The 144,179-nt window shown below is 45.5% G+C and overlaps 1 protein-coding gene across 1 annotated transcript; it reads left to right on the top strand.

Moving 5' to 3' along the window:
* The first annotated feature begins 64,371 nt into the window (after nucleotides 1-64,371).
* On the top strand, nucleotides 64,372-120,952 carry ZNF281 (zinc finger protein 281). Its single transcript, XM_069238060.1, has 6 exons — nucleotides 64,372-65,241; nucleotides 83,528-83,650; nucleotides 105,248-105,374; nucleotides 107,935-108,018; nucleotides 110,045-110,163; nucleotides 118,055-120,952. The coding sequence occupies exons 1-6, from the start codon at nucleotides 64,681-64,683 to the stop codon at nucleotides 119,693-119,695; spliced, it is 2,655 nt and encodes an 884-aa protein (XP_069094161.1). The 5' UTR covers nucleotides 64,372-64,680; the 3' UTR covers nucleotides 119,696-120,952.
* Nucleotides 120,953-144,179: the final 23,227 nt, after the last annotated feature.

Genomic DNA, 144,179 nt, shown 5'->3' with positions numbered 1-144,179 from the left:
AGTGTTCACATCATGTGTGCACAAGTGTGTGACTCCTGGGATCAGGGAAAACAGTGAGGCAAACTGTCCCAACACGTGGCGACAGTCACCCTGCTGCTCCTCAGTCATGGAGGGGGAGAGGATTACTCCCTCCACTGACCCATCTTTTTTTCCCGCAGACAGGAGGTCAGGAAGAGGCTCACTCCCCTCTTCTATCTCATCATCTGTCGCAAGGAGCATGGACAGTTCAGTCCGCTCAAAGTGAGGTTTGAGGCGGTTGACATGCAGGACCCTTAAAGGGCTCCTTAGAGACTCAAAGTCCACCAGGTAGGTGACTTCACTCTTGCGCTCCACCACCTCAAATGGCCCAGTCTACTTATCCTGGAGCGCCCTAGGCTCCACTGGAGCCATTACCCACACTTTCTGACCAGGTTGAAACTCGACCAGAGTGGCATTCCGGTCATACCACCGTTTCATATCCTCCTGGCTTGCTTCTAGGTTCTCCTGTGCAAGACTCCTGAAGCGTGCAGTCTGGTTTCTCAAAGCCAGCATGTAGCTAAATACATCCTAGGGGGCTTTACTAGGAGCTTTCTCCAAAGCCTCTTTCACCAGACTCAAAGGTCCCCTCACAGGGTGGCCACATATCAGCTCAAAGGGACTAAACCCAAGACTCTTTTGAGGCACCTCCCTGTAGGCGAACAGAAGGCATGGCAAGACGACGCCCCACTTCCGCCTCAAGGGCTCTGACAGGCCCTGAATCATGCCTTACAAGGTGAAGTTGAATCTCTCAACCAGAGCATTACTTTGGGGGTGGTTAGGTGTGGTGAACTTGCAGGTCACCCCACACACTTTCCAAAGAGACTTCATATACTTGGATATGAAGTTGGTACCCCTATCAGATACTACTTCCTTGGGGAACCCCATGCAGGTAAAAAAAAACATCAGTGTACGACCCACCACAGGGGAAGTGACTAACCTCAGAGGAATGGCTGTTGGGTACCAGGTGGCATGGTCCACCAAATCAGGATGAACCTGTTGACCAAGGCTGTCGTGGGGTCCAGAGGCCCACCAATGTCTATTCTAGCCTCTCAAAGGGAGTACTAACCACAGGTAAAGGTTGGAGGGGAGCCTTACATTTCCCCCTACTCTCGCCACTTGCCTGGCAAGTCTGACAAGACATGCAATGTGCATCTGAGTGCCTGTAAACATGGGTGACAAGCCTCTCAAAGGTCTTGTCCTGCCCTAAATGTCCAGCTAAAGGCGCATCATGAGCCAACCCCAGTAGGAAGGCCCTCAAGCACTGGGGTACCACCAGCATACGGGCTGACCCAGGCTCAGGAACCTTAGGCTCATTATACAGGAGGTCCTCCTCCCAATAAATCAGGTGTGATCCTGGCTCCTTGCCAGCCGCCTGGTCTGCAGCCTGCTGGCGCAAACCCTCCAGAGTAAGGCATGTCTTCTGTGCTGCACAGAATGCTTCCCTGGAGGGCCCTCCTTTCTGCTGCCACTGCGACAGCTCAGGGACCTCCTCCAGTTCAGCCACCTGTCCCCTGTAGGCTCTGGGGCGTCACGCTAAGGCTCCGCCTCCTCCCGGACCGTGGGAACTTCTGGGGCCGGTTTCCTGCGCCCCCTGCCCTTCCTCTTTTTGGCGGTACCCTGGGCCACTGTTTCAGGCTCCAGGGGCTCTTGATTACCCTGACGGGCTGCCATTGATCAGGTGGATACGCATACCCACCCAGGCAGACCCAACATCTCCAAGTGAGACCTGTGTTCCACCTCCTTCCAAGGGAATCCTCCAGGTCATTGCCTAGCAAACAATCAACAAGCATGGGTGGACTCACAGCTACCTTCAAGGAACCTGAGACCCCCCCCCCATTCAAAGGGAACCTGCACCACTCTGCACAGGCGCTCTGAGTTGTCCACTGCAAGTACTTGAAGTACCCGGGGATCAATCTGCTCTTCAGAAACCAGGTGACTCCTCACTGTAGTCAAACTGGCTCCTGTGTCTCTCAGAGCCTCCACCCTCTGTCCATTGATGGTCACCCATTGCTAGTGTTCTCAGGCATGAGGGTTCTCTGGACCATCTCACTGTCGCCTAGTGAGACAAAGGTCATCTCAGCTGGCTCCCACCCACCTGGAACCAGCTCCTCCCCAAGCGCTACACTGGCCAAACCCTGGGACGACACACCAGTGGGTGCCGGTGTACTTTGGGAGCATTTGGTGTCCCCCCTCACATGACCCACCTGGTCACATGCATAGCACTTATGTGGGGGACCACCTGCGACTGGTTTCCCTTTGGAGAACCATGGCTTCTTCTCACTGGGGGGTTGGGAATCCTTACCCTGGGAATCAGTTTGGGGCCCTTTAGAGAACTCCCCCTGTTTACCCTTACCCCCCCTTTCTTCTGAGAGGGACCCTGCCCACCCTTGGCGTGGTTTCCCCATACCTCTTTTGGACCCTGGTGCTCTCCCAGCTGCCGCTTCCAGCGCAAGCTTCCTAGGGATCAGTCGGCTTGCTGTCAATCAGGTGCTGGCGCAGCTCTGGAAAACATAAACTGTATAAGTGCTCCCAAGCAATCAGATTGTAAAGCCCCTCATACGTAGTTACCTTACTGCCTTTCACCCAACCATCCAGTGACCTACAATAAGAATCAACGTATTCCAACCATGTTTGGGATTCCTTCTTCTTGTAGGATCTAAACTTATCCTTGTACTCAAGGGGGAGACCATACCTTGTGAGTAGGGCATCCTTCATGCTATAGTAGGTGAGATTCTGAGCATCCCCTAGGGCTGTCAGTGTATCCCTCCCCTCTACCTCAAAGTGCTTCCACAGACCCCCCCCCCAATGAGCTCCAGGGACCAAATTCATATGGAGAGCAGACTCCTACCCCTTAAACCACAATTATATGTCGTCCTCCCTTTTATAATCCTTCACAAGATCTTTAGGAATGTGCACCCTCCTCTCAGACTGCACTGTGATGTGGCCACCATCCCTACTAGACTGGTTCTTCTGATTGAGCTCCCTCAAGCTGAGCTCATGAGCCAACAACAACTTTTTCTCTTCAATGGCCATCCTCTTTTTCTCCAACTCCTTCTGGTGCTCCCTCTCTGCCTGTCTGTCCTGCGATTCTTTAGGGGTCAGACCCTTATATGAGACACTGCTACCTGCCCTGGAGACCCTCTCCCTGGGTATAACAGTCCCACCCACAATACCATTGTCTATGGAATGCCCTTCCTCCTCCTCATCCTCTATGTGCCCTTCAGTGCTCTTGGCTGTCACCCAGGCCCTCATCGCCTTTTGCAGCTCCTTCTTCTTGGATGAGCTCTTAATGGGACAGTAAAAACCTTTACAAAACTGCTTTAACTGAGCCTTGGTATAGCCATCCAATTTCTCCAGGTCAAAAGCAGATCCAACTGATGCATCTCCAGATTGGGACATGATGAAAATTCAACAAGAGTGATAAGTTCCAAAGGCAGAAAACAAGTTCCCAAATGAAGTTCTGAAGTCAATCAAAGATTACCACAAAAATGGATGTATGGAAAAATCCAAGCAAAAGAGAAATATCAAAGATCACAAGACAAGCAGTATGTGGTCACGTAGTGGTCTGCACTCAAAACAGTAGTGTACACTTAATTACTGTATGTCAAGAACAAATACCAGTCCAATCCCATCCGCTGATCACCAATGTTAGAAATGGGGTTTTGGTTGGCAGTCAGCTTACCCCCCTGTCCAAGCAAGGACCCTCAGTCTAGTCAGGGTAAAAGAGAATCAACCTCAGCTAACCCATGCTTACCCACTTGGTAGCTTGGCACAAGCAGTAGGCTTAACTTCAGAGTGCTAGGTGTAAAGTATTTGTACCAACACACACAGTAACTCAATGAAAACACTACAAAATGACACAACACAGGTTTAGAAAAATAGAAAATGTTTATCTAAACAAAATAAGACCAAAACGACAAAAATCCACAATACACAAGTCAAGTTATCACTAAAAATGCAAAAAGAGTCTTCATTTAATTTTACAGACACACTAACACTGTTAGCATGAAAATGTACCTTGGGCGCATGAAAAATAACCCATGACGGGCAATTGTGCGTAAAAAAGGGTCTCCTTTAGTCGGGTTGGTATGCGTCATTTCTTCTCTCTGCAGAAGAGCGGTGCATCGATCCGGTCAGCACTCTCGGTTCTGGGCAGGCCTTGCGTTGTTTTTACATGGCCAGCGGTGTTTGCGTCGGAAATTCAGCCCCACGATGATCCAAAAACCACGCAGCGCGGGATGCGATCTCACCAGCCTCCGTCAGCGATGCTCTGCGTCGTTCCTCCATCCCTGGGCATCAATCTTTGGTCGCGTTGTAGGCGAGCGTCGATTTTCATCCGCAAAGCCGGCAGCGCGTCGATTTGTCAGCCGCAGATCGGGGTCGCATCGATCTTTTCTCGGCGCGGCGTTTTATGTGTGGATTTCTTCCTGTTAGGCTGCCAGCTTCTCCTTTCAGGGTCCCAGGAACTGGATGGGCACCAAAGGGCAGAGTAGGAGTCTCTCCAGAGACTCGAGGTGCTGGCAGAGAGGTGTCTTTGCTGTCCCTGAGACTTCAAACAACAGGATGCAAGTTCTAAATCAAGCCCTTGGAGATCTTCACAAGAAGGAAGGCAACACAAATTCAGTCTTTGCCCTCTTACTCTGGCAGATGCAGCAACTGCAGGATAGCTCCACAAAGCACAGTCACATGGAGGGCAGCTCTCCTTCCTCAGCTCTCTAGCTCTTCTCCAGGCAGAGGTTCTTCTTGGTTTCCAGAAGTGTTGTGGTTTTGGGTGCCCTTCTTATACCCAATTTCTCCTTTAAAGTAGGCCTACTTCAAAGCTCAGGCCCTCATTACAACCCTGGCGGTCGGTGTTAAAGCGGTGGTAATACCGCAAACAGGCCGGCGGCAAAAAAAATGGGATTAAGACCGTGGCGGAAACCGCCAACATAGACAGCCACTTTAACACTCCGACCGCAACGGCGGTACAAACAAACAGCGCAGCGGACACCGCCAATAGACAGGCAGAACACAATGTACCGCCCACCCTATCACAACACGGCTATCCGCCACCTTTTCCGGGGCGGAACCAACGCGAATAAAAAACCGGCGGAAACAGTACACAGAAGGGAAAACACTCACCTCTCCACACCCCATGAGGAACCAGGACGCCATGGAGCCCGAACTGCAGATGCTGCCGGCGATGGTCTTCCTGCTCCTCTATTAGGAGTTCCAACGACGGCGGCGACGACCACGGTGAGTACTGCACCTACAACATGGGGGGAGGGAAAAGAGAGTGACACACACACGCAACAGGCAACACCCCCACCCCCACCCTCACCCACAACACCATACACACAGACACATGCTGCAACATTACACATACACCCCTCCACCCCCCCTTGAATAACTCAAGGACAAAAGGAAATGGTTGTGACGATTGTAATAAAAAAAATCCATCAGTCAAAACTCAAAATCCAGTATATACAATTATGTACACCAACTACACAAGTCTGGATAGTGCACCAATCATTGTCCGTGGACCACTGGGCCCAAAATGCATGGGCGAGTACCACACTAGATACCTGAGTCCAAACGGAGAGAACACTGGAGGGGCATCACATAGAAAATATACAGGCACCTCAGGGGGAGGGGGGCACCTCAGCCTGATGAAAGCACAACGCCACCGCTCCACGAGGGAGCTCCATGCCCATTGATGTATCCTGGTGAGTGCAAAGCCACAGTCTCTCAAGTCTCTCCAGTGGGTGGTTTGCCCACTGCTTTGTCTGGGGAGTGCAAAGCCACAGTCTCTCAATTCTCTCCAGTGGGTGGTTTGCCCACTGCTTTATGCTGGGGAGTGCAAAGCCACAGTCTCTCAAGTCTTTCCAGTGGGTGGTTTGCCCACTGCTTTATCCTGGGGAGTGCAAAGCCACAGTCTCTCAAGTGGATAACAGTCTCCACTGGTTCTGGAGGGGGCTTTGTGCCCAGAGTGCTTCATCCTGCCAAGGACTGAGGTAGTGGATGCCTTTCTCCACTGGTTCTGGAGGGGGCTTTGTGCCCAGAGTGCTTCATCCTGCCAAGGACTGAGGTAGTGGATGTGATACTCCACTGGTTCTGGAGGGAGCTTTGTGCCCAGAGTGCTCCACGTGCATTGTGGCCGCAATAATACCCTAGCCTGGGTGTGTGTGCCACAAGATTGCCGAGGGACAGGTAGGTTGATACGCCATGGAGGCAGAGACATACCCCACACTGCTGCGGCTTCGCATTCCATATGCAGGTGACAACTCTGATGACAGTGATGCTTCATGGAAGCTGCCCAGGCTCCTAGAACTCACCACCAGCCTCGGATGGCTGACCACTGGGGATGGCAGCCATGTTGGCGGTGGTGCCACTAGCTCAGGATGTCGCGGGCAGCTGGTGGTGCTTGCGGCGGTGTCAGTTGCGGCGGTGCTTGCGGCGATGTCAGTCGCGGCGGTGCTTGCGGCGGTGTCAGTCGCGGCTGTGCTTGCGGTGGGCTCTGGGGCAGTTGTGCTTGCGGCAGGCTCTGTGGTGGCGGTGCTGGCTGCGGGCTCTGTGGCAGCGGTGCTGGCTGTGGGCTCTGTGGTGGGCTCTGTGGCAGCGGTGCTGGCGGCGGGCTCTGTGGCAGCGATGCTGGCTGCGGGGTCTGTGGCAGCGGTGCTGGCGGCGGGTTCTGTGGCGGTGCAGGTGGGAGTCTTCTCCGCCGCACAGGTTGTCATCGACGTGGACAGAAGGTGTGACACTAGTCCCTCAGTCAGTGCCACCATGCCCTCTCCTGACCTGCCCTTCAGTTTCTGGCCCTTCCCCACCTTTGATGGTGCGCAGCTGTCTTGCCACTATCCCCTTTCGTTTTCCCTGACCCCGTGGTGGCAGGTGTTTTCAGGTTCTCCCTCTGGGATGTGGGCACCTTTTTCACCTTGGCAGGTGGCGGAAAGTCCTTGCCCTCGCTCTGTGGCACACTGGCAGCCCTGATGGTTGGCGCACTCCATGACCCCACAGATGCTAGCACCACTGTGCCTGGGGATGTGGTGGCTGAGATGCTGGGCTGGGACCTGGAAAGCCTGGCCCTAGGGGAAGGACGTGGGGGGAGGTGTAGGGAAGAGGTCAATATTAGCCAGGAAAAGGTTTTTAGACACACTGGGGTGGGAAGAGGGAGAGGGTTTGGGAGTGGAGGAAGAGGGAGTGGTGGTAGGAGGTGTCTTTCTGCTGAGTTTGAGTGAAGGTGCATGGGCTGGAGGCTGTTGTGAGGTGGATGGCTGTTGGGTGGGTGTGTGCCTGCGTTTGTGCACTTTGGGAGGAGGGCTCACAGACACCCTGGGAGAGGACATTGGAGATGTGTGAATGGTAGTGGGGGTGGTGAGTGCACGTGAGCGGTGTGTGGTGATGGGCGTGCTGGTGATGGAGGTAGTGGCTGAGGATGTAGTGCGTGCAGGTGTGAGTGGAGACGAGACTGGGAGGGAGACGTGGAGGGGGGGACACAGTGGGGGCAGTGGATGTTGGTATGTGTGCATGGGTATGATGCTTGTGTGAGTGCCTGTGGGATGTGTGGTACTTATGTTTGCCTGAGCCACCCTTGTGTGTTGGAGTGTGTGCATGCTGGTCTGATGGCGTGCTTGGGATAGGCTGAAGTACAGGGGAGTGGGTCTGGGTGGAGGAAGTTGGAGGGGGGAGGCTGGACACAGGGACAATGGCTGCCATCAGTGCTGAGGCTGCCTGCCCAGAATCAATGTCCTCCAGGTACGCATTTGTTTGTTGCAAATGCCTCTCAACACCCTGGATGGCATTCACAATGGTAGACTGCCCAACAGTGAGGGATCTCAGGAGGTCAATAGCTTCCTCACTGAGGGCAGCAGGGCTGACTGGGGCAAGGCCTGAGGTGTCTGGGGCGAAGGAGATGCCCACCCTCCTGGGTGAGCAGGCATGGGACACACGCTGAGGGGCTGCTGGGAGGGCGGTGCTGGTAGGGGGCGGTGGCGGCTGTACCTGTTGATGCGGGGGGCACAGAGGGGCCCACCACCGCAAGGGACCTCCCATCAGAGGAGGAGTCGCTGTCACTGCTGTCTGCTCCTGTCCCTGCCGTGGAGCTCCCTTCGCCCTCCGTTCCACTGGTGGCTTCAGACTCCATTGTTTCGCCCTCCAGGGCCATGTGGGATGCAGCCCCCCCTGCTCCGGTGCCACTGCTCCTCCGCCTGATGATGCTACCCCCCGCAGGAGTGAACAGGTGTACAGAAACCGGAAGCGCTACCATTCGATGAATGTGCAGATGGTGTGTTTGGCCGACCAGTACATGTGAATGACAAATTTCCTGGCTCAGTGCATGACGCTTACATTCTGAGGAATCGCAGCATCCCTTATGTGATGGGGCAACTCCAGAGGCACCGTGTGTGGCTAATAGGTGAGGACAAGGACCCTTTACAGTGTGAATAGTTGTCTGGGTCTGGGGTTGTCCCTACGTGTTAGTGTGTGTCTAACAGTTGTCCCTCAACATTTGCAGGTGACTCTGGTTACCCCAACCTGTCCTGGCTACTGACCCCAGTGAGAAATCAGTGAGAAATCCCAGGACAAGGGCAGAGGAACGCTACAATGAGGCACATGGGCGAACTAGAGGGTGAGTGAACGGACCTCCGGCCTCCTGAAGGCCAGGTTCCGGTGCCTCCATATGACAGGTGGTTCTGTCTACTACTCACCAAAGAAGGTGTGCTAGATCATCGTGGCCTGACGTATGCTGCACAACCTGGATTTGAGTGGTCTTGTGGCAGCTGTGGAGCTTGTGGACAGTGAAGAAGAGGAGGCAGAAGAAGAGGATATCGACAACAGAAACAACATTATCTAGAAATACTTCCAGTGAGGCACAGGTAAGAAGATATCACTGCCTCACACATCTCATACTATTGTTGGAGCTAGCATAAGTCTGTCATTTAACAGATGTGGGTCCAACTTTGTGCCCTCTGCTATATTTCCTCCAGCCCTACAGCTGTGTTTCATCAGTATGTGAACAATTAAGTTGACATTGCTATATTCCATAGTTATTGCAATTACACATTTGTGAAAGCACAGACTGACTCGAGATTATTTTGTGATTGAAGTGTGTTTATTTCTGTGCAAATAAGTGGAGGGGGTTGTAAAATGGGCAGGGGTGATGGTGGAGGAATGTCCATGGCAGAGTCCAGTCTATTTGTTTCACAGGTGCATTGTCCAAAGGGGCATAGGAAGTGGAGCAAGGGCAGTTGATGGATGGACAGAGTGACAAAGTGGGACAGAAGGGTGACATTCAGGGGGGTCTCATTTCCTGGCAGGGGTCTTGGCAATGTTCTCTTTCTTGTTCCTGGATCTCAGGGACCGTTTGCGGGCTGGCTCTCCATCTGCAGGGGGTGGGGTGCTGGTGTCGTGTTCCTGTGGCGGTGCCTCCTGTCCACTTGTGCCGGCAGAGGTGGAGGGCTGTTCATCATCCAGGCTAGTGCCAGGGGCCCTTTGTTGTGCCACAGTGTCCCTCCTGGTGTTGACAAGGTCTTGCAGCACCCCTGCAATGGTGACCAGGATGGTGTTAATGGACTTCAGTTCCTCCCTGATCCCCAGATAGTGTTCCTCCTGTAGCCGCTGGGTCTCCTGAAACTTGGCCAGTACCGTTGCCATCGTCTCCTGGGAATTATGGTATGCTCCCATGATGTTGGAGAGGGCCTCGTGGAGAGTGGGTTCCCTGGGCCTGTCCTCCCCTTGTCGCTCAGCAGTCCCCCAGTTCTCCTGTTTTCCTGTTCCTCTGTCCCCTGAACCGTGTGCCCACTGCCACTGCCCCCAGGTCCCTGATTGTCTTGGGTTGGTGGGTTTGCCTGGGTTCCCTGTAGTGGTGGACACACTGCTGATTGACGTGTCCTGGGGACAGAGGGATGGGCCCGCTGGATGGGTGCTGTGCTGGTGTTTCCTGAGGGGGGAGGCTCTGTGGTGGCTTGTGCCAGTGTCAGGGAAACCGATTGTCCCGATGTCCATGATGGGCCGGGCTGGTCATCTTGATCCAGTTGTGCAGAGCTGCTGTCATCACTGTGGGTCTCTTCTGTGGGGGGACTGGATATGTCTGGTACCTCCTGTCCGGTGGTGATGGGTAGGGGTCCTGCGGGGGTGTAAAGGCATCATTATTGCATTTGTGTGTGCCATCGTGTGCAATGGGTGAGTGACCCTGTACTCCAGTGCTTGCATTCTTGTCTAGGTCCTATATCTGTAGTGGACATGCTTGGGTGATGGGTGTCCATGCGTTGGTGTTACATGCAGGGCTTGGTTTTGGGATGTGAGGGTTGTGTTGGTGGGGTATCTGTGGGTTGTTGGGGTGATGGGTGTGAGGGTAAGGGTGGAGTATGTGATGGCATGCAGGTGGGGTGGGGGGATAAGGTAGTAATGATTTGCCTCACCAGAGTCCAGTCCTCCTCCTACTCCTGCGAGGCCTTCAGGATGCAGTATTGCCAAGACTTGCTCCTCCCATGTTGTTAGTTGTGGGGGAGGAGGTGGGGGTCCTCTGTACAGCAATCTGGTGTCTGGAGACCACGGAACGCACCTTCCCCCGTAGGTCGTTCCACCTCTTCCGGATGTCATCCCTAGCTCTTGGATGCTGTCCCACTGCGTTGACCCTGTCGACAATTCTGTGCCATAGCTCCATCTTCCTAGCAATGGAGGTGTGCTGCACCTGTGATCCGAATAGCTGTGGCTCTACCCAGACGATTTCCTCCACCATGACCCTGAGCTCCTCCTCGGAGAACCTGGGGTGTCGTTGAGGTGCCATGATGTGGTGTTGGTGATGTGTGAGGTGGTGTGTGTTGTGATGTGTGAGGGGTGTTCTTGATGGTGGTGTCTCTCTCGGGCGTGGTATCAGAATTCTGGTAGTAAGGGTTTGTGGGTGATGTGGGTGTGTGTTTTATGTTATATTGGGTGTGTGGGTGTGGTAGGTGTATGTGTATCAGGTGTGTATTTCGAATTGTCCAATGTGGATGTGTTTTGTAAATGTGTGTGTATTTTGAGCCCAGCAGTGTGTACCGCCAATGGAATACCGCGGTTGAAAGACCGCCGCGTGGATTCGTGGGTCGTGATAGTGTGGGCGTATTCCTGTTGGTGTGATGGTGTCAGTTTTGTTATCGCCAGTTTATCACTGACCTTTGGTGTGTCGGACTTGTGTGGGTGTCTGAATTATGGCGGATTCAGATCTGTGGGTCGTAATAGCTGTAGCGGAATTCCACTGCCACAGCGGTGTGTTGGCAGTCTTTTGCATGGCGGTAAGCGGGATTTACCGCCAGGGTTGTAATGAGGGCCTAAGTCTCTCTTGAATGTGAAATCCTGCCTTGCCCAGGCCAGGCCCCAGATACTCACCAGGGGGTCGGAGACTGCATTGTGTGAGGGCAGGCACAGCCCTTTCAGGTGTGAGTGACCACTCATCCTCTCCCTCCTAGCACAGATGGCTCATCAGGATATGCAGGCTACACCCCAGCTCCCTTTGTGTCACTTTCTAGTGTGAGGTGCAACCAGCCCAACTGTCAAACTGACCCAGACAGGGAATCTACAAACAGGCAGAATCACAGAAATGGTATAAGCAAGAAAAGGCTCACTTTCTAAAAGTGGCATTTTCAAACACAAAGGGCGTCATTCCGACCCCGGCGGTCAAGGTCGGCGGGAGCACCGCCAACAGGCTGGCGGTGCTCCTGAGGGCATTCTGACCGCGGCGGTATGGCCGCGGTCAGAACCGGAAAACCGGCGGTGTCCCGACGGTTTTCCGCTGCCCTGAGGAATCCCCCATGGCGGCGCAGCTTGCTGCGCCGCCATGGGGGATTCCGACCCCCTCACCGCCATCCTGTTCCTGGCGGTTTCGACCGCCAGGAACAGGATGGCGGTGAGGGGTGTCGTGGGACCCCTGGGGGCCCCTGCAGTGCCCATGCCAATGGCATGGGCTCTGCAGGGGCCCCCGTAAGAGGGCCCCACTTTGAATTTCAGTGTCTGCTTAGCAGACACTGAAATTTGCGACGGGTGCTACTGCACCCGTCGCACACCTTCCACTCCGCCGGCTCCATTCGGAGCCGGCTTCCTCGTAGAAGGGTGTTTCCCACTGGGCTGGCGGGCGGCCTTTTGGCGGTCGCCCGCCAGCCCAGTGGGAAACCCAGAATGACCGCCGCGGTCTTTTGACCGCCAAGCTCGGAATGACCCCCAAAATCTCAAAATCAACTTCACTAAAAGATTAAGGGGGTCATTACAACCCTGGCGGACGGTGTTAAAGCGGCGGTAATACCGCAAACAGGCCGGCGGAAAAGAAAAGGGAATTATGACCGTGGCGGAAACCGCCAACATAGACAGCCACTTTAACACTCCGACCGCCACGACGGTACAGACAAGCAGCGCGGCGGTCACCGCCAACAGACAGGCGGAAGACAAAGTAACGCCCACAGTATTACAACAGGCCAATCCGCCACCATTTCCGGGGCGGATTCACTGTGGATAAAAACACTGCAGAAACAGCCATTTCAATGGGGAAACGCTCACCTTAACACACTCCACGAGGAAGGAGGGCACCATGGACCCGGAACTTCAAATATTCCCTGCGATAGTGTTCCTGCTCCTCTATGAACATCAGCAACGCCGGCGCCGAAGACAACGGTGAGTACTGCACCTACGACATAGGGGAGGCAAAAGTCAGGGACACACACACACACACGCAACACACCCACCCCGACCCTCGCACACTACAACACACACACCAATGCATTTCCAAACATCACAGTAACAACCCCCAACCCCCCCCGGAAGAATGCAAAGACAAAAGGAAATGAGTGCAACCATTGTAATGTATCAAAATACAGTAAGCTAATATATACAGAAATATATACACATTCCAAAAATATACATCACGATTAGTAGTGCAGGTATGCACCATTCAATGTCCGTGGACCACTGGGCCCAAAATGCATGGGCGAGGCCCACACAAGATACCTGTCCAGAAACTGAGAGAACACTGCAGGGGCATCAGATAGAAATACAACAGGCACCTCAGGGGGAAGGGAAGGGGGGGCACCTCAGCCGGATGACAGCATCACGCTAGATCCACGACGGGGCTCCATGCCCATTGATGTATCCTGGAGAGTGCAAAGCCACAGTCTCTCAAGTCTCTACAGTGGGTGCGTTGCCCACTGTACCATCCTGGGGAGTGCAAAGCCACAGTCTCTCAAGTCTCTACAGTGGGTGGTTTGCCCACTGTACCATCCTGGGGAGTGCAAAGCCACAGTCTCTCAAGTCTCTACAGTGGGTGGGTTGCCCACTGTTCAATCCTGGGGAGTGCAAAGCCACAGTCTCACAAGTCTCTCCAGTGGGTGGTTTGCCCACTGTTCAATCCTGGGGAGTGCAAAGCCACAGTCTCTCAAGTCTCTACAGTGGGTGGTTTGCCCACTGTTCAATCCTGGGGAGTGCAAAGCCACAGTCTCTCAAGTCTCTACAGTGGGTGGGTTGCCCACTGTTCAATCCTGGGGAATGCAAAGCCACAGTCTCTCAAGTCTCTACAGTGGGTGGGTTGCCCACTGTACCATCCTGGGGAGTGCAAAGCCACAGTCTCTCAAGTGGATAACAGTCTCCACTGATTCTGGAGGGGGACTGGTGCCCAGAGTGCTTCATCCTGTGCAGGACAGACGGAGTGGATGCAGGTCTCCACTGGTTCTGGAGGGGGACTGGTGCCCAGAGTGCTTCATCCTGTGCAGGACAGACGGAGTGGATGCAGGTCTCCACTGGTTCTGGAGGGGGACTGGTGCCCAGAGTGCAGCACTCTCCCCATGACGGTCCCAGTTCTGTCACTGAACCTGCTGCACATGGGCTAGCGATGCTTGTGTTGGCGGTGCTTGCCCTGTTCAGCGGTGCTTGCCATGGTGGCTTTGCCCTGTTCAGCAGTGCTTGCCATGGCGGTCTTTGCCCTGTTCAGCGGTGCTTGCCATGGCAGTCTTTGCCCTGTTCAGCGGTGCTTGACTTTGCTGTCTCTGACCTGTTCAGCGGTGCTTGCCATGGCGGTCTTTGCCCTGTTCAGCGGTGCTTGCCATGGCGGTCTTTGCCCTGTTCAGCGGTGCTTGACTTTGCTGTCTCTGACCTTTGCAGCGGTGTGTGCCATGGCGGTCCCTCATTGCCCAGCGGGGCTGTGGCTGCCGGGGCCCTCCTGGGCACTGACTCTGGCGGTGGTCTCCTGACCAGTGACGATTGTGCTGCCCTCCTGGGCACTGACTCTGGCGGTGGTCTCCTGACCAGTGACGATGGGGCTGGTGGTGGTGTCCTGGGCAGCGGGGATGATGGCGGCCTTCTCTGCTGTGCTGCTCTTCCCATACTTTGGTGCTTTCTTCTGCCCCTTCCCCACCTTGGGAGGAGTCACAGCTGACGCGACACTCCCCCCGGGACCCTTGTGAGCGGCTTTGCCTGCAGGAGTCTTCACCCTCTCCGGTCGGGCACTGTCCAACTTCTGGTGCTTCACGGGGGGGACTGGCTGTGCTTTGGCTCCGTGTCACACTGGCTGCCCTGGTGCCCGGTGCACTCCACATACCTCTAACAGGCAAAACTGGTACCGGACATTTTTTGGCTGAGGTGCTACTACGGGACCTATGAATTGGAGGGGGGGTGGTGGGAAAGAGGTCAACGTTGCTCGGGAAAAGTTTCTGACGAACACTGGGACAGGTAGCTGGAGGGGGTCTGGGAGTGGAGGAAGAGGAGGTGGTTGTAGGAGGTGTAACTTTTGATGATTTGGGTGCAGGTGCATGTTCTGGAGGCTGTCGTGAGGTGGATAGATGTTGGGTGTGTGTGTGCCCGCGTTTGTGTACTTTGGGAGGGGGCGTCACAGACACACTGGGAGAGGACACAGGGGACGTGTAAATGGTAGTGGGGGTGGTGAGTGCAGGTGAGCAGGGTGTGGTGCTGGGTGTTCTGGTGCGAGTCCTAGTGGCTGTAGTGGTAGTGCATGCAGGTGAGAGTGTAGACGACACTGGGAGGGAGGAGGGAGACAACAAGGAGGGGGACACAGTGGAGGCAGTGGATGTTGCTGTGTCTGTATGTGGGTGATGCTTGCGTGAGTGCCTGTGGGATGTGTGGTGCCTATGTTTGCCTGAGCTGCCCTTGTGTGTTGAGGTGTGTGCAGGCTGGTCTGTAGGTGTGCTTGGGATAGGCTGAGGTAGAGGGGATTGGGTCTGGGTGGAGGAAGTTGGAGGGGGGAGGCTAGACACAGGGACAATGGCTGCCATCAGTGCTGAGGCCAGAGATTGTAGGGTTCGATGATGGGCAGCCTGACCAGAATGAATGCCCTCCAGGAATGCATTAGTGTGTTGCAACTCCCTTTCTAAACCCTGGATGGCATTCACAATGGTAGACTGCCCAACAGTGATTGACCTGAGGAGGTCAATGGCCTCCTCACTGAGGGCAGCAGAGGTGACAGGGGCAGGGGCTGAGGTGCCTGGGGCGAAGGTGATGCCCACCCTCCTAGGTGAGCGGGCACAGGGCGAATGCTGAGGGGCTGCTGGGAGGGCGGTGCTGGTAGGGGGGGTGGCGGCTGTACCTGTAGAAGTGGGGGGCACAGATGGTGCCGCCACCACAAGGGAGCTCCCATCGGAGGACGAGTCCGTGTCGCTGGTTGCTGATCCGGTGACCACCATGAAGCTCCCCTCGCCCTCCGTCCCACTGGTGTATTTGGAGTCCGTGGTGTGGCCCTCCATGGCCATGTGGGATGCAGCCCCCTCGTGCTCCGGTGCCACTGTACCTCCGCCTAATGATGCTGATGCACAAAAGAACGGGGAGAGCACAAAAAGGGGTTGGGAAACAGAAGAAAGACAGGTTGAGTGCATGCCTTACCACTACCGTTGGCGGACAATACAGACACAGCAGCCCCCTGCACTACGCCGCGCTCTTGGGCTCTACAGATGGAGTTCCTGGGATATGGCCTACATGGCTATGGTGGACATCTGCACACATAGATGACACAGGGGCATGTATACCTGTACTTGGCACTCTACAGAGGTGGGGTGGAGTGGCACATGGCCTGCATTACAGAGGGGCCTAGCCTACGGAACTCACCCTGGCCTAGGGAAACCCACACCCAGGCACCTCCACTGCGCGCAAAGTCAGCAGAATGAGAGTGTACTCACCCCCTTGTGGCTGCTGTGATGCCCTCATGCGCCCATCCAACTCAGGGTAGGCCACCGCCAGGATCCGGAACATCAGGGGGGTCATGGTGCGACGGCCACCCCTCCCACGTTGGGAGGCCATCCCCAGCTGAGCCTCCGCCGTCTTCTTGCTCCAGCGGCGAATGTCCTCCCATCTTTTACGGCAGTGGGTGCTCCGTCTCTGGTGGACCCCCAGGGTCCGGAGGTCCTTGGCGATGGCACGCCAAATATCCTTCTTCTGGTGGGCGCTGACCTACATGACATGTACAGGGGAAGAAGAGAAGTCATTAACAACTGCACCGTCGAAGTGAGTGGCCCACATCCCTGCCCTTGCCATGTGGCACATGCATTCACACTCCTTCATGCTCGCAGAACTCAGCCCCCTTCCTTCTTACATCCAGCCCTCTCCACACAGGCATATCCCATACAACTTGCACCCTATGTACTCACCTGTTGGTCTGGAGGACCGTAGAGTAGTGTGTACTGGGGGAGGACCCCGTCCACGAGCTTCTCCAACTCCTGTGCAGTGAAGGCAGGGACCCTTTCCCCAGACGCACGAGCCATATTCTCTTCCAGACCGAGGTCACAGCAGCACTTGCAGTGTAGGTCCTCTCCTGTCGAAGATCAGGTATCGAGTGATTGAACAGATAGAAAATGTCGGTCACGTCTGCGGCGGTCACGTCCGTGGCGGTGCGTATCATCACCGCCGGCGCACTGCGTCATTGGCTCCTGGGACCCATAGGGTCCAATGTTAACCAATGCAGCATTGCGCAGCAGTCTACGACCGCCTACCGCGACAGTGTACAACGCCAGCGCAGTTACCTCACATCCATTGTCCCAGTTTAGAGGTCAGGCAGCCGCCATTTCAGGGGCCCACATGTCTTCATTTTCAACTGCGTCACACATACATAGGCCTGGACTCAACACACATACAGACAACTTTTTGGAGTTTGTTTCGCGTTCTGTGTAGATGTGGGTACATACCTCTGAATTGCTTGACTCTGTGCTCGCTGTTGTCCTTCCTAGGCACCGTCAGCCGGGACATGTGAGGAGATGGCGGAATCCTCCGGTGTACCGACCGCTGGTGGACCTGTTGACAATGGAGGAGCGACATTTAATCATCACCTACAGGTTTGACCGTGCCACAATCCAGGAACTGTGTACCCAGTTGGAGCCTGACCTTATGTCACCAATCCGCCATCCCACAGGAATCCCCCCTCAAGTGCAGGTACTATCAGTGCTCCATTTCCTAGCAAGTGGGTCATTTCAAACAACAGTGGCCATGGCATCAGGGATGTCCCAGCCTATGTTTTCCAACGTGTTGTCCAGAGTGTTGTCTGCCCTGCTGAAACACATGAGGAGCTACATCGTTTTCCCTCAGGTGGAGGATTTGGCTGCAGTTAAAGGTGACTTCTATGCCCTGGGACATATCCCTAACATCATAGGTGCCATTGATAGGACCCATGTAGCTCTGGTCCCCCCCCCACAGGAGTGAACATGTGTACAGGGACCGGAAGAGTTATCATTCGATGAATGTACAGATGGTATGTTTGGCAGACCAGTACATCTCCCAGGTAAATGCTATGTTCCCTGGCTCAGTGCATGACGCCTACATCCTGCGGAATAGCAGCATCCCTTATGTGATGGGTCAACTCCAGAGGCATCGGGTGTGGCTATTAGGGGACTCTGGTTACCCAAACCTGTCATGGCTATTGACCCCAGTGAGGAATCCCAGGACCAGGGCAGAGGAACGCTACAATGAGGCCCATGGGCGGACTAGGAGGGTGATCGAACGCACCTTCGGCCTCCTGAAGGCCAGGTTCAGGTGCCTCCATATGACAGGTGGTTCCCTATTCTACTCACCAAGGAAGGTGTGCCAGATCATCATCGCCTGCTCTAAGCTTCACAATCTTGCTTTGCGACGCCAGGTGCCTTTTCTGCAGGAGGATGGACCAGATGACGGTGTTGTGGCAGCTGTGGAGCCTGTGGACAGTGATGAGGAGGAAGCAGAGGAAGAAGACATTGACAACAGGGACTCAGTCATACAGAAATATTTCCAGTGACACACAGGTGAGAACACTTTCTTTACTAATACATTTACTTTCACACTTCTACCTCTATCCTGTCTGTCAATTTCAAGCAGTATTTGGTAACTGAGTTGTACATTTCCATTACAGTTTCACAGGTGTGGTTACCAACGTGTGTCATCTGCTTGCATCCTTCATGGCCTTGTGATGTGTGACATAGGTATGTTGACATTACTATTGAGAACGGATTTTGTCATTGTCATAGCTAATACACCTTTTCTAAATCACAGACTGACTCCAGATTGTTTTGTGGTTCAAGGGTGTTTATTGAAGTGCTAGTTATTGGAGGTGGTGGTAAAATGGTGATGGGTGATGGTGGAGGAATGTCCATGGCAGAGTCCAGTCTATTAGTCTCACAGGTGCACTGCCCATATGGGCATAGGAAGTGGAGCTGGGGCAGTTCCAATATGGACAGGGTTACAAAGTGGGACAGTGGGATGACAATCAGGGTGGTCTCATTTTTTGGCGGTGGTCTTGCCATCATGCTCTGTCCTGTTCCTGGATCTCAGGGACCGCTTGCGGGGTGGTTCTCCATCTGCAGGGGGTGGGGTGCTGGTGTGGTGGTCCTGTGGCGGGGCGTCCTGTCCACTAGCGCCGGCGGAGGTGGTGGGCAGTTCATCGTCCATGCTAGTGTCAGGGGCCCCTTGTAGTGCCACTGTGTCCCTCATGGTGTTCTGTATGTCCTTCAGCACCCCTACGATGGTGGCCAGGGCGGAGCTGATGGTTCTGAGTTCCTCCCTGAACTCCAAATACTGTTCCTCCTGCATGCGCTGGGTCTCCTGAAACTTGGCCAGGACCGTCGCCATCGTCTCCTGGGAGTGGTGGTATGCTCCCATGATGGAGGAGAGGGCCTCGTGGAGAGTGGGTTCCCTTGGCCTGTCCGCCCCCGTCGCACAGCAGCCTTCCCAGTTCCCCTGTGTTCCTGGGCCTCCGTCCCCTGGACCGTGTGCCCACTGCCACTGCCACTGCCCCCAGGTCCCTGTTGTTGTTGGGGTGGTGGGTTATCCTGGGTTCCCTGTAGTGGTGGACACACAGCTGATTGACGTGTCCTGGGGACGGAGGTATGGGCCCGCTGGGTGGGTGCTGTACTGGTGTTTCCAGAGGGTGGAAGGTCAGTGTTGGGCTGTGCCTGTGCGAGGGGAACCGACTGTCCCAAGGCCCACGATGGTCCGGGCTGGTCATCTGGATCCAGTTGGCCAGAGCTGCTATCATCACTGTGGGCCTCTTCTGTGGGTGGGGTAGAGATGTCTGGACCCTCCTGTCTGGTGACGTTAGGTAGTGGTCCTGCAGGGGTATAAAAGCATGATTATTGCACCTGTGTGTGTCATGGTGTGCAATGGGTGGGTGAGCGTGTACCCCAGTGCTAGCATTCCTGTGTGGGGGCTTGTGTGATGATGGTTAGGGGTTGTTATGGGTATGTGCAGTGGGCATGCTTTAGTGATGGGTGTCCATGCTTTGTTGTGTCATGCAGGGCTTGGTGTTGGGATGTGTGGTTTGTGTTATTAGTACATTAGTGAGGAGTTGGGGTGATAGGGGAGGGGGTGATGGTGGGGGTGTGTGATAGCATGCAGGTAGGGTGGGGGATATGATAGTTAAGATTTGACTTACCAGTGTCCATTCCTCCACCGACTCCTCCGAGGCCCTCAGGATGCATAATGGTCAAGACCTGCTCCTCCCATGTTGTTAGTTGTGGGGGAGGAGGTGGGGGTCCGCCGCCAGTCCTCTGAACCGCGATGTTGTGCCTGGAGACCACGGAACGCACCTTCCCCCGTAGGTCGTTCCACCTCTTCCTGATGTCCTCCCGATTTCTTGGGTGCTGTCCCACTGCGTTGACCCTGTCCACGATTCTTCGCCATAGCTCCATCTTCCTAGCTATAGAGGTGTACTGCACCTGTGATCCAAATAGCTGTGGCTCTACCCGTACGATTTCCTCCACCATGACCCTGAGCTCCTCTTCCGAAAACCTGGGGTGTCTTTGGCGTGCCATTGGGTGGTGTAGGTGATGTGTGGGGTGGTGTATGTGGTGATGAGTGTTGTGATGTGTAGTGGTGTGGGGTGTTTTGTGCGTGGATGTTGTGTGGGTGATGGTGTCGTGTGCCTCTGTGTGGTGGGGTTGTCTATTGCTGTGCTCTCTCTGTCGCCTTCGTCTCTATTTTTTGGTCGTAGGGGTTTGTGGGTGATGTGGGTGTGTGTTTTATATTGTGTTGGGTGTGTGGGAGTGGTGTTTGTATGTGTATCAGGTGTGTGTATTTTTAATTGTCCAATGTGGCGGTGTTTTGGAGATGTGTGTGTATTTTGAGCGCGGCGGTGTGTACCGCCAATGGAATACTGCGGTTGAAAGACCACCGCGTGGATTCGTGGGTCGTAATAGCATGGGCGTGTTTCTGTTGGCGTGACGGTGGAGGATTTGTTTTCGCCAGTTTATCACTGACCTTTGGTGTGGCGGACATGTGTGGGTGTCTGAATTTCGGCGGATTCCATGATGTGTGTCATAATAGCTGTGGCGGAATTCCGCGGCGGTGTATTGCCGGTCTTCTGCACGGCGGTAAGCGGCTTTTACCGCCGATGTTGTAATGACCCCCTAAGTATTTTTAAATTGTGAGCTCAGAGACCCCAAACTTTACATGCCCATCCGCTCCCAAAGGGAATCTACACTTTAATCAGATTTAACGGTAGCCCCCTGTTAACATATGAGAGGGACAGGCCATGCGACAGTGAAAATCGAATTTAGCAATATTTCACCGTCAGGATATGTAAATCACATTACTATGGCCCTCATTCCGACCCTGGCAGTTTGAAACCGCCAGGGTGGAGGGCAACGGAAGCACCGCCAACAGGCTGGCGGTGCTTCCACGGCTATTCTGACCGCGGCGGTAAAGCCGCGGTCAGAAAAGGGGAACCGGCGGTTTCCTGCCGGTTTTCCCCTGGCCCAGGGAATCCTCCATGGCGGCGTTGTTTGCAGCGCCGCCATGGGGATTCCGACCCCCTTCCCGCCAGCCTGTTCCTGGCGGTAAAACCCGCCAGGAACAGGATGGCGGGAACGGGTGTTGTGGGGCCCCTGGGGGCCCCTGCATTGCCCATGCCACTGGCATGGGCAGTGCAGGGGCCCCCTAACAGGGCCCCACCATGATTTTCACTGTCCGCTACGCAGACAGTGAAAATCGCGATGGGTGCTACTGCACCCGTCGCACCCCTGCAACTCCCCGGCTCCATTCGGAGCCGGCTTCCTCGTTGCAGGGGCTTTCCCGCTGGGCCGGCGGGCGATCTTCTGGAGATCGCCCGCCTGCACAGCGGGAAAGTCAAAATGACCCCCGCGGTCATTTGACCGCGGTGCGGTCTTTGGGCGGTTTCTGCACGGCGGGCGGCACCCGCCGCCCGCCGGACTCGGAATGAGCCCCTATATGTCGTACCTTAATCATACACTGCACACTGCCCTTGGGGCTACCTAGGGCCTACCTTAGGGGTGTCTAACATGTAAGTAAAGGGAAGGTTTAGGCCTGGCAAGTGGGAACACTTGCTAAGTCGAATTTACAGTAAACACTGCACATTCAGACACTGTAATGGCAGGTCTGAGACATGATTACAGAGCTACTTATGTGGGTGGCACAACCAGTGCTGCAGGCCCACAAGTAGCATTTGATTTACAGGCCCTGGGCACCTCTAGTGCACTGTACTAGGGACTTACTAATAAATCAAATATGACAATCATGGATAAGCCAATTACATACACATTTTGTAAAGGAGCACTTACACTTTAGCACTGGGTAGCAGTGGTAAAGTGCCCAGAGTAACAAAAACAGCAAAATCAGAGTCCAGCACACATCAACAGCTTGGGAAACAGAGGCAAAAAGCTAAGGGAGACCACGCCAAAGATGAAAAGTCTAACATGGGCTGTACAGTTTATTTATGAAAGAACATCTGTTAAGTAGCTGCTTCAATGACAAGTTGCATCAACATCTGGTAGACATAGGTCCAATTTCTCCCCAAGAATTGGGAAAGAAGGCAGACCACTGGGTCAAGACAAGGGTGACCAAGACTTCCACAGGGGGTGACCAAAAGAATGGGGTCACAATGCCTCCCCAGGGGAAGGGTGGTGAGACATCCAAGGACAAAACTAAAGTGTGTTCTCAAGGGCCACAAAAACCTGCTCAGGAGGGTGGGCCCCGAGCCTCTTCACAGTCCACAAATGGGTACAAGGGTAAAAGCTTTGATTCCAAGAAGGCCTGGTGTCACACCTGTAGACAGCATGGACACCAAACTGGAGAAAAGGACTGTCCCAAGAAAAGTCCCACAACTTCTACACCAGTTAGCACTGGAATAGCCAGTCACCAAGTGGGATCAACAGTGTGTCCAGAGCAAATCAGGGTTCACACTGAATCTACTTTAGCATCTGAGGGTGGGGTGGATATAGCCACACTAGCTGCCTGGCCACCTAACATGCAAAAATACAGGCAGCAGCTCTTGATAAATGGGACAAAGGTAGAAGCCCTGAGGGATGCAGGTGCCAGTGTCACCAATGTGACAGAAAAACTGCTTTCCCCAGGACAATATTTGGCTGGACAAACATAGCCAGTTACCAATGCTGACAATGAAACTAAGGTCCATCCCATGGCAATGGTGACTTTAGAATGGGGAGGGGTTAATGGCCTGAAATAGGTAGTGGCCTCTTCTGCAATCCCAGTAGAATGTTTGCTAGGGAATTATTTAGAGTCCTCAGCATGGGCTGAGGTAGAACTCAAAACCCATGCAGCCATGCTGGGTATCCCTGAACTGGTGTGTGTAAAAACAAGAGCACAGAGAAGACACAGGGTGAAAAAGAATTGTTGGAACCTGGAATGATGGCCCAACCTTCCAAGAGAAAAGGTAAGAGGACTGGGGGACCAGCCTCTGTACAGCACAAGAAACAGGACCTCTCTTCCCAGGAAGATGTCCTATCCCCTGAGGGAACTGGGTGCATGGAGCTGGAGCCTTACCAGGCAGAGCTCTTGGGCCCAGGGGGACCCTCAAGGGAACAACTGTGCCAGGGACAAACGACTTGCCCCACTCTTGAAGGCCTGAGACAGCAAGCTGCTGAACAAGGGAAAGGAGATGTCAGTGGCTCCCACAGGGTATATTGGGAGGATGTACTCCTTTACACTGAGGCAAGAGATCCCAAACCTGGTGCCACTGGGAGAGTGGTAGTGCCTCGGGGGTTTAGAGAGTTTATCCTCACTTTGGCCCAAGACATCCCCTTAGCTGGGCATTTGGGACAAACAATGACATGGGTCAGATTAGTGAACCATCTCTATTGGCCCAATATGTCCCAGAAAGTAAGGGAGCTTTGTAGCTCCTATGTCACCTGTCATGCAAGTGGCAAGACAGGTATCCATCCAAAGGCCCCCCTTATTCCACTTCCAGTGGTGGAGGTCCCCTTTGAAAGGATTGGTGTGGACATTGTGGGTCCACTTGAACTTCCCACAGCCTCAGGGAACCAATACATACTGGTAGTAGTGGATTATGCTACCAGATACCCTGAAGCAATTCCCCTTAGGTCAAATACTGCCCCTGCAGTAGCCAAGGCCCTAATTGGTATCTTTACGGGAGTGGGTTTCCCTAAGGAGGTGGTTCTGACAGAGGTACCAACTTCATGTCAGCTTACCTCAAACACATGTGGAATGAGTGTGGGGGGACTTATGAGTTCACCACAACTTATCATCCACAAACCAATGGCCTTGTTGAAAAGTTTAATGAGACATTGAAGGGCATGATCATGGGGCTCCCTGAAAAACTCAAAAGGAGATGGCATGTCCTCCTGCCATGCCTGCTTTTCGTCTACAGAGAGGTGCCACAGAAGGGAGTAGGGTTTTCCCACTTTGAGCTTCTGTTTGGCCATCCTGTAAGGGGACCACTGGCACTTGTTAAAGAGGAATGGGAGAGACCTCTCCATGAGCCTAAACAAGATGTGGTGGACTACGTGCTTGGCCTCCGCTTGAGGATGGCTGAGTACATGGAAAAGGCATCCAAAAACCTTAGGCCAGCCAACAACTCCAGAAGTTGTAGGATGACCAAAAGGATGGAATGGTTGAATTCCAGCCAGGGCAGAAAGTCAAGGTTCTGGAGCCTGTGGCTCCCAGGGCACTTCAGGACAGATGGAGTGTCCCTTACCCAGTGCTTGAGAAAAAAAGAGTCAGGTCACTTGCCACTGGCAGGACACCCAAGAGGGTGATCCGTGTTAACCGCCTTAAGCTCTATAATGATAGGGCAAATATAACCATGCTGATGGTTACTGATGAGGATCAGGAAGCAGAGAGTGAACCTAACCCTGACCTCCTCTCAACTGACCCTAAAGATGGAACAGTAGATGGAGTAGTCTATTTAGAAACCCTCTCTGCCCAACAGTAAGCTGACTATAGGCAAGTCCTGCAATAGTATGCTGAGCTCTTCACTTTGCCCCTGGCCAGACACATCTGTGTACTTATGATGTGGACACAAGAGACAGTTTATCTGTCAAAAACAAAATAATCAGACAGTCTGACCAAGTCAAAGAAAGTATCAAAGTGGAAGGCCACAAGATGCTGGAGTTAGGGGTAATAGAGCACTCTGCCATTCCCTAGGCTAGCCCAGTGGTCTTGGTCCCCAAACCTCATACCAAGAATGGAAAGAGAGAAATGAGGTTTTGTGTGGACTACAGAGGAGTCAATTCTGTCACTAAAACAGATGTTCACCCCATACCAGAGTAGATGAGCTGATTGACAAGTTAGGTGCAGCCAAATGTCTGAGTACCTTTGATTTAACTGCAGGGTACTGGCAAATTAGGATGGCACCTGGAGCAAAAGAGAAAACAGCATTCTCTACAGATGATGCACATTATCAGTTTACTGTTATGCCCTTTGGCTTACAAAATGCCCCTGCCACCTTCCAAAGGTTGGTGAATCAAGTCCTTGCTGGTTTGGAGTCCTTTAGTGCAGCATATCTAGCTGATATTGCTGTCTTTAATTCCAACTGGCAGGATCAACTGGTACACCTGGAGATGGATTTGCAGGCCCTGCAAGCAGCAGGCCACTCTATCAAGGCATCCAAATGCCAGATAGGGCAGGGAATAGTTGTATACTTGGGTCACCTTGTAGGTAGAGGCCAGGTGCAACCCTTTCAACCCAAGATCCAGACAATTCTGGACTGGGAAGCTCCAAAAACCCAGACTCAAGTCAGGGCATTCATTGGCTTGACTGGTTATTACAGGAGGTTTGTGAAGGGATATGGTTCCATTGTGACTCCCCTCACAGAACTGACCTCTAAGAAAATACCCAAAAAGGTAAACTGGACCCTAGACTGTGAAAAGGCCTTTGACACCCTAAAAGAAGCTATGTGCTCAGCGCCAGTTCTAAAACCTCTAGATTATTCCAAGCAATTCATTGTGCAGACAGATGCCTCTGAACATGGGATAGGAGAAGTCCTATCCCAAACCAGTGATGATGGCCTTGACCAGCCTGTTGCTTTCATTAGCAGGAGGTTCCACCCCAGGGAGCAGCATTGGAGTGCCATCAAGAGGGATGCATTTGCTGTGGTTTGGTCCCTGAAAACGTTGAGACCATACTTGTTTGGTACTCACTTTATTGTTCAAACTGACCACAGACCTCTCAGATGGCTCATGCAAATAAAAGGAGAGAACCCTAAACTTTTGAGGTGGTCCATATCCCTACAGGGAATGGACTTTGTAGTAGAACACAGACCTGGGACTGCCCATGCCAATGCAGATGGCCTTTCCAGGTTCTTCCACTTAGAAAATGAATACTCTCTTTGGAACGGTTAGTATCATCCTCTTTTGCTTGGAGGGGCAGGGGTTGTGTAGGAAAATGCCAGTGTTGACATGGTCACCCCCCATTTTTGCCTAGTGTTGATGCCAGCTTTGATTGGAAGTGTGCTGGGACACTTCTAACCAGGCCCCAGCACCAGTGTTCTTTCCCTAAAACTGTACCTTTGTTTCCACGATTGGCACAGCCCTGGCACACATTTAAGACCATTCTAAAAGGTACCTCTGGCACCAAGGGCCCTGTGGCCAGGAAAGGTCCTGCAGCATGTATTAGGCCACCCTCAGGGACTCAGTACATGCACACTGCTTTGCAGCTTGTGTGCTAGTGGGGAGAAAAGACAAAGTCAACATGGCACTCCCCTCAGAGTGCCAATCCAACAAACCACTGCCTGTGGCATAGGTAAGTCACCTCTCTAGCAGGCCTTACAGCCTTAACGCAGAGTGCACTATACCACAGGTGAGGGCATAGCTGCATGAGCACTATGCCCCTACAATGTCTAAGTCAATTCTTGGACATTGTAAGTGCAGGGTAGCCATACTGAGTATATAGTTTGGGAGTTTGTCATTATGAACTCCACAGCACCATAATGGCTACACTGAATACTGGGAAGTTTGGCATCAAACATCTCAGCACAATAAATCCACACTGATGCCAGTGTGGGATTTATTGAAAAATTTACACAGAGGGCATCTTAGAGATTCCCCCTGTATGTTAGCCAAACTGCTAGTGCAAGGCTGACTGGTCTGTGTTAGCCTGCCACTTCCAGACAAGTTTCTGACCACATGGGGTGAGTGCCTTTGTGCACTCTGTGGTCAGAAACAAAGCCTGTCCTGGGTGGAGGTGCTTCACACCTCCCCCTGCAGGAACTGTAACACCTGGCGGTGAACCTCAAAGGCTCAAGCCTGGTGTTACAGTGCCCCAGGGCACTCCAGCTAGTGGAGATACATGCCCTACGGACGAGCCCCCACTTTTGGCAGAAAGTCCAAAGGGATAATGAGAAAAACAAGGAGGAGTCACCCCCTCAGCCAGGACCACCCCTAAGGTGTTCAAAGCTGAAGTGACCCCGTCCTTGAGAAATCCTCCATCTTGCTTTGGAGGATTAGGACCAATAGGGATAGGGATGTGCCCCCCTCCCCAGAAGGAGTGGGTACAAGGAGGGTGTAGCCACCCTCAGGGACAATAGCCATTGGCTACTGCCCCCTGGCTCTAACACACCTCTAAATTTAGTATTTAGGGGCGACCCTGTACCCAGCTCTATAGATTCCTGATGACCTCAAGAAAGAAGAACTGCTGAGCTGAAAACCTCGCAGAGAAGAGAAGGAGACAACAACTGACTCGGCCCCAGCCATACCGGCCCGTCTCCTGCTTCGAAAAGCTGCAAGAAATAAGCAACGCGTTCTACAGGACCAGCGACCCCTGAAAAGCCTCCAGGGGACTGCCTGCATCACCGAGGATCAAGAATCTCCCATGGACAGCGGACCTGTCCAAAAAGAAGACAAAGAAACAATCTTTAAAGGGACTCTCACCTCACTCCAGAAGCGTGAGTCCAACTACTCTGCACCCGACGCCCCCCGGCCCATGTCCAGAGAAACCAACTAGCCAGAGATGATCCCCAGGTGACTCCGATGATGTGCCTACCCTGGGCTCACCTCTCTGCACCCCCACGATCATGCCTGCAGAGGGAATCCCGAGGATCCCCCTGACCACGACTGCCCGGGACGAAGACATCCGACGCCTGGAAAAGTACTGCACCCGCAGCTCTCAGGCCAGAGAGAAACCATCCCCTGGTGCAGCAACGACCAGCAGGCAGCCCTCACCCTTGCCCAGTCGGTGGCTTGCCCGAGAGGCCCCCTGTGCCCTGCCTGCAGCGCCTAAGTGACCCTGGCTCCCTCCATAAAGTTCTATTGAGAACCTGGCGCCCTGTTGGCACACTGCACTCCGCCGCCCCGTGCCGCTGAGAGTGTGGTTTCTGTGCCTACTTGAGGCCCCTCCAGTACTCCTCCAAACTACCCTGGTCTGCCCTCCGAAAACGTGGGTACTTACCTGCAAGCAGACCAGAACCGGAGTAACCCCTGTGTCCATAGGGGCCCATGTTATTTTGGCTCCTGTTTGACCTCTGCACCTAAACGGCCCTGTGTTACTGGTGCTGGGTGTTGGGAGTTTTCTTGAACCCCCAATGGTGGGCTACCTATGCTGAGGAGACTGAGCCCGTAAGTTTGTTACTTACCTCAAAAACTGTACTTTACTTACCTCCCCCAGGAACTGTTGAAAATTGCAGTTTCCACTTTTAAAATAGCTTTTTGCCATTTTAAAGAAAATTGTGTACATTGTGGATTCCATTCAAAGTTCTAAGTATTACTGTGTAAAGTACCTTTCCTTTCCTTTAATGTACTTACCTGCTAAATGAATCCTGTTGTTCTAGAAATAAATTAACAAAATAATATTTTTCCCTATAAAAACCTATTGGTCTGGAGTTAAGTCACTGAGGGGGTCATTCTGACCCTGGCAGTAATTACTGCCATGGCGGAGGTCGGCGGTAGCACCGCCAACAGGCTGGCGGTGCACCGCTGGGCTTTCTGACCGCGGCGGTTCAGCCGCGGCCAGAAACGGAAAGTCGGCGGTGTCCCGCCGACTTTCCGCTGCCCTTGAGAATCCTCCATGGCGGCGGAGCGCGCTCCGCCGCCATGGGGATTCTGACACCCCCTACCGCCATCCAGTTCCTGGCGGTTCTCCCGCCGGGAACAGGATGGCTGTAGGGGGTGCCACAGGGCCCCTGGGGGCCCCTGCAGTGCCCATGCTAATGGCATGGGCACTGCAGGGGCCCCCGTAAGAGGGCCCCAAAAAGAATGTCAGTGTCTGCCTAGCAGACACTGAAATTCGCGATGGGTGCAACTGCACCCGTCGCACCTTCCCACACCGCCGGCTCAATTCTGAGCCGGCATCCTCGTGGGAAGGGTGTTTCCCGCTGGGCTGGCGGGCGGACTTTCGGCGTTCGCCCGCCAGCCCAGTGGGAAAGCCAGAATGACCGCCGCGGTCTTTTGACCGCGGAGCGGTCTTTCGGCGGGAACCGCGTGGCGGGCGGCGACCGCCGTCCGCCGCGGTCAGAATCACCCCCTGAGTGTGTGTTTTCACTTATTGCTTGTGTGTGTAAAACAAATGCTTAACACTACCCTCTGATAAGCCTACTGCTCGACCACATTACCACAAATAGAGCATTAGTATTATCTATTATTGCCTGTCAAGCCTCTTGGGGAACCCCTTGAATCTGTGCACACTATGGGGGTCATTATAACCCTGGTGGTCCTGCACCACCACGCCGGCGGTCGCGGCCAGACCGCCGAAAGCATGGTGATGCAGGACTGCCAAATTTTGACATTGGTAGTGAACTGGCTGTATTGCAGCCAGTTCATCACCTGTACCGCCAGGGTGGGAGGACCGCCTGGCCGAAGGTAGAACACGTTCGACCCGACGGTCCACGTAACACAGCCTGCAGTATTATGTGCATCCTTACCGCCAGGGATTCCATAGTGGAAGCCCCGCCACGGAATCCCTGGCGGTAACGATGCTGGTCACAGGAATGCTCATTCCTGTCACCACTGCAGGACTCCCCAAATCCCCATGTAGGACCCTCCCCCCACCCCAACCCCAACCCCATCTGAAGCCCCCTATCCCCCTATTCAGTGACACCCCACCCCGATCCCCATTCCAACACTTCTACCCCCGAACCCCAACACAACCCCGCCACACCTAATACTAAGTCGTAATATGCGTGGCGGTGTTATGTTGATGTAGCGGTGGCAGAGGAGCAACCTCCACTGCACCGCCATCCACCAGTATGGCTGCTGGTGGCTCTCTGCCCATATTATGGCAAAGAGCCACCAGTAGTCATAATATGGCGGTCGCTTGACAGCAATCAATGGCGGTCTTGTGGCTGGCAGGACTACTGCAGTCTACGTTGTAGACCACCGAAGTCAAAACGAGGGCCTATATCTCATTTTGAGATAGCATATACAGAGCCAGCTTCCTACAGTCTGAGCTCGGCTGGCCACCAGTTATGGTCCCAAATGGAGGAGTTTTTAGCAAAGATCAGGACTTCCGTCTTGTTGGAGTTGAGCTTCATGCAGTTGGTTTTCATCCAGTTGGCTATTGTGGTCATGGCGTTGCGTAACTTGGTTCCGGTGGTGAAGGGGTCTTCAGTAAGTGAGAGGCTCAGTAGAGTATCGTCTGCGTAGGAGATGATGTTGAGTCCATTGGATTTAACAATGTCTGCCAGGGGGGTCATATAGGTATTGAACAGAGTGGGGCTGAGGAATGAACCTTGGGGTACACCGCAAATTATGCTCTTGGTGCGGAGGTGAAAGTGGGTAGTCGGACGCTCTCAGTGCGTCCTGTCAGGAAGGAAGCGATCCATTTGAGGACGTTGTTTTGTATTACAATGCTGTGGAGTCTGTTGATAAGGGTGTGGTGGGAGTCGGTGTTGAACGCGGCTGATAGGTCGAGGAGGATCAGGGTGGCGATTTCCCCACAGTTGAGGAGTGCTCTGATGTCGTCCGTGGCACCAATGAGTGGGGTCTCAGTGTTGTGGTTGGAATGGAAACCTGATTGGGAGGTGTCTAGTAGGCTGTTTTCTTCCAGGTGGTGAGCTGCTGATTGGTGGGGTCGGAAAGCTGTCGTGCTAGACAGAGATGAAGTGCGGACTGTGGGGAGGATCTGACAGACTCAGAATGGCAGAAAGCCAGTGAATAGATCAGATTTGTGTCACCCAATGCCCGCTTTATACTCATACAATTTAATTACTTCCATCAAACCTATCTGACCCCCCTTAGACTCTCTAAAATTAATCCTGGCTTATCTTCCAGATTTAGTATATGTGGTCAGCCACCAGCTGGATTTTTACATATGGCGTAGGACTGTGGGAGGTTCACAGGTTTTTGGATCAGTGTGTTGGTACTTTGCCACATATAATAGGCATTTTGCTGCAATGAATGGCAAAAGTGTGTCTCCTGGGAGCGCTCCAACAGGGAAGCAGGATACCAAAGATGCCGACCCGAATGGTTGTGTTGGGGGTGGTGCTGTTGCTAGCGCAGGTGTTTTAATAAAAATTATTAATGAGTGTTTATGTATTTTGAATAATAAGCTTGTGTAGAAAATATAATAACGTAGAAAAATAATGCACGCATGTGAAAATGTGATCACGAAGAACGGCGATCAATGTTAACAAAGTGTACTAATAAATGATTTATTATTATGAAATGTTCAATATATGTTTGACTAATGTAGAAATATGTCGTATTAAGGGTTATGCAGTAAGCTTTAGCTTCATTAATTGTAGGCCTTAACTTAGCAAGTGTCTTGGCCAACTTGCCAGGCCTTATGTAAAAGCTTGTCAGGAATAAGACTGTGCGCGGTCCAGGTCCCGCCCGAAACTCAGCTGCGCGTATTTGCGGCGCTTCATGCGAACCACTTGTCATCCCTTCCAGTTCTAAAAGCGTTGCCTGCCCTGTGGTAAAGCTCATGTAGCTGCAGGGTCAGGACATTGGTGGACAAGATGCACTTATCAGTGCTATTCTATGAAGGGACTACAATTCCCAGGTTTTTAGATGCAGCAGCCATCTTGGGGTGTGGCAGGCCTATAAAGCCCAGCCACACCCAAGCACATTGCTCACTATTTTGAAGACTTCGATGCAGTCAGATATTGTGGGGGTTCCTCTGAAGAAGAGCAGATTTCCTGCATGGCAGATTGACAGCAAGTCGGAGTATCCTTGTTTCCATGGTGAATTCAGATACGAGTAGGTTGTACTCGTAGCGGTAAGGTCTTGATGTGCCCAATATTGAAGGGAGTTGTTACTTCCAAAAGTACAGCACCCCTTAGCACAACAAGCAAAGCGTTGCCAGTTCTAAGAGTAAAGCGGCCTTTGCGCGATGATTTAAGTGCTTCGGATCACAGGAGTAAAGCGCCCCTTAGCACAACAAGCAAAGCGCTTCAGGCCACACATGTAAAGCGCCCTTGGCACAATAATCAAAGCGTTTCAGTCCACATGAGTAAAGCGCCCTTGGCATGACAATCAAAGCGTTTCAGTCCACGAGTAAAGCGCCCTTGGCACAACAATCAAAGCGTTTCAGTCCACATGAGTAAAACGCCCTTGGCACGACAATCAAAGCGTTTCAGTCCACATGAGTAAAGTGCCCTTGGCACGGCAATCAAAGCGTTTCAGGCCACATGAGTAAAGCGGTCTTGGCACGAGGATCAAAACGCTTTAGTCCACATGAGTAAAGCGTCCCCTTAGCACAACAAGCAAAGCGCTTCAAGGCACAAGAGTAAAAATGCCCTTGGCACGACAATCAAAGTGTTTCAGGCTACATGAGTAAAGCGATCTGGGCACGAGTATCAAAACGCTTCAGGCCACATGAGTATAGTGCCCCTTGGCATAACGAGCTTAGTGTTTCAGACAAAGCAAGTAAAAGCGCTCTCTGGCATAATGAACAAAGCGCTTCATGTATGATGATCAAAGCGCTCACGAACAACAAGAAAGACGCTTCTGCCCAACGAATAAAACGCTTCAAGTTCAATGAGTAAACTTTCAGGCCTAGGTAGTAAATGTGAAAACGTTTCAGAGATAAGCAAATTATAGTTTCATTGTTTTTTGGGAAGCATAATATGTGAGATACATATTTAACTCTTTGAGAATTTCTAAGTGGAGACAAAACGTTTATCTTATGAATGCATAATTGTTACATGATTGATATTCAGAGTATGACCATAGTCCAAAGCTCTTGCCACCTCTGGGTTCAGAGGTTGCAGTTTGTTCTTGTTCCATGATTCAAAGAAGGGGCTACACCCAATTCACAAAGGGTCTCAATCTGATATCACGGAGACGCCTTTATTCAAGAGTCTATTGATGAGTTATGCTGTAATGAATGAGTATATGCATATTTGTTCTAACCTTTTTTTTTGCAGATCTCTCTCCCTGCAGTTCCCTACCCTAATTCCCTTCCCCCGCCTGGCTTATTCATAACTCTGTGCTATAATAGCTTTCTGAGTTGGTGACGCCGGGAGGTGGGCCTTTTGTTCAGCAGCGTGCAGATCCCGAGGAAGGGGCACTGTGACAAAGCTGTATTTCTTAGCATTTAATAAAATGGCTGTCTTAGAAGAGTTAAACTGTGAATTTCTATTGTATTGTTTAGATGTGCTCATTACAGAAGCTTTTCATGAGAACCAACTGCTAGAAGATGATGTTCTCGTTAATGTAACATTTTATGTGTAATACGTGTGACTGACTTTCCCAGGACAAGAACAATGAAGATACTGACTACAGTGGAAGCTGCAACAATATTGTTACTTGACAATCCGGATGATGAGGACATTGCAAGACAAACCAATCAACGACATGTGAACGGAGTAATATTAGAATTCATAGATTTGGGATTTTAGTTTTGTTGGACAAAGTCTGAACATTCGATTAACTGACCAATAGGGATTTGGGGGATAGTTGTAACAGTTTTGACTTAACAGGATCACATGGAGAGAAGACATTCATTCTGACCATTGCCCATTTTGCTTCTGACCGAAAGGCATTTTCGTAAGACATTCTGCCCTTACTTTTATCCTTATTGCGTCTTGACAACAGACGTGCTTAACTTTAATGCTTAGAAACTTTGCCTTTTCTGAACTTTGATGCTGAATCCTGATGTCTTGCTGATCGACTGATGTCCTGAGGATGAAGACTGACTCTACTTTGCTGATCCATACTGAGGATAGGTACTATAACATAAACTGTGATTATTATGCATATTTGCTTTTTGGCTGACTTTGATAAGCAGGTTAGGGATGCTAGGTGCTATAAGTATATGAGCATTGGTTTGGCAATTATGTGTGGGATTGTGTTTATAGTATTGATTGTGGGTATGTCTGTTCTTGATGCGAAAGGAGCCAACCATACTTCTGCTTTTGAGACTACTACACTAACGGCTTTAGAGAGATTTAAGTTAGATGAAAAGTATTTGCATGATTATACTGATGTGCATGGAGAACTCTCTTCTAATGTTTTCTATTGCACATTGAATGAGTATTATGAGACGATGTTGCAAAGGATTGTCTTGTGTGTACGCAGAGTCCTTCGTCAGTCGAGGAAGGAGTCACTTATCATAGCCTGCCACTCACCTACGGGATAAGTTGTAGTCTGTTTCTAACAAGATTCTATAGCCAGCAGTATATCCAATATTTCTACTCTAATCATGATTTCATGTTTTTGTTTGAACCGATTATTAGGTATTTGAGTAGAGTAGCTAAGGATAATGACATAGTATTAGTTTGAGGGTTCTTTGAACCTACATTAACGTTTGTACAGCATACGCGCATAAGAACAACCTAACATGCTTAGTTACACCTTCAGAGAAAAGCTTCTTAGATTATACTGAGGACAGAAGAAAGGCGTTGTAGGAAGTTGGCTCTGTATGTGCTATTTCAAAGTAAGGAATAGCATGCACAGAGTCCAAGGGTTCCCCTTAGAGGTAAAATAGTGGTAAAAATAGATAATACTAATGCTCTATTTTGTGGTAGTGTGGTCGAGCAGTAGGCTTATCCAAGGAGTAGTGTTAAGCATTTGTTGTACATACACATAGACAATAAATGAGGTACACACACTCAGAGACAAATCCAGCCAATAGGTTTTTATATAGAAAAATATCTTTTCTTAGTTTATTTTAAGAACCACAGGTTCAAATTCTACATGTAATATCTCATTCGAAAGGTATTGCAGGTAAGTACTTTAGGAACTTCAAATCATCAAAATTGCATGTATACTTTTCAAGTTATTCACAAATAGCTGTTTTAAAAGTGGACACTTAGTGCAATTTTGCACAGTTCCTAGGGGAGGTAAGTATTTGTTAGGTTAACCAGGTAAGTAAGACACTTACAGGGCTTAGTTCTTGGTCCAAGGTAGCCCACCGTTGGGGGTTCAGAGCAACCCCAAAGTCACCACACCAGCAGCTCAGGGCCGGTCAGGTGCAGAGTTCAAAGTGGTGCCCAAAACACATAGGCTAGAATGGATAGAAGGGGGTGCCCCGGTTCCGGTCTGCTTGCAGGTAAGTACCCGCGTCTTCGGAGGGCAGACCAGGGGGGTTTTGTAGGGCACCGGGGGGGACACAAGTCCACACAGAAATTTCACCCTCAGCAGCGCGGGGGCGGCCGGGTGCAGTGTAGAAACAAGCGTCGGGTTTTCAATGTTAGTCTATGAGAGATCTCGGGATCTCTTCAGCGCTGCAGGCAGGCAAGGGGGGGATTCCTCGGGGAAACCTCCACTTGGGCAAGGGAGAGGGACTCCTGGGGGTCACTTCTCCAGTGAAAGTCCGGTCCTTCAGGTCCTGGGGGCTGCGGGTGCAGGGTCTCTCCCAGGCGTCGGGACTTTAGGTTCAAAGAGTCGCGGTCAGGGGAAGCCTCGGGATTCCCTCTGCAGGCGGCGCTGTGGGGACTCAGGGGGGACAGGTTTTGGTACTCACAGTATCAGAGTAGACCTGTGGTCCCTCCTGAGGTGTTGGATCGCCACCAGCCGAGTCGGGGTCGCCGGGTGCAGTGTTGCAAGTCTCACGCTTCTTGCGGGGAGCTTGCAGGGTTCTTTAAAGCTGCTGGAAACAAAGTTGCAGCTTTTCTTGGAGCAGGTCCGCTGTCCTCGGGAGTTTCTTGTCTTTTCGAAGCAGGGGCAGTCCTCAGAGGATGTCGAGGTCGCTGGTCCCTTTGGAAGGCGTCGCTGGAGCAGGATCTTTGGAAGGCAGGAGACAGGCCGGTGAGTTTCTGGAGCCAAGGCAGTTGTCGTCTTCTGGTCTTCCGCTGCAGGGGTTTTCAGCTGGGCAGTCCTTCTTCTTGTAGTTGCAGGAATCTAATTTTCTAGGGTTCAGGGTAGCCCTTAAATACTAAATTTAAGGGCGTGTTTAGGTCTGGGGGGTTAGTAGCCAATGGCTACTAGCCCTGAGGGTGGGTACACCCTCTTTGTGCCTCCTCCCAAGGGGAGGGGGTCACAATCCTAACCCTATTGGGGGAATCCTCCATCTGCAAGATGGAGGATTTCTAAAAGTCAGAGTCACCTCAGCTCAGGACACCTTAGGGGCTGTCCTGACTGGCCAGTGACTCCTCCTTGTTTTTCTCATTATTTTCTCCGGCCTTGCCGCCAAAAGTGGGGCCTGGCCGGAGGGGGCGGGCAACTCCACTAGCTGGAGTGTCCTGCTGGGTTGGCACAAAGGAGGTGAGCCTTTGAGGCTCACCGCCAGGTGTGACAATTCCTGCCTGGGAGAGGTGTTAGCATCTCCACCCAGTGCAGGCTTTGTTACTGGCCTCAGAGTGACAAAGGCACTCTCCCCATGGGGCCAGCAACATGTCTCGGTGTGTGGCAGGCTGCTAAAACTAGTCAGCCTACACAGATAGTCGGTTAAGTTTCAGGGGGCACCTCTAAGGTGCCCTCTGTGGTGTATTTTACAATAAAATGCACACTGGCATCAGTGTGCATTTATTGTGCTGAGAAGTTTGATACCAAACTTCCCAGTTTTCAGTGTAGCCATTATGGTGCTGTGGAGTTCGTGTTTGACAAACTCCCAGACCATATACTCTTATGGCTACCCTGCACTTACAATGTCTAAGGTTTTGTTTAGACCCTGTAGGGGTACCATGCTCATGCACTGGTACCCTCACCTATGGTATAGTGCACCCTGCCTTAGGGCTGTAAGGCCTGCTAGAGGGGTGTCTTACCTATACTGCATAGGCAGTGAGAGGCTGGCATGGCACCCTGAGGGGAGTGCCATGTCGACTTACTCGGTTTGTCCTCACTAGCACACACAAGCTGGCAAGCAGTGTGTCTGTGCTGAGTGAGAGGTCTCCAGGGTGGCATAAGACATGCTGCAGCCCTTAGAGACCTTCCTTGGCATCAGGGCCCTTGGTACTAGAAGTACCAGTTACAAGGGACTTATCTGGATGCCAGGGTCTGCCAATTGTGGATACAAAAGTACAGGTTAGGGAAAGAACACTGGTGCTGGGGCCTGGTTAGCAGGCCTCAGCACACTTTCAATTGTAAACATAGCATCAGCAAAGGCAAAAAGTCAGGGGGCAACCATGCCAAGGAGGCATTTCCTTACACAACCCCCCCCCAAACGAAAGAGGATGAGACTAACCTTTCCCAAGAGAGTCTTCATTTTCTAAGTGGAAGAACCTGGAAAGGCCATCTGCATTGGCATGGGCAGTCCCAGGTCTGTGTTCCACTATAAAGTCCATTCCCTGTAGGGAGATGGACCACCTCAACAGTTTAGGATTTTCACCTTTCATTTGCATCAGCCATTTGAGAGGTCTGTGGTCAGTTTGAACTAGGAAGTGAGTCCCAAAGAGGTATGGTCTCAGCTTCTTCAGGGACCAAACCACAGCAAAGGCCTCCCTCTCAATGGCACTCCAACGCTGCTCCCTGGGGAGTAACCTCCTGCTAATGAAAGCAACAGGCTGGTCAAGGCCATCATCATTTGTTTGGGACAAAACTGCCCCTATCCCATGTTCAGAGGCATCAGTCTGCACAATGAACTGCTTAGAATAATCTGGAGCTTTGAGAACTGGTGCTGAGCACATTGCCTGTTTCAGGGTGTCAAAGGCCTGTTGGCAGTCCACAGTCCAGTTTACTTTCTTGGGCATTTTCTTGGAGGTGAGTTCAGTGAGGGCTGTCACAATGGATCCATATCCCTTCACAAACCTCCTGTAATACCCAGTCAAGCCAAGGAATGCCCTGACCTGAGTCTGGGTTTTTGGAGCTACCCAGTCCAGAATAGTCTGGATCTTGGGTTGGAGTGGCTGAACTTGGCCTCCACCTACAAGGTGTCCCAAGTAAACCACAGTTCCCTGCCCTATCTGGCATTTGGATGCCTTGATAGAGAGGCCTGCAGATTGCAGAGCCTTCAAAACCTTCCTCAGGTGGACCAGGTGATCCTGCCAGGTGGAGCTAAAGACAGCAATATCATCAAGATAAGCTGTGCTAAAGGACTCCAAGCCAGCAAGGACTTGATTCACCAACCTTTGGAAGGTGGCAGGGGCATTCTTTAAACCAAAGGGCATAACAGTAAACTGATAATGCCCATCAGGTGTGGAGAATGCTGTCTTTTCTTTTGCTCCAGGTGCCATTTTTATTTGCCAGTACCCTGCTGTCAAGTCAAAGGTACTTAGAAATTTGGCAGCACCTAATTTATCAATGAGCTCATCAGCTCTTGGAATTGGATGAGCATCTGTCTTGGTGACAGAATTGAGCCCTCTGTAGTCCACACAAAACCTCATCTCTTTCTTTCCATCTTTGGTGTGAGGTTTGGGGACTAAGACCACTGGGCTAGCCCAGGGGCTGTCAGAGCGCTCAATTACTCCCAATTCCAGCATCTTGTGGACTTCCACCTTGATGCTTTCTTTAACATGGTCAGATTGTCTAAAGATTTTGTTCTTGACAGGCATGCTGTCTCCTGTGTCCACATCATGGGTACACAGGTGTGTCTGACCAGGGGTTAAGGAGAAGAGTTCAGGGAACTGTTGTAGGACTCTCCTACAATCAGCTTGCTGTTGGCCAGAGAGGGTGTCTGAGTAGATCACTCCATCTACTGTACCATCTTTTGGGTCTGATGACAGAAGATCAGGGAGAGGTTCACTCTCTGCCTCCTGATCCTCATCTGTTACCATCAACAGATTGACATCCGCCCTGTCGTGGAAGAGCTTAAGGCGGTTTACATGGATCACCCTCTTGGGGCTCCTGCTTGTGCCCAGGTCCACCAAGTAGGTGACCTGACTCTTCCTCTCTAGAACTGGGTAAGGGCCACTCCATTTGTCCTGGAGTGCCCTGGGAGCCACAGGCTCCAGAACCCAGACTTTCTGCCCTGGTTGGAACTCAACCAGTGCAGCCTTTTGGTCATACCAAAACTTCTGGAGCTGTTGGCTGGCCTCAAGGTTTTTGGTTGCCTTTTCCATGTACTCGGCCATTCTGGAGCGAAGGCCAAGTACATAGTCCACTATGTCCTGTTTAGGCTCATGGAGAGGTCTCTCCCAGCCTTCTTTAACAAGGGCAAGTGGTCCCCTTACAGGATGACCAAACAGAAGTTCAAAGGGGGAGAATCCTACTCCCTTCTGTGGCACCTCTCTGTAAGCGAAAAGCAGGCATGGCAAGAGGACATCCCATCTCCTTTTGAGTTTTTCTGGGAGCCCCATGATCATGCCCTTTAATGTCTTGTTGAATCTCTCAACTAAGCCATTAGTTTGTGGATGGTATGGTGTAGTGAATTTGTAAGTCACTCCACACTCATTCCACATGTGCTTTAGGTATGCTGACATGAAGTTGGTACCTCTGTCAGACACCACCTCCTTAGGGAAACCCACTCTGGTAAAGATACCAATGAGGGCCTTGGCTACTGCAGGGGCAGTAGTCGACCTAAGGGGAATAGCTTCAGGATACCTGGTAGCATGATCCACTACTACCAGGATATACATATTTCCTGAGGCTGTGGGAGGTTCCAGTGGACCAACTATGTCCACACCCACTCTTTCAAAGGGAACCCCCACCACTGGAAGTGGAATGAGGGGGGCCTTTGGATGCCCACCTGTCTTACCACTGGCTTGACAGGTGGGGCAGGAGAGGCAAAACTCCTTAACCATGTTGGACATATTGGGCCAGTAGAAGTGGTTGACTAACCTCTCCCACGTCTTGGTTTGTCCCAAATGTCCAGCAAGGGGAATGTCATGGGCCAATGTTAGGATGAACTTCCTGAACAGCTGAGGCACTACCACTCTCCTAGTGGCACCAGGTTTGGGGTCTCTGGCCTCAGTGTACAGGAGTCCATCTTCCCAATAGACCCTATGCGTTCCATTTTTCTTGCCTTTGGACTCTTCAGCAGCTTGCTGCCTAAGGCCTTCAAGAGAGGGACAGGTTTCTTGTCCCTTACACAGCTCCTCCCTTGAGGGTCCCCCTGGGCCTAAGAGCTCAACCTGATAAGGTTCAAGCTCCAAAGGCTCAGTTCCCTCAGAGGGCAGAACTTCTTCCTGAGAAGAGAGGTTCCCTTTCTTTTGCTGTGTTGCAGTTGGTTTCCCAACTGACTTTCCTGTTCTCTTGGTAGGCTGGGCCATTCTTCCAGACTCCAGCTCTACTTGTTCACCCTGTGCCTTGCACTGTGCTCTTGTTTTCACACACACCAGTTCAGGGATACCCAGCATTGCTGCATGGGTTTTTAGCTCTACCTCAGCCCATGCTGAGGACTCCAGGTCATTTCCAAGCAGACAGTCCACTGGGATATTTGAGGAGACCACCACCTGTTTCAGGCCATTGACCCCTCCCCATTCTAAAGTAACCATTGCCATGGGATGTACTTTTCTCTGATTGTCAGCGTTGGTGACTGTGTAAGTTTTTCCAGTCAGGTATTGGCCAGGGGAAACCAGTTTCTCTGTCACCATGGTGACACTGGCACCTGTATCCCTCAGGCCCTCTATTCTAGTCCCATTAATTAAGAGTTGCTGTCTGTATTTTTGCATGTTAGGCGGCCAGACAGCTAGTGTGGCTAAATCCACCCCACCCTCAGAAACTAGAGTAGCTTCAGTGTGGACCCTGATTTGCTCTGGGCACACTGTTGATCCCACTTGGAGACTAGCCATACCAGTGTTACCTGGATGGGAGTTTGGAGTGGAACCTTTCTTGGGACAGGCCTTGTCTCCAGTTTGGTGTCCATGCTGTTTACAGCTATGACACCAGGCCTTTTTGGGATCAAAGTTTTTACCCTTGTACCCATTGTTTTGTGAAGAGGCTCTGGGCCCACCCTCCTGTGCAGGTTTTTGGGGGCCTGTAGAAGACTCTTTACTATTTTTAGTTTTGGTTGTCTCATCACCCTTCCCCTGGGGAGTCTTTGTGACCCCTTTCTTTTGGTCACCCCCTGTTGAAGTCTTGGACACCCTTGTCTTGACCCAATGGTCCGCCTTCTTTCCCAATTCTTGGGGAGAAATTGGTCCTAGGTCTACCAGATGCTGATGCAGTTTATCATTGAAACAATTACTTAACAGGTGTTCTTTCACAAATAAATTGTACAGCCCATCATAATTACTTACACCACTGCCTTGAATCCAACCATCTAGTGTTTTCACTGAGTAGTCAACAAAGTCAACCCAGGTCTGGCTCGAGGATTTTTGAGCCCCCCTGAACCTAATCCTGTACTCCTCAGTGGAGAATCCAAAGCCCTCAATCAGGGTACCCTTCATGAGGTCATAAGATTCTGCATCTTGTCCAGAGAGTGTGAGGAGTCTATCCCTACACTTTCCTGTGAACATTTCCCAAAGGAGAGCACCCCAGTGAGATCTGTTCACTTTTCTGGTTACACAAGCCCTCTCAAAAGCTGTGAACCATTTGGTGATGTCATCACCATCTTCATATTTAGTTACAATCCCTTTAGGGATTTTCAACATGTCAGGAGAATCTCTGACCCTATTTATGTTGCTGCCACCATTGATGGGTCCTAGGCCCATCTCTTGTCTTTCCCTCTCTATGGCTAGGATCTGTCTTTCCAAAGCCAATCTTTTGGCCATCCTGGCTAACTGGATGTCCTCTTCACTGGGGCTATCCTCAGTGATTTCAGAGGTGTTGGTCTCTCCTGTGAGGGAACCAGCATCTCTGACTATTATTTTTGGAGTCAGGGTTTGAGGGACCCTGTTCTCCCTAGATAGGACTGGTAGGGGGGAATTGTCCTCCAAGTCACTATCCTCTTCCTCTGAGTTGCCACCCTCAGAGGGGTTGGCCTTTTCAAACTCTGCCAAAAGCTCCTGGAGCTGTATTTTGGTAGGTTTGGGGCCCATTGTTATTTTCTTTATTTTACAGAGTGACCTTAGCTCCCTCATCTTAAGATGGAGGTAAGGTGTGGTGTCGAGTTCCACCACAGTCACATCTGTGCTAGACATTTTGCTTCTAAAAGTTGGAATACTTTTTAAGAATCTACAACTGGTTCTAGAATCTAATTCAAACTTTTACCAACTTTTAAACTCTAAAAGAAATGCTAAACAGGATCTAACACAAGGCCCTAGCAGGTCTTTTAAGAATTTAGAAAACTTTTCAAATTGCAAAAATCAATTTCTAATGACAATTTTGGAATTTGTCGTGTGATCAGGTATTGGCTGAGTAGTCCAGCAAATGCAAAGTCTTGTACCCCACCGCTGATCCACCAATGTAGGAAGTTGGCTCTGTATGTGCTATTTCAAAGTAAGGAATAGCATGCACAGAGTCCAAGGGTTCCCCTTAGAGGTAAAATAGTGGTAAAAATAGATAATACTAATGCTCTATTTTGTGGTAGTGTGGTCGAGCAGTAGGCTTATCCAAGGAGTAGTGTTAAGCATTTGTTGTACATACACATAGACAATAAATGAGGTACACACACTCAGAGACAAATCCAGCCAATAGGTTTTTATATAGAAAAATATCTTTTCTTAGTTTATTTTAAGAACCACAGGTTCAAATTCTACATGTAATATCTCATTCGAAAGGTATTGCAGGTAAGTACTTTAGGAACTTCAAATCATCAAAATTGCATGTATACTTTTCAAGTTATTCACAAATAGCTGTTTTAAAAGTGGACACTTAGTGCAATTTTGCACAGTTCCTAGGGGAGGTAAGTATTTGTTAGGTTAACCAGGTAAGTAAGACACTTACAGGGCTTAGTTCTTGGTCCAAGGTAGCCCACCGTTGGGGGTTCAGAGCAACCCCAAAGTCACCACACCAGCAGCTCAGGGCCGGTCAGGTGCAGAGTTCAAAGTGGTGCCCAAAACACATAGGCTAGAATGGATAGAAGGGGGTGCCCCGGTTCCGGTCTGCTTGCAGGTAAGTACCCGCGTCTTCGGAGGGCAGACCAGGGGGGTTTTGTAGGGCACCGGGGGGGACACAAGTCCACACAGAAATTTCACCCTCAGCAGCGCGGGGGCGGCCGGGTGCAGTGTAGAAACAAGCGTCGGGTTTTCAATGTTAGTCTATGAGAGATCTCGGGATCTCTTCAGCGCTGCAGGCAGGCAAGGGGGGGATTCCTCGGGGAAACCTCCACTTGGGCAAGGGAGAGGGACTCCTGGGGGTCACTTCTCCAGTGAAAGTCCGGTCCTTCAGGTCCTGGGGGCTGCGGGTGCAGGGTCTCTCCCAGGCGTCGGGACTTTAGGTTCAAAGAGTCGCGGTCAGGGGAAGCCTCGGGATTCCCTCTGCAGGCGGCGCTGTGGGGGCTCAGGGGGGACAGGTTTTGGTACTCACAGTATCAGAGTAGTCCTGTGGTCCCTCCTGAGGTGTTGGATCGCCACCAGCCGAGTCGGGGTCGCCGGGTGCAGTGTTGCAAGTCTCACGCTTCTTGCGGGGAGCTTGCAGGGTTCTTTAAAGCTGCTGGAAACAAAGTTGCAGCTTTTCTTGGAGCAGGTCCGCTGTCCTCGGGAGTTTCTTGTCTTTTCGAAGCAGGGGCAGTCCTCAGAGGATGTCGAGGTCGCTGGTCCCTTTGGAAGGCGTCGCTGGAGCAGGATCTTTGGAAGGCAGGAGACAGGCCGGTGAGTTTCTGGAGCCAAGGCAGTTGTCGTCTTCTGGTCTTCCGCTGCAGGGGTTTTCAGCTGGGCAGTCCTTCTTCTTGTAGTTGCAGGAATCTAATTTTCTAGGGTTCAGGGTAGCCCTTAAATACTAAATTTAAGGGCGTGTTTAGGTCTGGGGGGTTAGTAGCCAATGGCTACTAGCCCTGAGGGTGGGTACACCCTCTTTGTGCCTCCTCCCAAGGGGAGGGGGTCACAATCCTAACCCTATTGGGGGAATCCTCCATCTGCAAGATGGAGGATTTCTAAAAGTCAGAGTCACCTCAGCTCAGGACACCTTAGGGGCTGTCCTGACTGGCCAGTGACTCCTCCTTGTTTTTCTCATTATTTTCTCCGGCCTTGCCGCCAAAAGTGGGGCCTGGCCGGAGGGGGCGGGCAACTCCACTAGCTGGAGTGTCCTGCTGGGTTGGCACAAAGGAGGTGAGCCTTTGAGGCTCACCGCCAGGTGTGACAATTCCTGCCTGGGAGAGGTGTTAGCATCTCCACCCAGTGCAGGCTTTGTTACTGGCCTCAGAGTGACAAAGGCACTCTCCCCATGGGGCCAGCAACATGTCTCGGTGTGTGGCAGGCTGCTAAAACTAGTCAGCCTACACAGATAGTCGGTTAAGTTTCAGGGGGCACCTCTAAGGTGCCCTCTGTGGTGTATTTTACAATAAAATGCACACTGGCATCAGTGTGCATTTATTGTGCTGAGAAGTTTGATACCAAACTTCCCAGTTTTCAGTGTAGCCATTATGGTGCTGTGGAGTTCGTGTTTGACAAACTCCCAGACCATATACTCTTATGGCTACCCTGCACTTACAATGTCTAAGGTTTTGTTTAGACCCTGTAGGGGTACCATGCTCATGCACTGGTACCCTCACCTATGGTATAGTGCACCCTGCCTTAGGGCTGTAAGGCCTGCTAGAGGGGTGTCTTACCTATACTGCATAGGCAGTGAGAGGCTGGCATGGCACCCTGAGGGGAGTGCCATGTCGACTTACTCGGTTTGTCCTCACTAGCACACACAAGCTGGCAAGCAGTGTATCTGTGCTGAGTGAGAGGTCTCCAGGGTGGCATAAGACATGCTGCAGCCCTTAGAGACCTTCCTTGGCATCAGGGCCCTTGGTACTAGAAGTACCAGTTACAAGGGACTTATCTGGATGCCAGGGTCTGCCAATTGTGGATACAAAAGTACAGGTTAGGGAAAGAACACTGGTGCTGGGGCCTGGTTAGCAGGCCTCAGCACACTTTCAATTGTAAACATAGCATCAGCAAAGGCAAAAAGTCAGGGGGCAACCATGCCAAGGAGGCATTTCCTTACAGGCGTTAAAAGAAAAATTTGAAAAAGGCTTAGAGAAAAGGACTTAAAATAATGAATATGTATATAGTGCAATTAAAACGCAAGGGAAATTAACATTAAATGCACTACATGTAGGGAAGCTTTGTATATATAGGCAAAAGTCGCGCACTGACACTTTATTTGTGGGTACGAGTGACTGTAGGCATGTGTTTTTGTTTCAGAGTAAATGGACATTTATGTTGAGTGGGCAGGACCCTGCGATTCCTGGGATATATTATATATGTGAATTTGAAAAAGTCTAAAAATAATCAGAGGAGGGAAGAAAAGGGAATTAATTTATAGGGAAAATTCAAGAAGAAGACAAAATTGTGAAGAAATTGAATTATAAAAGTTGTGGGTGGTAATTAGTGTGATGACACATTTAGTCATCAGAGGAGGGATTGCTGAAGCAGGTGTCTTAATTAGAAATTTATTGAGTGTCTATGTATTTGAATAATGAATTATGTAGAACATGAATAACGTAGAGAAATAATGCACATGTTTGGAAAAAGTTACCTCGGAGAATGGCCACCAATGTTGACGAAATGTACTAATTAATGAGGAAGGTGTGTGACCTGTTGGCTACATTACATCGAAACGTACGTCAGCACTTTAGTTTACGAGGAGGAAACTGGAAGTTCCTGGACCGTGCATCTGAAGTATAAGATGCTTACAATTTTTACAGTAAAGGACTATATAACAAGTGAATATTGTAATAATCCTTCTTCGAAGAGTCTAAATTGGAGATGAACTTTTGATCATGGGAGAACATTGAGTTATATTGAATTCATTTTTAAGCTTTGGACAATAGTGCCTCCTCTAATGAAATAGTTAATGATATATGTATTGATTCATGTATTTGCTTATTTAACTTATTTTTTTGGTGATGAAAGTGTGTGGTATATTTGAGAATGAGTGTTGGCAGTGAGAGAGTTTTCCAATTTTGACCTTAGAGTGCTCATATGTTTATACATAAATCAGATATTTGTGATCAATTCAATAATAAAATATATTTCTATATACTATATCTAATAGTTCTCTATCATATGTTTGATTTTTTTCATATGCTCAATGTTGTTTACTTTTTTAGGATTCTTGTTGGAACCATTGTAGGAGGTGGGTTTCCTTTTCCTTCTTTAGCTTATCCCTGTCCCGCTCCTCATCATTCATTCTGCGGTACCAGTTGTGATAATTGGCTTCCGCTTCCATAGCCATGCTGCTTAGGGTTTGTCTGGCATTTGTTTATCTTTTGGTTTGTGCTGTAACATCGTTGTGCTAGAGATTGAATGATATTAATTATAGAAACAGCCAAAGAAATAATAACTATTTTGGAAAAGAGATTTGTCAACTTGAAGACAAAATCAAACAAACGGATACGATTGAGGATGCTAAGGGAAACTTAGAAGGGATGATTGAACAAACAGAGGCGTATCGTGAGTATTTAATTAAAAGGAAACCAGATAAATTCAAGAAAGATCTTAGAATTTTCTCACAAGAAAGAGTATATCCTTATCTTCATGTTGATTTTTATTTATAAGAGTTATCTAGAGAGAGTAATTTTACCCCCAATTCCTCAGGAGCTCAGAGAGACACTTTTTCAGATACTTCTGAATCTGATGGGGAGGGTGGCTCCAATAGACATGATTTCTCGAGGGAAGGAAGATCACAGAACATGCAGGACTCATTCTTTTTTAGAATATCGAAGGGGCAGGAACAGTCATCGGAGAAGACAACAGAACAGAGGCGGAAAGAGGCCTTATTACCAATAGGATCAGTCCCATCAGTAGCTACAGACACGAAAAAATCAAAACTGGAAAGCATAGAGGTTTCTAAACCTTTACCTATTTTTAACTTGTCTCAGATCAATATTTCTCAGTCAACTATGGATCTTTTGAAGAAAAGTCTTTTGTTTGTCCCCAGTCAGAGGGTTAATAATTTTGAACTTGTCAAAGATCTTCAAGCCTTCTTTCGCGAGATTAGGCTTAATACATTTTTCTCCAATAGAGAGGTTGAATTGGACAGTAACATTTCAGGTCTCAGACCCAAATCTATCTTTATCCCTAGTCTTGACTTAGTTGGTCCAGAAGTAGCTATCTTTGAATAAGCAGTTATAAGCAAAATCAACAAGGTTATAAGATTTGTTCCTCCTCCTTTGTTCAATCTTACATCAGTACAACAGACCGCTTTAAGAGACCTTCAACAGAATAGGTCTATTACTATAAACCCTTGTGATAAAAAGTGGATGAATAGTAGTTAGAGATAATGAAAGATATAAACATAAGATGAACAGTATGCTGGCCATTGAGGACCACTACTGTAAGACTCAAGGTAATCCATCTATGCAGATAAATTCTAGTATTAAAGCCCTATGTGAAGAAGGCTTACATAATGGTGATATTTCAAAAAGTGAGATTAATTTCCTTACAGGTGGGAATTTCAAACTCCCTACTATATATGGAGTACCGAAGACTCATATAAAGATTGACGATCCCCCTCTGAGGTCCATTGTGTGTAATATAGGCTCAGCTACTGAACCTGTATCTATATACACTGATACCTTCTTAAAACCTTTGGTTCAAGAGGTCCCATCTCATATTAAAGACACAACACATATGATTTCCAGAGTAGAGGGTCTACCTTTTGACCCCAATAAACATCATTTGGTCACTTTAGATATTGAAGCACTGTGTACCAATATTCACAAGATGGTGCATATAAGGCTGTAGAGAAAGTACTTAGGGAATATACCTCCCAGATGCCTATTAATTTCACCCTCAGCTGCTTAAAGATTGTATTATTGGAAAACTACTTTGAATTTGATGGTAGAATGTACAAACAAATAAAAAGAGTTAGCATGGGAGCAGCATGTGCTCCGAGTGTGGCTAACATCTTTATGGGACTATTTGAAAAGAGATTCATGTATAATGAAGATGCACCTTTTTTTGAAAATGTCAGACATTGGTCGCACTATATAGATGACATTTTCTTTATATCGGAAGGTGACAGGGATGCTCTACAGGAGATTATTGAATGGCTCAATTTATGTGATGACAAATTGAGATTTACTCCCAATATAAGTAATCAACTGGTGGAATTCTTGGATATTCTCATACATGGAGATCAAGGACGTTTGTTGTTGTCGTTGTATACTAAACCTACAGCTCGTAATACTTTATTACATTTTGAGAGTTACCTTCCGAGATGCCAATGCCAAAGTATTCCCTTTAGTCCATTTTTGAGGATTAGGAGGAATTGTAGCGATTTAATTGAATATGATAAACATGCTAATGATCTGAAAGAGAAATTTCTTCAGAGAGGATATCCTAGAAGACTGATTAGAGATGTATATAAGAGAGCTAAGTACTATAACCCAGAGACTACTTTTGAAGAAAGACAGAAGAAAGAGCAACAAAGGCTGGTATGTGTGATCAGGCACTCAAATATCAATGACAAATTTAGAGGAATAATCATTACACAATGGCATATATTGAACAGCAATGAAGGTAATAATTCTCTTCCTTCTCCGTTGTTTGTATATGAAAGAAATTCTAATTTAAAAGATAAATTGGTTAGAGCTAGGTTTCCTTTAGAAAATACATTTATACAGAAAAGTATAACTGGAACTAATCCTATTTTAGGAAATCATGGATGCGGACAATGCCATGCATGCTCACAGGCCATAGTATCTGACCATTTGACATACAATAACAGAGTTAGTAATGTTATTTACTGCATTCTCTGTCCCTATAACTTGTGTTATGTGGTGAGACAGAAAGAGAATTTAGGACTAGATTTAGTGAACATAAATCTGCCATTAGGAATCATATATTCCAAGCTCCATTGGCTTTTCATTGTAGTGAACATCAACATATGGAGAGTGACCATCGATGGACCATTTTGGAAAAAGTAGATCCGCTTAAATGCTCTAATTCAAATACATATAGAAAGAAACGTGAGATTTTGGGGATTTTCTATTTGAATACTGTGGAAAGAGGACTTAATGATAAAAATCCATAGGAAAATGCACTCTAGTTAGTTATATAATTTTCTCTAGTCCCTAACTTGCTTCTTCTTATCCATTTGGTGGGGTTATTGATTCATGGTAGGTGGTCATCTCCCTATTTTGACTTTAGGCAGTGAATGCACATTAAATAAGCTTGTTGTATTTGAGTTTTTTTATACATGGCTTTGTTGATGTTTTGGCATGTTTGCGTTTCTGTACCTATGCACACATATTTGGGGAATATTTACAGCATGGCAGTTTGCAGAGTTGTTTTCTCTTCTTCTTTTTCCATTAGTTGGTTTCTCTATGGGTAATTTGAGGATACCTAGTTCATCTTGTCCAGGGTGGTCTTGTAATAATGTAGGCTATTTAAGATGATTATTTCTTCCTTTTTATAACTAGTGTAAAAATTAGGTGTGTTCTGCACTTGGATGGCGGCTTAGCTGAATATCTATCATTTTACCTTTTGGGGTATTTTGACATCAGCATATTGGTATATTTTTTACCACTTCCTTGTTTAGATTATTGTTATTTAAGGACATATATACTTAATAACTTGTTTAGCCACATCAGACTGTATGGATACTATTTTTGTAGCCTATTTCAATATGGCGGCCGCTCTGGATGTGTTGTTTCAGCTCAGACTGATTAGTCCTCTTTTTATTTTGCTGACCTTGGCACATGTATTTACGTGTTACCGGGTGCAGCTAGTATCCGTTTGATACCAGAGCTGGCAGTCATTGGATATGTCGGTGTACGCTTGGTGTAGTTGCTGAGGCCTGAACTTACCAACATTTGTAGTATCGATGAGTGCAATGAACTTCATATGGTTGTCTCAGCTTTAATATAATGCTGATTCAAGACGGGTCTGATTATTTTCTGTAGTATTACACAGTATCGGTTCTAGATTAGGTTTAATGATCATTTTTTAGGGAATTTCATGTTAGATTTTATATTTTGAGTTTTTTCGTGCTTTTCTAGATAGTTTTAGGCGTTATCCTGAACAGTACGTTATGTATATTTTTTGTCTCATGTTTAGGTACAATTGTCTTACAGCCTTTTCTATTCTTCTGTTTCGTATGTTTCTTTTTAGGGTTTGACGCATAATATGCACACAGAGTGTGATATATGTTATGTGCTGTGCGTTCCTCTGCACAATAAATAGTAGATGGATGGTTATTAGAAGGTGAGCCCCATTATTCTTCCTTATTGGTTGTGTTTCTTTTATCCTTTTTTATCTCTTTTTTTATCTCTTTATTTTGACTTGTAAACATTGCTCTGGGCTTATTGGGATTACTTTTATCTGTGCATTGTTTATTTCATGCTAAAATTATTTTTATTTTTATTTAATTTTTGATCAGGATAATCACTTTAGGGTTCGGTTTATATTTATCTATGGGGTTCTTGATTTTTCACTTATCATTCAGGTGTTTGAATGTCTAGCTCACATGGGTGTGTTCTATCTTCACACTCGGTGTGTGATGTTTTGGCATAAATTTAGATTTATGGATTGAGCATTTTTTTCATTATCAATTTGTTTAGAGACTGCCTCTATGGCTGGAACCTCTCTCTCTCTGTATTTTAAACAAGTTTTGTACAATATATCTGTGCCCTGAGAAAGGTGTGTGATCTGTTGGCCACATTACACCGAAACATACGTCGGCACTTTAGTTTACGAGAAGGAAACTGGGAGTTCCTGAACCGTGCATCTGAAGTATAAGATGCTTACAATTTATACAGTAAAGGACTATGGCCCTCATTACAACCCTGGCGGTCGGTGTTAAAGCGGCCGTAATACCGTTAACAGGCTGGCAGTAAAAAAAAATGGGATCACGACCACGGCGGAAAGCGCCAACACAGACAGACACTTAAACACACCGACCGCCACGGCGGTAGCAACAAACACTGCGGTAGTCACCGCCAACAGCCAGATGGAAGACAATGTACCGCCCACTCAATCACAACCCGCCAATCTGCCAGCTATTCCGGGGTGGTACCCACGCCATCAAAAGCATGGGGGAAACAGGGTTTTGGTTGGGAAACCACTCACCACTCGACACTCAACGAAGAACCAGAATGCCATGGAGCCCGAGTTACAGGTCCTGCCCATGATGGTCTACCTCCTCATCTACCAAGAATACGAAAGACGGCGGAGACGACCACGGTGAGTACTGCACCTAGTACACAGGGGAGGGGGGAGGAAAACGAGAGTGAAACATACACACAACACGCAACACCCCCACCCTCACCCACACCATACAGCGAAACACATGCAGCAGGAGTACATTTACACCCCGTTCCCCCCTGGGAGAACTCAAGGACAAAAGGAATGGAGTTAAATCAGTGTAATTGTAGAAATAGGCAGATCTACGTAGCAATAATTAAAACAGTACCTACAAAAATATACATTATGTACATAAGGCCATACATTGTCCCTTCCAAATGTCCGTGGGCCACTGGGCCAAAAATCAAGGGCCAAGCTCACACTTGACTCCTGCCTCAATACTGAGAGAACACTGCAGGGACATCAGGTTGAAAACACACAGGCACCTCAGGGGGATGGGGAAGGTGGGGCACCTCAGCCGGAAGATGGGGCAACGCCACTGCTCCTTGAGGGGGCTCCATGCCCACTGCTTGGTCCTGGGGGGGGGGAAAGCCAAAGTCTCTCAAGTGGGTGGTTTGCCCACTGCTTGGTCCTGGGGAGTGCAAAGCCACAGTCTCTCAAGTGGGTGGTCTGTCCACTGCTTGGTCCTGGGGAGTGCAAAGCCACAGTCACTCTAGTGGATGCCTTCTTCCACTGGTTCTGGAGGGGGCTTTGTGCCCAGTGTCCTTCATCCTGCCAAGGATTGGGTGAGTGGATGCCTTTCTCCACTGGTTCTGGAGGGGGCCTTGTGCCCAGTCTGCTTCATCCAGCCAAGGATTGGATGAGTGGATGCCATGGAGACTCCATGCTGCGGCGCCTAAGGCTGCAAACTGGTGGTGTTGCCGGTGCTGGTGCTGCCAGTGGTGGTGGGAGGTTCCAGCCTGCCTCCTGCAGCCTCGGATGGCTGCCCACTGGGGATGCTGCTGCTGACAGTAGCAGTGGCATCGGCGGTGCAGGTGGCGGTGCTTGCGGCGCGACTGCTGGCGGTGCTAGCCGTGGTGCATGTGCCGGTGCTGTCAGTGGTGGAGGTAGGCCCCAGCCCTTGTCCTGCAGCCATGGACGGCTGCCCACTGGGGATGCTGCTGCTGACAGTAGTGGTGGCATCGGAGTTGCAGGTGGCGGTACCTGCAGCGGGGCTGCTGGCAGTGCTGCCCGCTGTGCAGGCGGCAGGGCTGGCGGTTCAGCTGGTGGCCATCAGGCCTTCACCTGCAGCCTCCGACAGCTGAAGTGTCTTGCCTTGGGTTTTCTGCCCCTTCCTCACCTTGGCAGATGCTGTGGCGACCTTGGCTCTGGCTGCTGGAGTTTTGGAGGAGGCTTTGATGGGTGGTTACAGCTCCTTGCCCTTGCTGCATGTCGTCCCCTTCTTCACCTTGCCAGGTGGCGGAACGGTTTGATCCTTTGCAGGGGTTTGTGGCACACTGGCTGGCCTGACGGGTGTCCCCTTTGAGCCTCTGGGAGTTGGAGGTACCACAGCAGATGCCGACTTGGTGGCTGAGGTGCTGGCCTGGGTTCAGGACACCCTGGCCCGAGGGGAAGGAAACAGGTCAATGTTTGCCAGGAAAAGCTTTTTAGACACACTGGGGTGGGACGAGGGAGAGGGTTTGAGAGTGGAGGAAGAGGGAGTGGTGGTAGGAGGTGTCTTTCTGCTGAGTTTGGGTGAAGGTGCATGTGCTGGATGCTGTTGTGAGGTGGATGGCTGTTGGGTGGGTGGGTGCTTGCGTTTTTGTACTTTGGGAGGAGGGGTCACAGACACACTGGGAGAGGACACAGGGGACGTGTGAATAGATTTGAGGGTGGTGACTTCCAGTGAGGGTTGAGTAGTGATGGGTGTGCTGGTGATGAAGGTATTGGATGAGGATGTAGTGCATGCAGGTGTGAGTGGAGACAATACTGGGAGGGAGGTGGACGAGGAGGAGAGGGACACAGAGGAGGCAGTGGATGTTGGTGTGTCTGCATGGGGATGGTGCCTGAACCACTTCTGTGTGTTGATTTGGGTGAATGCTGGTCTGAAGGTGTGCTTGGGATAGGCTGGGGTTAAGGGGATTGGGACTGGGTAGAGGAAGTTGGAGGGGGGAGGCTAGACACAGGGACAAGTGCTGCCATCAGTGTGGAGGCCAGAGCCTGAAATGCTCTCTGTTGGGCCGCCACACCAGAGTGAATGCCCTCCAGGCATGCATTTGTTTGTTGCAAATGCCTCTCGACACCCTGGATGGCATTCAGAATGGTTGACTGCCCAACAGTGAGGGATCTCAGGAGCTCAATAGCCTCCTCACTGAAGGCAGCAGGGCTGACTGGGGCAGGTCCTGAGGTGCCTGGGGTGAAGGAGATGCCCCCCCTCCTGGGTGAGCAGGCACGGGAAACACAGTGAGGGGCTGCTGGGAGGGCTGTGCTGGTGGAAGGGCGGCGGCTGTACCTGTTGTTGTGGTGGGCACAGAGGTGTCTGCCACCGCCAGGGAGCATCCATCGGAGGAGGAGTCGCTATCTGTGGTCTCCCCTCCTGTCCCCGTCGTGGTGCTCCCCTCGCCCTACGTCCCACTGGTGTCCTCACCCTTGGTGGATTCGGCCTCCACGCCAATGTGGGATGCAGCTCCCTCTGTCGCCGGTGCCTCGGCTCCTCCGCCAGATGATGCTAATGCACAGAAGGACAGGGTGACAAAACAAAAAGGGGGAAGAGACGGAGGATACACTTGGTCAATGGCAGCAACACCACTACTGTTGGCAGACACAACACACAGGGAGCAGCCCTGTGCACTAGGCCATGCCCAACCAGTTACTAAGATAGTCACCAGCCCATGGGGTACAATGCCTAATGCCATCAGCTGCACACTAGAAAGCCACAGGACCTTGCCCAGTACTAGATGCCCACTAACACTATTGGGGTAGGAGTGCTTCAGAGCCTGCCCAACAAGGGACCTACCCTGCCATTTTCGGCCTGGCCTAGGGGCACCCATATCCCACATCCCCCACCCAGGTACCTCTTAACGCACGCAAAGTCAGGAGTCAGTATCTGTACTCACCCCCTTGTGGTTGCTGTGATGCCTTCAAGCGCCCATCCAACTCTGGATAGGCCACCGGCAGAATGCGGAACATCAGGGGGGTCATGGTGCGAAGGGCACCCCTTCCTCGTTGGGAGGCCAGCCCCAGCTGGGCCTCCGCCGTCTTCTTTGCACAGGGGCACAGGTCCTCCCACCTCTCGCAGCAGTGGGTGCTCCACCTGTCAAAGACCCCCAGGGTCCGCACCTCCTTGGCGATGGCACGCCAAATACCCTTCTTCTGGTGGGCGCTGACCTGCAGGGAAAAGACAGCAGATAAGGGAATTAGTCAACCGTCTGGACCATCAGACTCATGGCCCACCAGATCCCTCCCATCCCATGACGCACATACATTGTCCACCTTACATGCTGCACTCTGGCCAGGACGCCTCTGCCCCACCCCCCTAAATGTGGCTCACATACACAGTACTCCATACATTTATGGCCCACGCATCATGCTCACAGTGTACTCACCTGTTTGTCTGGAGGACCGTAGAGTAAAGTGTACTGGGGTAGGACCCCATCCACCAGTTTCTCCAACTCCTCTGCAGTGAATGCAGGGGCCCTTTCCCCAGACAAATGAGCCATTGTCGCTTCCAGACACAGGTCACAGCAGCACTTGCAGTGTAGGTCTTCTCCTGTTGAAGGTCAGGTAGCAGGTGAGTGGATAGATAAAAAATGGCGGTCACGTCCGCGGTGGTGCCTACTGTCACCACCTACGTACATCGCGATTGGCTCCTGGAACCCATAGGGCCCAATGATAACCAATGTGAAGTTGCGCTGCGGTCTTCAACCCAGCGCAATTACCTCATTTCCAGTCGTCCCTCCTCAGGGGTCAGGCATCCGCCATTTCAGGGGGACACAGGACATGGCACCTAACTGTGTCACAGCAGACATTGGCACGGCAACTGACAGTCAGGTTCAAATGTTGGTTCTGTAAAGTAAACAAATCATCATTAGTGCAATAGATGTGGGAATATGACCCTCTGCTCACCGTTCTCTTCCATAGGCTTTGACCGCTGAGGCTGAATATGAGATGGCGGCATCCCCCGGTGTACAGACCCCTGGTGGGCCTTGCGACAGTGGAGGACAGACACCTTATCATTACATACAGACTTGATCGGGCCACCATCCAAGAACTGTGTACCCAATTGGAGCCAGGCCTGATGTCAGCAATCCGCCATCCCAAAGGTATCCCCCCTCTAGTGCAGGTCCTGTCAGTACTCCATTTCCTGGCAAGTGGTTCCTTCCAAACAACAGTGGCCATGGCATCAGGGATGTCTCAGCCAATGTTCTCAAACGTGTTGACCAGAGTGTTGTCTGCCCTGCTGAAACACATGCGCAGCTACATCGTGTTCCCCCAGGTGGAGGATTTGGCAACAGTGAAAGCTGACTTTTATGCCCTGGGTCATATTCCCAACACCATTGGTGCCATTGATAGTACACGTGTGACATTTGTCCCCCCCCCCCAGAAAAATGAACAAGTTTTCAGGAATAGAAAAAACTTATCACTCTATGAATGTGCAGATGGTGTGTTTGGCGGACCAGTACATCTCCCAGGTGAATGCCAAATATCCTGGCTCAGTGCATGACGCCTTTATCTTGAGGAATAGCAGCATTCCAAATGTGATGGGCCAACTCCAGAGGCACCAGGTGTGGCTAATAGGTGAGCTCAAGGTCCCCACACAGTATGAGTAGGTGTCTGGGTATAGGGTTGTCCCTAAGGGTTAGTGTGTGTCTAACAGTTGTCCCTTGGTATTTGAGGGTGACTCTGGTTACCCGAACCTCTCATGGCTACTGACCCCAGTGAGGAATGCCAGGATAAGGGCAGAAGAATGTTACAATGAGGCACATGGGCGTACAAGGAGGATAATTGAAAGGACCTTCGTCCTCCTGAAGGCCAGGTTCCGGTGCCTCCATCTGACAGGTGGCTCCCTGTACTACTCACCCAAGAAGGTGTGCCAGATCATCGTTGCGTGTTGCATGTTGCACAACCTGGCCTTGAGACGCCAGGTGCCTTTTTTGCAGGAGGATGTGTCTGGAGATGGTCTTGTGGCAGTGGTGGAGCCTGTAGATAGTGAGGAAGAGGAGCTAGAGGAAGAAGATGTTGACAACAGAATAACTATTATTCAGCAGTACTTCCAGTGACACACAGGTAAGACACTGTAGGTTAACTTTAATGTTACTATGTCGCCCTGGAGTTTAGCAACCTTTTTGTTGGTATTTCTAATCAGTATGCGCATCATGGTGAACGATGCGTTTTGTAAGTTGTCCTCCCAGTCTTTAAGTGATTCTTCGTCCAGATCCTCATATGTTGGGAAGATCAAAATTCTAAGACCCCTGGGTATCTTGTTGTTCTCTAAATATTTCTGAAGAGTGGTTCCATCCCACCATCTGGACAGTTCTTGTTTTTTCAGTTTCTCCAACTTTTGAAATTTCACCTTTAAACTGTTAGTCTTCTGTGTTGGTACATCATTAGAACTAGCATAAGACTGATTGGTAAATAGATCCCTTGCCAATTCTTCACGATTATCCTTGAAGCGTGACATGGTGTGTGTTCAGATAGGGAGTGCGTAAGAGCCTTAAGCAAGAAACACTCAGAAAGTCCATGCAGCACGCTCATAGGTAACGCACAGAATCCCTAAGAGTATCTGATTGTCCCAGTGTTCAGTGAGGGAATAATTACTTCTAGTATCAAAAATGGCGTGCAACAACACCAAGGCCCCTGCTGCATAGAGGGCCCTATAGGCAAAAACAAGGCCCTGGAATTAAACAAAAGCAGGTGGTGCACCGCAAGGAAAACAAAACATTAGATATAATGAGCAAGCAGTCCAATACTCCAGTAGTAGAGACGAGTCAAATCATCCATTTGATTATTTTAATTCCACACAATTGTCATGTTCATGTTGCATCACGTAGGGCAAACAAATAACAGCCAACGCGTTTCGCCCATCAACAAAGGGGCCTCTTCAGGGCTGTAATACAATATAGAACAGAAGCGTATGACAAATGAGAAAGGTAATAGTTATATGTTCCCAATCATGCTAATACACTGTGTACCAACACTGAGTGAATCACTGTTAGCAATTTAGTGGGATGCGCTGGACGTGCATTGAAAGTGCATAAGTAGTATCATATCGGTGACAAAGGAAGTGAATGGAAAGATACAAAAAGAAAAATCACAAAATCTAACAAAGAGAATGTGACAGAAAAATGGAGGTAGATAAATCAATACTATACGGGCAAAGAGACAAAAATCTCCACCCAGTGCCGAACTATTCTCAAAATCAAGAGCCAGATGAGTGAAGTGATGAAGGGATCAAATAAATACAAGTGTTACAGAATGATATATATTCGGAAAAACAGGAGCTACCACCATAGGTGAGAGGCAAATAGGTTAAGCGTACCAGGATGCTATCCAGTCAGTCGTAAAGATCAATAGTAGTAGGGCAAGAAGAAAACTGCCTAATGAAGAAACACAGTAAAAGATATATATATATTACAATATATATAGTAGGCAAGTGGTCAGTGCACCTTAGGTGTCAAAAAAAGAGAAACCCCAAGTAGCTCTGCCATCACATAGCGGCGAGCACAATAACAAGAGAAGGGAAGTTGTCTTACCAAAAATAGTAGATGATGAAAATTAGTCAAGATCCATCATGAGTAACACGGTCCGAGCGACCGTTATACAGTAAAGCGATTGATACATCCTATGTGTGAAAGGAAAAAGCCTTAAATGAAACCGCCATAGCGCGGTAATAAACACCTTGAGATAAAAATAAAAACATGAAAATATCTTACCAAAGGAAGTGTTGACACAGTGAGACAGTTCGTGTCTGTAAGTAGTAATACGGTCCGAGCGACCGTTGTATAGTATAGCGGTTAAGCCGGTAGAAGTGAAACGCCGGTCCCGATACTTGGTAAAGGGAGAAGCCTCCCACGGGCGTGGCGTTTAAAAAAGTAAATGAAAGCCGAAGTCTGGAAAAAAAGTGGAAAATAGAAGAAGGACTTAAAGGCTGGTGGCCATCTTGGGTGTGTTCAGGTCATAGAAACTGTCACAAAATCAAGTAGAGGACCAGAAATAAAAAACGGACAAGACAGCTGCGGCCATCTTGCATGTATCAAGAGCAATTAAATAAAAGCACTGAAGTGCCAGAACGCGATATCCCAAAAGTACACAAAAAAAACACACACAAAAAAAGGAGAGAAATGCAATTAAAAGTATATTTAGAAGTGCCAACTCATCAGAGAGGAATAAGCTAAAAGAGGGTCACTGGAGACTTAAAAATACAGACGAGGTAATAATGTATAACTAAATAGGAGGTAGATAAATCAATACTATACGGGCAAAGAGACAAAAATCTCCACCCAGTGCCGAACTATTCTCAAAATCAAGAGCCAGATGAGTGAAGTGATGAAGGGATAAAATAAATACAAGTGTTACAGAATGATATCTATTCGGAAAAACAGGAGCTACCACCATAGGTGAGAGGCAAATAGGTTAAGCGTACCAGGATGATATCCAGTCAGTCGTAAAGATCAATAGTAGTAGGGCAAGAAGAAAACTGCCTAATGAAGAAACACAGTAAAAGATATATATATTACAATATATATAGTAGGCAAGTGGTCAGTGCACCCTAGGTGTCAAAAAAAGAGAAACCCCAAGTAGCTCTGCCATCACATAGCGGCGAGCACAATAACAAGAGAAGGGAAGTTGTCTTACCAAAAATAGTAGATGATGAAAATTAGTCAAGATCCATCATGAGTAACACGGTCCGAGCGACCGTTATACAGTAAAGCGATTGATACATCCTATGTGTGAAAGGAAAAAGCCTTAAATGAAACCGCCATAGCGCGGTAATAAACACCTTGAGATAAAAATAAAAACATGAAAATATCTTACCAAAGGAAGTGTTGACACAGTGAGACAGTTTGTGTCTGTAAGTAGTAATACGGTCCGAGCGACCGTTGTATAGTATAGCGGTTAAGCCGGTAGAAGTGAAACGCCGGTCCCGATACTTGGTAAAGGGAGAAGCCTCCCGCGGGCGTGGCGTTTAAAAAAGTAAATGAAAGCCGAAGTCCGGAAAAAAAGTGGAAAATAGAAGAAGGACTTAAAGGCTGGTGGCCATCTTGGGTGTGTTCAGGTCATAGAAACTGTCACAAAATCAAGTAGAGGACCAGAAATAAAAAACGGACAAGACAGCTGCGGCCATCTTGCATGTATCAAGAGCAATTAAATAAAAGCACTGAAGTGCCAGAACGCGATATCCTAAAAGTACACAAAAAAACCACACACAAAAAAAGGAGAGAAATGCAATTAAAAGTATATTTAGAAGTGCCAACTCATCAGAGAGGAATAAGCTAAAAGAGGGTCACTGGAGACTTAAAAATACAGACGAGGTAATAATGTATAACTAAATAGGAGGAGAAAAAGAAAAGGATAAACTGGGATGAAAAGTCCATCTTGAAGTAAGAGATGACACAGAGGAAGACAAACTGGATATCATCAGACACTAGAGCAATATAGAGTGTTGGGCCAAATATAACACAATAGTAGACAGAGTACAAGTAGAGACAAGACCTCAAGGCCCAATGGGAATAGTGTGTTTTTAAATGCAAAAGTGATTAGCACTATATAAACAAACCAGAAAGATATACAACATGGGCAGCCAAGAAAATCTGATGGTGGGTGACCATGTCAGTACAACAGCCCAATTTCACAAGTAATGTCTATATGTACATTGTATAAATGGATATGTTCCAATCAAAGTAAATAATCAAGATAAATACATCCTAACAGAAGTCACATTTAGATGACAATAAAAAAGTCTACATAATATAGTTTAGCATTGTAGTCCCAATATCAGGTTATGAGTGTAGTACAAACAGCAGGACTACGCTTGTAGGAAATAATGCAGTTCATGATCGGTGTTATGACCCAAGTCAACCGCACGTAGGTGGCAGATCCAGGATGCCTCCGTTTTACGTAATATTAGTTGTGGGTAATGTGGGTGTGTGTTTTATAGTGGTGTGAGTGTGTGGGTGTGGTGTGTATATGTGTGTCAGGTGTGTGTATTTTGAATTGTCCAACTTGGTGGTGTTTTGTAAATGTGTGTATATTGTGAGCGCGGTGGTATGTACCACCAATGGTTTACCGTGGTTGAAAGACCGTCACGGTGATCCGTGGGTCGTGATACTGTGGGTGTATTCTTGTTGGCGTAACGGTGTGGGTTTGGCTATCGCCAGTTTATCACTGACCTTTGGTCTGGCAGACTTGTGTGGGTGACTGTATAGTGGCGGATTTCTCAGTGTGGGTCATAATACCCGTAGCGGAATACCGCCACGGTCACGGTATGTTGGTGGCCGTCAGCACAGCGGTAGGTGTCATTTATCGCCACAGTTGTAATGAGGGCCTATATAAGGAGTAAATATTGTAAGAATCCTTCTTCGAAGAGTCTAAATTTGAGATGAACTTTTGATCATGGGAAAACATTGAGTTATATTGAATTAATTTTGAGGTTATGGACAATAGTGCCTCCTCTAATGAAATAGTTGCTGATATATGTATTGATTCATTTATTTGCTTATTTAACTTATTTTTTTAGTGATGAATGTGTGTGGTATATTTGAGTATGAGTGTTGACAGTGAGAGAGTTTTCCAATTTTGACCTGAAAGTGCTTGTATGTTTATACATAAATTAGATATCTGTGATCAATTCAATAATAAAATATATTTCTATATACTGTATCTAATAGTTCTCCATCATATGTTTGATTTTTTTTTTGTATACTCAACGTTTTTTACTTTTTTAGGATTCTTGTTGGAACTTTTGTAGGAGGTGGGTTTCTTTTTCCTTCTAATTAATGGTTAATACTTATGAAATATTGAAAATGAATTAGATTAATGTAGTAATATGTCATATTTAGGGTTATGAAGTATGCTCTTGCTAATTAACTGTAGGCCTTAACTTAGCGAGTTTCTTGGGCTAGTTTTGCCAGGCCTCATGCAGAAGCTGTATTTCTTAGCAGTTAATAAAAATGCTGACAGAGTGAACTAAACTGTGAAATGTCCTTTGTCTTGTTAAAGTGCTTAACAGAAGCTTTCCATGAGAACCAACTATCAGGACATGATGTTCCTAGAAATGTAACAAATTGTGTGTAATGTGTGTGAGATGTACTTTCCCAGGACGCAAACATTGAAGACACTGACTGGAGACGAAGATGCAACAAATTTTGTTACCTGATGAGCCAGATGATGAGGACATCGTAAAGCGGACCAATCAACTTTGTGTGACGAGCAAAATATTAGAATTCATAGATTTGGTATAGAAATATTATTGGGTAGTGTATAGACGTATGATTAACTGACCAATAGGGAATTAGGAGATAGTTTAGGCGACTTTGATATAACAACTAGACAGAGGAAAATTATTTAGACGAGAGAGAGATTTTTCCAGACAATGAGACCAGAGATCTAGAGTGACTTTGGGAGAAGAAGAGATTCGCGATTCTGTCATTGGGCTCATACTGTCTGACTGAGAGCCTGATGTCTTGCTGATTGACTAATGACCTGAGGACGAAGACTGATTCTGTTTACTGATCCATACAGTGGATAGGTAGATATGACAATGTGACTGTAATATATTTTATGCCTTTTCTTTCTAGGTACCAACTGCGCTATCTTGATAGCTTCCCTCGCTAGATGTTTTTCCTAAATTTGTGTTCTAAATTATTTTGCATGAAGTCCAACATGCTGATGCAAATCTGGGGTTAGTTGAGGCTGTTCACATGACGACTGACAAATTGCAGAGACAATTGTTTGACGAACTATCTTGCTGAATTATATGTATCATATATCACTATTACACCTGACTCTGCAATTGATCTGTACTGTTGCTTTAGAATGTGTTGTGATTAGGCTTTGATTAGATTGTGTTTCTTCCGTAGTTTTGGACAACCAATATTATTCTTGTATGTGTTTCATTTGATTTTGAGATTAATCTACATGACTTTAGCATTGTTATTTTAAGGGAAATAAAGTTACTAAACTTTACTAAAGGTGTGGTTATTCATGGCTGAAAGGTCTTGTTGCGGAATAATTACTGACTCTATTGATTATTGATTTGACTAATGATTATTGTGTATTGATTATTGTTTCCATTCTGGAGCTATGTAAGAACATCTTAAACGAGTCAAAAGGTTCATCGACCTATACACTTCCGCTTGTAAGTTTACTTGTTAAGGACTGAAGCCCTAACAATAGTTAAGGATTCTCACTAATGAAATCATGATAACAGGGACTAATGCTTGAAGAATATCTCTGCTAAACTTCATGTATATAATTACATTGACGCAGTTGACTTTGTTATTTATTTGCACCATAACCCTAGAATGTGTTGTAGTTCAATCTTTGATTGGATTACGTTTCTTCCGCCGCTTTGGACAGACAGTATTGTTTCTAATTTTGAGATTAATCTACATGACCTTAGCATTGTTAATATAGGGAAATAAATATTCAAATTTTACTAAAGGTGTGGTTATTCATGACGGAAAGGTCATGGTGCGTGACAATTACTGACACCATTGATTATTGATTGCTAATGATTATTGATTATTGTGTATTGATGCTTGATTATGTACTGGAGCTACGGTAAGAACATCTTAATTGCGAGTCAAAAGGTTCATCGACCTATTCGCACCCCCTTGTACGTTTACTTATTAAGGTCGCACTTGCTAACACTGGCAAGACACCGGATTGCTATCAGCTGGCGGGTGCCCTGGCCACCCATGATCTCGGCCTGGAGGTGAGACTAGTGGCAGATGAGCAGCACATTAAGCTAGGGTGACCCGGACAGTCCCGGTTTTTAGAGGGATGTCTCAGTGTCCTGATGCTTCTCTTAATTTTAAATAAATGTCCAGTTTTTTGGGACAAAGGTCAGATCATCTAGGGAAGCATAAGTTGAAGACGCCTACAAAGTATGAAATAATTAAACTAATTTATCTGTTACTGTCAGGCAACACAGCCCCCGTCTGCTCCAATCAGAGAGAGCAGTAGGGAGCAGAGAAAGATGGGTGGGGGAGGGTTGTGGGTACAAGGGGTGAGGTCAAGGCATAGCTAATCGTATATATGTAGTCTTGTAAATGTGTGTGTGTGTGTGTGTGTACACAGACATATAGGCCACAAAGCTATGCAAAAAAAGGGACAGGCCTGATTTAAAAGTGAGAGTAAAGTCTTTAGTCCTTATTTTATGTCTGAACTGTCACGGTTTTTGCTTCTTAAAAGCTGGTCACCCTAAATTAAGCGCACCCACAGAGATGAGCATCAGCTCAGTACATATCTTCGTGGGGGGGAAATGGCTATGAGGCTAGTAGACCCCGCTGCTGTAAACTCATAGTGAAGGATGCAATTCAGCATGGGGTAATAGCGTGGTGTGAGTATGTAGTCGTATTATGGCCTGTCTGGGGCAGGGGGCGGATACTGCTCAATGGATTTAGAATAATTGTACTGTAAGCGACTTGACTGAAACAATGGCATCGTTGTGTATTGTTACCATGCAAATGTGGAATAAAGAAATGTACAAAAAAATGTAAGAGTCTCACTCGCAGGAAGTGAAACGTCAAGTCCATCTTTGGTTCACTTAATCGTAGCCGTCGCTCCTCTATCCCCCAACAAATACAATAGGATTAAACGCAATCTAAAAACAAAAAAAATATCAAAATGTTTCCCAACCTGACATGGCCGCCTGTTACAAGATGCGGTCTAGTCAATTTCCTCTCGTTGCAGCTCGTTTTTCCTCATTACTATTTGACCCAATTTCAGTGTTAACTGTATTGGTTTTGTTAGGGTATTTGGAATGACTAGCAAGGCCTGTGTATCGCAGTTTACACAAAATGTACGAAATCACATTATAAACGTCGAAGAAAGTATTTACAATCTTAAAATAATATCCAAGCAAGGTTATGTTGAGTTACAAAGCAGTAACATGCTAGAAAAAAATGCTAGCCGAGCATCCTAACTAGTTAAACCGAGTGGAACGTCTAAAATGTATAATTTCCTAAATATGTATCCTTCTTTTTCTCTCAATTGCGGATGCACCCCCATCTTAAATAAAAATAAGAAAAGCCGCTTTTTATAAAAATGGTCCCTTGGTTGAATGTATGCACGAACGACGTAGCGGAATGCCAGACATTGGTGTCTGTTTTCCAAAAAAACATTACGTTTTAGGTGTAGTCTTCTCTCTATGCCTATGATTAAACGAATAGTGTCCCGGCATGCAACACGCCGAACATGCGCGGTGGGAGGAATTGTTAATTCTATTGTGGAGCTCCGGGCGTCGTTCTAACGGTGCGGTGACGGCTAAGGGGTGGTGTGGGCACACCGGGCCCACGTCACGTGCGCAGGCAAGGAGCGTCCGAGGGGAATAAACGTACATACGGACTGTTATCCATTTGCGAAATGATGCGCAAAGGCCCTGAAGCGCGCTCCCGCCAGGCGCCCCATTGTGTCAGCTCTTCTCAGCACTAGGGACCGGAGCAAGGTGAAGGGGGTCCAGGGTAGCGCGGGCCATGGAGCCCGCCTTCCCCCCTGGCATGCTGATGTTCAGCCACCTGCCTCCGGTCACCAGCTTCGGCCGCCTCCCGGGGGGGTCCGCGCTACTTTGCGAGGAGATGACCCTGAAGAAGGAGCCCAGTTCCCCGCCGCGCCGCAGCTCCCCAGGGGGCTTCCTGCACATCAAGCAAGAGGGCGACGGGGGTGGCGGGCTGCAGCAACTCCGCCAGCAGCTGGCCCGGGAGCAGGAGCAGCAGGCCCGGCAGCTAGCCCATGAGCACCGGGAGCAGCTCGCCCAGGCTCGTGAGGACCAGCGCGCTCGGGAGCAGCTCGCCCAGGCTCGTGAGGACCAGCGCGCTCGGGAGCAGCTCGCCCAGGCCCGTGAGGACCAGCGCGCTCGAGAGCAGCGGGCCCAGGAGCAGCAAGAGCAGCGCGCCCGGGAACAGCTGAGCTTGCAGGAGCAGCACTACCGACTGTTCAGCGGCGGGGCACCGCAGGAAGAGGTAGAGGAGGGTGGCATCGTGCAGGTGACGGTGGGAAACCACAATATGGCACAGGATCTGAGCTTAGACAAGGAGGTGAGTCCCCTGAAGTTCTATGATGTTAGACACACCAGACGCTCTAGTCTGTAATGAGAACTCTTAAAATTCTTTAAGACGTCTTTCTTAATAAAGTAACCACGGTCTCTAAAACTGTACTTCGTTTCGAATCATCTTCATGGTATATAAATATATTGCCGAATTTTTCCTCTATGCCCATCTCTTTGCTAGTGTACCTGTAGAGAAAACGCCTCGCTCTGCAAAATGTCTCTTCTTTTTCCTACGCCAGAACAGTAGGTATTCCGCAGGTTTTTACATTTACAGAGTAGCTCAGTACGGGGAACGAGAGGGAATCCTACAAAGAACGGACCTTGCTCTGTTTCTGATTTCGAGATGTAAATGTGAACACCTTTGTTGTTTACTCTCTATGGATAAGCCATTTACCTATTTTCTTCGGCTTTGTCCGTTCGAAAGGACCAACCATATCCGCTCAACTGCATCCTAGTGAAGAAGTAGGATGTTCCAGTCTGCTAGGTCAGCAATGCACAAGAAATACATCCAATCTGCAGCTCAGGGATTTTATTCCTAGCTGCCTCAATGGCAAAGTGGCAGTCATTCACATGGCAGGTTTTGAATTTAATGATTGATGGTTAATAAGTATAGGGATTTGACAACGACATCAATAACTTTGATTTTCATTCTCTGGACATTATAGTGGTACTGCAAAATTAGACTTCTAGGTAGCATGGTGGTAACTTAAAAGCAGACTGGATAATGGTTGCTCTGCAGCAGTGGGACACGTATTGGGTAATGTTTTTTCAAACCATTGGATTGTACTAATACAGCAGATGTAGCTGAATTGTAGGTGCACGAAATTCACCTTTGCGATTGTGCATTTACTTAACATTATTTTTGTCCTATCGAAGTTAAATATCTTTCTACACAATTGAATAACTGCCACACAAAGCATATATTTACACAGGCGCAAAATTCATATAAAGTCGGAACTTGACAATATCTAATTTTCTTAAATTATCTCCTGTGTGCTCTTCAGCGTCGTGTAACGTATCCATATACACTAGAGGGATTCTTTTTCAACTCATTCTTCAGAAAGGTACATGTCCAAATAATCCAAAAACACTTGAACTTGGGGGATACGTGTGAGGGGAGCCAATCCTGATTCATCAGTATCACGTTCTAAGGGCCTTAATTTGGCATCCAGGTCACTTTGCATAATCCAACTGGATATTGTAATCTTGGATACGATTATGGCAGCAACAAAGTGAAGAACCATTTTTAATATGGTGCTCTTCCCTGATTTCCCACGTTCCTAAAGGGAAACATTTAATGCTTGTTGAATGTAGAAGCATTGCTACTAATTCAATAGAGGCACATTACTATCCCCTGCACGATTCTATCTGCTAAGAGACTTGTATCTCTACAGAGTTCATGAAGCACAACATTTTTGGAAGACTTTTTTTTTTTTTTAGTGCGATTTAAGAATTTTAGAAATGTACTGTGTAACGCTGTTGCCAATACCATAGGTGCTCTTCAAATCGTTGGTGGTTTTTCGGCTGCAGTAAGGCTTGTGTATATGCACACTTCTTACTGTCACAACAGGTACAGTAGCACATAAACCTTACCGACCATTACCCCGAAGGTCAACAGCCTACTGCTGTTAATTGGGATAAAATAGGTTAACTGCCCTAATGGAACACAATGGGAAGCTTTTCCTTAACGAAGAGAAAGCCTCACACACTTGTTCATGTCATGCTTCATCATCAGCAACCTCTCCACCGTGGAAGGAGAGTGCCACCAGGGCGAACTTCACCTCCCTTTAATAGTGGTGACCACAGGTATGGTTAAAAACAGAATGTGATGGTATTAGTGAGGATAATGGCTCAGCACGTCTCAACTAGCTGACAGGGCAGAAACATAACAACAACCCTATTTAGAGGGGGCATTCCTCAGGGCTAAGGATCCCTATCTGAATGGCGTACTAACGCCAAAACTTGGCTAATCAAGTAAAAAAACACTCTAATCCTACCTGAGTGATGATACTGGTACGTTGACCCAAGACTATAAGGGGTACTTGCTCCTGGTCCGAGAAGGGGGAGGTGTAATTTGTATTCACACATTCATCAAAAGGTAAGCCTTTCGTCTGCTCCTAACAGGACCCGCTCACAGCTGCTGCTGCCATATCTGTGGACACCACTATTAAAGGGAATACACTGATAGACCTCAAGGTATTTTTTAGTATATCTGGATCCCCTTTTCTGTCCAGTATCGTTTTATCTAAGAACTTCCTCCTGTCTAGGTTCATCAGGAGGTCGAGTCCGCCCTGGTGGCACTAACCTACCAGGGTGGGGAGAGGTTGCAGATGATGAAGCATGACACGAACAAGTGTGTGAGGCATCCTCTTCGATAAGGAAACGCTTACCTTGCGTTCCATTAGGACAGTAATCCCATTTTATCCCAATTCGAGGCATTGGGCTGTTGACTCTTTGGGCAACAGTCTATAAGGTTTATGTGCTACCATCTATACCTGTTGTGATAGTAAAATGTGACCTAGGAGGACGTACAGTGGCCTAAAAAAAACCTCCCCCTTCTGTCCTAAGGGTTGCATTGCCTTTTGCCAGTGAGCAACTGTTTTTCATGGTCCTTAATTGTACTTAAGCAGTGTCTCAAACAAGTGTGTATTCTACAGTTCTTAGTCTCCTATATATTCCCAGATCAATGTCAGATCGCTTCCAATGGAAATCAAATTGCCTATCTCGCTCTTAGTATGCTAGCACTATTCTCCTCATCCTTTTCCTTTCAATTTTTTTCCCTCCCTCTTGCTCTTTCTCGTTTCCTATCCCACAAGTTTCTCCCTCTCCTGTTCCTTCCTGTGCTTGTCTTAAGTTTCCCACTAGCTCATTTGTCAGTGCTGCCACTGCCAGTCATCGGATGAGCACATGGTCATGCGGTGTGGTGTGCTGGCACCTGTAGTCAATGAAGACTCTCGTAAGTGAAATGAAGACTGGATGTATAATCACCCCAAGGATAATATCAAAGCTAAATTTGACTCACCCGTACCCCATTCAAGTCAAAACAAAAGCAGGGCGCTTGTCAGAGCTGTCAAATATTACATTAACTCACTGTTGCATGTCACATTCAGTACAACAATCCTCCAACATTATCAAATATTCCCCAAATCACTAGAAAAAGGCATACCAGAGGTTTCACCAGGAACCCCATAGCCAACTCCAGTGCCACCTTATTTCACACACAGTACTCATGGGTTCCTTTCCTTTCTCCCTAAAAATGGGCTGAATCCTAGCCTTCCCTAAGACAGTGTATTTCTATCCTTGTAGGCCATAAGGTTCTACTTCTTCTGCTTTCATGGAGAAATCGTTGATTAAACTTTCTCCATCGAGCCTCAGCAAAACCGTAATAGGCACAATCTCCTCCAGGCATTTAAGGCTGCCATCGGGTGGGTTGTGGACAATGCCCTTAGTTTAACAGCACCCTCTGCTCATCATGCTCTGACTGGTGTGAATCTTAACTCACCATTGATGACCAGTCTCCTAGATACACATTGCGCATTACATGCACTGAGACTAGCATGAAAAGGTTCACCACCTTTCCCTGACACAGCAATATATCCTAGTAGGATCTTACAGATCTTTTGTCATCTGCAGCAAAGGATAGGGTTCAATGTGTGCTCTCCTCCCCCGTTCTGTTCACTTTACATGACGCCACGAGGTGCACTATATAACAAGTTGTCATTTGCCAATGACTAATCATCTCAAAAACCTCCTTGACACGATCAAACATGGGTGCCTGCCCAGAGTCAAAAACTAATTCTGACCAAGGCTACATTTTTTTTTATGATTGCAGTTGCAGTCACATTAATGTTTGAGTTTAGAGTATGAATCTTATTATCTTCTTGTCTTCCATATCATCTAGTGCAATGTCCCTTGGTTTCTACTTAAACTTATCTGACCTTCAAGGAAAATGTGAAGACCAAGCAAGCTCCTTGTTCTAATTGAACGCGTGTGTGCTTTTTTTTTTTTTTAAGAGGGCCCAGCAGCTGCAGTTTGCTTCCAGGTGCTCCTTTCTGCAAATACGCAATCACAAACCTCTGGTTTTTTTTTTTTCATTTACTGGTCCAAGATTACATTCACGCATCTTAAAATGATTAAAAAAAAATAAAAATGTCTGTCTTAGGGTATGCGTGCATATGTCACCACACCAGGGCAGCATTGGTGTCATGACTCATACACATGCATGTGTTTGTATAACATTTCGCTGGGGCCAGACACTGAACACTATCAGCAAAAATCACTGGCAAACCCAAAAGACAAGACCTGTTGGCTTTGTCAATGCATACTGTGTGTTTCAGGATGCCTTCAAATAAAAATTGTTGTAAAGGTAGTGTAAGGGTTTTTTTTTTTTTTTTTTTTTTTACATTTTTAAATTCATACTAAAGACCCCCAGAGCAGCACAGAAGTACTGGATGATTATTTTGATCTTCCAGAGTCAGATGCCTTGATCTGACTTTTAAGGATATTGAAAAGTATGCAGTTTAACCTCTGATGTGTTGTAATCCTTATCATCCAATATGCAACTCGTCATTCTGGACAGCCTTAATCCTACCAACACGAGTAACTTGTGAAAGAATTTCCTTAACCCACAGCAAAACAAGCATTGGCAAAGCTGATGGGTGTGATGTTGGTTACCACCCTTTTGGCTTTGTCTTGTCACTACTTAGTTTCATCATTGTTTTTGTAAAACTCTAATGCTTTGTGGGCCATCAATCTAAAACACAATAGCTAGAAACAGTAATTATTTGTGGTTAACAAGTGTGTCAGAGACCAGGGCTGCCACCTGCTAGATGGCACTCAAAATAAACCTGCGCTCAGCCCCAAATCAAAGATAATATGCCAAGTATTCAAGCATTGCATGCACAGTAAATAAAAAATAAAATAAAAAAAAGCCACGGAAAAGTAAAACTCCACAGCCAGTTTTAAAATGGAGAACATTTTGAGTAAAATCGGACCAAAAACAATATCCAATAGACGTAAGTAGAGGTGTGAATTTTTATTTATATAAGCGAAAATTGTGACAAAAGAGCAGAAAGTGCCAATGTTAGCCTATTGAAGTGGTAGACCAGGACCTAGGCATGAGTTGGAGCTGCTTGCAATGGAGCCCTGGTTGGATACAACAAGCCATTTGGTCCTGGTGAAAGTGGGGTAGTCAAAAAGTTTCTACGTTCCAATGTATAAAGGGACTTCCTCTTTATTTTCAGAGTTATTGGGAGCCTTGAGCGAGACAAAGCCGAAATTCAGTCTAGTGCTGTAGAACTCCAAATAGAATACTTTTTCTCACAGGTCCTCTCTGAAGTCCTAGTTTCCAAACTGTCTCCTGGCTGTCCAAGCAACCACAGAAGTACACTATTAAGGTACCCAGGGCCTCAAGGGCAGGCAGGCAGGCAAACAGCAAAGTCCAGCAGCTACTGGTCTTGTGGGCATTTCTGGGAAAAGGCCTCTTACTACTTGTTCTGTACCTTTAGCCACACACTGGTCAGCCTGCTGACCCTTGGAGTCTGCTCATTTGTCCCGATTACAAAAAAGAGCTGGTCCAGACCTTCAGGGCTCATCTAAGGTTACAGACAGCAGGTCAGACCTCTTCTGATATTCCACAGGTCCAGGATGGTACCTGGGTTTGCCACATTTATGCCTGACACTTGTTAGTAGGTGGGGGGTGACTCATGGGCACTCCCTAACCAAGGGGTTAAAAGGTTCCCAGGGGCAACCTTACCCACATTTTTAGCAGTTCCTGTTTGTCCTATTGCTGTCAGTTCCACAGTGCCCCTCATTATAAAATCCAGACTGGCAAAACCATCTCCTTGTGCAGAGCCTGTGTATCCACCTACAGGAGTAGTCTAGGTAATGAGTCTCCACATCTGTCCTCACTCAAAACTGGTTGGGGGGGTGGGTGGCTTTACTCCCATTGGAACCACTGCCAGCCACCAAAGGCTAGTGCTTTCCAAGTGCTATCTAACATTTGGTTGTGACAGGTGAGCCCCTTTTGAAGTTAATTATGTTCCTGGGGCCACCTCAACTGTTTTTTCTGCCAGGGGAAGAAACCACTTCCCACTCGCTGGCCATTGCCTCTGCTCTGGGAGCAGTTTTCGCACACCTCTTTCACACTCATTTTATGCCAAGCACAGGCTGTATAGATGCTGGAAAATTAATGCAAATTAGCTTGGAGCAGCGTCCAGCAGGGTAAAGATAACTTTATAAAAGTTACATATTTAATAAAATGTTCAGCTTCACCATTATATTGAATTTATTAAATATTCAAAAGGTCTTTTGAAGCTGGTATGGGTCAAAACCTATAGCTTTAAGTATCTAACTTTTCCCTTGTACCATTTACAGCATGACCATGCAGCAGGAGTCATTTTGGGACTCTCACTCACTCATCTAACATATTCACAGAGCAACCCCTTTGCTCAAATTATTGTCTTGAAAACAATGGTTCATCTAACCACTTCACTACTCAGACCATGCTATCGTAGTTTTGTCTCTAGTAGTACCGGGCTTTGCATTTGCCCAAGATTACATCAATAAGCGTGAATCCCCCCCCCCCCCCCCCCCCCCCCCCCCAAAAAAAAACTCCAAATGCTCTTCCATCACTGATAAATCAAATTTAAGGTGACCTCTGGACCCTCTCAAACTCATATCTTGCAACTAACTCACTGAGTCCTTGAAAATATTTACAGTCATTTCTGCAATTGCATCCCTGCTGTCCCTTGCTTTCTACCATGGAATTGTCCCTTCCTCTCCATGCACACCCATCACACTCCCATCTCAGCTGAAAATGTTGCTTCTTCTCCGAGACCTCAGACATCAGAACTATCGTCTGAGCACTCATCTCTTGCTGTCCTACCCCTTCAGCTTAGCATGTGTATTTGTAGAGTTAATTGATGTTTCTCATTAAACCAAAACTCATAAATAATAATTGTATTAATCTTTGAAGGATGAAAAGATGAGTGGACCCTCTGAGATATGGATGTCAGACCCTAGCACAAATCCCTGCAGTGGTCACATTAGCCTACTAAGCTTCCTTTATGTGCTCCATTTAACACCTACCACATCATTATTATATCACTGCGCCTTTCTTTATGGAGCCTACCACGCTTGACATTTCTCTTTAATCATTTATTTCACACAGACACCTATCTATCTGCTGCAAATCTTCAGTGACTAAGCTACTTACTGTCCTTTTTTCTATTTCAGTGCTCAAATTCTCTAATAATTTGTATCCGTTGCCTTGCTACATTTTTGATTGTTTGTTTTGTGCTTTTATATTTATAGGTTTAATTTTGTCCATCATAGTCACCTTTCTTTTTTTCCCTGTACGTTCTGAATGGTCTACAGCCTTCTTTTGAGTTTTGTCGATCATGGCTTAGGGTATTCCTGTAGTCCAGCTTGCTTGTAACCGTGGCATGTGTGACTGTTTTCAGGATGCGGATTGGGAGCCATTTGAAAATTCTTCCTCCGCATCTTCGGAGTATGGACGCATGAGACGGTGATGGCATTAATTTATACAGCCATTTTGAATTTGCTGTTGATAATGATCCAGCGGTTCTTGGCGTTGGTGGTGTGGAGTGGCTGTCGGTCCTTGCGCCGTTGGCCACCATGTGGAGTCCCACAGTGTAGTGGTCTTCCAGAATGATCAAGATTTTGTTCTTGCCAGTGTTCAGCTTTAGACAGTTAGTCTCGAGCCAGTGGGAGCCTTCAGTCTTGCAGGCATTGAACTTGATCTGGGTACAGGGAATCTTGTCCGTGAGGGAAAGAATGAGTTGTGCATCGCTGCCATTGAAGAGGACATTGATGTCATGAGAGTGGATGGTGCTGGCTAGAGGGATCATGTATGTATATCATCCCATCATTTTGTTCATTTTTTGGCACCCCTCTATCTTTTCACTTACCTGTGCCATCAGGTGGTCAGTCTGACCCATCCCAGGACACTTGCTTTGGCTTATCCTATCATCTGTGCTGATAATATCCAAATCTTCCTCTCATTTCACACACTCTCCCCACTTCAGACACAGATCTCAAAATGCATTGCAGTCAATCAGCACTGGATGGCTGGCTATCTGATCTCCTAAACTGAACCCACCCAAAACAGAAGTTATCTGGTTTCCATCTGCTTTGCCATCACCTGACTGACAAGCCCCAATCAGGGCAAAACCGGTCCTATTTCGTTTGTGTATCAGTTCAGAAAACATCTACCCTGGTAGTTAGGGCTGACCTGTTCATATTGGAGCAGGGTCAGGACTGATTTGCATATGGCTGGTCCAGACTGAGGTGGCATAGTGGGCTAAAGGTTGGAATGCTACTCTGAGCAATTGCTACTAGTTACACATATTGTAATCATTCCTCCCATTACCTTTTGTGTGTTTGTCTTCCAAGTATAGGTGATAAATGATCCATATTTGTATTTCTCAGATAGGAGGTTGAGTATCCGAGGGACAGCTGAAAGCGAAAGAAGATTAACAAGTATGTGGTAGTTTATTCACCATTTGTATCACATTGTGATTGGAATAATTAAAAAAACAAAAAAGGCATTGGATATACTGTGCAGCCAGTTTGCATATTTCTGTCCTTATACTGCTCTGGATATATAGAGGAGGATGATAAATCAGGACTGAAACTCGCTTAGTTTTGCGGGCGGAAAACCAACGGAAGTTTCCAAAGATGTAATGCTGAAGTTCATTGGTATTATGAATAAAGCAGCAGCCTCTTGATGCTGTAGCGTCTGAAACCTTCTTGTTACCCGGTTTAATAATAGTATATATACCCTCTTTTCTTATGAGTGCCTTTTGTATTCTTTTTCTCTGGAACATCTAATTGCTCAGGTAGCATTGGTCACCAGTTGGGTAGGATTTTCCCATATTTGTTTTGATTTCTGGCATATTGTATATTTGGATTTGCACATACCCTTTTATGCTTTTTTTAAAAACGTTTTTCCAGCTGCTGGTTACTGCTTTGCTGACAAGTGGCTGCTGTGCACAGAGATTAGATCTATATTTTCTTTTTTTATATTTTAACTTTCTTCTCTTTCAAATAACCAGTGATTACACAGACCTGGGTATGAATGAACATAGTGTTAGACTTTGCCTGCATCCACACCTGTCCTGCTATTCTTACAATGTAGATGTGGTTGCAGTTTAGCTATTGGTGTTTTGTTGCAGTAATATACTTCCCTTGAATCTATTTTAACCATCGTTGACACATGGCGGTTGAAATATTTTTCCTCCTCTAGTGTGTTCCTTCACAGTAAGTGTACTGATACAGGGACTACCCCTTTTTAGTTGGGTCCAACTGACAATTTGTGTTTTATTGAGCCTTAGTCCATACAGTTCCCAATTTGTGTATATACAAAGAGCTTCAAGAGACGTTTTCTGATGCCTTAGCTTGTCTTTTGTTAGAGACACATCTCGAACTTAATATTAACAGTTATCTCAATTATTTAACTTATGATTCAGTGGGCTGAAATGTGTTGAGTGACACTTGTGTGTTTTTTTTTTTTTTTTGGTGTAGTCTTGGTTTTCGGTACATAGTGCACGTTTGGCAAAGTAACGGCGATGAGAGTTAAACAAAAGTTGTTTTGTGTCGCACAGAATAATTTGTTGCAAACTATTTACTGGAAAATATAGAGAAGAAAGGTGCTACCATGGAAGCGGTCAAGCCAATTGGAAGCATACTCTATTCAGCCCAGATTGATCGGAGGAAGACCTCCTTCGCTCTGCATTCCCAAACTCCTGTGTGGGCCACAGTCACTTGTGTGCTTGAGCTGTGTGTTACCATTGCTTTGCCCTCTATAACAATCTGAAGTGCACATATATAAAGTATGGGCCTATTCTACCGGAGACCTTGGATTACATCAGTATGGGGAGATAAGGGGTGGATGGAGGTTTTCAGGAACTACTGTCCAATACCCTTTTTTTGCCAGTAAGCCAAGGTAATGCCCTGCCTAAAGACTCTTCCATGTATAAGACAGCCTCACTGGTAAAGGTAATCCAGGAAAAGTGGGAGTTCAGGTTGCATGACTTAATTCCTGTGGTTCTTGCCAACTTTTATTTGGCTGGATCTAGGCACGGACGAGATCTCCCTCAGACTGCTGGCCATGGGAGGACTTAATTAAGTCTGCCACTGCAGTTCCCATCTACACATTTTGACTGTTTCTTTACATCACACAGTAATGTTCATAAAAGGAATGATTGTAATCTAGTCCATTTCCGCAGCTCTTCTGACCACCTGCTATCCAACCTGTGCCTTTCTAGCACTGTAAACCTTTACAAAAATCTCTAAATGAACCACCTTAAGAAATACCACAAAAGGACCTGCAGCGCTGGCCAAAGCTGCCAGCTTACTACAAACCATAAACTCTTTGCCTATTGCTCACACTTGTTCACCATCACAGTAAGTGTTGTGTCCAGGAGCATGACCCCTACAACTTTGTTGTCCTCAAACATGATGTGGAAACACTTCCCTCATATAATCAAAACAAAGACAACAGCTTTCCAGTCACACTTAATACACGTTGCATGATACCCATGTAGTGCCTCAGTGCTATACATGGGGTTAGTGGGTGCTACTTAAATGTTAGAATACAATCGAATATTCACTCCCATGGAGTACTGAAACAAGGAAGCATTGGCTACTCCAGTAAGTCTTGTATTTGTGACACATTGGCTTTGCCATTACTGTGCAGTATCGAGCAGCAAAGAAAATTATGTGACTGAGAGGCACGCACACATGCGTTCAATATTACTAGTGGGTGCATCATTCCATAGTAATCTGCCTGCGTCGCTGCACATGCGTAGGTGGACAAAATAAAGTATTTTATGCAACAGACAGAATTAGGTTGGAGTGGGAAATATATATATTTTTTAAATGGTCAGGGAAGAGAAAGCAGAACAAAATAATTTGGGCGGTAGATAGATACTGAACGGGAGAAGCACCACTTAAGGGAGAAATTTGGGTTTAAAGGAACAAGCAGCACGCCTGGGCAGATATTCTAGAGAGGGGAAGTAGAACTTGAAAGCGATAGCAAGAAAACACGACTCGTGTAGCATGCAGTGTAGCCTACAAGGCAGGTTAGTTGAAACTTAAGAGTTGGAAATGAGAAATTGAATGTTAATATGCCCTTATAGTGACTAGCGCCCAAAAGCTGACTGACTCTGGCAAAACACTGCGATACTAAATACTAATATTGTATCTTCGGAAAGGGATCGGCTAGGAAAATATTTAAACCACACTATCTTTAATAGTTAATAAACAATCCAAATCAATGGTGAAGTTAGATTTTTAATTCATACTAAGGTAAAGTAACCTTTAGAAATTGAACCTTTTCACAGTCCCAAGTTCTTGGAGGCTAATTTGGTTTGCTCTCCAGCCAGCAATTATCTTTGAATAGTCGTCAACAGCTGTGAAATGTCTCCCATGAGCAAACCATAGATTGCCCTGAATTGACAGAGATACTTCTGAATATGTAGAGTGAGGCCTGTGGGCATCCAATTTGATGCTACAGTTTCAAATCCTGTTTGAGTGTAAAATCCTGCTGGGTTCACATTTATCACCTCGGGCACACTTGACATGGGAGGAAAACAGGATTCAAAGGCAGTTCTTGTGGACCCATGTCTGATTGCTGAAAGGCTCTGCTTTTGTCCTCCCATACTTCTGTTTCTGGGTTTATTGTGGGTGCATGGACTGTGTTTTAGTGTTAAATGTGAGAGGACACTAGGACTGCTATAGTACTCTTCCCCCCCTCTGCCCCCCCCCCCCCCCCCAACTCATCAGCCCCCCGTTTACTGTGGCTGAAGATGTGAGCCATCTTATAAAGTAGATAGGTTTGGCCTCAGGAACTTTTACCCCATTGGTTAAATGTGATGCTCCTGGACCAGCAAAGAAGCAGAAGAGGACTTGACCTGCTGTTTGTGACCTGAGAGGAGCCCTGAAGGACTGGACATGTTCACTCTTGTACTCTTGAAAAAGTAGTGAACTCCAAAGACGTAAGGCTTAACCCCCTGTTCAAGCTAAAGGGATGATACAAGAGGCCTTTTCCTGGAAGTACTAGACTGTCCAGCGGCACCTGGAATGGGCTCTGCTGTGGGCCTCTGCCTGATACCCTGTGAGTCTCTAAGTGCCTCCTCTGAGTACCTTGCGGTGGAGGGAGGTATTTAGAAATGTACTCTTATAGTGGTTTCGGACTTAAAGGACTAAGAAGGTAAAACATTTGACAAAGACCTGATTGGTTGATTCGGCCCACACTCTGTCACTGTTATCTTCAAATTGCATCTGAATCCTGGTCTACCTTGACTATGATTGGCACATTGCACTTTCTGGCCTAGTTACTAACTAAAACTTCTCTTCTCCACGTTTCACATTTTGTTTATTACATTTTACTCTGTTTTTCTAATTCGGTTTTTATTGTTGTGCATTTTTGTAGTCCATAATTACTTTACACATTGCCTTAAGTCTGTCTGCTCTGTGCTATTAGGGATTAAGCTTAAATTAAATTAATTTAGTGGCTTTGTGGATTTACTCTGACACGGTTTGTTGTGATTATTCCGTGATCTGTAGTCACTCGCTCCAAACAGTAATCCAATTTCTTACATAGTGGCACTGTTGATCAGACAGCAAGACATAAAACCAGATAATGGTAGTGGAAGAGAGAGCAATGACATGTTGCACTGATACTCATTCTTTCAATTCTAGTACTTGTATCAGGCATGTAAGTAAATTTGTGTATTACATTACACCCTACAAAATACAATAGCCCAAACATAAATAAGGCCTCAACATGAAGCTCCCTGCCGTGTCCTACCGGGATGTCTTTCAGATATTAGAAGACACACCTCACCTGTCATATGGCGGCATGCTTCATCATGGATGTTTCCTTTTACCTGGTTAGGTGAATACTATGTGGATGGACGCAACCAAGTCTGAGGAGCCTGTTTTTTTTTTTTTTCTTCCCTTGGGTGCTCATAAAAAATAAAATTAAAAAAAAAACTGGAAATTATTGCAGGGTTTGAAACTGCACCAGCACGCCGTTATTTCGATCTGGCCTTAAAGGAAGTCTGGATTCAAGCAGTATTGGGGAAAATTCTTCCTCGTCAGCTGTTCAAAAAAATTGGTAAATGCTATTATTAACAAAACATCCGTGCTCAAGCATAAAGATACTTTGTCACGCAGATCATATGGCTGGGCAGTTCTGAACGAATACAAGACTCTAAAGTGCCAAGCTTACTTAGATGTGGGATGAGCAAGGCAGCTAAAAATTGATTTTTTTGCATTACCTTTTTGGCCATCTTCCAGGTGATATTAAAAGGAAAGTATTGATAAAAATGGAGGCCAATGAGCGTTGTCGACCGTGTAGCACCAGGAAGGTAAACATAAACTGTTTGTGTCTGTCGAGCATTTACAAGTAAGAAGACAGCTATTGAAAGTCCCTTTTAATCAGCAAGGGATTCGGACATGCAGGCAATTGATAACATGTTTATCATCGACATAGGCAATGCTGAACTGTTGGTTTACGAAATTTTGACCAGTTGCTGGGAAAAAAATGATTGATATCAATGCCTGCAGTTAAAAAAAATAAACAAATGAAAATGTGCTTTGCCTTCACACCTTTAAATTGACACATTTACGCTTCAAGTTTGGAAAGATGTATTGTGCACTTTTGCATGTGTTCTAGATTTTTATTTTTTTATATAAAATATAGATTTTTGGGAGTTTTATTGAAGAGAAGTAGCTAAGGAAATTAACTGCTTCTTATATGAACTTTTAAAAATGTTTATAAAGATTTCTAATGCTATTAGCATTGAAGATTTGAAATGGATGCTTGGTGAAAAACTATGAATAACTTAAGGGTTTTATTAACTGTACAATAAATGTTGTCGCTTGAGGAAGTCATCCCCTATGCCCAAAAGTGCAAACCCCACTGTATCTGTAATCTGATATCCTAATATGTCTTTGATTTGAGGAAGTATCTCCGTCCAGAAAGAAGGGGTTGCGGGGCAGTCCCACCAGATGTGGTGAAAATCACACCCTTTTCCATCATGGATCAGTGGAAATGAGTGGTGTGTTTTTTTTTATTTTATTTTCTTTCCCCCCAGTTTAGTATGATGTAATTACCAGTCCAACAGTATTTTGTAGTGTGCTTCCAACAGGCCCATTAAATGATTTGGGATATCTCTCCCGAGTTTGTGCCATTTCACTTCAGTAACGTTTTCCACGGAATATGTTCCCAGAATGTGATGTTGCAGCTTTGGGGTAGAGAGTGTAGTAAGGAATAGAAGAAGGAGATGTTCCCCCTCCTAGAGGCTCCTGCTCATCCAATAAATTGTTCGATGGTGATTAATTCCTGTGTGGCGGCTAATCTGACTTTGGGTTGTAGAGCCCAATGTCTTAAATGTGTATAATGATAATGTTCTGTGTGCGGAAGTTTGAAGTCTCTTTGGCAGCGCCCAAATGTAAAAATGTCCCAGTTATGGAAAAGATCACTTAGCATATGGCATCCCCACTCCTTTCCAGGTGTTGAAAGGTCCAGGTTAAAGTGCTGGGGGAAATGTCGGATTATAGTGTAATGGCGTATAAATTCAGTAGAAAAGTAGTCTATCTTGCTGCCTTTGTCATTTTGTCCCATATTTTAGGTGGTGTTCTGGTTGGGGTACTGGGGTACCATTACTCCAGTCAATCCATCTAACAAACTCACATAACTGCGGCTCAAATTAACTCATAATATAATACTAAAACTGTACTCATATTTCTCTATGCTAATCCACCTCTAATTTCTTTTGGGTTCTGGAGTAGCGTCCCGTCAGCGGTAGTAAGAGCTATATAAATACTATTACAATATAATATGTGTTGTGTGGGCGATCTGCCCATGGTTTCCCTAGTGGGAAGGGTTATCTGGGATGTACTGTCACCCTGAAGTGTAATTTTTTTTTTCTTTAAACAGTGTAGTGTAACTTACGTTTTAAAAAAAAAAAACCTTCAGAAAGCCTATTACGCTGGTTGGGTAACCATGCTAAAAATCACGAGGCTAATTAATTGTGACTTTGTTCCTCTGTGGATTTAGCCCCTGGCCAGCTATCTTTGCTAAGTATTGCATATTAAAGACCGAGGCATGTGTCGCTAACCATGTATACAGATCCCAATTTAAGTAATATGCTATTTATTACCATTGTTTGGGGTTGAGGTGTATAGAGCAGGGGTCTCCATCTTCTTCAGTAATAAGACCTAATTATGTTCAGTGAAAGTCTTTCCGAGCTACTTGCATCATTTAGGTTGTACACATCATACAAGATGGCATTAATGGCCACCCTCTGCAAGATTATCTGCCGTGCTCATCACAGTGCAGGATTGCCAGCAGTAATTTAAAGGCATTATCAAGTTGGAACGCCTTTATAAGGTTCATGCATAATACCACAGCTGCAAAGTCCCTAGCCATAGGGCGGTAATAGCAAGGTACTAAGACTCCCAATGCTGCATGATTTATCATCAGTTTTAAATATGTTCTGGAAATGATGGGTTCCGAAAAAACACATTCGTCTTAAGTACACACTTTTCAGTTTTGGTGTAGAATCATTAATTCAACCAAGCAAAAGCTTTTCATTTAGTATGATTGGCTGCACAGAGAAGAACTACTCCTTGGTAGCTGCAGATCTACAAGGAGATCACAAGCTACTTATTGGAGAAGCCGACAAGGCCTCTCCGGTTAAGACTAATGGCCCCTCTCCGCACTCAGCCATGGTAATACTAGCCTGTTACATACACACTGTACATCTGCATAGATACTATGCATATAAAGATTGGGCTTAAAGTCTGGATTTTGATGACGAGGAGGTGGTTCCTTAGAACTACAGATTTGTGAAATCCCTAACTACGTTGTTAATGCCACAGCTGGGTTTAATGAGCTAGAGACAGGCTGTCTGCGAGTCTTAGTCACTGTGATGGGTGATAAAAGGGGTTCTGGGGAATTGTCCTCTGCATTTTAATGGCTCGTAACACACAGAGGAGGGACTTGATATCTCTTTGCCCTGCCAGTGAGAGCCTGAAGGCTTGCAGAGGTGCCTTGAGGTTCAGCAAACAAGGTCTCTTGAAATGCTCCTCATGGCTAGGTGGTCAGTTGAGCCCTTGAGGTGATATCTGAATTTCTGATGGCTTGCACAGAGTTAGAGCTGGCTGAGTGACAGTGTTTTGCAAGGGCAGGCAGTATTAGATAATGTGAAGGGCAGCAAAGGGGTCTCAGGCTTTGATAACTCTCTTGCCTATGAAGGGACTGCAGAGGTTAAAATGCGTTGAGTTGATAGTGGGCTGAGGGTGTTCATTGAAAGGCGGAAATGCAAATTCTCTATGGAACCATTTATTGAAACTGAGGTCAGATTCAGTTTCTTTCTTTGAACGGCATCACTACTTGCAGTGTTCTTGTACGTTCTGCATGGAAGCTCTTAAGGATCGGGCTTTAGTATGGGGTTTAATCATGGTTGCACAAAGAACCAAGAAATTGCACTACCCAAGCAACTTCAAGTTTGGTATACCTGCACATTCTATACCAGAGCCAAAAATCACCGGATCTAGCAGAGTTGTTTAAATTTACATCCGGGACGGTTAAGTTTGATGTTACAAGTGACTAGATAAGAGTAAAACTTTCAACCGACTACAGAAATGAAGTGTTAGTCCTTGTGAATGTCGGCATATAAGTAAATAACGGTGCCCTTTTGCACCAACATCTTAGCAGGTCAGCTGAAGAATGAAGAGCTGATTCTCTTAATGAAAATAAATGCACACTCCTCAACGTGTTACATAAAATTTGTTTTATAGGAACCTACCTACCTGCTGGTCTGCAGATCTTTAGATCTGATTAACCGTTCTAACTTGTTTTTATGTTTAACATTTGTGTTGCACTTGTTTATAAAACTTCGAACGGAGCATTTCATTTGCTGTGAATCACTGACCCAACCGGTGTCAAATGGAAACAAAAATCTGTCTGCTGAAAGCTGGAAAATAAACATCTTTATAACCTTCATTAGATTAATGTGCCTATATGGTGCAATTTACAGGTTCTCATTACAGATGAGTATATATTTATTTTGGACTATTGAATTCACCTTTTAAATTAAGCAGTCTTGATTACTTTGAATGCACCTTTTATATTAAACAGTCTTGATTACTGTTATTCGTGCTCTGTTGCATTTAGTTTTTGTCAAACATCAGTGTACTTAATTCCACGTATGTACATTTGCTATATATTTTTCAAGGTACAAGATATGGAGTTTTGCATAGTCTACCTAGAAGTATATTTTACCAACTAATATTTTGGTAATTAATATTCTGGCTGCGATAATTTATGTAAAATCATTTTTGTGCTCGATATTCTGACACACAAACCCATATTTGACAGGGAAACCCAACTGTGTGGTTCATGATATTTTGAAAATACAACTTTACAAGCTTGCTTTTAACTGAATTCAATAAAGAACAGGGGTTATGATTGGAAATTTCAGTCTCCGTTAAGCACTCATTAATCTGAACTCTAACTTCCTGCCAAAATGTTGCATACCTCTGTCTAGTGACTTGAAGAACAGAAAGAACAAATCCTACCGCTATATAAATCCATAAAAGGAACATTTCTGCAAGGTGTTCTTCCTTTGAGTGCTGTGGCAGAATATGTAAAATCCTAGTTGATAACTAAACTGGCCGTTTGCTGTTGTGCCGTTTAAAGTTTGCTCAATGTGAACTCTCGTTCTTCCAGATTTGGAAAATACACTGAGTACCTGCTGTCTAATTGTTTAGCACGTGTATAAGTAGAAGAAGCTTCTTTGTCAGACACTTGAGGCCAGACTTAAATTTAGAGGACAGCACAAAATGAAGTGATTATTTTTGTCTTTATGGAAAGAAGGTAGACTTCCAATTTTTACCGAGTTTCGGGTCGATCTACCATAAAAATCACCTTTTGCTCGGTACCTGTTTACATGGTGTATTTAATGTTGGTTCTGCTCTTGGGAAAGGTTGGAGGGTTATTTTCAAATTCTTGAGAAATATTTACAAAAATAAGCGATTGTACTACTGATTGCTAGCTGACCTGCAGGAATTTAATTTGTCAGTGTTGGCAGATTTGGGATGAGGCCTTTTCTGACCTGTTCTCAAAGATTCTAATTTTAAAAACCGTTCCTTATTAAATTGTGTGTTTAAAAGTTGTGATGTGGTTGAGTATAAACATTTGAACTTCACCAAACTTGTAAAATATATACCTTTTACAGTTATTTAGCAGGACTGAACGAAATTACGTTTCTGATCTGAAGCTTAGCACTTCCGTGAAAAAAGTACGGCGGTCTGACTCTCAGGAAGTAAAAGCCAAGCGCAAGCAAAACAATTCCTCAAAGGTGAGAATCCTAATTATATTTTCTTCACGTTTTTCATGAGGTTTTTTATTTTGAGGTATTCATACTTCACAGCTTCATTGTCCTTTTTGTTTCTTCTTCTATTTTTACCAAATGCATGCTCCTTTAGCAGCTTGTCTGAAGGTACAAAAGAAATGTGCTGACATTTGATAAATAGAAGTGTAACAATATTTTTTCATTCCTTAAACTATTAAATCGTTTTGTCAATATAATTATAATTTTGATCAGTCTGGTGTATCAAAGTACATATGCCTGAAGTAATCGTGAATTTGGGTTATGATCTCGAGCTTGTGTCCCAGTTTGCAAGCAACGCAATATGAGACACTTCTATTTGCAGTACTTCCTGCAGCAGAGAAGACTTGCAGGCAATGATCACCTATCTATTTCAAGCATTTGCAATGCAATATGTCTCACATTTGCTTGAGTTAGAGCTATTGGCGTTGTAAATGCATAACTGGACTTTTCTTGCCACATAAATTGGTCAACCTTGCAGCATAATTTGGTCCTCTCTGCCACAAAATTCCAGTGGCCCTGCATATAACTAGAGCACGTTCATTTACAATCTTCCTCTATCTGCAGCAAAAAATTAAAATATTGCAAGTGTTTATTATATTTATATTATTATTTTGGGGTCAACTGCTCATTTATACCGTTCACACCCAGTATAAATCTGAAAAGTGCCTTCAGTTTATGGTCTTCTTTACATGACCTTTGAAAGCACTGCTTTCCCATAAGAACCTGCCCTGCAGCACAGGAAAGTATTTCATATTTAGGTACATGTTTCTCTTCCTAGGAAACAAAAAAGGATTCAGGAGACCAGGGCTTAAAAAAATACACCATGATTGGAATCCTTCTAAAATCAAGGTGTCCTCTTAGCATAACCGGGTCTGTGATGTAAACCTGCTTTTGTATGAAAACTAAACAATCTGTTTTCATGCTACAGTATGATTCATTATTTAAACCCTATTTGAATTACATTTTCTTCTGTTTTGCTTCCTGCTTGCAGGCAAAAGCCATATAGCAGCATGTCAAAAGGCCATGCTATCACCTTCTGAGAAAAGCTGTTACCGATATTAATGAACAAACACAAAAATGAGCAAATGAAAACCAGCAAGTTAACTTTTCCAAAGTGAAAGGCGAGGCAATGCACCCAACATGTTGCAATTTTAATAGCTCTGCTTATTATGCAGCAAATGGTGGGTTATATGGGAGTGTGGCTAAATCATATTTGTGCAAAAAATGCTGTAGGATCACATACGTTCAGATATCCTGGGTTTCAAGGCATGTTTGTGCAGTTCTGGGTGCATGGGTCTGTCTAAAGTGTTGTAACATATTTGTGTCAATAATGGGGCAATCATGCGCCTTTGTCGTACCACAACCTTTTGCCTCAGGCTCTCTCATCCTTCCCAAATGCTGCAGTGTTACCAGATGTTCTGTCACGCCCCCCACCCCACCCACTGTCATTGCTTCTCCCTTCCTGTACAAGGGCTCTGTTCATTGCCCTTGTTTGGAGAGTAAACAGCAGGCCCAGTAGTGATAGCTAATGTCTCTCACTATCGTGGACAGAGCACAGATGACGTTCTCCGTCAGGATTCTACAGTCAGACTCAAACAGGAGAGGGCAAGTGGTGTAGTTTGAGACACCCACCATCACACCATTCCCCTGAGTGTCAGAACAGTGTGACAGATCTGCACCTGACCTCCCACCATCACGAAGACCCCTGGACACCCGGGTGAGGCGGAGAAAGCTGCTACTTGACTGAGAGAACCACTTTTGTGTCCGCGCTATACTATCGCAGTAGAGATACTAGCTTGTGAATCATGATCATCGTTTTGAATAGGAGTGTTTAAAATCCTTAAATTGCTTAGGGAAAAAAAATCTTCCCTTTAATGCAATATTTAAGAAACCGTAGGAAACTTTAATATCCTAGTAGACCTAAAGAAAAATAACCTAACACAAAAGAAACCAGGCTCCATTTTCAATTAAAGCCCAGAGACAAACTTTAACAAGAATCCTAACAAGAACCACTTGCAATTTTTGTACATCGCACTTCGCAGCACCACAGAACAAGTCGCCGATTAAAAAGGAATAGAGAGTCCTTCAATGAAAACCTCCTAACGGGAAGAAGCTGCAGAGAACTGCAATTTCAGGCCCTTGAGGAAGAAATTCACCCCAAGAAGATAACGTCCCGAGAATGATAAAACTTTGTGAAGCCAGCTTCCAGCATTTGCATGAGGAAATTGAGGACAAGAAAAATCACACCTCAACAACATGCTATACAAACTGTTACATAAAGCAGTGGGGGTCGAGGAAAGCCACTGAGTAATATGGCCTCCGATCACACAGATATGCTACTTATTACTGGATACGCCAATGTACGCCTTACAAAAGATAAAAACTGTTGAACATGTTTACTTAGATCACAGGGACTTTTCACGAGATAAGGGCTAATTAAATAATCACGCCAAACCTCATATGAGATGTGATGAACCAAAACGGTTATTGACGGGGATCCGCAACATGCTCTGAACATTTTGCAGCATTGTTCCTAACCTGAAAGCAAGAATTTACGATAAACATGATAGTCCATCACAGCTGCAAAATTGTGGCTCTCCTTGAACACATCTACTATCTATGATCTACACATGAAACAAGTTTGCGGTCTATGAAACTTGAAAGCGTCAGAGCACGAAGGAGAGACAAAAACAATGTGACATGCCTGGTAGTCATGCAAAGCACTCAAATACCGCTGCATCGTGTTTGTGATTTCTGAAAATTCTAAGAGCCATGGCCACCGTGAAGGATTGAGAAAACAGGTGGGTCTTGTATATTTCAAACAAGTTAATTGTTATCTTTTGACAGCGTCCACAAGCAAAAACTAAAAAAAAAAAAGTGGAAACCGAGAAAAGGTGACTTAATAAAAGAAAGTTAGCTTTAAAAAAAAAATATTTGCAAATTAGTTTGTCCTGCGGGCGTGTTTTTGCCAGTCACAAGCCTTCTGTTTGCTGGGCACTGTAAGTTAGAACAAAATAGTACCTCAATCACGTCAGGAGCAGAGGACGGGCACTAATTAAGTTGATATAAATTAGTGCTTGATCCCTGCTCCACACAGAGGAACGGAAATGATGGCAGGCATGCCTTGACAAATTACGAGGCTGTAGAGAAGAGTACCACGCAAACCAACAAATTGGGAGCGACAGGAGGGCTCCAAGCCCATTACTGAAAACAGCAGCGTCCCGCATACGAGACGCATGCGCAAGCACTTGCAGGATCGGCTCTAAAAGGGACCTTGCCTACAGTAGAACATATCGCCTATCTTGTAATTATCCATGTAGCAAGGTCGGTTCCTAAAGCGATAACAAACCAGCCTCAAGGCGGGACAAACGTAAGGCATTTACCAGCAACATCAAGGGATTTATTTTTTTAAAGGCAAGCCCACGAGCAAATCAAAGTGATGAGCATGAGGTGGGCGTGGTTATCCCCCACAGATAGATAACACGTTGGAAAGAAGTGCATGCGCGCTTCTATGCTCAATCTAAAAATGATACTTGAAAACACATAGGAGATTTGCAATAGGCAAGGTGAGTGCAGTTCATGGTTTAGAATGTGTATGACGGATTATAGGGGAGAAAGTTCACTAATGGCTTTAAATGTGCCACACTGCCCCATTCAATCTTCCAGCCAGAGAAGTTGACAGAATGTGTAGTGCACAGTTATACACCTAAGCATCTTGGCAAATTGATCAAAATGGAACTAGTCAGAAAGTCAACAAATGAAGGCATTTAGTCCCATCACTTCTACAGACATCTTCACATATGACTAGACTACATTTTTGGGGCCGGGCAATAAAACTGCCCATTTTTGGAGCATCGTGAAGCTTAAAACTTCTAATTGTTGTAATCACTGGATATCCGTTTGATCGTGTTTTTTTAAGGACAGGCTCCTGCTTAAAGAACTGCCAGGCAGGGTGAATTAAAGCTGATCCTTCCCATGACAATCGGGTAGTCGGGTCTCTGCAACTTTTATTTTAGTGTAGGCAATTCTGTTTCGTCAAAACTCTTGCGTTTGTTGCACTTGACTGGTACTTGTTATTGCTTTTCAGTGAGGAGGTGTTGGAGAATATGATGGAACCACATAGATATACGAGATGAGGCGAATATGGAAGTTTATGAACCGCCCAGCTCCAGATCTACCCATTAAAGAGAATCTAAACCAGCTAAACCTTGTGGCGCAACCAACCCCCCCCCCCCCACCCCCCAAATAAACAATAAATGTGGTTGAGTCCCACACTCGTAGCATTATTAACCATTTAACGATGTGATGATAGAACTGCTATTGAGTGATTCTTACCCCTCACCTTAGACAGTGGCAGTGCAAGCATCACACTAATGTCGTCACGGTTTCCCTAACAAAGAAAGAACAAGTAAAACACTGGCATCAGCAGAATATATATATTTTTTTTCCCCTCAGAGGAACAATTTTACAGAGGTCATAGAAATATGTTTCCTTACATACAGAAGTGATAGAGCACACACTGCAGCTTTGCATGCTTACTTCACGGACAACACAGGTATAGCATGTGGGCCAGCAACAGTGTATGCGTGCTGGTGGGGAAGGAGAAGCCAACAATGCAGCCCCCACCCCAAACAGAGTGTGCTTCGAATGTTGGGACAAGAGGCTACTCATTGAATCTGTCATCCCACAGAATTCCTCTATTATTCCTCAGGACCTTTTTTGCAGGCTATGCAACCATCAACCAACTGGCAGGCACTGCTCAGGAAGAACTAATCTGCAATGCTTTGAAAGCAAAAGGCCACACAAAATTTCTAAAGACATCCCTGTCTCAGTCATTTTCGCTTTAGTGTCTGCTGCACCTCCTTACATAGCCGAGGTATGCAAGCAATACACTTTCCTTTCTTATATTTCGTCCCGATAGCTCCTCCCGGAGTCAGTCTTCGGCTTCTCTACCTTTCTCCAGAAAGTCTGAGATATGGACACCCATAGACACAATTGTCGCTATTAACTTCCAGCTACTCTAGGTCCTCCTGAACCGGATTGCTCAAATATATTAGGAAGAGATTTTACAATGTTAGCTCTTGGACAATTACAGTAGGAAGAGGTTTTACATTGGAAACTTCTTGCCAAACATCATAGGAAGAGCTTTAACATAGTGAACCCCTTGACAAATGTAGGAAGGAGTTTCTATTATGCTTGTCACTGCGTTCACAATGTAAAAGGGACTTTACATTTTGATCTGTATGAAAGAGTAGGAAGTGGCTCTGGCTAATGCAATATAAAGGTCAATAGCAAAATTCTGAGTTTTGTGAGGAAAAATGCTCCAGATAAGTGTGCCCCAACCCCCCTTAAAAATAAATGGCATTAACTGTTTGCTGTACTTAAGTCACCATCTTGTCAACTTTCATGAAGAAGCAGAGCTGAATCAAAAATCCTAATTTTGTCCCAAAGTGTGTTTTTGTTTTTTAGGGTAGCCCCTTTTTTTAGGTCGAGCATAGCAGCGCGCAAGCACTGCTTTTCCAATGTTTTGGTATGTATCTGGGCTTTTAACCCTGCCAACCACACACCCATTACTACCACTTGTTCGTGGGCTTGCCTTTGTTTTCTTTAGTAAATGCTTTACGTTTGCCCCTTCTTAGGATGGTGTTGTTACCACCTTGGCTATCGACCCTGTTACAGGGATAATTACACTTTTGTTGATAACTTTGACTGCGAACAAACTTCTTTTTCCATTTGTCTGTCACTTCGCGTTCACGTCAGCCCTTTGAATCGGCTCGGCTATGTCAACTGTTTTACTTGTTATTTGCAGTTTGTGTGGCAAGAAAAATCCAGTTAGGAATTTACAACACTAATAGCTCTACCTTGAGCAAATGCGAAAACCATTGTATTGCAAATGTTTGTTCACTTTTGTCTGTGTCCTTCGTGCTCCATGGGCACTAGCGGCTGACTTGAGTCAAGCAACCCGGAAACATGTGATCATCTGTGTGCCTCGCAAAGTGGATTGAAGTACTTTTATTTTTCATTCCGTCTTTACAGGGAGATCGGTGGAACGGGACGGGTTCGGTTAATGCAGTCTCAGAAGAAATTACTTTTTATTATTAAGCTGCTGCTTAGGTGCTCAAAACCATGTATTTGCTCCTTTGCCCAAGAGAATGTCTTTCAGAGCCAGTGACCTTGTGCATCTCATCAGTGCTTCATTCCCGACGAACTGTACTGTGCTGAATTGGTGTTCTGCTGCCTTCATTTCCATTTAGAAATGCAGAGAATAACTTCTGCGTCAAACCTCCACTGAAACAATGAGTCTCATCTGTATTTGTACAGAATAGTTTCTCTTCACGAGGGTTGTAGGAGATACGAGCTTGCACATAGAAGTACTGCTGCAAAGTAAGTGAACTTTTCACGAAAGGTTACACACACAGATGGCATCAATTTGGAGCTTCTGTTTTTCAAGATCTTGAGGAGCTCACAGACCGTGGCCAGCTTTAACCTGAGCGCGGTTGCCGTGGTATTTGGCTAAAATACAGACAGGAACAGGTTTTGTTTCTCCCAAATAAGAAATAGAAAGTAGAACACAGAACTAGTGTCAGGGAAGCCAGTAGATCTCAGCCCTGAAACCAACTGACGTGGGCAACTTTTTTTAGGTTGAGCATAGCCCCGCACAAGCACTTCTTTTCCGACCTGTTGTAGTATATTTGTGGCTTTTAGCCACACCCATGTCATGCCCATCACTGTCACTAGTTTGTGGGCTTGCCTTTCAAAAATACCTCGACCCCTTTAGTTATATGCAGGGCCACTGGAAATATGTGGCAGAAAGGACCAAAATATGCAGCAGGGTGACCAATTAATGTGCCAAAAAATATCTGTCTAGGCATTTACAATGCCAGTACAAATGCGAGACCTATTGCATTGCAATTGTCCTATTTTTTTTGTGTGCTCTCAATTTACTGAAGAGTAAACAAAATTCCAACTTCAGTAGGGGTCGTATGTTTAAATCCCTCAAGGTTTTCCCAACAAAAATAACTGTTGAAATAAATATTGAAAACAAGAAGGAAAAAACTTCCATTTGTGACAGCATTTTCATCTGTGTCTTTTTGTCACAATGGTTGATGTACAAAAGCAGTATGCTATTACGTCGGCTAGATCCTTCTGGTTGCAGGGATATATCCGGTTTGTAGGTTCTCAAAGAACCCAAAGTATCTAGAGCAAACAGCTGAGCTGCACAGTACAATGGCTGTTTCATTGAGTACCGAGTATAGACCGATTCATATGGTGAAATATGTAGAGTGAAAAATGGGTATCTAGGAAACCTATGTATTTCTGTAATAATGGACACCAGATATGGAGTTCAGGTGCAGTGGTTATTTGTAAATCTCAGAATTTGTGGATTCTGATCAAGGGTATTTTTCAAAATGTCTTCTTTCTTTTACCCTGGCTTACATTTCAAAGGCACTAATGTAGCAAAATCAAATTGGTAATAAAAATTGCCCTACTAGTCTACGCTCACACAAGTCGTCTGATTGAGGGGGGGGGGGGGGAAATGGTACCTCACTTGTGTGGGTAAGCCTGATGCCCATGACAGGAAATGACCCAAAACAAAAACCTACTCCTTTTTTTTTTTTTTTTTTTTTCTCTTTTTTTTTTTCCCTCTCTCTTCTTTCTTTCCAGTGTGGGTAGCTTTAGATTATGGACTCTGGCTAAGCCTGCACCTGGGGGAATCCAGAATTGGATGACTTGCATAGCTCTCACCAGGTTATTTTACCCAAACTTTGACCAAACAAAACACTTTCACACATTTTTCCACTCCCAACCGACACATTTAAAAAAAAAAATGTTTTTTGCAAAGTGGATCGCTGTGGTTTTTGGGCCGTAACTCAGGTGATACCTAGTGGAACCAAGGAACGCTGCACATTTTTAAAATCTAGACAACTAGGGGGGAGTCCAGGGTGGTTTCCCTTGTGTGTATCCCATTTTTTTTTTTTTTTTTTTTAATTAACCCACAATGCCATGCAAACCTCAAACTTCGCCAGAAACGGCACATTTTCCTTTATTTCTGTGATGGAAAATTCTGGAATGGGACAGGAACAACTCAAACTAAGGCCAATGGGGGAGCCCTTGTGTGAGGACTGTTATTGACCTCTGTTTGAGCAATTCCTGTTCTAGCTCTAGGTCTAGCTACATAAGTGGCACAGTATTTCTATTGGCACAAGTGGGGCAGTGCTGGATGTTAGGAATTTTGTGGATTCCTGCGGATTCCTGAAGTTTCCATCAGACATGTAAGGAAAATGCATGATTTCAGGCAATGTTTGAGGTTTGCAGGGCATTGCCTCCCAGAAAGACCAATAAAATGATTTGCGAAGCGGGAGCACAGGCCCTTCCCCTCTCCCTGGTGTCTAACAGGTGGATCCCTGCTGCCCCCCCCCCCCCTACTCAATTCAGTGAAAGTAAAGCTTTGGCTCGTTTTACATTCACTTTTGATTGTAAAGATGTCTGCATGCTCTGCGCGCAGCTCATCATAATATACCAAAAAAGAAGAAAAAAAGCTCAAACTCCTTGGTAAGCTCTTACCAAGAAGCCTGAGCCTTACAAGGAAACCCTCTGGTGCAAAAGGGGCCTTTCTAACCCTCCCCAGTGTTGGTCAATGGCTGACACCCGCAAGGGGGAGGGTGTACAGGTGTCAGCTGTTGGCCTACACCGCACCTATAGGGTTAATGCAGAGACCACATTGTCATGTTTACATTCATGTTAAACACAATAAAATACCTGGGTCTAGAACGATAAATTAGTGAGAAAACTGAACTAAGTAAGGAGTCTTGGACGAGAACCCTCACCCACCAGTCGTTGCATGCTTCAGCATAGGGTTCTTTCATAGACCACTGAACATTGTGGTGTGACTTACAACTCCCAACCAAATTTTGTTCTCTGCTTATTAAGTTTTAAGATATTTGGGGTGTGGGGTAGGGGGGGGGGGGGTCTATAGGCGGCCTCATGGAGGTTGACCTGTGCTGTTAAACATTTCTATCCGATGAGGTTGAAGTTACTAGGTTGAGTAGATGCTGATACACAGATTTGTTTCTGTTCTTTTTGTCTCTTGCAAACACCTATGTGGATCCAGAGTTCCCTGCCAGGGCCAATGTTGAGTTGACACTAAAGACCCAAATTTCGTGGGTAAAATGAGCTGAGTGATTTTTACATCACAGTTGGTTGGCACCGTGTAGAATGCCCTTCGTTTGGTACTCACAGTTGGTGATTGTGGCACTTGTGTATTGTTGATGTGATTTAGTCACAATGGGTTTTGCTGCTTACTGTCCAAAGGAGTCATTTTGTGTATTTCTTTCTGCAGGTCCAGCTGAAGTTGATTTCCTAGAAAGTTGTGGTGACCACTTGTTTCTCATATACTTATTATTTCTTTTCTTTATACATATTTGTTCTGAGCACTGTTTAGCAGAAATATTTGTTGGTTCCCAGTTTTCTGTGGTGTGAGGAGGAACGCTATGATTAAGGTTCCCCGTTTTCTGTTTTATTGAATTTTACAGATAAAAAAACAATGTGTTTTCTGTCTGTACTTATTTTTAAAAGTGGAAAAATACTGAAACTTGTGCTTCCAATGAGTGACTTTCCATGGTATCTGTTGTGAATTCCATGACACCATATCAGCAGATAGATACCATGGGGAGTTAAAAAAAACAGATTGAGATATCTTTAAATATAGGCGTATGTTAAAATATATTTGTAGTAAAGTGCTAATATGTAGCCGTGGGTTTATTGTTTTCTTATATTTGGCTTCTAAAACAGGCATCAAAGTATGAGTGCATTTTGATCAATTGAATGTGGAAATTTACCATTTTTGACTCCACTTATTTGCAAACCACAAACTAAATATGGATAAATGCTAATAAAATGGCCAAAAGATAAATATGGATAAATGGACGAATATATATATATATATATATATATATATATATATATATATATATATATATATATATATATATATATATATTTTCTCTCTCACACACCATAAAACCGGGAGCTCCATGAGAAGCATGCCACCATTGGTGGATGAGGGTTTTTGTCCTAAAAAAAAAAAAAAAAAGAACTTCCTAAGACTCTTTAGTTCAGTTTTCTAACTAATTTAGTAGTCCAGACCGAGGTATTTTATTGTTTATGATTTGTGGAATTGATACCGGCTGGTCTTAAAACTTCCAGTGACCCTTTTTGTCTGTGGTTGCTTATGTTAAAGCTATGAGACATATTTTTTTTAATTGTGGCAACAAAGGCTGTGGTCTTCTCATTCTACATTGCGAATGACATGACAAAGCCAGTAGGCCTAACCTCTCTAACTTTGACAGATGCCTCATCCTACCACAGTGGATCCACACGTTTTCACAGCAATGCTCCTGTTTGCTGTTAGGTGGCATTGCCTGGAGCTGCGTGGCATCATTCTGCCATGGAAGAACCTGTGTGCCAGCGTCAGTTAAATTCTTTCCACAACATCGAGCACTGATCCCAAGATTTTTTTGTCTTTTGTCAAATCTTTTCAAATTTGTTTTCGGGTGTGCAGAGGAATGATGTCCCACTGAAAACCTAGAGCAAGTAGGATGGCAAAAGGAAAATCTGGAACAGAGGCTGTTTGAAAAAGAACAAAGATGGATTTACTGCTTCTCGACCTATAAAGAAGGTTTGAATCATGATATCCCTTTAACTTCAGTGAATCATAATCCCTAAGTGCAGTATATGGGAGAGCCCCTTTAACTCTTTCATCCTGAATGATGACTTCCATGAATGAAAGATTGAGAGGGAATCCCTAGCATCATCACGAAGAGTGACAGTCCAGAATAGATTATTTTTTAGGTGGAGCATTCCAGGCCTCTTGTATATACTTTAGTATATACTTCTATACTTCTTTGTGGGGTCTCTGCTTTTTCACTGGTTTGTTTGTGTCCTTAAAAAATCCTTGCTTGCTAGTGGTCAATCCTTGCTCTTTGTCCCACCTTTTCCACAGTTGTACACTCCCCTGGAGCATGGCCCTAGTACTTGTACCCTTCCACTTGTGCCGATGAAGCATGTGCTTAGGGATTACTTTGTTCAAAGGCTAATAGCATTTGACCAGAGCGCTGGATGCTTCAGTGGCCCCAGTCTGTTTCTGTTAACAGGGCTCTAGTCTATTTATTACTTTTTCATCTGCAGTGATGTGTGACTTTGTTTATTCCATTCATTACTCTCCCTCGCACATTTTCTGTTCTTGCATTACAAATGCTTGTTCCTTTTGTCTGTCTCTGCGAGCTCAGCAGCGCTTTGAACCGGCTGCTTATGTAAACTGTTTTACTTTTTATTTTCAGTTTGTGGCAAGAAAATGCTAATAGCTGAAACTCGAGCGAACACGAGAGCTATTGCAGTTCAAATGTTTGTTTTGTTTTCAGTCTGTGGAAATAAAAGTCCAGTCAGTAATTTACAACGCTATGAGCTCTAACTCGAGCAAACACGAGACTATTGCATTCCAAATGCTTGTTAATTTAGATAATGCATCATTATTTCGTGCAAAAGACTATTTGTAGAGACTGTATTGATACTGAAGATGGGCAAGGCTACAGAAGATTGACACCCATGTAGTCTGATGAAGCATAATGAGTTTTACAATACCGTCACTGAATATAAAAAATAGAGACAATTTAGGCAAGATTATGTAAATGGCATAACCCCACTGACACTACCATTGAACAATATTGCTTCAAAATGAGGTACTTGAAAATGCAAGAAACGAAGTTCGTTATTTACATTTTTGGCAATACAAAAGAGCCCAGGTTTTTTACCATCCTCTTGGGTCATGAGGGTACCGTTTATTAAACCATTGCTTCACTTTTGGGTATTCAGGAAAAGAAACATGGTATTTATCAAAAAGGTAAGTGACCAAATTGGTCACCTTTAAGTACTCGCAAAGTGTTGTTTTTTTTTTTTCCATTTTGAAATTGGATTTGCTACAGTAGAAATCATAGAAGTACTTAATTGTGAAAAAACTTCTTTCTAAAATGAGTGGGGCACACATCGCTAAAGGAATGTGCTGGTGGTGTCTCACACCACCGCAAGCCAGACACGCCCCAAAGATGTCAGACGCATTCCCTGCGCTTTGACGTCGACCGAGCCAGCCGATGAAGGATAAAAGCTCGGGGCAGCGACAATATGGTCAATAGCCGGAGGACCCAGAGACCAATGTAGGTGGACAGCATGTTACATCCCTTGAAGAAGTAAGCAGGGTTTGGTGGGAGCGGCAAGTTCTGGGCAAAGAACTAGTAGCAACCGGATGATCTTAACACCAAATGCCCACTTGTAGTATGTGACTACAGGGTTCCCCCCCTCTGAAACCCCATGAAATGATGCAAAAGAAGGCACAAGTATGTAAAATTGTGAAATATCATTTTGGCTTATGCATGCCACGGTTTGCGTGGGCACTGCGGTACTTCATACACCTTTTGTAATGAGCAATATTAAATGTCCGGAAATTGGTTATCAGAGTTGCACATCGTATTTCCCGGGGAGCACGAGTGGTAGCATCACAGACTGGCTAAGAGGGGAGATGAAAACAAGCAATTTACCTATGAGGGAAACTACACTATGTCCTTCATATGGGCTTCTGAGGTCCATAGACATTGTTACGCGTTATGGATACTGTTTGAAGCTCCATTTGTAAAAGGGAGTAGTGGCGTAAATGAATTGGCCAAATTTGCAGAAGGCATTAAGCTTTGGGATAAAAGAAACATGACTAAACGTCCATGGCCTCAGCTGAATGGTTGTTGAGAATAATATAACTATGGATATGCCAGCTATCTGTGCTCTCTTTTTTTCAGGTTCTCAAATGGAGCTGAGATACTGTGAAAGAAGAAACTGTGGGTAAACGGGATACAGGATTAACATTAGCCTTAGTGAGCTGGTGTAAAACGCATAATAGGCCCTGAAGAAAGCCAAGCTTGACCCCCTTTGGGTCACATAGATGAATGGCTAAAACATGTTGACCTTGATCTTGAATTGGGTGTAGGAGCACATTATAGCCCAAGGTACTTCACACACAAATTTTTAACCTTGTCTGAGAGCACCTATAATAAAGTGGTGCATGAGTACAAGCGTGCACTCTAGACAATTTTAACATTACATCTCTTTTCAGTTGATTCACACGTCACATTGTGGGTGCACATACACAAAAATCTTTGGCCCCCTCCGCTGTAATCAGGTGTGGAAGCACACCCCGCAGGCATTATGCACCTGGGGTGCGACCCCAATCATGAAGCATGCCACCATTTAGAACGGTGGGTGAGAGGTCTTTTACAACAATAAGAAGTTTCTTTTATGAACACAGAAATAGATGCTGAGCATAATGACTGTGTACCTGCTTTTGTTGATTTAGATTGTGAAATTTCTCTTCTCATTCTCTTGTGATGGTTTTCATTGTCCCACTGAAAACTACAGGATTCATACCATGTGATGACTGTTGGAAACAGATGCTGGTTTTGGACCTGTACAATGCCTACCTGTGGTGTTTGAACTCTGGGCCCAACCCCTAGACTTGAAGAATGTGTCCACTTGCATTCAAATGCAACTTGGGACTGTGAAGCAAAGCTGTATGTTACAGAACACTGTAAAAATAATTACTGACCTTTCACCAGTCTCTCTTCCGCTTAGTGGTGATGACCTGTGCTGCTTTTGTAGTTATTAGTGTGCCGTGTCGTCTTCGTGGACGAAGCGGTCTTATAATTTGAAGGCAAACCGAAGCAGCAGGATAAGATTTAGATGCGGGACTCAACCTCATTTCCTCCTACTCTGTCTTAAGAGAAGCTATGAGGGTGTCATGGTGTAGATTTATCCCACTTCCGATTGAGGAGCTGATTCCACAACTGGTCTCTTTGCACGCCTAATTTCCTAGAACATTGCAATGCTGTAACAGGTAGAGTCCATGCTGCAAATCTTTGGTTTCCCTCTTGCATGCCAGGCATTGATTTGAAAAGGATTGAGGCATTCGGAAAGTCAGTGTTCTCTTTGGACTGCTTGGCATTGAGGTCACTGAATGGGGCCTGCTTGTTGGGCTGTTATACACATGCCCACTGGGGCATGGGCAGCAAGATCTTGCAGTCCTGGAGGAGGTTTGGACTCTTTGGCTGAAACCATTCAGAACAGCCAGGACACTGCCAAGTGTGTAACTAGGGCTGGCATCAGTGGTTTGGGTTGAGCGGAGGCCACTGGTGTGGTGCTTTGTAGACCACCATGGTTTGGCTCCACTGGCTTTTCTGGAGATGTGCAACCACCAGTTATGATTGTGTCTTTCAACGGCTTTTATTTGTCGAGAGGTCTGACTGTGCCCTCATACTCCTTAAGGAATGCTGAACCACAATATGTTACCTGGGCCGTTTCACGTCTGCTAGTATCCTCATCAGTTTTGGTCTTTCTAAGGTTACTTCAAAGGCCCTGCCGCAATAGATAGCCCTTTCCTTTTATGGCTGGCGACATCGATCAAACAGACCTAATAAAATTCTTCCTGGACAACACTTTTCTGTCCGCTGCACATGTGGCATCAGCCTCCAAACTCCTTCAGTTTGCCCTTAGTTGCACACAACCACCCTGCTGGAGGTAGAATCAGACAATTACTCCCAGAGTGGCAGTCCATCTCATCCGACAGATCAGTCCTCCAGATCGTCCAGCAGGGGTTTCCTCTTCCACTTCTGACCCATCATAACTTCTCTGACAGCAACTCTGATTATGGAGGAACGCCTCTCCATCTTGCTACAGGAGGCTCAGGCCTTGCTGGCCAAAGGTGCAATTGAGGGGGTGCCGGTCTTTGAAGCCATAGACAGTATGTTACTCCTGCTATTACCTCAGTCTGAAGAACGATGGAGATCTTAAACCTATTTTAGATCTTTGCCCTTTTAATGACTTCTGTAAGGAAATGCCTCCTTGGCATGGGTACCCCCTGACTTTTTGCCTCTGCTGATGCTATGTTTTGATTTGAAAGTGTGCTGAGGCCTGCTAACCAGGCACCAGCACCAGTGTTCTTTCCCTAACCTGTACTTTTGTCTACACAATTGGCACACCCTGGCAACCAACTACCTGTGTAGGCTGACTGGTTTTAGCAGCCTGCCACACTCGATACATGTTGCTGGCCACATGGGGAGAGTGCCTTTGTCACTCTGTGGCTAGTAACAAAGCCTGCACTGGGTGGAGATGCTATCACCTCCCCCTTGCAGGAGCTGTAACACCTGGCGGTGAGCCTCGAAGGCTCACCCCCTTTGTTCCAGCACCACAGGGCATTCCAGCTAGTGGAGTTGCCCACCCCCTCTGGCCACGGCCCCACTTTTGGCGGCAAGGCCTGAGGAGATAATAAGAAAAACAAGGAGGAGTCACTGGCCAGTCAGGACAGCCCCTAAGGCAACCTGAGCTGAAGTGACTCTGACTTTTAGGAATCCTCCATCTTGCAGATGGAGGATCCCCCCCAATAGGGATAGGAATGTGACCCCCTCCCCTTGGGAGGAGGCACAAAGAGGGTGTAGCCACCCTCTGGGCTAGTAGCCATTGGCTACTGCCCTCCCTGACCTAAACACATCCCTAAATTCTGTATTTAGGGGCTCCCCTGAACCTAGGAAATCAGATTCCTGCAACTTAGGAAGAAGAGGACTGCTGAGCTGAAAAACCCCTGCAGAGAAGACGGAGACACCAACTGCTTTGGCCCCAGCCCTACCGGCCTGTCTCCCTCCTTCAGAAGAAAACTGCTCCAGCGACGCTTTCCCCAGGACCAGCGACCTCTGAATCCTCAGAGGACTGCCCTGCTTCCAAAAGACCAAGAAACTCCTGAGAACAGCGGCCCTGTTCAACAAAGACTGCAACTTTGTTTCCAGAGGAGCAGATTTAAAGACCCCTGCAATCCCCGCAAGAAGTGTGAGACTTACAACACTGCACCCGGCGACCCCGACTCGACTGGTGGAGAAACAACGCTACAGGGAGGACCCCCCGGCGACTCCGAGACTGTGAGTAACCAAAGTTGTCCCCCCTGAGCCCCCACAGCGACGCCTGCAGAGGGAATCCCGAGGCTCCCCCTGACCGCGACTGTCTGAATCCAAAATCCCTACGCCTGGAAAAGACCCTGCACCCGCAGCCCCCAGGACCTGAAGGATCGGAACTCCAGTGCAGGAGTGACCCCCAGGAAGCCCTCTCCCTTGCCCAGGTGGTGGCTACCCCGATGAGCCCTCCCTCCCCCCCCCCCCCCCCCCTTGCCTTACCTGCATCGCTAGAGAGACCCCTTGGTCTCCCATTGAAACCTATTGAAAACTCGACGCGTGTTTGCACACTGCACCCGGCCGCCCCAGTGCCGCTGAGGGTGTACTTTCTGTGCTGACTTGTGTCCCCCCCGGTGCCCTACAAAACCCCCCTGGTCTGCCCTCCAAAGACGCGGGTACTTACCTGCTGGCAGACTGGAACCGGGGCACCCCCTTCTCCATTGAAGCCTATGTGTTTTGGGCACCACTTTGAACTCTGCACCTGACCGGCCCTGAGCTGCTGGTGTGGTGACTTTGGGGTTGCTCTGAACCCCCAACGGTGGGCTACCTTGGACCCCAATTTGAACCCCGTAGGTGGTTTACTTACCTGCAAGAACTAACATTACTTTACCTCCCCCAGGAACTGTGAAAATTGCACTGTGTCCAATTTTAAAATAGCTATATGTGTTTTATGTAAAAAGTATATATGCTATTGTGATTATTCAAAGTTCCTAAAGTACTTACCTGCAATACCTTTCAAATGAGATATTACATGTAGAATTTGAACCTGTGGTTCTTAAAATAAACTAAGAAAATATATTTTTCTATAACAAAAACCTATTGGCCTGGATTTGTCTCGGAGTGTGTGTTCCTCATTTATTGCCTGTGTGTATGTACAACAAATGCTTAACACTACTCCTTTAATAAGCCTACTGCTCGACCACACTACCACAAAATAGAGCATTAGTATGATCTCTTTTTGCCACTATCTTACCTCTAAGGGGAACCCTTGGACTCTGTGCATACTATTCCTTACTTTGAAATAGTGCATACAGAGCTAACTTCCTACAACTTCTATAGGACGACAAATTAAAATTGCTCACTTCTGGCCCATATTCTATGTGTGCCCTGGATCTGGGCAGCTGTGCTCTCAACCCATATTCGGAGGTTGGTGATAACGGTTTTCTCCTACCTTGACGACTGGCTGTTGAAGTCTGGTTCGGCACATTGGGTGGTAGATCACCTCCAGATGACTGTTCTTGGGGTTCTGATCCAGTGAGCCAAAGCCACACTTGGCTTCGTCAGAGAGGCTTCCTTTTATCTTATAGACATGTTGTAGTTCCAGGCCTTTCCTTCCTTGAAAAAATTCAATTCGGACTATGATCTTGATATTCCTGCCTCCGTCCTGGATCTTAATGAGAGCAGATCCTAGGGCTTCTTGGCCTGATGTACTCATGTATCTTGCTTGTCCCCTTTGCCAGATGGCATGTGCGGGTTCTGCAGTGAGACTTAAATTCTCAATGACCCAACGCCAAAGAATTGTGTTGTATGTCACTCGCGTTTCAAAGCTCTGCAGTGATGGCTGCTCGATTACAGCAATGGACCCATCGTCCCTATCCAGAAGAGATAGTGGTAACTGATGCATCCCTGCTAGTTTATGGATGTCATCTGGGAAACCTCCTCAATATTACGGCACTCATGACATCTTTAACATCGTTGATCATATCAATGTAATATTTGGAGTAACATTTTCAACGAAAAAACAGCATTATAGGATGGCGAGTTAGTTACTTGAGATAACTATAACGTCCATTTCTATCGTTTTGTACATTTAAAATGTGAGCCTAACAATGTCCCTGTAACCGCCTCTTTTTTTTTTTTTTTTAATTTTTTTTTAGTGAATTTCTGTTTTTTAAATTCTATTTCCTAACTATAACATCACTGTAACCTTTTTGTTTTTTCTGTGTGTATGTGTGTGTGTGTATTTATTTTCCTCCTATTAAGCACATTATGCCACCAGAAACCGGATACTGCTCTTTAGCCATCTCATTGACGCCAGGGAGTGTTCATTGCATACCATATGTACCTTGTTACCATTGCCTGCTTGCAACATGCATCAGCAACACTTTGCATTATGGGACTTGTAGTCTTGCTTGTGCCTTTTCAGTGCCCAACTTCACATATGCCAGAGGTCTTCAAACTTTTTGATGCCGGGACCCCCTCTTAAAAAGATTTAGGTGTAAGGACCCCCTCCTGATAAATTCTAGAACCTGGTACTCCTCATCATCAACAGTAATAAACATCCCCATTTCCCACAGCAAATAATTTTTACTATGAGGTGAGTGTGGGGGTGTGGTCAAGGGTGTGGCTAAAAACAAAGGTCCTCATTTATTAGGAATTGACATGGGGCACAGCTGCAAGTCTTCTTGCTACACTGCCACACTCCAATACAAAATGGCAGGAATGGACCGTATTTATGAAATACAGTGCATTTCTGTTCTTTCCCCCTGCACTTGTGCACAATTGCTGCCTAGTGCCAACATAGGCAGGATTATATTTGTGCAGGAAGGGGCACCTTCCTGCAGAAAAACAATCCAGAAAGGCATTGTACCTCTTTTTACATGTGTGGCAGATAGCAGCACACATGGAAAGAGAAAAAAACAAGGAGAAATTAAAAATTTCTCCTCATTATGCGTGCTCTGGGGAGATGCAAGGTTTTGGTACTGCTCCAGTTTACGTGATTTTGTAAATCTGGGGCAGCGTCAAAATCCATCTGTGTTGCATAGGAACGCCCACCACTACGCCCGTGGAACGCCTCCTTGACGGAAAGTAAGGCAATGCAGCGATTTGCACTGCCTTGCCTTACTCCATATCTACAAGGCCATTCAATCCACTCAGGGTGGCTTTGAGTCAGCTCACAGGTACGAATGAGAGGCTTGTGATGCTGGAGCATCAAAAAAAGTGATGCTCCAGCAGCGCAAATCTCTCAGAAATAAACCCCAAATATTCTCTAAATGTTTTTAAGTCTTTCACCGCCAGGTAGCTACATATAAGTTAATAGCCAGCTGAAATTAAAAATAAATAAAATAAAGTTGTTACTCATTGGGAAATGCACTGTAGTGCATTATGAAACCTTTATTAGTTCATGCACTGCAGAGGTCTGTGTTTAACCGGAGTGTAACATAACTAAATCTTTGTTAGTACAGTTGAGAATAGTGACTTGTGTATTTTTAGTGCCATGAGGTCACAGCCTGTGACAGAAAGCACTGTGAATATATAAAAAGGCATTATTTTATACTTGCATTTGCACACAGCATAAGATAGGCCACTACAAAAAGGTTTATTATAATACTGTGCTTCCAAAATGTGGATTTAAGTAATATCAGAGCATATGCAATACTTTTTTTTTTAAATAGCTGGCCCTTCAACACCTCCAGGTGAAGTAAGCGCTGTGTAAATACAATTACAATTAAAAGCATGCACTTCACAGCTCAGTTGTTAACTCTTCGCACTACCCCTCAAAAAAATAAATGTTTGTCCTCACAAAGCTTTGATCATTTAAAGCTGCTCCCAAGCACCCTTCACATTTGCAGATCAGCTTGTAGAGCACATTTGCTTTTCATTCAGGAAGCAGAAGCCCTGGGCTGAAAGTCTCCTTAGCTGTCTGTGCAGCTTTCGCAGCACAGGAGACTCAAATTAAAGTTCACCTGAGGCATTTTAGGGATCAGCTGGGGGAATGTGCGACCCCCTTTCCAGGTCTCAACGGCCCCCTGGGGGTCCCGACCCCCATATTGAAGACCTCTGACTTATGCGAAGACAAAGTTCTGGGTGTTTTAAAAAGGCAGGTGTAGGGTTATGCTCACAAGAAGTAAAGAAGGTTCCAGGCGGGGGCTTTGGCATGGAACAGAGTGGCCGGGAAGTAGCTGGGAGTTATGCAGGATGTTCATGTCGTTTTATTGAAATAAAGAATTCATCGACTATCACCACTCGTGTGGTTTCTACAGCAGGTCTGTCCAAGGGTCCACACATTATGTCTCCACTTGGAAGAAATCGTACCTGTGGGTTAGTTGGCAGTGAGCCAGTGGGCTGCTTTAGGGGTGTGACTGGTGCCTTGAGGGCACACAGTCAATTTAAAGGTTCCTCTTCTGCCTGACACTAAGGGCCTCATTACACGTTTGGTGGGTGGCCTCTGCCGCCCACAGAACTCGTTAGGTCGGAAGACCGCCAGTTCAGTCTTCCGCCTACTGGTCCTCTTATGAGTTTTCCACTGGCCAAGCGGGAAACTACCCACAATGTTGACACTGGCTCATAATTGAGCCGGCGGCATGTTGCAGTGCATCTGGTGCAACAGCACCTGTTGTGCTTTTCACTGCTTGGAATTCCCATGGGGCCACCGGCACCCCGTCTCCGCCAGCCTTTGTAGGAGTCGTAATTCCCAGGGCAGCACAGACTAAGACCACCAGGCTGTCAGCTGGCAAAGAAGTGGTGGTGCGGGCAGTCGGACCGTGGCGCTTTCGCCACAGTCATAATGTGGCTGTTGGACCACAGAATTGACAGCGGTCTGACTGCCACCGCGAGTCTGGCAGTCCTAGGACCGCCGGACTCGTACTGACGGTATACATGATGACAACATTACATTCTGCGCAAGCTGAATTGCCACAAACCTCACAGGATTTCATGTAAAAGCAGATTAGCCTTGATAGAGTTAGCTCTGTGAATTTTTCCCACACCCGTTTTCATACAGTACAAAAAGGGGCAAGATAGTTGGGTGGGGCAAGCAACAATGGGAGCAAGATGGAGGGTGGGAAACAGCCTGCAAACACATGCAATATTACGGGGTTGTGCAACTAAATAAAACGAATAAAAAAAGTACACTTGAAAGTGTGTGAGGAGTAGAAGGACACTCAGCACCACAAGGAAGCAGAATGGTCCAGGGGAGGGACAAACGCACAGAGTAAGTGAAGCCGGCACACACTCGCCAAGGAGAAACAACAAAATCAGTAATTATGAAGCCACCCAGTGGTCAACAGTAGGGCGGCTTTAAGCCTCTTGTAAGTGAACAAAATATTTTGCAGGCAACAGTGTATGCGCTGTCTCAAACAAGATCTACAAAGCAAATGCTGCTAAGTCTTATGGGGGTAGCCTGTAGTTTTTTCCACTCTTTTCAAGAAGCGCTGTAGAAAAGGTTCAGTTGAATATAGCTCAAGAAAGCCTTTGATGTACTGCAATCCGAGTGTTCAGAAGCAGTATAGAGTGCCAAGATGGACCTTTCTTCAGAGTTTACACCAAGTCAGTGTTGTATGTTTGGTAAATTTATGAGAATGCATTGGAAACATGTAAAATGCTTGTTTTGGGGGATGTTCTTTACATAATTATTTCCGGCATCTTTCACATTGGGTGGACATATACGTTGTTTCTAGATTTAGTGTAGATATTCCTGATCATGATTAAATAACTTAACTTTTCATAGGCAATGTATTCATGTTCTGAGGAAAAAATGACCATAACTGCTATAGCTATAACTTTCTTTAATTGCCCTTTTCTTCCTTAGCTTTCTTTACTGGGAGAAGTGGAAAGTGCCAGTTTATCCCCAAGTCAGAAGCCTCATATCTGTGAACATTGCAATGCTGCTTTTCGAAGTTCCTATCATCTGCGTAGACATGTGCTGATTCATACTGGTATGAGTTCTTGTTTTATTATTGTCAATGTTTAAGAACCTTGTGCAAGAACAGAAGAGTTATTTTTGTAGTTGCAGAAATATTTTTTGAATATATTCTGCCCAAGGCCATGCGTCTTACATCAAGTCTTTTTGAGCTGTTTTGGGGATTTACACAAAGATGCACCTAAATCCTATTTAAAGTCCATAACCTTTCTTTTTAGTGCAAGAAAGTTGTAGATGGAGCAAGCAAACATTTATGAAAATTCGATAATACTGGGTTCTAGACGTCTGTCTTTGTCTTGTGGCTGACCAACTGTGATTTTGCATGCCTTGAAGTATATTGAATCTTTGTAACTAAGACCTGAACTATATAGACTTTCCATATGCTACATTGCCTATGTACCTAGATGAAGTTCATTTGTGAGGTGTAAGATTCAGAAGGCCTGAATGAATGGCCGGGTGTCAGGATAACTAGTGACTTTATACGTTTAGGGCCAGATGTAGCAAAGGTTTTTACCCATTCTGTGTCTATGGGAAAAAGTGTTCGTACATATGGCCCTTAGTGCAGTATATGCACATTTATCTTCAATCCAAGTTCAACACAATGTTCTTGCAGACTACCAAAGTGCTCCAGGAGCTAGAATCCACCACCTACCCCTCCAGCTAAGAATTCTATTGTGAGCTGTGAAGTACTGTTAGAGCCATAGGGCAATTGCAAATCAGGAGAATATGCTGCTGTGAAACCATTTAAAAACAATTTTGTGTTACTTGTAAAAAATGGCTTGGGTAAATCCTAAACCAATCCTGCTTTATTCTGTCTCCATGCAGGGTATGATGGACTCCGGCAGGCAGGTGTCCAAGATTCTTAATGGAGCTGTTTAGTTAATTGTGTATATGTTTTGTATTAAGGGGGCACCATTTCCTGTTTACTACTTTTTTTAATTTTTTTATTTTATTATATTAATATTATTATAATTTTTTTGTAGTTATTTATTTTTTAGCTTGAGTATTGAAAGTTGTTTTAAGCCAAATTTACTGTTTTTAGGCCTGGGTTTTGACAGTGCAGCTGTCAACTTAACCTTCCCTTGTTACTCCTTTTTTGGCTCAGCCCATTGCAGTGTTTTTGTCACCTAACGCACTGTTTTGATGTATCCTTTTCCTCCACTCACATGCTTGCATTCGACTACTTTACAACCATAGCCATCTGAAATACTCAGCAGTTTACCACTTTTTGTCTCGTTATGTTCTGAGGTATCCCTGCGTTAGCACATTAAATCCAGATGTATTAACGTTGTCAGCGATTTGTCTTGTGTTTTGGCTTTAGATCTAAAAAACAAAAGGTAAATATCTATATATTTTTTTTAGTTTATTTGGAAATCATAACAACTTAGTTTAAAAAAAAAAATGTCACAGCGTCTTCGTTCTGCTTAGATTATACCACTTTATGAACCCAGGAACTATACTATTGGTAAAGAACTATGTTTACAAAAAGGTAACTTCCTTACCCAGTTACCTGCCGTTGCCTTACAGCTGGTGGAGTGTGCATTCTTATCTTTCAAATGAGAATGTCTTCCATCATTGAAAGTTAATTTCTCTGAATGCATGTTTTTGGTGAACATCTGCAGCCTGCCATCCAGTTTCGGTAATCCTGGTGAAATTACTTTTAAATGTGAAAGCACCCCGACGTGAAAATCACAAGTCATTTTAATTATGCTCATTTAGACTGATCTTTTAATACAATAAGTAAGCTAGTTTAATAGTCATGAGTGAAATTTCTACACACTTTCTACCATTAATATGAGCAGTAGAATTTTGAGAATGTCTTCAGTTTGGTTTACTAAACTTCCATTCTAGTCTCCTTTCTTTAAATAGACAGAGGTTAGCAGTTTCCTTTTCTCCACTCCTTTTGTGATCCATCAAACTACTTGACAGTTATTTCTTGGCAAGTACCTTTATATGACTAAGCTTCACAGAACGAGGTGTTTTTCTTTAATTTCCACTCTGCTCTGCTGGACTGTTGATGTTGCAGTTTGGCTTTTCCGTGCATATCGCAGAACAAACTACAATAGGAAAGGCATTACCCAGTCATCATAGAGAGATTGTGAAAAACGTCTACAGCATATTGACTCACTCTGTCACTCTTACTGCCCGAAAAAAAAATTATAGCCCTTGTTACGTGTGTTTGGAAAAGTGTAGTTAAGAAGTTTTCTGGTGCTGTTGTTGAAGTAGGTCACATCTGCGGGATGTTGTGTAGGAAAGTGGAAAGAGTTATGTGACCTAGAATGAAAAAGAAATGAGTTCAGATCGGTGGCAAGAATACATGTTGTGGGTAAATACCAATTTTCTTAGATTGGTCAGCATTCATTCAGTTGCAAAGGTTGGTTATTTGCAGTTCTTACTGTTGGATTATTTTTCCTCAGAGCACCGTGATGATGCTTAAAATTGAGTTACAGTTTTATAGAAGCATTTTGGGGAATTTGCCCTGTTCCCTCGTGGCATAATAAACAAAGATCTTACCTGAATGTATGGTTTGAATGCCATTTGTTCATGATGTTTATTCCGTACCATCTTTTTTTTAGGTGAAAGGCCTTTTCAGTGCAGCCAGTGTAACATGAGTTTTATTCAGAAGTATTTGCTTCAGCGACATGAAAAAATACATAGTGGTGAGTACTCATATTTTTGTACACCATGAAAGACTTCTAACTAGCCTTGCAGTTTTTATTTCTCCTCTTACAGTAGTCAAACATACAGCTTTATAGTTTCTTCTGTTACCCATTTTAGTTCGCCCCAGAGTTTCAGATGTGTTGGGTATCTGTAGTTTGACCTTACAAATAAAATAAAGTATCAGTTTTAGTCTTTAGATCTTTGAAAAAAATACATGCATACCCATTGTCATTCCTTTCCACATAATGAAATCCACTTAACCCACCTTAATGGTATTGATGTGACTTAACTTGTTATCTATGTGGCTTGGCTTATAGGCAGTGTATTTCTACTTTGTGAACCTCATTGTTTACTAGTAATTAATGTCATGAGTATTTTGTTCTATTTAATTTCTTAATTCTTCATATACAGTTGTTACGTCTCGTGTTCTACTGATAAACTTGGTGTTTTACGTAACCAGATGTGTAAAGTGTACAGAGAATACTGTATCCATATTTTGGTCTTTTCTAAAACCCTCATCATAAAAGAAATGCTGTATATCTTAGCAACTCTGTTTAAAAAAATGTTAATTGTGACATTGCTTGCTTCTTGGAGCAAATAAAATTTTAGTTATTTAATGTAATTTAGCATTGTCTCTGGGGATAGATTCTGGTGCCGATTCGGGCTACATTTACTATTTATGATGAATAGTTTGTGAAAAGGTTAAAACTTTGTGTGGTACACTTACAATTAAAAAAAGAAAATAAACACGTTTATTCTTGGAAATAATTAAAATTTCCCTCATTTGGTAGTTAGCATCTCAAAGGTAATTTGAGCCATGCAGTATTGATCTTCTACACCATTCCTTTGATAGCACTCTTTCTTACATTATAACTAGTCCCTACCAGGAACCTTGTTAATTCTTCACAAAACAATTACAGCATGGGCAAAGGGTGAAAACATCTTGCATAAAATAGGAGCACAATCCTTATTTCATTATCTTAGAAAATTAAATAAAATGCCATGTATACCATTCCTTGTCATGTAACCCTACATTTTCTGAAATGTAAAAACAAAATAAAGCAACCAAAAATAGTTCTATTTTGTTAGACATTCATAACTGAAGCAATTTCCGTTTTCCAGCAGTTTAAGTTGTGATATCTTTATACAGGAATAAAATAATGATCACTGAACCTTCACTAGAGAGCTTGTAGCATGAAATAAAAAAAGTCAGTAAGACCGCAACATTGCAGAGGCTGTTTGCAAGATGTATATTGTGTATGTTAAATTCAGTCACAACATCTGATCACAATTCCTGGTGCATGGATAACTCGCCATCACCCAGTCAAACCCCCTCTCACGCCCCATAGGTAGTAAATATTCAGTGCAGAGAATGATGTTGGACGAGAAACCTTTTGGGTCCTTCTTAGAGTTCTTAAACACAGATGTAGGGATTTGACAATAAGAAAGCACATGATTGTCTCCAATAATCTACACAAATAAAAGGGCTCATACTGAGCACCATCTTTAGCAGTATGGGTCTTTCAGAAGCCTGTGCACAACAAAGTATTGAAAAAAATTACTATGATATTTTACATACTGAAACCGTATATCTCAAAACCTGTAAATCTGAATACTCGGAGTAACCCATACTTAACAAATGATCTTTGTAAGTTTTGTAAATATACTCTCCCTAATGTGGAGTCTGAGGGAGAGTATTATCTACGCTATTTAAATAACCCTTATATAACAAGGTGCTGAGTACCTTTTTAATGTGGATTGATAAGGAATTTACGTACACCCCATTATGCATTATTTTTGCACATACAGCTGCTCACACAATTCCAGTTTAGATTACCTTTTTGGATACCTTCGAGTCATTACCATGAACTGTAATTGCGGTAATATCTGTGGGTCACACCTAGTATCAACATGGCTCTGCAGCATTGTGATAGTAATGAATTTTAACAAATGGGTATTTATCTTAACTTATTACTTTTGTCTAGTGTTTTATTATTAGTCATTTATGCATGTTATCTTTTCAAGGCGAAAAACCTTTTTGTTGCGATCAGTGTGATATGAAATTTATCCAGAAGTATCACATGGAGAGGCATAAGAGGACACACAGTGGAGAAAAGCCATATAAATGTGATACCTGTCAACAGGTAAGAAAAACAAATATTAGATGTTGGCTACAAATCACTTTCTGATATTATTCCTTTCTAAGAACCCCCTACATCAGTGGTCTCCAAACTTTTTAATGTCTTCCCCAGTTGAAAAATAAAAATCATCGGGCCCCCCTCAGAATTTTTGACAATTATTTCATAAAGATGGCAATGTTTAAATATGTCTAGACCTATTTAAACATTGCAGTTAAGTACTGTTACCTTTTTTTAAATATGCAACAACATGCTTCTGCTTAAAACAAAGGCCTGTTATCTGTATAATGCTTCTTTTAGCAAGAGTCTGGCGCCCCCCCTGGGATCACTTGATGCCCCCCAGTTTGAAGACCTCTGCCCTACATTGTTTTGCATCATCTAGCCTGGGCTTAATATTAGGCTGTTCAGAGCCATACAAACAGCTTTAGCTTTTTTGATGGCCACACATTATCAATACTTTAAAAAAGTATTTAAAATAAGTAGCACATTGTGTGTGTTTTTTTTTTTTAGCACACTTCAGTATTTGGCTATTGTCGTTTTTTCCTTTTGTTTTGCATTGCTTGCATAACCTTTTCATCAAGGCAATTGCATTTTGTATATGGATATAAATTCAAAATGTATGTTCACATTGGGTTTTGGTGATACGATCAGGCATTCCTTTTGCTAGATTTCAGAAGCAACATGTGTAGTTTGTAATTCAGAGTGTGGGTATGCCATTTGATGTATTCACTGGTATGACATTTATTTTTTAGGCATATGGCTTTTTTGTTCAGGTAGTGCACCCTATTTATTTTTCAGAAAAGCATTTCTCTAATCACCCTTCATGTTTGTTTTATTGTATTGTCATAGTAACATATTTTTGGTTTTACAGTTTTCATTTGGTCACAAAGTAAAACAACCTTTGATAAAGTCCATAAGTGGATAGCTTGAAGGAATATTTATGTCACCTTAAACATGGCTGCTATGCTGCTTACCACAGTGCAGTGGACATCTTAAAAGTATAGAAAAATCAAATGTTTATAGTTTTGAGGTGGTTGTGGCTGCAATGTTGTGAGAAGTAGCTATTGAGGTTAAAGTGGTATTCATTGTATCATGGTTGACTGCTATGACTACTGTCCACACACCCAGGCGATGATTAAACAGTTGATCGAGTTGTGATGTACTGAATGATTTTTAGTTGCCCTCAAAATTGGTGAGGGGGGGATCCTACTGGCCCTGTTGTGTAATTCCATGCAGTCTGCTTTGACTTGACCATACCTTTCCCTAAATTGTGCTATATGCAGTATGAGTAAGGTGTACATGAGAGCTTTAGGGTGTATCCAAGAATGGGGTCGCAGAGCATGTGTCTGTGTTTTATTTATATCTTTCAAAAATAGACGGATGCTGAGAATGCCCAGCCTGTCGGGTGCAGGTGTCACTGCTACAATATCACAGCAGAACCACACTTTGTCAAGAGCAGCTCACTCTTCACAGGTAGCGTTGGAAGTGATGGTATTTCAAAGCGTTAGCTTGGTTTTGTTTTTTAAACAAAAAAAAAAAGAGAAAATTAGGCCTCTGTTGATATTCTCACATTAGAGAGGGTCTTTCGCAAGCAATCGCTTAAAAATCTTACTAGATGTTTTATCATTCTTAACCCCTTAGCTGCTGGGCCCTTTTTTGGCTATTTGGGGTAGTTTGCGCTTAGGCCTTCATAACATTTTGTCCACATAAGCTAGCCACGCCAAATCTGTGTCTTTTTTTTTTTTTCCCAACATTGTTGGTTCCCCTGGAGGAGACCAAGAAATTAACCAAAATACACCAAAAAAATGAGTGTTTGTTTTTTTCCCAGAAAATTGGGGGAAAAGGGCTGCAGAAGAAAGCCTCCCCCCACCACCCCCTGAAAATGACATCAACAGAAGCTTTGCAGTGCTAAAATCACCAACTTCCCAGCTTTCAAGAACAGGCATACTTAAATCATAAAACCAAATTTGTTAACATAATTTTGCCATTTTACTGGGACATACTCCATTTTTACTATTTTTTTGTGCTTTTAGTCTCCTTCCAGTTAGTGACAGAAATGGGTGCGAAACCAATGCTGGACCCTGTAAACCTAAACATTTCTGAAATGTAGACAAAATTCTGAATTAAAAAAGGGGTCATTTGTGTAGATCCTATAAGGTTTTCCTACAGAAAATAACAGCTGAAATAAAAAAAAATGAAATTGAAGTTAAAAAAACAGCCATTTTGTACACGTTTTCTTCTAAACCTTGTTCCAGCTATGACAGATTTTTGAAATCCATATATTATGTCTGCTGGACTCTTCTGGTTGCGGGGTATATAGGGTTTGTAGGTTCATCAAAAACCCTAGGTACCCAATTCCTATAAATGAGCTGCACCTTGCAGTGGATTTTCATTGTTTACTGGGTATACAGCAATTCATTTGGTGAAATATATAGAGTCAAAAATAGGTATCAAAGAAACCTTTGTATTTCCAAAATAGGCACAAGATAAGGTGTTGAGAAGCAGTGGTTATTTGTACATCTCTGTATTCGGGGGTCCCCATACTAGCATCGGAATTACAGGGCATTTCTCAAATAGACTTCTTTTTTACACACTGTCGTACATTTGAAAGGAAAAAATAAGTAGAGAAAGTCAAGGGGCAGTAACACTTGTTCTGCTATTCTGTGTTCCCCCAAGTCTCCAGATAAAAATTATACCTCACTTGTGTGGGTAGGCCTAGTGCCTGTGACAGGAAACGCAGCATGGACACATCACATTTTTACATTGAAATCTGTGTTTTTTGGAAGTGCCTAGCTGTGGATTTTGGCCACTAGCTCAGTCGGCACCTAGGGAAACCTACCAAACCTGTTCATTTTTGACAACTAGACACCTAGGAGAATCCAGGATGGGGTGACTTGTGGGGCTCTCACCAGGTTCCGTTACCCAGAATCCTTTGGAAAGCTCAAAATCTGGCCAAAAACACTTTTCCCTCAGATTCTGGTGCTGCAAAGTCCCTCCACCCAGCATTCCCTGAGTCTCCAGATAAAAATGGAACTTCAGTTGTATGGGTAGGCCTAGTGCCTGTCGGAGATTGATCACACAATGGTCAATGTTAATCTTTACATGAGGGCAACTGTTGACCCAGGGGTGATCCATTCCTGACGCAGGCACGATGTACAGGCACTAAAGTGGGGTAGCGTTTTTATCAGGACAGGTGGGGAAACACTGGGTGGTAGGAATTTTGTGGATCCCAGCATATTCCTGTAGTTTGTGTGACAGAAATGCAAGAAAAAAATAGTTTTTATTTATCATTTCACCTTTGCAGGGTATTCTGGTAAGAAACCTTTTGTGGAAACCACACAAGTCACACCTCTGCGGACTCCCCCCTGGTGTCTAGTTTCCAGAAATGTCTGTGTTTGGTAGGTTTCCCTATATGGCTGCCGAGCCCGGGACCAAAAATGCAGGTGCCTGCCTTACAAAACCAGGTTGTTTTGTGATAGATAATTTTGATGTCTCCACAATACGATTTGGCCGGTGGAAACTGGGGCTGAACTAAATTGGGGAGCTCCCAAGAGAGCACATGCACCTGCTCTCTCGGTTGGGCTAACCTGCTATTGTCCCGCTGCACAGACTGTTCTTGCGAAGGGACAGCAGAACTGTCCTCATCACCTCCCTCCGAATCACTGGAAAGAGGAGTTGTTGGAAAAACAGTCCTGAGCCACCATTGTCCTATCCCTCAGATGTTGTCTCAGTATCTGCTGTCTCAGTCTCTGATCCTACATCAGTGCTGTCCTCTCTATAACCCGAGTTAGGACTTGAGCAGCACTCATCCAAGAAGACGCCATCTCTGCTACTAACTAAATTGTCGCTCTAAAAGACTACCCTACGTAGACCGTCACAAAATTGCTGATGGGTGTGTGTGTGAGATGTGTGCAACAGTCACCTTAACTTTGCTTCTTTCCTCAATCAGCACGTTCACCCAAGACACTAAAAAAAAAAAAAAAAAAGACCCATTATTACTTCACCTTGTTGCATACCAATTGTCAGTGTTTAGCGCCTCTCGCACCCAGTCCAACAATCATTGGTGCTCCCAGGACCACCTCCTCCTCGGATTCCCTCACTACCACCCAGCAAAAGTGCCCTTCATCTCTCTATATCCCCCTTGCACATATATTTCATTTTGTATTATAGCGTAGGTAATGGCTGACTTTACTAATGTACTCAGCTATTTACATAAAATACAGATTTGATCTTTGCAGTAGGCATATAAACCTTCTGCTCTATTTTATGGCATCAAAACTGCCACTAGACAAAAGTCAGATGCTTTTGTAGCAGAATCACAATCACAAGAGTCACTTGACTTTTTTATTGCTGCCTAAAAGCTACAGATTGACAAAAGTAATATACTCATCAAAGATTCACGTCCTATTTTTAGGTTGAGCCTAGGCAGCGCTCAGCGCTGTCTGCAAGACCTGTTGTGTTCATTCTATTTGATCTTTGATTGTGCTTTGGTTTAGAAAGTCTGGTAGGATTGGGACTGTCAGTTATTTACAGTTTATTTTATTTAATGCACGCCCTATAAGAGTAGCTGCTTTACTGTAACTGGTCATTTGTATGTTTGAAATTATTTTTTGAGTGACTCAACCCCTCACTCCCCCCCCCCCCCCCCCCCCCAGCCCTTCCAGCCTTCGGAAGAAAACAGTGTAAGAGTGAGGTGGAGGAGCAGGGAGTTGTTGTAAATGGATTAAAGAGACCCCTCTTTGGGATTATGCTGCCTCAGTATTCTGTCCTTGCGCAATATATTGCAGCTGCTGCGTGTTTCAAAGGAGAGCTTGGAGCACCGGCACATTTTTATTTACAAATTAAGCACTGCCTACTAGCTTTCTAAAGAAAGCACTCCGTTTACTTTTAACTTCGGTATGTCATTACCTAAGTTTGCTGAAGGTAAAATCAAAATCTTGTTGTTTGAGCATTCTTTGTTTAGAATGTAGTGGAAGGGCTGGGATTGAGTCAGTTACTTAGAGAATACTTGTGGTTTATAAACTGGATTGCCTTCCGATTAAAAGGAGCTTTTGGGATGACATTTCATAATTTAAGCTTGCCTCGTTTGCTTTGAGGTTTGTTGTTATTTTAAGCTTTCTGAAAAATATGCAGTTTCAATAGCAGTATAACTTATAAATTAACCATTCAATACCTAAAGCAAAACACACCGCCAACACAACTAAATAAACTGTCATGCTTTGCATTATAATATAAACCGCTATAAGGGCCAAAAGGAGAGACCTATTGGCTATGCCATTGCTTGTTTTTCTTACCATTTGCACTGTTACCGATATGCATATGGTTTCCATACATTACTGACTTCCACAAGCAATCCTGGGAGCATGCAACTAACACAGACCTGAAATGTGCAACTGTTTGCACTTTGTAATCTTATCATTGCACCTCTTCCACATTTGACATGTTCCCAAGCCATTTCCACCCTGGATAAAAACTTGCTTCTGCCCTTCAGTAGAGTAAACCATGGTGGGAACATGCCAAACAAATGCTTATAGATCCCAAAGATTGCAAGTTTGTTAAAGTTCACTCGCTTTGGCAGGTTCTTTTGCTCTGAAAAAAATACAATTCAGCCTTCTCACAAAATTTGCACAACAGAAAGTTCCAACTGCTAGTAGCATTTAAGTGGGAATCAATAAATATGAGTGGCATGAATTTGCACTCGGATGTTCCTTAATTGTATCTGTACCTTTATCAATTGGACCCTATTTATTTTATTGCCTGCCTCTTAACAAGTTGCTTGTAGGCCTGTTTGGTTCAGTGGGTTTGACTTGTTGAAGAGCCTTTGGTTTGGGGTGTCAGGACATGATAAATATCTCAATCAGTACTCTATGGCATCTGGGCCTCCTTGTTGCAGAGCCTAAACGATTGGTGCAACCCAAAAAAAACTCATTTCACCAAATCGCTTTTCAAAACAGTATTATAATTTTTCCCTGAATAATTCAACAAGCAATCAAGCAAGAGCCACATGCAAAATAGAAGTGAGAAGTTGGAAGACGGTAACCATGTTGGCAAAGGCATGCACACAGATGGGAAGTAAAACAAGCATTGTAATACAAAATCTGCCTTAATGCCCCCTCAAAATAAATAGAAAAGACTAAGTTCATCAGTGTGGGAGTAGAGTTAATTGCAGCCTAAGATGGTATTCCATTTGTCAAGGAGTTTGTGTGGTTGGTCTTATGAAGACAGTCAAGGCCACCCAATCTTCTAAAAACCACCCAGAAGTCCTAGTGCAATAGACAATGCAATAAAAGCCTGGTTTCTCGGACAGTGTAGGGTAATAGTTCATAAAAGGCCCAATGTTTGCAGGTAGACTATGGCTCCATCACCTACGTATATTATGCCAAACTTGATAGTTTAGTATAACATGAGATCACACTAAATTCCTCCATGATTGACGAGGTGAAGATTAAGTTTGGTCACTTCCAATTTGGGATCACTTCCAACCACACTCCTGAAATAAAAAAAAAAAGTTATTTTTGATGCAAAGCTCACCTTTACTCCAAAGATTAATGCATTGTTAAAGGACTGCCTAAAATTGCCTGCATCTTCAAACTGTTGTCGAGTGAAGTTAGTCAAAGCCTTGAGTGTGGCGTGAAACGTTCACTGCAACATTTTGAAATACCAATCAATCTTATAGGATGATTATCCACTTAGATCCCAGTGAAGTCATATATTATGTTCACGATTATTTGCACCATATCCAAGGCCTGAGGGGTGAATTTTTGTGTACCATCAGAATTGACACTGCTAGATCACTTTGAGTAGCCATGCTTCATCAGATTTCTGAAACCTATGCGGAGTACAGAAGTTACCATCCCTAATTCAGCAAATCTTGTTCAGGCTGGCTGTTGTAGTCGTGCATTGTTTATATGTACATATTGTTATAAAGGTGTACCTCTTTAAATGGAACTGTTAGGTTATGAGACGAATGCTCAGTCATCTGCCTGGCAAAGTTCTATAGCTTGTCAGTTGGAGATTGGGGGCTGTACTGATAAGCAGAAGTCTTGATATTGAATACTTCACCTTATCTAATAAATTACAAACCAGCTGGAAAAAGACAGCGTCTTCATAACACTGGCACTAGCAGGACTCGAAGAGCCTAGTGATTAACTACTTTTGCTGCATACCTAGTGCTCCATAATCAAGATAGTTTCAAGGTAGCACTTGAAAAAAAGTGAAACTTAAAAGGGTGATAATAGAATGTGTATAGCATATCGAATACCCTCTTGACGTATGCTGCCTTTGTAGGGTTACATTTTATATGGATATCAATGCAGTAACAATGATGATGTTCTAATGCAAAAAAAAATCCAGTATTTGTAATTTTAATGCAGTTACATGCTTTCTGCTAGTGTGCAAAAGATAACAATTTCTGTTTGCTCTGACACATTTTTACTGCAACAATTATCCTTTACAAGTTAAATTTTCACACTTTTACAAACACTCACTCTAATTCTTTCAATCACACGTGTTTTCTTATCTTCTTCGACATGTTACTATATGGCCAGACAAATGCAGAGGTTTAAAATGCAACAAGTTTTCAGTTATTGGCCTTGATCACTGCTGTGACAGGACTTTTCATCCTATCTGTTTTTTTTTTTGCTTGTTAGACAGCAGTTGACTTGATCAGTCGAAACATGACACCTGCATAAGAATGTGTGTTTGCAAGCCTCAGAAGCACAATTCATGGAAAAAATACACTTGAAAAGCCCAGATATAGTTACCCTTCAGTGCTTGTTTTGTGTAACCAGCATTTCTGTCAGTATGGCAACAAGTTTTAGAAATCTTGAATATGTGCATTTGTAATGTGAATCCAGTTAAACAACGTAATAGCTAACTGTTATATTTTTGTCTTCAGTATTTTTCAAGAACAGATAGATTGTTGAAGCACAAACGAACTTGTGGTGAAACTGGATGTAAAGGAGGAGCCGGTGCAGACTTGGAACCTGGATCATCGAACAGTATAGACAATTTGTCCGGTAATTTTGAGTTATCTCAGGGAAATGCTAGTTCTTCTGGAAGGAGAAAAAGTAAATGTAAAAGTCAATCTACTGAAAGCAAGGAACACAAATCTGGCATCAAATTGAATGAACCACAATTGCCAATCAATTCAAGTATGCAAAATTATGCAGTTGAGATTCCTGTTGTGTCTTCCAGTAGCGACTTAGTTGGAATGGGTGTAGAAGAGACACACGCAAGAGTGCCAAAGTTGGTTTTCAAAAAAGTAAATCGAAAAAATGCTGATAAAAGTGAACATAATTTGATGTCTGCTGTGCCAGACATGGTTAGACAAAAACATTCTACGAAACCCAGTAGTTCTCTTGAGCTGACACCCAGTTCAGGAGAAGAAAGCATCAGTCTTCTTCAGAATGCACATTCTAAACACGGCCAACATAGCAGTAACTATGATGATGCCATGCAGTTTTTGAAGAAAAGAAGATATTTACAAGCTGCAAACTGTAATAGTGCCTATTCTGTAAATGTAGGACACATGGTCTCCCAACAGTCTGTCATTCAGTCTGCAGGTGTAATGGACAGTGAAACCCCATTGGCGCTGATGGATTCTTCTGCTCTGAGTACTGAAATAAAGGCCTGTCAGGACAAATCAGGAATTCCTGATGAAGTGCTGCAGTCTCTGTTGGACCACTACACTCACAAATCAGAAAGCCACAATGAGGTTCCATTTGCTATAAGTGAACATGTGGATTTAACACCCTCAGGAGAACATTCGCAGTTGGTTCAAGAAGAAAATGTATGCTCAGACTCTCATTCGAATCAAAATGATAAAGCAACCATGTTATACGAGTACTCCAAATACCTCCAACAAGCTTTAGAACGAACGAGCCATAGCACTAGTTTCCCTCTAGGACACAGTTTACAATTTGTTAGTCTCTCTTCAACTTTGTCTAATCATTCTTTGTTTTCAGACAAGCAGATATACACTACATCCCCTCTAGAGTGTGGTTTTACCCCTTCCATTGCCTCTGTACTACCTTCGACTTTGCCAAAGTCTCATTTTGGAATGCTGGTAGGCGCACAGCCCAGTTTTTCTTTATCTCCTTTGGAGTCCACGCATCAGCAGTTGACACCTTCTCAAGAGCTTGCAGATCAGATTGACCCACAGAAAAACTTGGAGACCTCTTCAGGCTACCAAATCCCATCTCAGGAATTAAACAATCAGAAGGAACCACCAAAACATCTAGAATCATCTTCAAATTTCCACCTTAATTCCCCAGAGTTGGACAACCAGATTGATCATCAGAAAAACATTGGATCTAGAGAAACCTACCAGATTGAAAATTTTGCACAAGCATTTGGTTCTCAGTTTAAATCTGGCAATAGAGTACCACTGGCCTTTAACACTAACTCTAACTCAGAGGTGGACCATCGAATACGGACTTCAGTAGCTGAATTCTCAGGGTACACAAATATCTTGTCTGATGTAAGTGAGTCAGGTAATTCAAGAGTAAAGACATCAACCAGCCAAAGTTACAGGTAAAAGTCCCTTGGAGCTGAATGTCTTTTAATTGTTTATTTTAATTTGAGGACACTGCCATTAGAACATTTCTTCACAATCGTGTTAAGATTAATGTAACTGATGCCCTTTCAATGCAATTTTTGTATTTAGTTAGGTTAATATATAATTAGCGTGATGTTAGGTCAATTTGTATTATGAATTTTAATCAAGATAGTGGTTGATAAAAAGGCTGACATTTTTCATTTTATTGATAAATGTGAAGCAGTCTACGGCGTGCATGTAGATTGCCAGGGAATAGCCCACAAACTAAAATAAAAGTACCGCTTGCTCCCCTTTGATCCTTGGATTAAGGTTTACCACAATTTGTTTACTCTCAGGAATGCATATTAAAATAAGGTATTTTCTTAAATATCTTCACTTTAATGGATTTACAAATGTTTAGGTGAATGGAATACTTATTTAAGTAAACATTTAGAAGAGCTTAGAGTCACTGGATAATTAAAGTACTCTTAAGACCCCAACAAATTTAAAGGCTCTTGAATAATTTTCTTTTGTCTTCCAAGCACCACCAGTGTCCGTAAGTAAAGGCTATATTCTATTGGATCCTGCATCCAGTGATAGAAAAATAGCTTTAATACTGCATATTGACATGTTAGTAGCACACTTGTTCAAATAATGTATGTACAGATTTACTTTGATATACCTCATGTTACTGTCTAAACAAGCCAGGGACGTCAATCCAACTGTAGCTGAATAAAGTAATTGGCATTGTGCAGATGTGTTACACTTTGTTATAAAAAAAACAGTGTTTAAAATTATTACTTTGCCATGAAATGACAACTTTACTCGTTAGCTGGTTCATGTATGTGTTTTGCCGTAGTGCTTATTCAACTAGTAAACCATTGTCAAGTATGATAGATGCCATTGCTATTAATTTGAAGATGATGCCTATTTGTAGCATGGAGTCTTGCTTACATTCCGTACTTCCGTTTCTTTAATGTTGGGAAAGTGTTAAAAATAAACTTTGTTTAAAAGGTCATTTGATTTAATCGAGCACATTGTGTTGGCACAGTGTGTTCTAGTAAGTGCAAAAAGACTCCTTTGATTCTGAACTGATAATGCAATTTATAGAGCCTGTAACACTATTCAAATATGGCTTAAATAATGTTGTACTGGTTTTCATTTTTATAAGTCACTCATGCAATATTTTACAACGACGCAAAGTACTTTGGTAAATAAGTTATAATAAAAGTTTTAAGGGATATATTTTACACACTGTACCTGTTTCAAAAACAATTTTTACTCTTTTTGGATGTTTGAGCAATAAACCATTCATAGTTTTTTGTCAAATGTTGTATCAGCAGGACACATGGTGCTACATCCTGAGTGATGCAAGCCTATAAATCACTTTACTTGTTTTTTGACCTGTTTCCTTTAGAGCATTGAACTTGGATTTCGTGCTGTAGAGGTAAGCATTCCGACAAAGAAGTACAATAGATTTTCTTAGTACATTTTCATGATGAACTTTCAAGACAGTGTTTTTGTATTTTTAGTGTTAAATGCGCCTTTGGTTCCTTCATCATATTAGTAGGCCTACAAAGCAAAATATGTTTGAGATATTGGGATTATGTATTTCCAGAATAGCCTCTTCACTACCGATTCACTGGATGCTGGCACACTTAATACTGTATTTTTTTTCCCCTCACAAAAACCACTTGCAAAGTGCTTGTAGACCACATGCTCTGCAATTTTGCCACCTAATGTTAAGCTTGGAATATGTTAATTTGTTTTTGTTTGAACTGTTTTAGGAATGTTTTGAATGATGTGATCGTCAATAGAAAACCACAATGCACTTGAATACAGACTACACAAAAAATAACTCTATTTTATGCCCCCCTGGTTGGAACTGTTACCTAGTATTCAGGCCAAAATCTGCAAACTTGGAGAAATTATTCTGCGCCATTGTATGGAAAACAGCTTGTAAGCAGGTGCAGAGCATCAACGTGGACTGTGAAAGATTGGCAGATGGATTTTGCCTGCATGTCTGTTTTTTCAAACATCCAGCAGATGGTTTGTGTGAGAAGAACTTTTACTGGAGGGGTTGACATGGGCAATGCACCATTTAAATTTTTCTAGATTGCTGCATTAGCGTGCTTTGACTGGACATAGGATCTGAAATGGAAGACAACGATATTAAGCGTCTAAAGAGATGTGGTGCAGAACATCAATTCTGCGCAGGTGCTTGGACCATTATTGCACCACAGGTCTCTACAACTGCACTATCACTGCAACAGTCATTCATAAAAGAGGTCATAAGAAATCTGAAACTGACAAAGAAGGAATAGATATGGAACTGTCTAGAAAAATGTATATGAACAAAGAGAAATCGACTGGTCTATCCTGTACAGTATATTTCTCAAGAACACCCAAAAAACATCTGCACCACCAATTACGATACTTAGGCCTAAGATCACACCTAAAAGATCTACATAAACACCACTGCTTAAGAAGCATCGTGCATCAGACTTAAAGGAAGTTACAATACAAGGACAAATGTGTGCCCGGAAATGAACAACCTACCGGATCAAAGTTGGGCACTGAAGAGAGGTTAGACCTGAAAGGATTCTTTATCTCGAAACACGATGTCCGTGCCTGGAGAATTCCACTTTAAGAAGGGCATGATCAACTTCAAGCTTAGTTTGCAACCCTTAAATGTCAAACTCTATTGTGGCTGCCTTGGATAGATGATTAGCACTGAAAAGCTAAAGCTATGTAAACAAGTTTCATCTGTGCAAAGCTCAACTAATGAAGGTGGATATTATAACATGTGTTGCCTGGTCTCTGGACCAATAAACACATGCTCAAACTGGCATGCACATCCATAGAAAAGCTGTCAACCTTTGTAGCAACCAAATTAGAAGACCTCTAAGCCTATCTCTTCTAAAAAGCGTTAAGACAACATACAGGAGCCAGACGCTATCTTCCTTCCAGAATTTACTACTGATTCTGACATGGCTTTCGAGCAGGATGATTTGGAACGGACTTGGTGGAGATTGAAAACAGGATGATGCCTCAAATTATTTATCAGATTGATTCCCATGGATAACACTCATTTAGAAACCTAATCTGGAAAAACCTCACATCAGAGCAAACGTCATAGTATCATTCAGTAATCAAGGACGACGACTGGTCATACCGTTAAATTGTGGAAACTGACGATTGTAACTTACTGTCACAGAAAGATAATTTAATACCTCCCTATGTTCTGATGTCTACTAAATTCACTCAAACAATTAGGGTTGAACAGAATTTTAAGGCTGTCCCACAGAGCTAAATTGAGGTATGTTTTCCCAGTATGAGTTATAGTTCACATAGCTCATAGTGTTTATGCAGAGAACGGCCCTCCTAGCAAGAAGGAGAGCAGGAAGATCAATGCAGCTGTGAAGACTAGTATTGGGCCTACAATTAAATAATACCCTGCAAACCTCAATCACTGTTATGATAGTGGGAGGAAATAAAGTACTGCAATCTCATTCTACAGCCATATTGTGAGAAGGCAAAGAAGCTCATTAAATAGTGGTGTATTTCTATGCTGGAATATGCTGTACACCAGTGGCTCTTAACATTTAGACATCTGAGGACCCCTGTTGAGTCATTACTGGAAGCCAGGGATCCTGGCCTATGTATTTTTGATCATTTGAACTGCAAAACAATACACGAAAAGTACAGAAATAAGCATTCATAAAACACACACAATCATGAATTTTATTTAATAGAGAAATATAAAAAATATAAACATTTTAATAGAAGAGCTGCAGAGTTTAAGGTTACCCTGTACCTTGTCGTAGGACTAGAAACTGATAGGTAGTTGGAACTTTGCTTCCTGATATATGCTGCATGTAATAAGCAACACACTTTTTTCCTTTTGCATTTGGACATCACCACCTAGTTTTCTCTGTTTTGGGGGGGTGGGGAGGGCAGGGGGCGGGGTTGGTTGGGAGGGAGAAGGCTGATGATAGTGTGCCTCTGTGTGTAGGCCTCTCTGTGGGATCATATGAAGGTGTTTATATTGGGGGAACCCAGCTTCTGGGAATAGTTCACAGCTACTGGAGATGACAGAGTAAAGGAGGCAGTATCAGGCTGCTTACACCCACCCAAACAGAGTGGGAGAACTTTCTGGCCAAATCTTGCATTGACAAGAAGTGTTGAAAGTGTAATTTCGGCATAATGCATTTGATGTAGTCTGCATGGCTGTCTCATGTGTGCCTGACAGTTGCATGCATGGATATTGCAACCAATGCCACTGTATTGGTTTGTATCTTGACAGAAGATGGTGTCTGTGGTTCATGCAACAGCTATGTGTGGCTCTCCAGACTCTGTAATCCGCCCAGGAGACAAATGAAGGAGGACAATATGGAACAGTCTTATTAAGATGGGTATGAGACCTGGCAGCTCATGGCTTGGTTTCCTTGTACGTTTTGCTTCTGACCTCCTGTTTTTGGACCCTGTGCTGCAATTTGTTCTGGTTGGTTTTGATTCTCTGGGCACTTTACCAGTGCTAAAGTGCAAGTTCTCTCTGTCCAAATTGCATTGGTGATTGATTATCCATGATTGGCATTTTTGATTTACTAGTTATTCCCTAGTAGAGTGCACTAGAGGTGCCCAGGGCCTGTATATCAAATGTCCCAACAGTCTCTAATGGACATGCCCTTTGATGGCTCCCATCACTTTGGAGACGAGGTGGATTCAGCCTTGGAGAGATTCAAGGACTCCCGGGCTATGGCTCGGTTCCTTGGTCCTTCTGCTGCCCCTTGCCCCCAACAGTCGACCTTTCATAGTCACAGAAGGGACTCCTTGTCGCGTCCTCCACCCAGCCACCATGCCACCCATGCTGTTCAGCCACTGCATGGCTCAGGTCGCGGAATCCCATGTGGGCATGGGACAGGAAACTAAAGGTCTTCCCAGTCCACCCCTATCCCCGCTGCAGCCTGCAAACTCTCCTAGTCCATTCCCTCTGTCCGATTCAGTTGGCAGCAGTATTCGCCATCACCTGCCCCAATGGGAATCCATCACTATGGACAGGTGGGGTCTGCATATAGTTCGAAAGGGCTATTCCCTCCCTTTCGAATCTGCCCCACTGGCCATGTCTCCATCAACCAGCCAACTTCCGGAGGATCATTTGGCACTTCTCCACCAGGATGTTGTGTCTCTCTTCGCCAAGGGTGCTTATAGATAAGGCCCCTGTGCCAGAAGTAGGTCATGGTTGTTATTCCCGCTACTTTCTGGTGTCGAGAAAGGACTCAGGATTCAGAATGCTCACCCTGGCTCAGGTCCTGTCTGCCTTAGACCCAGGAGACTGGATGGTAGCGTTGGACTTGCAGGATGCTTATTTCCACATTCCCATCCTGCCTGCCCACAGACATTACCTATGATTCGTGGTAGGTCGCAAGCGCTATCAGTTTACCGTGCTTCTCTTCGGCCTTACCAGCGCCCCTCGGGTGTACACGAAAGTGATGGCGGTGGTTGCAGCTCATCTGTGCAGGTTAGGGTTCTCAGTCTTTCCCTACCTTGACGACTGGCTGTTGAAGGCGGACTCAGCCCAGAAAGTCGTTTCCTCCTCCAAACTACGGCGAACCTCCTGCACACGCTGGGATTCATTACCAACGTGCCAAAGTTACACCTGACTCCCTCTCGGATGCTTTCTTTCATCTGAGCTGTTCTGGACACAGTGCAGTTTTGGGCTTATCCTCCCAAAAAGCGAGTCCAAGATATTCATGCTATGATTCAGATCTTTCAGCCTCTGCCTTGGGTTTCTGAGAGACTGAATCTGAGGCTGCTGGGCCTCATGGCCTCCTACATTCTGCTAGTGACGCATGCCAGATGGCATATGCAGCATCTGCAGTGGGACTTGAAGTTCCACGGGCGCAGCATCAGGGGAATCTCGGTCCAGATCTTGTAGGGGACTTCGAAAGACCTGCAGTGGTGGCTTTCGAATCCGCATTGGGTCCACAGCAGATCCCTCTCCCTTACCCAGGCAGATTTATCCCTATTGACAGATGCGTCACTTCTGGATTGGGGCGGCCACAAGGGACAGTAGAGGGTCTGAGGCCTCTGGTCTCCAGCAAGTCTAGGCTCCATATCAACCTTCTGGAGCTCCGGGCGATCAGGCTTGCATTGAAGGCATTTCTTCCCTCTCAAAGGTAAAGTAAGTGCAGGTGTTCACAGACCATACTACTGCATATGGTATTGCAACAAACGGCAGTGTAGGATACTGGACCCATTGTCAGGAGGCACTAAGCCTTTGTACATGGCTGGAATATCAGGGCATTACCCTGGTCGTTCAACATCTGGCAGGTTCGCTCAACGCCAGAGCGGATGAACTCAGCCGTCGATGCACAGCCGATCACGAATGGCGTCTCCATTGGGACGTGGTGCAAGGTCTTTCAGCAGTGGGGAGAGCCTTGGTTAGATCTGTTAGTCTCTGCAGAGAATGCGCTGTCAGCTGTTTTCTAAGGCAGCTCTCGCTCGGAGACGCTTTTAGTCTCAAGTGGAACTCCAGCCTCCTTTCTGCCTATACCACTTCTGCCCAGAGTTCTCAAGATCATCAGGAAGGACCAGGGCTAAGTGATCATGGTGGCTCTGGACAGGGCACGGAGAGTATGTTATCCAGAGCTATTGAGTGCAGCCACCGATCCTCCAAGCAGCCACCGATCCTCCAATCAGACTGCCTCTGGGTGGAACTTCTCTTGCAGCAACAGGGGACGGTTCTCCACCCGAAACTATCTCCGCCTTCATGCGTGAAGATTGAGTGGCGACAGTTGACGACTTTTGATCTTCCACCGAAGTCTGTGATGTTATCTTGGCAGCCAGGTGTCCCTCCACCAAAACGGTATACGCCCGTCGTTGGCATACATTTGTGGCATGCTGCACCAACAAATCTGTTGATCCCCTCAGATTTTTTTTGTTCATTCTTTTTTTGGGCCAACAGGGCTCTGCTTTGGGCACCCTTAAAGGGTATTTGTCTGCCATTTCGGCCTTTCTTAGGCTACCTGATCAGCCCTCACTTTTTAAATCTCCTGTTGCGAATAGATTCCTTAAAGGCATCACCCATTTATTTCCTCCCACGCCATTTATCATGCCTCAGTGGGACTTCAATCTTGTCCTTACTTAATGTGTACTCCCTTTGAGGAGCCGTATAAGGCAACTGTGCATCAGCTCACTTTCAAGACTGTCTTTCTTGTTGACATCACTTCTGCTCGCAGAGTGAGTGAGGTACAAGCCCTTTCTTCCAAGCCTCCATTCTTGTCTGTGCACCTTTACAAAGTGGTGTTGCACACTAGGGCTTCCTTCCGTCCCAAGGTTGTTACGCCTTTTCATGTAGGCCAGTCCATCACCTTGCCTACTTTTTACACCCCCCATGCCCCTCCAATGGGGAGGAGAGACTCCACCGTCTGGACCCAGAAAGAGAGTTAGCGTTCTATCTTAATCGTACTAAGGATTTCCAGGTGGACGATCAACTCTTTGTTGGGTATGTGGGTGCGAAGAAAGGGAAGATGGTGCAAAAATATACCATCTCTCGATGGGTACTTTGCATCAAGATGTGCTACGCTTCGGCCAAGAAGCAACCCCCTGAGGGCGTGCACGCTCATTCCACCAGAGCAACTGCTGCTTCCACTGCGTTAGCACACAGAGTTCCTGTCCTGGATATCTGCCAGGCAGCTACGTGGGCATCCCTGCACACGTTTGCTAAACACTACTGCCTTGACAGTCAGGTCTGTCGGGACGGCTACTTTGGTCATTCGGTCCTACAGGACTTCCTAGTATGATCTTGGTTTGCAACCCCATTACGATGATGTCATTGCTTGGGTATCTATTCTGAGGTGAGGAATCTGCAACTAGAAGTCTCTATCAGATGTACAAGTTACTTACCTTTTGTAATGAAATATCGGGTAGAGACATATTCTAGTTGCAGATTCCTTACCGACCCATCCACCCGACCGACCCCCGCCCCCCCCACACACTTTCTTGATTTCTAGGGACAGATATTTCACCAATCTCAGTGTTCTTAGTGGCTCTTCACTTTGGGCAGGGTGCAGTGTATTTAAAAGATAGGACCTGTACTGATGTGTTCTACGTTTCCTGATAGTGAAATACTGCCAAATTCGGTTTCACTATTGCAGAGTTTTCTCTCTCAAGTTAACATGGGGACTGGCTTTAAATATCTTAAGTGCAGTTTCCTATTGGGAGATGATAGATTATGGGGTTTGGGGTCTCTGTACTCACAATTTAAAAATACTTCTTTTGGTACAGTTGATTGAAAATGCCACTTTTCTGTGCTTATACCTGCTTGTGTATTCCACGTCTGGGTCAGACGGACATTTGGGCTGTTCTGAATTCCCTCTATACCAGGGGTCTTCAAAGTGGGTGGCAGGCCCCCCTGGGGGTGGGGCTCAAGTGATCTAGGAGGGCGGGTGGGCTGCCAGGCTCTGGCCAAAAGAAACATTACACAGATAAGTGTTTAAAGCAGAAACATGTTATTGCATTTTAAAGAAGGTAACAGTACTTAACTGCAATGTTTAAATACATCTAGACATATTTAAACATTGCCATGTTTATAAAATATTTGTGAAAAATTCTGAGGGGGGTGGGGACAATGATTTTTATTTTTTAACTGGGGGTGCGACATTAAAAAGTTTGGAGATAATTGCTTTAGACAGTGACACAAAGGTAGCTCACTTGTAGCCTGTATATCCCGATGAGTCTCTAGCTAGAGTGGGGGAGGGAGGACCGGACACCTAAATGGGCTGTGCCTGTCCTCACACAATGCAGTCTCCAACCCCCTTGTGTGTCTGGGGCCAGGCAGGATCTTGTGAACAACAGAGACTTTCCTTTTAAATTTGCCTACTTCAAAGGCGGAACTGGGTATAAGTAGTGGACCCAAAACCACTGACTCTTAGATTACTTCTAGATCAAGAGGAACCTCTGCCAAGGAGAAGAGCTTGATGCTTGAGGAGGACCTGCCACTCCGCCTGTTGATTTGCTGTGTTAGCCTGCTGCTGCCTTAAGAGGAAAGGACTGGACTTTGCTTTCTGAAATCCTGCTTGTGAAGTTTCCCCAAGTGCTTGGACTGAGCTTGCCTCCTATTAAGAAGTCTCGGGGGGCATCAAAGACTTCACCTACCAGCACCTGGGCACTCCTGCCTAGGACCCCTACTTGAAGTGGTGCCAATCCAGTTCCTGGACCCTTGGAAGTGAGTTCTGGTGAGAGGATCCATGCACTCTGCGTGGCTGCCTGCAACCCGAAGCTGTGTTACCTGCTGGAGTGCGACGACCACGATCAACGCTGCCACAGCCTCACCGAAGATCTGTGACTCTGTGGGTTCCAAAGTGCTGTGTCACTGACATCTGACTGCCATGGTGCCAGCAGCTCTGTGGCATGACACGACCCCGTGAGGTCACCCAATCCGTCTTGACCCACCGGATTCATCGACCCTACCAGATCGTCTGGAACCAGTGCCTCGCACTGAATCCAGTGATGCCTCCCCCCAACCTCCAAACTCCGTGCTCCGGCTTGTTACCAAAGGTACTGTACCTGGGAGTCCGTTTGACTCTGTGACCAGTGCCATTGGCATCGGATTGTTGGGAATGACTCCGCCATGATGCCACGGTAACTCTAAATTGAAGCATGTGTTTCTAAGCACTATATTCAAGTTTAATCTTTAAAAAGTCATAAGTCTGCTTGTGTATGTTGTATTTTTGTTGTTATGGTATTGGTTTACTCAGATAATTATTGGCTATTATCTAAATTGGTGTGGAGTCCTTTTTTGGTGTTTTCACTGTTACTGAACTTTACACATTGCTTTTGAGATAAGCCTGACTGCTTGTGCCAAGCTACCAAGGGTGTGAGGGGTGGTTATTTTAGGTGTGTATCTCCCTTACCCTGACTTGAGTGAGGATCCCTGCTTGGACAGAGTACATAGTGACTCCCAACCAGAGACCCAAATTCTAACACTAGGACACAGGTTCTTGTGGTACTGCAAGAAGTTGTCCTCTTTGGCTGCAGGTTGTGTCTGAGAAGGAAAGGTTCATCCAGAAGTGCTGGAGAACTAAAGTGGCTCAGCTCTCTGAGCATAAAAGCCTCTTTGATACCTCTTTTTTTTGGCCTGCAAAGGTGCAGGTCGCCAGTGAAAGGAGAAGTTTGTGCTGATGGGGGCCTCAGTAGTGTGCTAAAGCAATGCACATGCTTCCCCAGTCAGTCCTGCACAGAGGAGTGACCCTGCGATAGCTTACGCACAGCTGGAGGGCCTGCCAGACAAGGATAACGGGTTAAACAAAAACACTGCCGGGTGTAGAGAGAGGCAAGATGTGGATTGATTGCAAGTGTAGGAAATCAGTTAAGTTTAAGGCTGGTCCTGCTTTACGGTAAGTCTGTCTGCTTGAGGAGGCAAAACTTTGTGATGTTCACACTGGGATAAAGACTTGACAAGCAGTTGTGCAGAGTACGAAGCTAAACAGTTCTGCATGTGGATACTCGCTGATTTAAAAGTGGTCTGCATCACGAAGTCGAAACCACCATTAATATGGTTTAGAGTATTCCATAAGTAGGAGTATGTGGATGTACCTGTAAGTAACATAGGCTACACCCCTGGAAGCTGTTTACGCTTCAGCTAAACATTGTGTCCACCTAAGAGAAATGGAAGCTGGTCCTAGAAGATGGGTTAAGCAACCAAAACATACTGTATGTGTGCACTCATTGAGCAAAAGAGGAGCAACCATATTCATTTTGGCTCAGACAATGAAGTGTCTGTGGAGGGAGAAAAAAAAAACTCAACATGTTTGCCCTTTATCTAAATGCCGAGGACTAAGAGCTATAAAATTATAGGTCCATCAGATCCTGATCAAGTGACTGGCAGAACACTTGTGACTAAGTAGTAAGTGTGCTACATCATCCTACTCAAGAGGGGCCAGAAATTAGTTGTTGGGGAGGGATGGAGAGTTCTCTACTACCCAAAACCTTTTCCCTACCTCCCTGGCAGTATGCTGCTCTCTCCTGCCTAACCCCTGCTGATGGAGAGCTTCGTAGGTGACTCTTGTATTCTCTTCCAGGGGATCCTCATCAATAGTCATAAACATTGAATATTCCCACCCTTGTGCGGGGATCCCGGAGCATATATAAAAACACACATGTACAAGTATGAAAAATACATGAAAAATATAGCATTTTTTAGTAGACAATTTTCATACCAGAACCATGTATACATGTGTATAACAGCAATGCAGACTACGTTGATAAACAGGCTAAAATGCTTTATTTCTATGGAGTTTTTTTGTTTTTTTTAAACACTCTCCTTTATAATTACATGAAAAAAAAATTCCAAAGCCCCATAGCTGGGCCCAGGAAAAGAAGCACTAGCAACATTTGTGAAAATAGAGAAACAACTGCATTGAAAACAATAGAGCATTATTAGCTAATAGGCTGCATGCAGGTTCATACAGCAGAACCACAAAATTTAGCACCGTGCCTTTAAGACCCTGAGCACCTCCAGTATCCCACCATGCCTCAGGGATGAAGGAGAGGTGACAGTTTGTTCACAGTTAGGTCAGTTCTTTTTTCCGGCTTTTTCTGAGAGGATCCTGGAGCATTGAGCTCTCAATTTTTCTGGGGTTTTTTCACAGAAAAATATAAAAAAATCTGTGTTTTTCTACCTTCACTCGACGTTTTTCACCTTTGTCTGAGTGAGGGGATTTTTTCCTGACTGGAAAATGCCTTCTCTTTTTGTGAAGTGCCCTTCCTGTGGGAAGAAGGCGGCCCAGTCTGATCCACACTCTCTCTGTATTGTGTGTTTGCCTCAGAGCCACTGCCCTGACACATGCAGGCACTGCAAGAACATGTCAAAAAGGACTCTGAAAGACGGAGAGAAAATCAGGCTTCATGGTCTTCATGAGAGGCAAAATACTTCGTCCTCTTCACTTCCCAGGCAGTCAACAAACCTAAAGCTGAACTCTAACAAAACGGAAGTCCTCATCCTCAGCAACACCCCGTCCGCTTGGGACGACTCCTGGTGGCCGACGGCCCTCGACACCGCACCGACCCCCACAGACCACGCCCGCAACCTCGGCTTCATCTTGGACCCTCTTCTCACCATGACCAAGCAAGTCAACGCCGTGTCCTCCGCCTGCTTCCTCACCCTCCGCATGCTCCGCAAGATCTTCTGCTGGATCCCCGCCGACACTAGAAAAACCGTGACCCACGCCCTCGTCACGAGCCGCCTGGACTACGGCAACACCCTCTATGCTGGGACCACCGCCAAACTCCAAAAACGCCTGCAACGTATTCAAAACGCCTCGGCCCGCCTCATCCTAGACACCCCGCAACAGCCACATCTCCGCACATCTGAGACACCTGCATTGGCTCCCAGTCAGCAAAAGGATCACCTTCCGACTTCTCACCCTGGAGGGCTTTGTGTGCGTGGGTGAGAAGTCACGGGACCGGAATACCTCAACCGTCGCCTCAGCTTCTACGCCCCCACCTGTCTCCTCCGTTCCTCTGGCCTCGCGCTCGCTGCCGTCCCTCGCATCCGCCGCTCCACGGCGGGTGGGAGGTCCTTCTCCTTCCTGGCAGCCAAGACCTGGAACACCCTCCCCGCCAGCCTCAGGACCACTCCGCATTCCGGAGACTCCTCAAAACCTGGCTTTTCGAGCAGCAGTAAGCCCCCTCTTCCCCCTAGCGCCTTGAGACCCGCACGGGTGAGTAGCGCGCTTTATAAATGTTAATGATTTGATTCTCAGGAGAGACAGGCTAGATTGACGTCAGCTGGTAAGAAGGTGCCTGTCTGTTCCCCGTTGACGTCATCGCTGCCACCGTCGCATCGTCACAGATCACCGTCAACGGCGACCCGACTGACGTCGATGGATACGACGTCGAAGGTGCATAGCCACCATAAGGGCAGATCTCCGTCGACGGCAACCCACCGATCGACGTCGAGCCAGCACTGCCGCGCTCATTCGCCGTCGAAGGCCTCACATCCCTCGACGGCACGGAAGACGACGCTGATATCGCCTCAACGGCGAGAGCAGAGACTTCTGTCATCAGCGGCCCATCACTCGACGGCAAAGCATACGACGTCGAGCAGATCACATTCAAGGGACCACCGGTCGCCGTCAAGGCGCTCGACATCGAGAACGTCCATGGTACTTCCTTCGGTGTCGGTACACCTATCTCGCAAAGGGAAGAGCGTCCGCAACCACCGGCTGACAAGAACGTCACTCCAACAAGTCCAGTGGTCTCCATAAGGAGTGGATCATCGAGGCAGTCGAGAGCCGTATCGCCTGGGCACATCTCGCCCATAAACCTATCGCCAAGGTGGTTGGAGAGTCTTAACAAAACGCCTGCTTCTCCAGACTCTCAGTACTCGCGAATGTATTCACCATCGGCTTCTCTCCCGAGGACGCCAACGGCGCGTACAGAACGGGCTCATTCTGCGTCTCGCCAGTCTACCACTAGGCCTCAGCGCACTACAACTAGATCTAGGAGCAGGTCAAGCTCCCAGAGAAGATCAAGATCAAGATTGCGCCGTCACAGAAGGTCTCCTTCTTGGTCCACATCGTCGGGTCTTCAGTAAGAGGGTACTCACAAAAGCTGAATATTGAGGTCCCGGAGCCTTCAACCTCCTTGTCGGTAATCTTCGAAACCCTGCAACACAGGGCGGAAATTGTTACTGCTTGTGCCTGGTCTTCTCCAACCAACCATGGAGACTTTTTAACACCAGCAAACCTCCGTTCAGCTCCCGGTAGGATCTTAAAGAAATACAAGGCCCCTGATCAAGATCCTTTGTTTCTCACGGCTGATCCACCACCAGACTCAGTCATATTGGCCGCATCCCGTAAGACACATTCAGTGGCGTCATCCTCTACGGTTCCACCGGACAAGGAGAGTAGACACCTGGACTCTCTGGGGAGGAAGATGTGTGGCACGGCTGCATCGATGATGAAGGTCTCCAGCGCCTCCGCACTCCTAGGCAGATATGATTGTTCACTCTGGGACTCGCTGAGCAGGTTTGCAGAAAAGCTGCCTAGAGAGGACAGGCAAGATTTTCAGGAGATCCTTCAAGAGGGAAGTCTGGTGTCCAATCAGATCATCAGTGCGGCAGCAGATGGAGCAGACTTGGCAGCACATGTTTACGCGCATGGGGTTTGTGCAAGAAGATCTTCCTGGCTGAGACTCACAGGATTAAAGCAGGAAGCGCAGCAGGGTATCTTGAATCTTACGGAAACTCGCTATTTGGAACCCACACGGATGAGGAGATGGCACGTATGAAGGCGGAGGTTGACACCATGAGGGCAGTGGGCCTCGAGAGGAGGAAAGACTTCAGGCGAAGGTATAGGCCTTACGACAGGCGCCCGTTCCACCAGAGGGTTCAAACCCCTCATTGGTCCCAGAGACCAAAACAGAAACAAGGGCGTCCCCTCTTCCAGTCTCGCAAAGCAAAAGAGACCGAGGGTCAAGCAGACCTCAGCAGTCTACCCGTAAAGCCCCCGCAAAACAATGAGGATTCGCTTCCCTTAATACTGTACACCACTCCGGTTGGGGGAAGTATCACAGCGTTCGTTCACGAGTGGCATGGCATCACAAAAGACAAATGGGTGCTGAACATGGATACTCTCTTCTTTTCCAGCAACCTCCTCCTCACTTGCCACCAACCAAAATCCAGACCTGCTCACATGAGCTTATTAGGCAAAGAGGTTCAAGCTCTGTTACAAAAAAAGGCGATAGAAAAGGTTCCAATCGCACAAAGAGGAAAAGGGGTGTACTCCCGCTATTTTCTAGTAGCAAAGAAGGGTCGAGAAGGAGTTTTCAGACCGATTCTAGACTTGAGGCTGCTGAACAAATACATAAAGAAGCAAAAGTTCCGGATGCTGGCTCTTCACCAGATCTTCCCTCAATTGCATCGAGGAGACTGGATGTGCTCCATAGATCTGCAAGATGTGTATTTTCACATCCCGAAATTCCTACGATTTGTGATAGCCTCCCAACACTATCAGTTCAAGGTGCTTCCTTTCGGCCTAAAATCTGCCCCTTGCACATTCTCCAAGTGTGTAGCAACGGTAGCGGCGCATTTAAGAAAGCAGAAAATCTTCATTTATCCATACCTAGACGACTGGCTACTGAAAGACTCCTCTCCGGAACAGGCGAAGAACCATCTGGACATTGTGCTCAGTGTTTTACGATCACTAGGTCTGCAGGTCAACTTCCAAAAGTCCACCCTCATCCCAACACAAACCCTCCACTACCTGGGAGCGATACTGAACACAGAGCTCGAAAAAGTGTATCCTTCGGAGGAACGGCTGTTATCAATAAGGAGGAAGTGTCAAGACCTTCTGGGTTTCCCCGCACCTACAGCCCGTCAGGTGACATCTCTGTTGGGCTCCATGGCCTCTTGCATTTTAATTTTTCCGAACGCCAGATTGCATATGAGGCCTCTTCAAGAGGCGCTGGAGGAAAACTGGAATCAATACACAGGCCACTGGGAGGACAGAATGCTTCTTCCGGTAGGAGCGTGACAATCATTACGATGGTGGATGCACAGACATCACCTGTCAGTAGGAGTTCCTTTTCATCAGCCAATTCCATCTGACACTCTGCTAACGGATGCGTCGCTTCAGGGCTGGGGAGCTCATCTGGGTTCCTTTCAAGCTCAGGGCTTGTCGTCCATCAAGAGAGGTCGTACCATATCAACCTGCTGGAGCCCAGAGCGGTTCATCTGGCTCTCAAGTCATTTGCTCCATCAATTCAGGGAAAGTCTCTCCTGGTGCAGACGGACAATACGACGACAATGTATTATCTGAACAAGCAAGGAGGGATGAGATCTCTGCCCCTGTCTCTGGAATCTCAGGCCATTTGGCATTGGCTCATAGCGAGGGGAATGTCTCTTACAGCAATTCACCTCCCAGGACAGCAAAACGTGGAGGCGGACTTCCTAAGCAGAACCCTCGAGGACGCCCACGATTGGGTTCTTTGTTCAATGGGGTCAACCTCAGTTAGATCTGTTCGCAGTCGAGGTAAACAAGAAATGCCCAGACTTCGCGTCCATGTTCTACCGTCTGGGGTCTCGAGGGAATGCCCTGTTGATCGACTGGTCAGGGATATTTCTCTACGCCTTTCCACCGATTCCCCTCACACCAGTGGTGATAAACTCTACAGATCCAACACCAGAATGATTCTCATAGCCCCGCAATGGCCTCGTCAGTTCTGGTACACGGATCTCCTCAACCTATCAGAACAACCGCACAAGAAGCTGCCGTGCAGACCGGATCTCCTTTGCAGGCTGGGAGGCAAGATTCTTCACCCCAACCTTCCCTCTCTGAGCTTGATGGCATGGCTCCTGAATTCCTGCAGTATGGGCATCTAGGGCTCTCGCAGGAATGCATGAACATCTTAAAGGAGTCCAGAAGGCCTTCCAAGCGGTGCTCTTACGCGTTCAAGTGGAAGAGATTCTACATATGGTGTCGTCAGCAGGGTCAGAATCTTATTCTGGCTCAGGAGGCGGTCATATTGTCTTACTTGCTCCATCTGGCGAAATCGGGTGTGCAAGTGTCATCTCTTAAGGTACATTTATCTGCCATTACAGCCTATCGTAAGTCACCTTCTCAGGAATCCTTCTTTACTATGCCAGTGGTCAAGGATTTCTTAGAAGGTTTGAAGAAGGTTTTTCCACCCATTCGAAAACCCTCACCCCCATGGGAACTGAACATAGTATTATCTAGACTCATGGGCCCTCCTTTTGAGCCTATCCACAAAGCTTCTTTACAACACCTTACGTGGAAGACAGCTTTTCTTGTAGCCATTACTTCGGCGAGGAGGGTCAGTGAGACTCCGGCTTTGTCCTCCAAGGAACCGTACACAGTTTTCCATGAAAATAGTCTTTCTAAGAACTCATCCATCATTCTTACCGAAGGTGGTGTCAGATTTTCACATCAGTCAGACTATATCACTACCAACTTTTTTCCCTAATCCGGGTACTCCAGCGGAGAAAGCATTGCACTCCCTGGATTTGAAAAGAGTGCTAAAATTCTACCTGGATAAGACCAAATTGATTAGACGATCTCACCACCTGTTTGTTTGACATATGAGAGCAGGCGATGCAGCCTCAAAACGAACAATATCTAGATGGATAGTTTCATTTATTGTTACTGCATATCAATTGGCTAACAAACAGTTATTGGCTAGGCCTAAGGCTCATTCGACAAGAGGAAAAGCGGCTACTGCTGCCCTCCTTAATAATGTTCCAATCTCTGAAATCTGTAAGGCTGCTACATGGAAATCTGTACATACATTTACTAGGCACTACTGTTTGGACTCAGATGCCAGAGCGGACGCTCAAGTTGGGCAGGCGTCTCTGAGAAATTTGTTTGCATAGTGTGTCTCTTTTTCCTGCACTTCTATTTGACAGTCCGCAGAGATAAGGGATGGGATTGGTAATCTATTCAATGTTTGACTATTGATGAGGATCCCCTGGAAGAGAAGGATAAGTTACTTACCTGTAAATCCTATTTCTCTTCCAGGGGTATCCTCATCAAAGTCATAAACAACCCACCCTCCTCCCATGACGCACGTCTCATAGAAGTGCAGCACCGACCATCTATCTGATATGTAGGATGCGTTGTCACTGTAAAAAAGTACTGACCTAACTGTGAACCAACTGTCACCTCCCCTTCACCCCTGAGGCATGGCGGGATACTGGAGGTGCTCAGGGGTCTTAAAGGCACGGTGGCAAATTTTGTGGTTCTGCTGTATGAACCTGCATACAACCTATTAGCTAATAATGCTCTGTTGTTTTCAATGTAGTTTTTTCTCTTTTTTCACAAATGTTGCTAGTGCTTCTTTTCCTGGGCCCAACTATGGGGCTTTAAAAATTTCTTTTCTTGTAATTATAAAGGAGAGTGTTTAAAAAAAAAAAAAATCCATAGAAATAAAGCATTTTAGCATGTTTATCAATGTAGTCTGCATTGCTGTTATACACATGTATACATGGTTCTGGTTTGAAAATTGTCTACTAAAAAATGCTATATTTTTTCATGTATTTTTCATACTTATACATGTGTGTTTTTATATATGCTCTGGGATCCCCGCACGAGGGCGGGAATAATAAATGTTTATGACTATTGATGAGGATACCCCTGGAAGAGAACTAGGATTTACAGGCAAGTAACTTATCCTTCTCTGGTCAGTCAACAACAGGCCTGCTCTGAGCACACCTCTCTCCACCACTTGCTCACCTTCCCTGAATCTCTTTGACACCAGCACCAAATAAAAGGTGATGGGCCTGGTGGGGGAACAGGATAAGAAAAGGGCAGAAGGGAGGGGAGAGAGGAGATTAAAGGGCAGCTTACCAGAATCGGATAACAGAGGGACTGCTGTGTGGCCGGTACACAGACAGGCCAGTGTGGACCCCACCCCATCAGCCCCTTGGCATGGGCCCATCTTGACTGAAGGCTTCTCCCTCATCACTGCAGTAGATACACAAGCATTCAACTCCTCATAATTCAGCACAATACCACTGAATTCCACACCACACAATTCAGCGCCACACAATTCCACTCCAGAAAATACAACTCAGCACCACATAATTCAACTCCACCTAATTACATGCTACTCAGTACCACATAAATACACCCCAGATAAATCCAATCCATGCCACATAATCCACATTAATACACCCCTCATAATAGTACATAATTCCACTCAACATCATTTCCATTCCACACTACATAATTCCACACCAAACCACATAATTCAACTCCACACATATCCAATTCACAACACGGAATTCAACTTCGTGCCACAAAATTCAACACCACACCACATAATTCCACTACACTCCATGCCACAACACAGAATACCACTCCACATAATTACACTCCATAACACACAATCCCACTCTACACAATTTCAGTACACTCAATACCACATCATTACTGTCCATGATATTCCACTGGACACCATGGTATTTAATTCCAGTACACATAAAGCCACTCTACACCATACAATTACACAACAAACCATTCCAATCCAACCCTCAAAATTCCAATCCACACCAATTACATCCAGTCCATAACATGGCTAAAAGACACCGACGTTGACAACACCAGTAGCTCTCAGATTGCAGAGACCTATTGGCTATACCAATGCTTGTTCTACATTGGCTGATGTTTCACAGAGATTCGTCGAAGGGGTGCAAAGGAAAAAAGGGGGGTCCAAATGCGTTTTGGCTTACATGCATTTTCTGTAGACTTTGTACTTACAAGTAGAGCAAAAACAGCTGAAAAGATTTGAATTAAATGTGGCCAGAATATATATTATGACATGAAGATGGTTTTTAGGTACTACAGGTGAGTAGGGTGAGAATTTTTTTTTACTTAGAAGATATTTAACTAAGTGATACCTGTTGTTTTACATACCAATGACAAGAAATTATGTGATTGGCTAATAACTACCTTTACATAATTAAAGGTAGCCATGTTGTTTTTAAGGCTACTTTCCTAGTAGTCTGGCCTGGGGACTTGGATATCGGTATGTATTAGGTTTTATACTTTTTCCATACCGACTACCAAGTATGGAAAGAATATATATAGTTTCTATATATTATTAAAAAATGGAATGGAGTAGTGCGAGTCTTCCATTGAGGTACTGCGGTTCTTAAAAATAAATAATTGGAAAAATTAAACAAACACTGTAAAACTATTTTTCAAATATAGTGTAGTAGAATGTTTTTTGTTTTTTACATATTTAATACTTGATTTAAAAGTGTACAGAGCACTGCAGAAATACAAAGAAATTACTGCACAACTTAAAAACAAGTTAAAAACGGGTACTTATCTTAAGAGGTACTTCCTATGTATTAGCACTGCGTTCATTATAATTTTCAAAAAATATAAATACATTTCCCTGCCTATTAACACTTAAAGTGTTAATAGGTAGGGAATAATAATGAAACCTACAACTTTACAATGATTAAGGCTGTAACCCAGAATACAGGTAAGAGTGATGAAAAGGAAATATGCCTGCCTTTTAATTTTGTAAATGCAGCCATTAGCCAATTATATACTGCTGTGTTATTGGCATGTACGTCAGTACACCGTGGCACAATATATAACTAAGGGCCACATGTATTGTTGTAATGGGTTACCCTTGCGTCACGCATGCTCTTGCGTGGACAACACAGTACTTAAGTCACATTCACAAAGTATCACAAGGCTGCCTTGCTTGACCCTTTGTTGCTTGGTAATTGTGGAGGACCTCAAGACAGCGCAAATTGCTGCCTTGCGTTAATCTACACACCATATTGTACATTTCTGACAAATGTAATTTACATCTGTACGCCACTCTGCTCTACAGCACTCAACCGTACACTATTTGACTATACTCATTCACTGTATGCCACTCCACTTTATGCAATTCACTCTGCGTCACTCCACTCTTTACCACATCATTCTATGCTTTCATTGTATACCAATCCATTGTATACTGCTCCATTCTACACTACTTCACTATACACTACTCCACTCTACCACACTCCACTGTACGCAGCTACACTGACTCTCCACTGTATGCTATTGCCCGAATCCACTGAACAACACTCCACTCTATTCCACTGTACGCCATTCAACTCTACGCTATTTCACTATGAACCTCCACTTGTTCACTCTAATGTACCCTCTTCCAGTGTATGCTACTCCACTGTATGACAATTCACTGTACAGTAGTCCATTGCATGCTGTTTCACTGTACATCACTCCAGTCTAGGGCCCTTCACTATATGCCAGTCCAATGATTGCTACTCTACACCAGTCCACTTCAAGCCATTCCACTGTATGCACCTCCATACCTCTAAACTGTACGACACTCCACTGCATCATATTCCAGTGTATGCCACTTACCTCTGTTACGACACAACTGTATGACACTGCATGCCACAATCCATGTCGCTCAAGTCTCGTCCGCCCTGTGAACCTCTACTCCCCTCCACTGTGCCAAACTCTATGCCGCTGTATTACTCCCCTGTACAACGCAGTAGTCCATTGTATGCCACTTTACCAGACTGTACTCCACTCTGACTCTACACAACCCCTTCTATGCCACTCCATATAACTATTCGACTGCGCCACTCCACATACAATGCCACTCTACAACAGCCTTTGCCACTCCACAACAGTTTTCTGCACTCTACAACATGGCATACCACTCCATTGTACAGCACACCACTCCTCCATATGCTATGCCTCTACACTATCCTCAACTTTATGGCACTGTACTATAAGAGACTCCACTTTACTGTCTGGCACTTTAGTCCACTCTATGCTACTGGACTCCACTGTACGACAGTTTCCCTCACTCTATTGCAGTGTACACGGATCCACTCTAAAACACACTTCTCTACTCTAAAAGTCCAATCTACAAAATACACTACTGGTAGTGGTATAGAGTGTTGTCGAGTGGCAGAGAGGAGTGGCATACAGTCGAGTAGTGGAGTACATCTACTACACTTTATGCCACTGTACAACACTCTACTCAACACTCTCTATGATGCACTACTCGACTCTAATGGACACTACTTAGCTACATCTATGCCATTCCACCACGAAATCACTGTACTCCACTACTCGACTGTATGCCACCCCTCTCTGCCACTCGACAACACTCTATACCACTACAGACTACCACACTCTGACACTCCACTCTGCCAGTTGACTGGACTCTACAACACTTTCCAACTTTATACAACACACCACACCACTGCACCACACAGCACTCCACTTGACACTACTACACTGTATGATTTCTACTAGACTACATTCAACTGTACTGAACAACATAACACTCAACTGTAATGCAGTTTACTGCACTCTACGCGACTCCACTGTATGATACTTTATTCCATTCTATGTTATTGTTCGACTGTCCACTCTGGTTCACTGTACATTACCCTACTGTACTTGATGCAAGTCCATTCAAGACTCTACTCCATGCCACTAAGTGACACTGCAACCACCTTACCCCACTGTATAACACTCTAGCACGGTACTCCACTTACATGTGACTCATATATGAAGCAGCACCACACAAAACTCTCCTATACTGTACAAAACTACCACTTTACAACACACCACTCTAGTGTACAACATTACAGTGTATGGTACTTTTTTGTCACGCTACTGGAGGAAAATCCACAACACTGAACTGTGCAACACTTTAAAGTACGGCACTCCACTCTGCCACTAAATTGGACAACCCTCTTCACCACTGTACAACACTATACTTGATGACACTGCAGTAAATGACACTCCACTGTTCTATACAACAGGCCACTCCACAACACACTACTGTAAAACATTTTACTCCACTATGCACAACTACTCCATTTCACTCTACAACACTACAGTCTGACACTACACTATCCTCTGTGACATTGCGCTTAATACTCAAATGACACAACACTATGATTTGAAACACATTTCTATTAAAAAAATGATTTACATTTAATGAAATACCAAAGGTTAAAACTATACAAACTTTAGAAATTATGTAGTTATAACTTAAACTTCTACTTTTTGCACTGCTTTCAAATAACTACTTGTCGCACACATCCGTACAGTCTTGTTACCTCCCTTGCCACACTACATTGTAGTAGCAGGAAGGCCAGGCCCATTTGGCCATAGAGAGATCCAGCCTTGGATGTACAAACTGGGTGTTACACCCTCTAATTCCTTGTGTCAAAAGTTCTATTTTGGATCTTCACCCTTTTAATAGCTTCCTGTGAAAAGGCAAACTCAAGATGCCCATGCTGTCCCTGGTCATGGCTACCTGGGACCCTGGAGAATGAATGATGGTTTTGGACCTGCAGGATGCCTATTCTCATAGCACCTCTTGGTTTGCAGGGCACAGCTATCAGCAGTCATGGTGTCTGAGAGCATTTACATTTCTCTTCCAGGGGATCCTCCCCGTAGTCCTAAGCACTGAATAGTCCCACCCATGCACAGGGGCCCCAGAGCACTTCTTAAATATGATATATTATGTATGTAAAAACCTTATATGTAGCACTTTGTGCACACACACACACACACACACATACATATATATCTATAACTTTGGCCTATAAAAAAACAATGGCCAGATTGCATTTACTCATCTCTTTTAAAACCACATGATACAATGTATGTTGATAATGAAAAGCTGACCATAGGAAGCCTTCCAGAAAACTTTTATTTACAAGGTAAAGGAAAGGGAATGTGTGACATTGTTACCAATAGGTTGCAATTGAAACAGAAAGCATACAACTGGCACCATGTCTTTACCCCCTATAATCCCATCATGCCTCACAGGTGACTGGTCAGTTAATTTTTCCAGCTCCTTCAGTTAGGATCCTGGAGCACTGAGCTCTCTTTTTTCCTTTGTGTCAAAAATCATATTTAAAACTTTTCAAACTGTTTGATAGGTACTAGTATATCCTGTTCTGTTAATCTGGTGTTTGACAGAAACATCACTATTTGTGAAGTGCCCTTCATGTGGCAAGAAAAAGGCACAAACTGACCCTCATGCAGGCAGTTTGCATTGTACGCTGCCAGAATCTCATCGCTTTGATTCCTGGTCTTACTGTCAGAAGATTTCCAAGCACACTTAAAAGGACAAAGAAAAGATCAGGCTACATGGACTGCAGGAAAGAGGATCAACAAGAGGCCTTAAGAGACATATATTCTCCCTTTAAAGAGCTCTCTCGGTCAAGAACACCCCACAGAGGAAATTCTAGAGAGAAACACCAGAAAACGAGATACTGGTTGATGTTAGGAGGTAGGATGTTGAGAAAAATTCCACCCTGTTCACCATCGAAGACGCAGTCAAAGTTGGGGTTGACTCATCTGTCAATGCCTGAACACACCCGATGTTGAGAGCAGCATCGCCATCGAGGAACTATCACCAATCGACACCATGGCATTCCTCGACATCAAGCTGGCCTTTACTGGCAAAGTTGATGCCGGCAACTCCTAGACATCTCTTGACAATGAGACGGACACTGTCAAGGTATTCTGCTACCGAAAAGCTTCCATTGACATGAAGAAAACATTTGACGCCAAAACCAAAGGAAGTGCCACACCAGGTTTTTTGTGAGTGGGAGGAAGAGATCGATTTGAGTGCAGACCTCTGTATGCCAATCTTGAGGAGTCTCCCGTGAGGGTTTTGTGGGAAACCTGTGGAAGGCTGCGGAAAGGTTGTGCACAATGAGGTGTGCTGTCTCTCCTCTGTCCAGGATGGTTCGAATGTCAGTGGCCACGATGAGTGCTGTTTTGCTGTTGTGGCTCTTTCTGAATTTTGATTGAGTTTTCTAGAAGAAGGTGAAGTTTGTGGTGGATTGTGATTTGCTTGTTGATGGCCTTCTCAAACACTGACTCAGGTTGGCTGTGGGCTTCTTGAGGATTGCGTGGGTTTCTGCGAGTTTCCATTCGTCTGGAAA

Source organism: Pleurodeles waltl, chromosome 6, assembly GCF_031143425.1.
Source record: "Pleurodeles waltl isolate 20211129_DDA chromosome 6, aPleWal1.hap1.20221129, whole genome shotgun sequence".
Lineage (NCBI taxonomy): Eukaryota > Metazoa > Chordata > Amphibia > Caudata > Salamandridae > Pleurodeles > Pleurodeles waltl.
This window is presented reverse-complemented; position numbering and strand designations above follow the sequence as displayed.

What these genes read in the sequence shown, in the direction of transcription:
- ZNF281 (XM_069238060.1), top strand. Translation starts at nt 64,681, where the DNA reads ATGGAGCCCGCCTTCCCCCCTGGCATGCTGATGTTCAGCCACCTGCCT. An exon ending in AGCAAAACAATTCCTCAAAG is followed by an intron (nt 83,651 to 105,247) that starts GTGAGAATCCTA and finishes TTTCTTCCTTAG; the next exon opens with CTTTCTTTACTGGGAGAAGT. An exon ending in AATGTGATACCTGTCAACAG is followed by an intron (nt 110,164 to 118,054) that starts GTAAGAAAAACA and finishes TTTTGTCTTCAG; the next exon opens with TATTTTTCAAGAACAGATAG.